This window comes from Hippopotamus amphibius, chromosome 10 (assembly GCF_030028045.1).
Source record: "Hippopotamus amphibius kiboko isolate mHipAmp2 chromosome 10, mHipAmp2.hap2, whole genome shotgun sequence".
Lineage (NCBI taxonomy): Eukaryota > Metazoa > Chordata > Mammalia > Artiodactyla > Hippopotamidae > Hippopotamus > Hippopotamus amphibius.
The window spans coordinates 6,459,823-6,604,001 of NC_080195.1; the positions used below are offsets into that span (position 1 = coordinate 6,459,823).

Here is a 144,179-nt window from a genome sequence, read left to right on the forward strand (position 1 = left end):
ATACCATGTTCTTGGATTGGAAGAATCAACATTGTGAAAATGACTGTACTACCCAAAACAACCTACAGATTCAACGCAATCCCTATCAAATTACCAATGGCATTTTTCACAGAACTAGAACAAGAAATCTTACGATTTGTATGGAAATGCAAAAGACCCCAAATAGCCAAAGCAATCTTGAGAAGGAAAGACAGAGTTGGTAAAATTAGGCTTCCTGACTTCAAACTATACTACAAGGCCACAGTGATCAAGACAGTATGCTACTGGCACAAAAACAGAAAGGAAGATCAATGGAACAGAATAGAGAACTCAGAGGTAAGCCCAAGCACATATGGGCACCTTATCTTTGACAAAGGAGGCAAGAATATACAATGGAGAAAAGACAGACTTTTCAGTAAGTGTCTCTGGGAAAACTGGACAGCAACATGTAAAAGAATGAAATTAGAACACTTCCTAACACCATACACAAAAATAAACTCCAAATGGATTAAAGACCTAAATATAAGGCCAGACGCTATAAAACTCCTAGAGGAAAACATAGGCAGAACACTCTATGACATCCATCAAAGCAAGATCCTTTTTGACCCACCTCCTAGAATCATGCAAATAAAATCAAGAATAAACAAATAGGACCTAATGACACAAAAGCTTTTGCACAGCGAAAGAAACCATGAACAAGACAAGAAGACAACCCTCAGGGTGGGAGAAAATGCTTTGCAATGAAGCAACAGACAAAGTATTAATCTCCAAAATATATAAACAGTTCATGCAGCTTAACACCAAAAAAGCAAATAACCCAATCCACAAATGGGCAGAAGACCTACATAGACATTTCTCCAAAGAAGACATACAGATGGCCAACAAACACATGAAATGCTGCTCACCATCACTAATCATTAGAGAAATGCAAGTCAAAGCCACAATGAGGTATCACCTCACACCAGTCAGAATGGCCATCATCAAAACATCTAGAAACAGTAAATGTTGGAGAGGGTGTGGAGGAAAGGGAACTCTCCTGCACTATTGGTGGGAGTTGGTACAGCCACTATGGAAAACAGTTTGGAGATTCCTTAAAAAACTAAAAATAGAACTACCATATGACCCAGCAATCCCACTACTGGGCATATACCCAGAGAAACCATAATCCAAAAAGAAACATGTACCATAATGTTCATTGCAGCACTATTTACAACAGCCAGGTCATGGAAGCAACCTAAATGCCCATCAACAGATGAATGGATAAAGAAGATGTGGTGTATATATACAATGGAATATTAGCCATAAAAAGGAATGAAATGGAACTATATGTAATGAGGTGGCTAGACCTAGAGTCTGTCATACAGAGTGAAGTAAGCCAGAAAGAGAAAAACAAATACTGTATGCTAACTCATATATACGGAATCTTAAAAAAAAAAAAAATGGTACTGATAAACCCAGTGACAGGGCAAGAATAAGGATGCAGATGCAGAGAATGGATTGGAGATTGGGGTTGGGGGGGCAGTGTACGAAGGGGAAGCTGGGACGAAGTGAGAGCATGGCATACACATATATACACTACCAGCTGTAAAATAGATAGCTGGTGGGAAGTTGCTATCTAACAAAGGGAGATCAACTCGATGATGGGTGATGCCTTAGAGGACCAGGACAGGAAGGGTGGGAGGGAGTTGTGGGAGGGAGGGGATATGGGGCTACATGTATAAATACAGCTGATTTACTTTGGGGTACCTCAAAAGCTGGTACAAAAGTGTAAAGCAATTATATTCCAATAAATCGCTTAAAAAAAAAAGATTAAATGAGGTCATGAGGCTGGAGTTCTGATCTGATAGGGCTGTTGTCCTTATAAGAAAAAGAGGGACTTCCCTGGTGGTGCAGTGGTTAAGAATCCGCCTGCCAATGCAGGAGACATGGGTTCAAGCCCTGATCCAGGAAGATCCCACGTGCCGCAGAGCAACTAATCCCATGTGCCACAACTGCTGGGCCTGCGTTCTAGAGCCCATAAGCCACAACTAGTGAGCCTACATGCCGCAACTACTGAAGCCTTAATGCCTAGAGCTCGTGCTCTGTGGTGGGGGAGGCCACCACACTGTGAAGCCCATGTACTGCAACGAAGAGTAGCCCCTGCTCACCTCAGCTAGAGAAAGCCCACACATAGCAGCAAAGACCTAATGCAGCCAATAAATAAATAAATTTATTTTAAAGAAGAAGAAGAAGAGACACCAGAGATTCCATTCCCTCCACAGGTGCCCAGAGGAAAGACCACAGGGAACACAGTGAGTATGCTTGGTGGCTGTTACAAGCTAGGGAGAGTGATTTCACCAGAAACCAACGCTGGTCCCTTTATCCTGGACTTCCAGCCTCCAGAACTGTGAGATGTTTCTGTTGTTTAAGCCACCCATCTGTGGTTTTCTGTTATGACAGCTGACCAGATTAAGAGAGAGAAAAGTGTGTTTAAAAATGAGCTGAGTTCACACCAGCCTTCTGACAAAAGTTAGGCCTGTCCCGATGAGGGAGGCTCCTATTTTTTTGTGGATTCAAAGTCCTTGGGAAGACAACGCTTCATAAGGGAAGAGAGAATCAAGGCATATGGATTTGGTCCAAGAATAACACTTCATGGCTGAAGGAAAGGGGCTGATTATAAATCCAACCCAGAGGACACTCCTGCCCAGCTCATGCTGACTTATGTTTGTGCTTTGCTCAAAGGCTGGCCAATACGTGTAAATTTTTAAAAACCTGAATTAAAGCCTACCTAGTTTTTCTCGTTAATTCTCTGCTGTAAGCATTATTAGGCTGGGGCACTTTGCACGGGGGTTAAGAACCCTTCCCCTCTCCTGATAAGAGCACAGTGACCTTGCTTGGTGTCAGCATATATTGGTTCCCTGACCAAGGAGAGGCTTTTCAGTGCTACAGGATTTTGGCCGAAACTTCAGCCACAGCTGCTCCTCTGGGAGGTGATGGCTTTTGCAGAGAACAGGAGGTTGTTAAAGTAATTCGAGAAGGTAAATGCCATATTTCAGAGCCGTAAACTGAAAAAAGAATTTGCAAGGACCTTTATTAAAATTAAAATCCACCCCCCCAACCCCCCATATCTTGACATAGAACAGAGAAAAGCAGGGCTGCTCTGCAGAATGAGGATGGGGGTTCTGGTGTCCAGCCTAGGACTTTGCAGAACACACAGTGATCGTCATTGTAGAAGTGAGGCAAACATTACACTAACGACCACTTGCCCTGTGTTTTCAAACGGACTCAGCTTCCCCACTGCCTGTCTCAGGAGAAACCTTTAGCAGTTCTCACTCGTGAAAATGAGAGGTCAGCTTTTAGAACTGCCAGAAACTCCTTCTAGGTCTAATTCAAATTCTGGGAATTATCTCAGATGCAGAGAAGGGACTGGATTGTTCAGGAGAGGTCTGCAGCCTCCAGGACCTCCTCAGCCTCTGGAAGCATGAGGTCCCCCAGAGCCCAGGGGATGCGGGTCCTTATGGATGAGGTAAGACTTCTCTTTCCTGCCAGCGCCTTCACGGCCCACCCTCATCCGCCAGGGGCAACAGAGCTTCTCATTCCCTCACACACAGTGCAAACCTTTCTCATAACTTCTTAGAAAAAAATCACAGCGAAATTCTCGTGTGATCTGATGTTACATGCAAAACCCTCTACTTTAAATCCAGAGATGAAAAGATTGTGTTTCCTCGTGATCCTCTTGAAAGAAATTCACTGTGGTACAAACGATGGTGAATGATGTGACTTCCAGAGTCCATGAGCACCAGCAGAGATGGAAGTTATTTCCTGCCAAATGTATTTTAAGTGTTTTAATTAAGACTTTTTTCATTATTTTCAAATAACTGTCATGGTATTCTATTCACCCCATTTACTTGGTGAATACCGTAATCCAAGTCAATAACTACTCAGCAGGTAACATAATTTCACCTTTCCTGTTCTTGTTCACAAACTGAACTTTAAGAATCTGTCACACCTTCTCCATCCCTTTCCTAAAAGGTCATTCAACATCTTCATCCTTTCCTTAAAATTTGTGTGTGCCCACTTCTTCTGTCCTGTTTTCCTTTCTGACCCCCCCCTCATTTTTTCCTGCCCTCCCTTTTTTCCATCTCCTTCCTCCCTTCCTTTTTCCTCCCTCTTACTAGCCAGCGCTAGTCTGTGACTCTCTCTCTCGCTTCACTGTGTGCTCCAGGAGGAAAAGGACCTTCAGAAACATCAGAATTAAGAGAGACTGTCCTTCGGTGGACTCTCAGTCCATCAGTCCAAAGCCCGGCACAGAATCGGAGGAAGGTGGGGGTGCTGGAGCTGACACGCCCGAGTTCTGTCTATTCCTGCGTGCTGTCTCCTTCCTGCAATATCACGTCACAGAGCAACAACTGCCAAAAATATTGCGGAGTAGAAACATCAGAAGATGGGAATAAGGAGAGAAATAATCAGGCGCTAAAGCTCATCGCTTAAGCTGAGCAGGTCGTTGGGAGAACAAAGTAGTGCCTTGAAAAACACTGTCCTGGAAAGGAAATACGAAATATAAAGCATGGGACGTATTCAACCAAACATTTTTTTACACATTGGGAAGGGTGCTGTGAAATCTTGCTGGCAAGTGTTTGAAGATATGACTCTCAAACTGAAGACAATTTTTTATTTTTAAACAGAATGAACAAATCAGCTACGTAGTTACATGGTAGAGGTGTAATTATATTCTCAAAAAAGAGCTACTGAATTTAAATATAAACATTTAAATAGAAGGAAAATTAATTTTTAGAAACATTAAGAATATGTGCAGCTGCCTTAAAATGATGAAAAATATTCCATGACATTAACAACACACTACAGATACTGTTACAAAGTCATATAAGGTAGTATGTGGTGAATATAAATATTTTTTTCTTCTTTTAAAACTAGATATGTTGTTTGTAAAATTAAGTGTTTCTGATTGAGACAATTTCGAATTCTTTCTTATCCCGCTAGTCATTATTTGGTGGATTTTGGGGGATTAACGTATACACACTACTATATATAAAATAGATAACCAACAAGGACCTACCGTATAGCTCAGGGAACTATCCTCAACACTTTTAAATAAGCTGTAAGGGAAAATAATCTGAAAAAATAGATATATATATGTGTGTAGGACTGAATCACTTTACTGTACATCTGAAGCTAACACAACATGGTTAATCAACTATACTTCAATGAAATAAAAAAAAAGAATTATAAATAAATAGTTTTTGGAGACAGAAAAACATAAGTTGTTAATGGTGTCTCACAATCTTTTCTATCAAATCGAAACGGTTCCAGTTGTCTCTGCGGACAGTCCACGGGCAGCAGCTGAGCATCTTGACTTCTGTACTTACGGACACGTAGATGCCACATCCTGACCAGATCCTATCATCAGAATCTCGGAAGCAGTGTCAGAAGCCGATTTCTGCTTCAACGGCCTCACCTGGATGAAGCTCAGTATGTGTGCCTTTGACTGAGGTTTGGAGCCAGGGCCCAGGAAGTCTCAATTGTTGCTTTCTTGTAAAAGCTGCTTGGTTTTGTTTTTTTGAGATTATTTACTTTTCCAACAGTTGAAAGAAAATTTCCAAAGTCTCCATGTGTGACCACCTTTGATATGAAGAAATCAGGAAGAATGGTCCTCTAAGTTATCTAAATTAGTTAGAATTTAAGAATTAGAAGGGAGACAGATTTTTCATTTACAATTTCTTACATGAAACATTTTAAAAAGATTAATATTTCCTCTTAATGAGGCCACTAATCGCAGGAAGGTGGCTTCCCTGAAGTTCTTAAAACCGTTCTTTCCCCCACTCCCAAACGTAGTTGTAGCTTGGGACGAAGTGTGTAACTCCAGAGTTGGATATTATGCACAATTTCATTCAGCTCCTTCCTTTCACAGATTAAGAAGCTGAGAGTCAGAAGATTTTGGTGATTTGCTCCAAAGAAGAAAAGTCAGGCTTAAAAGCCTTGCTTACAGTCCCCAGCCCACTGCTCCTTCTGTTAGAGTGTGATTTTTTTTTTTTAAAGTGATGAGTTGTTGGCTATGGCGTGAAGATAGAACAGCATGTGGAACTTTGGTTTAATTTTTTTCTTAACCCCATTTACACGTCCACAAGTTAACAGATAGCTATTCTCCACTTAAAAAATAGCCAGCATGTAAAAAATCCGAATACGAACAGATAAACCAGTACTTACTTTATAACGTACATGTCACGGACTTCCTTAAACAGTTCTCTGGGTGGACTCTATGCTTCTTTAGGATACAATCATTGCATTTATTCATTTACTTTCTACAATTCCTCTAGAGAAAAGTCAGACACGTCAACACACTCTTCTACTGCAGCGGAGGGAAATACTATTTTTATGTTATTCTCATTTTCAGTTCGAAAGGTAAAGTCTCTAAAAACCATCCTTTGAAAAATCCACTAATGGGAGTGCAAACCTTGGGAAACACAGAAATGTAGACAAAGTGGAGCCAAGGGACCTGAGTTCAGCTCTTTGCCCCAGCACTTCCTGGGCAGGTGAGTATAGAAACTGGACCACCTAAGGAGTTGCATAAACTTTGGCAAAATGTCAAAACAAGTGCTGCAATATGACCTCTCTCACCTGTTGGATATGCTTCTTCTCCCTCACTGAGTAAAATTCTCGCAGAGCAGGCTACCCCTGGAGGAAGCCTGGGCTGTGTGGAGGTAAGTGAGTGACCTTTCTCCCTTCTCTTAAAGAAGTGTGCGCAGGCTGTGTCACTGGCGGTCACCCCTCACACTTGTGCTTTGAGCAGTATGGGTATTGGAGGACAGTATTTATTTTTAGAAATTCTAATAATGGAATCTGTTTCACTCAAGCAGTTAAATGTCAAACCCCCTTCCAAAAAAAAAAAAAAGATATGGACAATAAATCTTATAACCACTTACCAAAATATTTTGTTCTGTGAGTCTTTTAAACAGAGTGTACAATGTTAGGTTTCTAGACGTAAAATGATGTTTATAAACTTTCCATGATTGGGCTGTAGTAACTCGCTGCGGGCGTCCGGTGTTTTCTCATCTTTTTCCTTGAGCTTTGACTGATTGGTAGGTGGAGACTCTGGCAGAGTTTATGAACGTGCTCACTGTATATGTTAGCTGCTTGCTGAATCCTGTTTGCTAATATTTTAAATGACTGTTTAGCTTGATCTCTAGTCTACTTTCTTAACTGGCAACACAGAATCTCAATTATTATAGTGTAGTGAAGTGAGATTTTTATGGTCCATGTAAAATTGTTTGCAAGAATCTCTGGCAAAGTATTATCTTTGTTAATGTTACTTTTGCTTTTCAGCAAAATTATTACATCTCCAGAGACAAATTAAATGTTATTTTTTCTGGCATGCCTCATGCTTTATATTTCGGTCTAGTGATCTTTTTTTTTTTTTTTTTTTTTGGCTTACCCATATATTCTGAGAAACTAATTGTCAACACGTAGTTTAGATTTTTTTATGCTGACGACTTGTGATGGTCAATATTTCAGATCCTAACATTCTCTACGTGGCCATAACGGCTCATTGGAAACAGAATAGATTTTTTTTCTAAATTAGCTAAAAAATTAATATATTTAAAATGTATCACAACTAAACATTATTGATGCTAGATCAACATAACAGGTTATATAAGGTTTGCTTACATTCTTGGCTGAAATATGGTGAAAAATTATGAAACTGAATCTCAACCAAATTGTACAGACAGTGACTATTTTATGCACCAAGGGATCGTGCCTCCCCATCAGGTGGAAAGATGTTATTCATTATGATTCCATTTTTCCTTTTGTAATGACCCCCAAATTTGTTCTCTTGGGGAAATTTTGTTAAAACTGTAGGTGATGTCAAATTTACTTTCTTTTACTTTTGTTTCATTATTATTGTTGCTGCTGCTGCTGCTGTTGTTTCTTTGCTGTTCTCAAGTTTGAAAATTACCTAGACCTCAGCTGGTTCATAGACTGTACACTGCATATTTTCATATGTTTTCTGCCTACAGGCTTCAGATTCATCTTTATGTAAAAAGTGTAAAGATGGTCCGTAAATGTATAATGAGAGAATTTCAAAAGACTACTTCTTTTTCCCAATACATAAAAAAACTGACTTTATGAAGGAGATATTAAATCTGTGCAGTGCGCACCTGTAATTCAGTAAATCTTGCATATAACATTGTTTTAAAACTCAGTATTGAAAAGTGTTTCAGTATTTTTAGGGCATCAACCTTCTAATCAAAAAATTCTAAAAATATTATTTTGTATCAAAACATTTGATACTAATATTTTGTATTATACTGAGTAGTCCCCAACACCATTTAAAATGTTTTTGTTATAGTAAATTTGCAAGTTTTTAAATAATTAATTAATTAATTGGCCTTAGGTCTTTGTTGCTGTGCTCGGGCTTTCTCGAGTTGCGGCAAGCGGGGGCTACTCTTCGTTGTGGTGCGCTGGCTTCTCATTATGGTGGCTTCTCTTGCTGCGAAGTATGGGCTCTAGGCATGTGGGCTTTGGTAGTTGTGCCTCAAGAGCTCAATAGTTGCGGCTTGTGGGCTCTAGAGTGCAGGCTTAGTAGTTGTGGTGCACGGGCTTAGTTGCTCCACAGCACATGGGATCTTCCTGGACCAGGGCTCAAACCTGTGACTCCAGCATTGGCAGGCAGATTCATAACCACTGCGCCACTGGGGAAGTTCCTGCAGGTTTTAAGAGTCTTATTTTTATATAACTCTATAGATTTTTTTTTCTCTTTTAGGGCTACTTATTTTTATGTGTTTGCTAGTAGCTATGTATTTTTATTTGCTGGTAGCCATGTCCTTTGAGCAAATAATCAATTGTCTTTCAACAAGCAAACCACATATGTGGTTGTATTCATGTAGGCAAAATATTTGTTCCCAGAAAAAAAATTAGTGTGCTGCCTTTTTAAAAAAACGAAACAAGTGCTTTAATTGTGTGACTGGAAAGTTTCCTTTTTAACACGTATGAGCATTTAAATGTCATTTCCAGTTTATTTTATACGTGTTGCATAGGAGCACTTCAACTTACAAAAAGTATTTAGCTAGTCAGAGGAAACTAAATATTTGGAAAAGATTCTTTTTGAGTAAAATATTTTAAAGCCATTTTAATACGTACCGAGAGCTATTATATCAGGTTAAGAGTCTGAACACTCCCAGGGCACTGAATAACTTCCAATTGTATAACCATGCTAAGCAAACTATCTTATAAGATGATATGTTTTCTATTGATTCATTTGTCTATAAGTTCAAAACGTCATGTGCTAAAACATTTCCACTCAAATATATTGAGATGAGTTTAAATAAAATTAAGCAACTGCTGTTCCTCTGAAACTTTCTTTTATAGGATCATCCTTTCCCACAGCAATCAAAATCTGACATCCGATTAGAGAAAAAGGAAAAGCGCAGGGCGAGATGACTGTTTTCATAACATCAAGTTTTGCTGATAGTGTAAGATGGTAATGGACTCAACTTACCAGCTTATAATACAATTTTCATTTTATTTTAAACATATTTTGCATGATATAAAAATATTGATCACAGTGAGCTTTACCAATTGTTATTGCTATAAAAATGAATGCAGAAACAATATTTTTAGTGGAAATAAATTATATAGTCATTATTCTTTTTTAAAAATCACAAGAGAAAAACCTTGGCTGTTTGGTCATTGGCAGAAAACCAGTCTTTGAAAGAGGTCTTTTGCAGATGAGCTCCAGTCCATGTCTGTAACGTTATCCACATGGTTCAGGAAACTGACTTTTGTCTTTGTTACCAGGTCCCACAAAGTCTCTGTGTTCATAGTTCTAACATGGCAACACTGTTTCCCATGATAGAAAAATGACGAACCAGAAAAGATGCAATCTTAGTTCATATGTGGTCTTTTCCAATATGAAGGGACACAGCGACATACTTCTTCACTAAATGAAAGTCCCTGTTCACAATGCTTCACTCTATTTGTACACGGTCGTCTGTAACAACTAGGGGAACAAAGAAGGACAGACTTCTGTTAAAGACCAAGCAGATGAATTTGTTACGCTACCAACGCACTTTTGTGTTTTAATAAGTTCCAAAGTAGAACAAAGTTACTCATTTTATCATAAAATTGTTCTTCAGTTTATAAATTGCTAAAGTTTGTGCCTGGAATTACCAAATTTAAGAGGAATGGAAAAACCTTTAAAAAAAAAAAGTCTTGCTTGCAGAAATAACAAATAGAAGAATGAGGTGTTGTTAGCGTTAGCTCTTTTGAAGTGCTCTGTGTCTCACAGATGAAAGTAACATAAAACAGAAATTTTGAAAGTGCATATTTAAGGTCTACCGATGAAGCGTGATCACAGAAGCATGACAGAATCCACAGGAATCTGGGACTCGTCTGGAACCCAGACTTCGGAGAGATTAAACCCAGCCATCCTGGCAGGACTGTGATCTGCAGTGAGGGCCCACTCTTGACTTGGCTGGGCTGGCAGCTGGCTGGCTGCACGAGGGTGGCTCAGCCTCCCCCCTCCGCCTGGGCTCCGCGTGAGAACAGTGCGGTCTGGGGAAGGGACTGGGAGGGACAGTATTCACTGTGCGGCGGTCCCTCTCCGCCTGCCCTAGATGTCCGGTTTCTAGTAGTGGCGAAAGGACAAGTGACCCAGCAGCCGATGACATCAGCAGCCCTGTTGCTCCGGTGAGCGGAAGCCGTCTTTGAAGCACCTTTTTGGAGGAGGAGCAGACATAACTTGTGGCAGTGGGAAAGGACGTACAGAGGAAAGTGCAAGGCCACCTGGAAATCCCACATGCACCACAGAAAAGCTACAGAGGTGGTTTTGAAACAGCATTTCTTTTGCTCCAGAAGAGAAAGCATATCTACTTAGAATCTCATTTATTTATTTTCAATTCTAAATACAATTACATTATTATAAGACCACTGGTATTTCTTTACTAAAAAAGATAAAATTCTCAGTGATCAATGAAAGTTGCTGATTAAGGCAGTGAACCACAGGATGTATACTCTGCCCACCACATTTTTGGAATAAATACAAAAAGAAAATGAGGAGTATATATATTTTCAAAATATTAAACTAATTTTTTTTGCTTCAGTATATGCATAAAACCTGGAATTATACACTTAGAAAAATGAACATGGGGAGAGAGTCAGTAAACAGAAAGCCGTTAAGGAACGATGTATGCTATGAGGAGAAACACAGTGATAGAAATCTTTTCCGAGCTAATGTAAGAATTCTGTAGAAAAATATGATGGCTGGTTAGTTTTATGTAAACAAATATTTCAGGTTTTTCAATGTACCCTGGGTTCACTTGGATTCAATATGAAAAAAATGGTTTAATGATCTTGAATAAGATTTACTACCTATATTCTGCATTTTTGAAATATCCCTGTGATTAGAGTAGGATGTGCAAGTAAAATTGGAATATCATGTTTGCTCAAAATATTCTAAAGAGGAAACAAAAGGATTCCTATAAGGCCTTCTGAAGTGATAACGGAAGAAAACAAGTAATCAATGAGATACCTAGATTCATGGAAGTCTCCTCACGCAGTAGCTAACGTGTTCATGTGGTTCATGAATCATCAGAATGACACACTGAAATGGGAATACAAACTCTGGGGAATCAACAAGATGGACACTTTATTTACTGAAGATAAAAGTAACAGTGAACATTCATGCAGATACTAAATTGTAAATAAATGGGAGGTAAATCAGTTCTAAGTCGTGTGAAGAATCATCTGTTGAAAGGATGTTCTCACCATCTGTAAAGCGTGGGTGCAAGAAGAGAACCCAGGGAGGGTGATGGAGAGCAAGTGGTCAGAAAACCTACAGGACAACCAGGAGAGCACAATGTTGTCTCACCCAAAACAGAGCCTAAAGAGAAACCACGGAAAGGAGAGGCTGCAGAAAGGCCACATTGTCCATCGGATTTGACAATGAAGGGTCTACTGAACTTGATCGTGGAATCTTAGGGCATAAGCCCTAAGGTTACAGTTGGTTGAATAAATGAGAGATGAAAGAGGTGAACAGATAAATGCAAAATGCCTAGCCTCGGCGCAACTTGGAAGACAAGGACAGAGCTTGGTTGCTATGGAATGCTCAACATCGCAGTAAGACGGCAATAAAACAGAAAAAAATTGGGGACCTTTTTTAAATTGAGGGGGAACGAACACTAGAGTTGAGGACATTAAAGGTGTGGAAGGGAGAGGGTGCGACTGGTGGAGCGATGCTGAAGGAAAGTGGGAGCACATGTCAAAAGACATTTTCTTTTGTGCATTATTGGCTTATTCTCAGATCAAAGAGGAAGAAGTTCAGGGATTAACACTGAAAATATTTGAGTCCAAGAGACTCCCTTTTTTTTTCCTGGTGAAGAAGGGAGTAAAATCAGGTTTAAGGAATGTCCTGAGTAACCTTTAACAATGAATTAATTTATTTCTCTAATCCATTAAATGTTATACTTAGCTTAACTATTTTCATTTCTAGCTATAATTCCACAGTAAACGGTACTGTCCTATCCTTTGTAAATTTTGCACATTTTCTGTACTTAGAACAGCTGTATAAAATTACAGCTGATGGGCTCATCATTTTCATTGGGGGCAAGTATGCACTACCTGGATCTATTCTGAAAATGCTCCGCAGGTGACTGTCCTATGCATCTGTCCTCTACATCGTGTAGAGAGCTACTACCTTAGCCTCTGGGACAAGGATTTAGTGCATTCTGAGCTTGGATCTAGTTTTGGTTCCCAGGGCTCCCATCTTGCTTTTTTGGGGAGCAAACAGTCTCATGAAAATTTAGCATTGGTTACAAAATATCAGAATTCATCTTCCAGAACTTAACTAGACCCACTCTAACAAAGAACCAATATTTTGGCTGAGAAAACTGCTTTGGGTTGAGAGAACTATTTCCAGTAAAAGAAATGAATACTCTTTATGAAGATTTCTTACCTGCATGTTTGGTGCTGAAACTTCTTTCCTTTTAAGAAGCATTTCTGTGGAGTTTCTGTACATTCACAGGCACATTTTCCAGGGTTTAGGGGTTGATTTCTTGGGCAGGTTCTTTTACATACGCACTGGCATGTGTTTTCATCAAATTCTCTGTTGGTCCCACATGAGTTGGGGAAAAGTTTGTTTTTGCAGACGCACTGGCATGAGTTTCTGTCTAGTTCCTTGTGGGGTCCACAGCTGGAAGGCCGAAGCCCCCCCTTGCAGACACACTGACAGGTCTCTTCATCCAGCTCCTTGTTGGGCCCGCAGATGTCATGGAATCCGTCTGAAGAGTCTAGACAAACACAGTTAGGACATCTTTACTATCCCTTACTTGGTTCTCAGTGTGGTGTGAAACAGTAAAAAGCCTTTAAAGTGTTTTCTTTTCCATGTTGTTCATTAAAGCAGCAGTCCCAACCTTTTGGGCACCAGGGACTGTTTTTGTGGAAGACAATTTTTCCAAGAACCGGGGGTATGGAGATGGTTTGGGGATGATTCAATCACATTGCACTGATTGTTCACTTTATTTCTATTATTATTACATCAGCTCCACCTCAGATCATCAGGAATTAGATCCTGGGGGCTGGGGACCCCTGTATTAAAGGGTTGTGCACACACACAGGTAGCTTCCTTTACAAAGAAGTTCAAAATAATAGCAGTATGAAGCAGAAAATGTCCTGTTTTGTAGTGACTGATTTCAGATCATGAAGATGAATATTGTACATGTGATTTTAATATTACAGTATTTGTTCATCAAAATAGAGACCCTCGGCATTTAGTCTTTAACACATCATTCAGCTTACCATCTCCAGCATTAGAGGAAAAAATAAAATCTTGCTGAGCCAGGCATCTACAGATGTGATTATTCCATATATAATCTGTGGGGCAAGTCTTGTTTGCAGCCTGGCACCTGTGGGAGAGACAGGTTAAGCAACAGGTATAACTGGTGCACAGAAGGGAGCATCTCTTTTCTTACCTATGTATTACCAAGTCAACAATGCTTGTAAAACAGCATTACAATGATGTAAGAATATATAAAATGAAATGCAAACATTCCCTCTCAAACTTCCCCCACCCACAGGTGCGGGCGAATTCTAATCCCAGAGGTGACTACTGTTAGGGGAATGGTCTTATTCCAGATTTCTATCTCCTTAAGGCAAATACATTTATTTGTATAATTACATACTGTTTTAGTTGGTGCACAAATGGGATAAAGGCTTCTATACTCTTCTGAAATTTCCTTTTTCCATTAAACAATATATTATGGACCTCTTTATATGTCATTTCATAAAGTTTGCTCCATTATTTTTACTGGCTGCATAGTAGTCCATACATGGAGGTACTATTATTTATTTTATTAATCTCCTATTGGTAGCCATTGGCATTTCTTCCAATTTTTGGCTTTTTCAAACAATTCTACAGGAAACATCCTTATACATGCACCTTTACTGACTTATTTCTGAGGCACAGAGGTCCATAACTGTAAAGGGTCCATTAATACAGATTTCCACTCCACGCTTCATAGAAAGGAATCAAAGACCATGCTTTTGTTGTTATTCTAGTTTTTCCTTCCTTTCTTCCTTCCGTCTTCCTTATTCATTTAACTACAAATGTGAACATATGGGCTTCAAATGCCCCTTTGATGTGCCAGTTGTCCCCCTGCTGCCTAACTGGGACCGCTTCGTGTTGGCGTCGTGTGGCATGGCCCCTCTATTTTTCCAACTTCTCTGCTCTCTGGGGTGAGCAGATGCCACGTGTTCATCTTGCCCATTTCCTCCTCCACACCTAGAAGCAGCCATTCCTTCAGGGAGCCCTGATTCCCTTTTTTGGAGAATGTGGCTTTATTATATTTTGGGGAATAGGTTATTGATTTCAGCAAGAGATACCTGTACATATTTTTAGGAAAAATGTTCATAGTGCTATTTCCAAATCCAATTGAACGTTACTGGGGTTTTAAATGTCGTCCTTTGACTTCAAACTGATACCTTCCATTAAAGTCTTGGTTTCTAACCATCTTTGCTTAAATATAAGTATACATTGAGATATTTGCTTTATCTTGCATATACTTTATGCTTTTTCTTTTTAAGTTATTTTTCTGAAAATGGAAAACATTTGTGTGATTATCAGAGTTAAAATTACAGAGAAAAAGTATATTCTATATTCTTGCAGATGCGTACCTTTAGCATGCTGTTTTCTTAGCTTTTGGTTTATATCGTGTTTCTTTTTGCAAAGAAAAAATGTAAGTATATGTATATATTTTTTCTCTTTTTTTTTTAACACAGAAGATAGCATTCCTTATACACTATTCTAAACCTTGCTTTTTTACTCAACAGTATTTCCTGGAGAACATTTCCTAATAATTTGAGGTATTCCTGAGAGCAAGTCTCTACTTATTACATATTTTTGTCATTATTTTCATGAGAAGTCATGAACATATTTTGTTCGCCATAAACTTTAGACAGTATTTATCAATTTGCCAAAACAATATCATTGTTTTAAATTTACATCCTATCCAAAACTTTAATACGCTTCCACCAAACAAGAAGCAGTTGTATGTAATTATAATAGCAATACAATTAATCCTGGCTGCACGAAACTCACATCACTCTTTTATCAATGATGGTGAAATCATTTTGGCTACGCTGTCCCAACATTGACCTTATACATGGCTTAAGTAATACACTCCCATGTTGATATCAGGTGGGTACAGTGCTGTTGTGGTCGCAGTAGAAAAGCATCTTTAGTTTTGCCGATATGTGATTTATACTGTTATTATTTAAGCCAGTGTTTTTTCCAGCTGTTAGTTGCAACCCATTAGTGGATCATGAGCTCAATTATATGGGCTGGGAAATGCATTTTTAAATATAAAAGAATAGCATTTAATAAAATATAAACTACTAGAGTGCATATGATAAAGATTGTTTTCTGCAACTTTGTCTTGATTATATATATATATATAAATAGTCTTGTAATGTATGTGATATATATAGACAGATATGTAAGTGTAAATATACATATACAACTTGTCACAAACACAACCTCCCCCCTCCCACATGTGTGGTGTGTGTGTGTTTGCATGTATATGGTTGTAATGCCAGATGTATTTGTTTTAGTTACAGTTATTAAAGTTGACAAAACACATCTAAGCTATTTAAATGGAAAAAGAAGTGTCAAGAATAATCTCCATCACTAGCCAAAGTGAGGTTCCTGAAAGAAAAGATCTTCAGCTGCAGGAGTATGTGTTAATGTTTCTGTGCTTAAGTTTAAATGTATGCACAATTGTCCCAAATAGGTATGAAGGAAAAACAATTCCCTCTCACTTATGTAGTGAGGGAAAATATGTTCTTTCTAATATTTCATATCTTTATAAGTATGAACTCAAAAGTATGGACTGTGTGTAGAAACGAATGTAAGAAATGACATTTCTGGAAATGTCATAAACAAGAAGATGCCTTGCCTAGTTTTATAGAATTAAATAATGATTTCATAGTTCTTTTGGTTTTGAATGTTCATGATAAATAAAAATACGGCCTTCAGAATAACACTTTCAAGTTTGTTATACCTGAAATGTTTTTGCCAACATAAACTTTATATTGCCTACTAATTATGGTCTGCTCAAAATGAACTAAATATTTTAATTTATAATATTCTTAAAACAATTTCAATTGCTAGAAAAAATATAGCTTCAGAAGCTTTGCCAAAAAATCCCAAACAAACAAAAACAAAAAAACTTCTACTCATCAATGTTAACACACAATTCAATGTTGAAATTTGGAATCCTGTTAAGATACCACTTAATTAAAGAAACACATTTGACTGTACTGTAATAAAAAAACATATATTTGGGTAGAATATATTTTTATAATTACTTGAAGTTCCCTGCTGTAAAAGTAAGGAGCATCTTCTTAGTGTTTGAATCTTATGTGAAAAGATGGAAGACACAATTTCCAAAATATTGTTATGTTAGAATGAAAGGAAATCTTTTCATGGTGGATATAAGATTTAGCACAATATACTTAACTTTGACATATCTTAATTTCTGAAGCATTTTTATCCTGTAGAAATTTCCCTTCAAGTTGTGAATATTAATGTGTGTAAACATATTTTAAAATTTTATAAATTATTTATTTTGTATAGTGTATTTATAAAACCTGTTGATTCAAAGGCATATTTTGTTTGCATAGGAAAGCAGAACACTGTGCAATTATTTGTGAAGTAGATCTATGTGTTGAGAATCATATGTAAATAGGTTAACTTTCCTACTTTTCCTTTCCCATCCCTACACACACTGACACATCCACAATCCCACTTACTATCTGTGCAGGGGATAAAGATGCTTTTCTAAGAATTATTTCACTAATTATTTCAAAGCTTCACTTGGCTGGTTTGGTAGCTATTGCTTTTTGCTAATTGAAACCAGGGAACAAAGATTTAAGGGTTTGTGTGTTAGAGAACAACAAATTTAATGATTTAAATCAATCTTATTTTGCCATTGATCTTTCTTTTGAAATGTTAGAGGATTAATCTGCTCCAAATATGTGTTAGGTTAAATTCTACCTATTGTGTAATAATTACTAGTTCTTATACATCGAACATTGTGGTAGGCTATTTTGTGCATTCTGTATTTTGGACGCTCACCTTCTCTACTTTTTGGCACTCGGGTTTTTATATACTTGAAATTCCCTGACTCTCCAAATTAGTATTTAAGGAATGAAGACATACTACCACCTTTATTTGGCATTGGTTAGAGCTGAGCTGAAGTGTTATCCTTTTTCAAATAACTATAATCTTCGTAATGTATTTCTAAGTGGAAAAAATAAACTGCATCTTGATTTATATTAAAATCCTTATTGATATAATTTATTAAGTATCTCTAAAAATATTTCATAGGTTGCTCAAAATGAACGTTGACATTAATTGAATACTAATTCAACTTGTAGTACTCAATGACTTCTTTTTTTTTTTTGGCACACGGGCTTACTTGCTCCGCGGCATGTGGGATCTTTCTGGAGCTAGGATCGAACCCATGACCTCTGCATTGGCAGGCGGATTCTTAACCGCTGCGCCACTTAGGAAGCCCCTCAATGACTTCTTTAAAAAGCAAATTCTTTCTATGGAGATGAACTGTGCTGTTAATCAGTTAATCTCATTGGAAAGTCTTTTAATAAGGTATCGTCACAATAGCCCAGCAGATTAAAATTCTGCCGATCATGTGGTGCCTGTAGTCCACAAGTGTGCTCTTCAAACAGCTCTCCTATGCTAAGTCTTGTTACAGGTTGCATGTAATCCAGTAACATTAGTTTGAAAGCACATACTACGAGCTCTCATTCACCCCTTCCAAGTATCTTTATATTATTCAGTTGGACATCCAATAAGCTGTTCTTGTACTCCGTTGTGAAAACAATAAGGGGAACTCTGACCACATAATTAATTTTGAAAAATATCAAAATAGGGTTTTGATTTCCTAACAGCCAACTGTTGATGTCATTTGAACTTCACCCACTATGGTCAATATCACTCAAACCTGTAATATATTATGGAGTAATATCAATCCAGAGCCTTTTTGCTCAAGATTGCTGTTAGCATAGCAGGCTGAGGGGCAACTATATTCTTTCATTTCAGAGCCACAGAGCCCTGGGTAAAATGTTTCATCAGCTTTATTGCAAAAGTCTTTGAATTGTTGTGTCCACTTTGAGTTCACCATGCACGGCCCTTGAATGCTCTTGACAAGCTAAACAGATGTTGATTTGCTTATATTTTTGCAGGAGTGGTAAATATCAAAAGTGGTTAAGTAAAAATGGCCTTGATATTGACTGTTATTAAGCAGCTTCTTCAGTATTATGGCTAGAAATCAGAATTATACTCACTCTTAGGGCTCTATATAAATGGTATACAATACACAGGAACATGTTTAACAGAAATATATCTAAATAAAATGCACATACTCATCGTGTATTGGTTTTTATTGATTTCATGCTAATGAAATCATTGTGCTTATGTCTGTATATGTTCCTTGTTTGCTTGTGACTGAAAGAACAGTGGATAGAATTGGGGTTTGTTAGGATATAAAAAGGATACATAGTAATTAGGACAGATTAATGAAAATTCCATGGTTTTAATAATTTTTCTAGACAGTAATTAAAAAGCTAATAAAATAGTGTCATTAGCATAAAAAAGTGGACTTATAAATCTAATCTTTCACTTTTTGTGTGAATATTAATAACATTTTTAAAGCAGTAACCTGCCATATACAAAAACTCAGTCACTGTCTGAGACTTGCATATAAAGTATGAGTTATTCCGTGTAGTCGTCAACTGGCTCGCTGAGCACAGGACTGCTCACTTTGGAGCTGGATGATCTCCAGAACCGGGGCATAGCAGCACAGGATGCTAGGAGAAGTCTAGAAGCCTGTGTGGTTTCCTTTTTTAAAATTAAAATTTTGGGGGGGGGGGGTTGCTTGGATATACAAGGTTGAGAGAGGTAAGGTACGCTGAAACAATGGAAATCTAGTAGTTACTGTATTTATCAGCTTGTCAGTTCTTATTGCTATATTTAATTTGAACTAACAGAATTAGAACAGAGAAACGATAAGAAAAAAAAAAAAGTAACCAAGAATTCAGTAAAAATGTCCTTCAGTAGCCACTGGTCTCATTATCTCATCAGAGCCATATCTCACTAACAAAAAAGCAAAAGCAAAACCAAAATAATGACAATAATAATAATGTGTTGAGGGCATTAGAGTGTTGCTAGGACATCAAAGTGACTGGTTGAGGTCGTTTCTGGGAAGGGAGGTAGGGTTGAACAGGTGGAGCATAGGGATTCTGAGGGCAGTGAGACGTTCTCTAGGACATTATCATGGTGGATACCTGTCATTATGCATTTGTCAAAATCCACAGGATGTGCAACAAAAAAGATACTAACCTATGGATTTCAGTTACTACTATATCGATATTGGCTCATCGATGGAAACAGATGTACCACACTGATACAAGACGTTCATAACAGAGGGAACTCGTTAGGGAAGAGCCATGGGAACTCTCTGTACTTTCTGCTCAGCTTTTCTGTAAACCTAAAATTGCTTCAAAAAAGTCTATAAAATTTTTAGAAAATGATCGGTAGATGTGGCCTAATAATACGGACATTTATTAAAAGTAATCAATGTGATCTGAGTAAACTTGACATTAAAGGTCACAAAACCTGTGATCTAATAGCCCCCACCTACAGGTAACATTACAGAAACAGCCTTAGTGCAGAGGATGTACTGATGAAATCTTCTCAGTCATACACATTTTGCTGTAATTTCCACCAGTCAATCAGCAAGCCATAGGAATGCTGTGCTCTCCATTATTTTCTTTTAGAAAGCAGAAACCAGACAGCCCAAAGGCAGGCACACTATATAGCACGGCTGGCTTCCTTTGGGGAAAAAGTGTGCTTCAGGGTCTGAATCTCTTTCCTGAGTTCATATCATAGGGGTGCTCATTTGAAGGTGTTTGGCAATATTTAGATAATGAGCTTTGTAGGGAAGAGGATGAACAGACATATGAATTAAGATTTCAAAAATAACTGTATATGAACCTAAGGGGTTTGAACTGCAAAGAGGATATTTTTAAGAGCAGAATAAAAATTCATGTTTTAAAGTGCCGAAAACAAGGGTAGTTTCTGACCAACTGGTACAAGACTAGTCACAATCTAATAGGCAGATATATTATCTCCGCATTTCTGCTCTGATATAGTTTATTAAAATCATCATGCTACTCTGTTTATCTCTGTCTTCTGTAAAGCAACAGTGTACAATCTTGAAATAAAAAGCAAATAATGAAAAATTAAAATGGGAAAAAGAAAAACTCATGGATATTCAAGTTTCTAAGCATTAGGACTAAGGATCCATTGTAACAGATGAACAGTCCAAAGACACTCAAATTCTAAATCAAAGTTGTCACAGCTATAAATCTACTGTTTGTTGAAGAGATGAGTTGTCATAAGAATGAAGTTTTCCTAATAAACCTGAATAACTGTAACTCCTTAGAAGCACGTATATTTTATTGGGTGTCTTAGTAAACAATGTTAACACGTTTGTAAAAGAGATAAAGGCAGTAAACAAAGTCAAAAATTAGCCTTCAGGCTAAATCTGTCAATTTTCTCATCTTTTTTCACCCCTCCTTTTTGTCTTTCTCACCAAAACATGACTCTCCCCCAAAGACTGATGTAGCCTCTTTACCAGGCTGAAATGATACATATCTTCTATCTCTAATATCCATTAAAACAACTCAAGGTACCTTGGCCATGGTGAGCAATGTCTTGTCATTCCTCTACTCAAAACACTCCTTATGCATCCTCAATGCCTCTGCAGAGAAGGCAGGACACTGCAGGCTGGTGCTCCAAGTTCCAGAAGCATAGTCTCAACATTGCCTTTGTAATTTATCTTCTACTGCTTTTGCAGATTTAAACCCAATTAAATTATTCAAGACTTTCATTGTCCCCAGAACGTGTTATTTCTTTAGGATAACTTTAGGAACATTATTAATGATAACCAAGTAACTAACCAATAAATTTACCACTGGCTAAAATTAACTTCAAGGCACTTGTCTCTCAAATGTGACATCTCTCTCCTTTGATTTTATTGTTTTCCTAATGCTCGAATATTGCCTTCACTACAGTATAAAGTCATAGGATAATCGGGAAAAAATTATCATCTGTCTATCCATCTCTCTATCTACACAATGGAATACCATGCAGCTGTTTAGTGAACAAACTAGGCCTACAGACATCAATATGATTACATCTCTAAAACATAATGTTGAGACAAAAACTAATGGCACAATTTTAACACAAAAATTTAAACACAAAAATTTAAACACACAAAGGTGTACCCTATAATCTATTGTGTTATATTAATATATCCACCTGCCATAAACATAGCAAAGCATGAAGGAGAATACTATAGTTTCTGCATAGTTGTTACTTCTGGGAATGAAAGGGAAGAACAGTGATTGGGCTTTGGGTTGTATCTTCAGTGAATATGACAAAATATTTGTTAAATGTTGAATTGGGGCAGAAGGATATGTCATTTTTTGTCCTTTACTATATGGTCAAAGTTATTTTTGTTAATCTCAAGAAGTTAAAAATGCAGTAATGACTGCACCCCCAAAGGAATGAACTGGCTCCAAATTTACTTTGAATCTCTGCTTTTCTACATTTGTAGTTGTGTGATGTTGGGGAGAGTTACTGGATCCCTCTGATCCAGCTTCTCATGTGTAATTGAGAACTTCTCTCACTCTCCTGTTTACCTTCTTTCTCTCTCAAACCACACCCCGTGTCTCTGTGCCTAGCGCGCATGTAGTAGGTCATTAATAAATACATATGTCATCTCTGTATCATGTCCTTCAGCTCATGGAGTCAGTCCTAATCATTCTTAAGCTTTTCCTGATATTTGATCCTCTCACCACTTCTTTCCTTGAACTCTTGTTGGTTTTTGCAATATCTTTTGGATTTGCTAATATATTTCTCTTCTAGTTTCTATGCCTAATTTTTCTGATTGGTCTCTCTCAGTCTCCTGCTTGTCTGTTACTTCTCCAAGTTTCCTAGACATTTATATTTTCCATGGGGTCATCTGCTGCTCCTCTTCTGTGCTTATGTCCTATATTTTCCTTGGTTGGTTTAATTTCTTCCAATTGCTCTAAGTGCCAGTTACATGCTGGCAACTACCCAGTGAGCATGTCTCCCCAAACCCAGTGTCTCCCCAGCTCCAGATCCACTGCCTCCTGAACGTTTCACTTTGATTTCTTAGAGATACCGCAGAAAACTCAAAGTACACATGTAAATACTAAATTCTCCTTTTCGTACCCATTCTTCCCGTGAACAGGTATTCCCTATCTTTTTGAATATCATTCACGCAGTTTCATCAATTCTCCCTTTTTGTCATCCCATACACGCAGTTCCCAAGTCACATGCTTTCTTATATTTCACATGTCTTTCCATTCACTTCCACCACCTTGGTTCCCACTCTTATTTTTCCTCTCTTGGACCATTTCAGCAGTTTCCTCTCCACGGTGTGCAACTCCTGTTTTGCTTCTCTAATCCCTCTATTATATTGCCACCAGGCTGTTCTTTCTATCATACAAAAGGTAAATATCACATCCCTACATGTATCTTTTAGTGGTTCCTGAGAGACTGGAAGGGGAAGAGAGAAAAAGCCCATCCTTAGAATGGCTCATGCAATTCTGCTGACGGCTCCAGACTCCTGTGGTCCTCTCCATCACACACTCTGCTGCAGTCACGCAACCCGCATCACCTCCTCTCCTACACCAGTTCCAGTCCTAGGTTTACATGTCTGACTTGCTTATAGGATTTCTTCCAGAGTAGCAATCCTATGTATCTCTATATAGCCTAGCAGAGTAGTAGTACCTAGAGGGCACACAATACCTGTTTGTTGAATGGCTGAATGAAGCATAGCACGGAGTATTATCCACTAATTACATTGCATATCTTTGTGTTTATTTGTACTCTGGTACATAAGCTTTAGTTAAGAAATTATACAGTCATTTATAAAAATCCTACATTTCCTAGCAGAGTGCTGTGCACATGGGAGACTCAACATAAATGCTCAAGAATGAACACCAAGTAGAAAAATCTTGGGCACCACTTCTAAATCGCAAATGGCTCCCTCCATAAAAAGAGAGTCTCCATCACTAAAGGGGCCGTTGAAATTCATGAAATTTAATCTGAAGGAAAATATAAGAGGAAATAATTGGAAAAAAGAGAATAATCTATGAGAGCATCACTATGAATATGATATCTGACCATTTCTATTAGAGAGAATCTCCTCTACCTCTGAATTTATGATATTTTTTGGTGCTGCTGATATTGAGACTTGATTTTTTTTTTCTTTTTGTAAGTACTAGAAATGCTATACGCTATTGGGAGAAAGCATAGGGTTAAGAGAAAGGAACACTTGACTTTTTATCTCCTTCTGGTACCTTTTTTTTTTTAGATGTTTCGCTTTCTATATGCTAATGAACATTTCTGAGACTCAATTTTCTCCTTTGTAAAATGTTAGTAAAAATAGCAGCCCGTGTTTACTGAATGCTTACTGTGTGTCAGGCACTGGGCTAATATTTAACAAGAATAGTGATAATAAACGTCACTACACCCCTATGAGTGAGACGTTATCATCATCATAACTATTGTTATTCTACAATGCTATTATAATCTTAGCTTAATATGTAATATAATCAGTCTTAGGTTAATATTCATGTTATTGAACAGATTGATTGTGAAGATTAGGTTATGAATCTTATCCTGTATTAGATTATATGTAACACTTGAATTTATTTTTTGTTTTCAAGATGAGGAAAAAGTGTCACAAAAAGTTTACAGAACTTAGCAAAACTCAAAGAGCTGGTAAGCAGAGAATGAATTTTCAAGCAGGAAGCCACCTGCAGCAAGCACTCTGTGCTCTGTGGTGTCTGTCATCAAGACTGCCACCTGGCAGCACTAGTTATGAGCATGAGACCATGGGTGGCAGATACTTGGTGCACAGTAATATTTAGTAAAATTTTAAAAAATATCCATATAACATGCGTGTCCCTTGACTATGACCGCTCAGAAGTGAGAGGCAGTCAGGCTCATCTCTTTCCTCTCTCACAGCACCTAGAAACAGTCTTTGTCCATTTCCAAAAGTCAATAATCATTTTGTGAATGACTCATTTTGTGAATGATTCTTCTAATTACTTAGTTATACTTGTTCCTAAATAATGTCAAACAAATGATCTGTTACTTATTTACCTTCATAACAATGTAAACATAACACCCGCATTTGGAAAAAACTTGACTTTGCTTCCTCCTCACAGCAGATGGGTGAGAGCAGGGCTGGAGCAGAAATGGGATGTTGTTGCATCAAGTGAAGTTCCAATCTGTGTGGAAAGGAGGGCTGGGACGCCCTCCCCACTAAGGAATCATTATAATCTTGACCTAAAGTGTCACTGTAAAGATTTTAAGACATCTACCATTTTGAACCTCAACTAATTTCAAAATTATAGTTAATAAAAGGGGTGTTTTTCTCTTGGCATTTCAAAAATCAGTTTTACTGAGGAATAACTTGCATACAATAAACTCCTATTTTAAATTCACTGCCTTTTTACAAAGTTATGCACCTGTGTAACTCTCACCACCACAATATAGAACATTTCCATCCCCCAAAATGTTCCCTTCACTCATTCCCAGTTAATCCCCACCGCCTGCATCTGTCTTCAGGCAACTACTGTATTGCTTTCTCTGAATCTAGATTATCTTTGTCTTTTCTAGGGTTTCATGTAAATTGAATCATACACTGTGCATTCTTTTTAGTCCAGCTTCTTTCATGTTTATTCTTTTTTAGACTGCTCAGTAATATGCTGCTGTACGGATATCCTGCAATTTGCTTATTCATTCACCTTTGATGGATGTTGGCTTGTTCCCAGTTATTGGCTAAAGAGCGTATATGAACATTTGTCTGAAAGCTATGGTGTGGAAAGATGTTTTTATTTCTCTTGGATAAATACCTAGGTGGGAAAGTTATCGACCACGTTGTAAGTTAAGCTCATAAGCAGTTGCCAAAATGTTCTGCAAAATGGCTGCACTATTTTACATTCCCATCTGTGACATATGAGTTCCAACTGCACTACATCTTCTCCGACACTTGGTTTTGTCAGTCATTTTAATTTTAGCCATTATGGTGGCCATTCCTCTTAACTCTTAACAAAGGTAGTGATTTGAAAATATACTTATGTATTCATCATATATATATATATATATATATATATATATACACACATATATATGATCACTATGGTAGTTTTTAAATTAAATTGTGGGTCACAATTCATAATAGGTTGAGACCAACATTTTAAAAAAAGAGAAACAATAGGAAAAAAGTATTTCAGTGCATCACATGTAATAAGGCATGCTTTCATAATGGGAATAATATCATTGTCAGAGGGTGAAAACTGGGTATTGAGGAAGAGAACTCTTGGATGGGACAATGGTTTTTGGCCCTCCAAAACCAACAAAATCCCATTCCTTAGTATTTCATTTCTATTTTATTGGCTATCACACAAGCATTGGCACTGGAAGATATCCAATGTATATACAAGATAAGGCTATAAAAGTATAGTGAATAAATGGCTATAATTGGAGGAATTCCTCTTGACCAACTACTTCATCTCAAAGTCACAAGGTGAGAGGTGCCTGTGTGCCTGTGGACTGCCTTGTGGCTACCACTTATGCTTGATCCCTTCTGTGTGTGACTTGAGCTTTGAGAATTTACCAAAAAAAAAGAGTTTACATTTATTTTATTATTTAATTCTACAAAAGTTAATCAAAACATTAGTATGTCAGATGCCAAGAAGAAAAATTGTTGACACCTTCTAAATGAATATCTAGTAACTATATAGGTTAAACATTGTTTTCTCGTATGAAGCAGAATTTTTAAAAAGTTAATTTCTCTAAAAATAGTTTAAAATTTATTTTTTTAAAATTATTTTACTTTTGCTGGAAAATGATTATTTTGAATGTCTTAGAATTATTATATTTGTACTGTTATAATTTGTATCTATTGCTGGTTTCCATATGTAATGTGATATATTACCAGTTATGTAAGTAAATAAATTAAATTTCTCAGCAAATAGTTATAGTTATGTTCAATATTAATAGCTTTTACATTTTTATTTAACCTTTCACTATAATATTTTTATTTTGTCCTTTTTAATCCTACACTGAATAAAACCGTAAGCGTTCTACTTCCTTTTTAACGTATAAAGCCCAGATATACTTAAGGTACATAAAGAGATATAAATGCGTCTGTGGTATCCATATTTCATGGGGGAGGTGATTAGCAAAAAACGTCTATAAAAGGATCCTTAGGGGGTGACAATGAAAAAAAAAACAAGGTTGAACAGCACTACCATAAAAAAAATTTTTAAATAATTCTTTGTTTTATTTTTATAGCTATATATGGCTATATAACTACATATAAAGTTATATAGTTACCTACTTTAAAATTATATATATATTATAAATATTACATACATATATACAGAGATGGATATCACACATCCACATAGTTATGTGTATACTGACTTGGAATATAAAATACATTTCTTATTGTACATAGTGAAAAGCACCGAAAAACAGAGACAAGGAAATGAATCCAACATGAATCTTAATGATAATAATATATCTGCCGTTTAATGACTCTGTCTTAGATGCTGGACACTACATCAGCACTGCAGAAGCATTCAGTATTTCCTTCAATCCTCTTTACATCTTTACATGTTATATATAAGCAAGCTGAGCTTCAGAGACGTGAAATAGCCAATCTGAAAACGCTATTTAGAGGCAGACCTGATTCAGCTCTGCTTACTCTAAGACCCAGGCTCTCTTTGCGCTAACCTTTTGTCCCTTCTTGACCTCGAACAGCGTACAGTGTAATAGCTATAAGAATAAGTAATGATGAAAACATGAGCAAAATACACAAATGCTATGAGGTATATACAGATAAATACATTACTTTATAGAACAAGCATCTGTTGATGAGTGTAGTATATTCGTTTAGCTCCCAAGTTTGCAGCGTGATTACCTGCTTCACCTGTAAAATAAGGCTAATACTACCAGCGACTTCAGAGATGGTTCTGTCAATGTTAAGTGAGACGGTGTGTTAGAGCCTGAGGTAGGAACAGCTTGATTATTTTTAAGTGTTACTAGCTGGACATTATAGAAGACAAAGGCTACCTGAAATACTCTCACAATCCAGTTTCACATGGAACTGTTACAGACCCCTAAAAATCCACCCATCCAAGGGCAAAGTCAATATAGCAATTGCTGTGGGCATTCACGAAGCAAAGGTGGCTGCAGTATCTGGACAAGACAAATGCAGGAGAAAGACCTTTACCTGAACTCTGAGAAATGGATAGGACTTTGGAAAAGCAGAAAAGAAAGGAAATTTATTTTAAGCCAGGCCAGAAGAGAAACAAGGTACAGAGGAGGAAATGAGCTTGATGTTTAGGGAATCAGACTTTGTGAAACACAGACTTGGTGAAAAATGGGAAGCAAAACAAGAAAGGAAGGCTGACATCAGAAGACAGAGGTGGAAAATCGGTGCCCATTTCCTTGAGAAGTTGAAAGTCACTGGTCAGATGAATGAAATGATGCCTTTTAACGCTTCCTTGTGACATTACACAGGAGTTGGAGACATATTTGATACGAGAAAGCGAGTATTGAAAGCACTGCATTAAATCAGAAACCCATGCAGAATGAAGCGGGTCAGGATGCCAGTGATGGAAGTGAAATAGTAAGTTTAGGTTGGAGTAGGTAACTCCCCTCTCCCCCAACATCATCCATAGCATTTGGGTAGGATACAAGGATAAGAAGGCATTAATGACAGCTGTGTGATCTCAAAGCCTCAAAGAATATGAAAGGCCATTGCTATGAATAATGTAGAGGTCAATAAAGGGACTTAATAAATCTTTGATTTTGTACCTATTATGTCTAATATAATAATAAACACAGCTATATAAAAGGGACTTAATAAAATATTATGTCAGCAATATGGTCAGATCTTGAACTGTAATTTTGGAGACCATCAGCACAGAGATAAGGACTGACGTGCTTAGAATGGATGAGTTGCCAAGAGACGTGGGTGAACAGAACGCCCAGGGCTGCATGAATGAAATCACATGTACTGCTTCTGGGGCCCATTGTCTCCACTTGCATCAGTATGAATTTATTCACAGATGCCTGTAAGATCTTTTTCTTTCTGCCAGTCAAAGTAGGCTATCTTCGAGTGTTTCCTACAGTGTCCCTGGAAACATAAGGCCTCCTATCTGTCACACTAAGTAAAGCAGCACAAAGAGATCCAAAGGGGAAAACTGATACTAGCACAGCATGTTTATTGCCAGGTCCCCTGAAATGAAAGGGTTCTAAAGAAGTTTTGGATAATATATACGCTGACCCACCAATTTATTTATACTTTGGTTACAAATGCTGGAGTTATGGAAGGGTTATTTCATTATTCCATATGCCGTGGCTGTCCTAAAGAACAAGGAGCTGCATCCTCATTTTGGGGCAGAAAGTTCCTAGATCCCAGATGGTAATGCATAATGATTCGTTACAAACTAACTATTCACGGAGTCAATATGTGATGCTCTATCCAGGCCCTTTATGAGGTCTAATGAAGCATATATTGCCATATACCAAACTGAAAAATAGGATGGGGAAAATCTGAATAACAAAGGTTGCTTTGAATGTTACTTTGAAGTAATAGTAAGAAAAAATTATCTCAAGTATTAATCAATATCTCAATATTCAATCCTTACTGAAATAGAAAATATGAATCGATATATAAAGAAAAACTAATTGAGATTGAAGAAAGGTAACTGAATGCTAACAGATGTAAAATAATGCATTTATATTTACTTTTTGTTTTGGACCCAAAATCTTAGGCTCAAATATTTTTAGTTTTAACAACATCTATGAATGTGCACACCTGATTTCATGAATGTTGAATGCTGGTGGCACGTGTGTCTTTCCACAGAAATACTTCTTTTATATTGTAAGCTAGTTTGTCTATAACATGGATTTTCCTGCTTTGGTTTAATTTTACGTTCATGGTGCACTTTTAAACTTGTCTTCTTTTTTATTTGATGCAGAAGTATATTACAGCAAATTTCACAAAAATTCTTTTAATCGACTATGTTTACTTGGAAATAATTTTATATTAGTAGAGGATGCAGAAGAAAATAGATTTAATTCATACTCACTGTGGTAGTGTTGCTGGCAGGGAGCGTCTAATAATTGAGTGGACTTGTCTGTAAACATCCAGCTTAGACATGCACCGGCAGGAAGTGTGATTGGCAAAACTGATTGTTACTGGTTTGGGGCCTTGAGAGAGAGGCACTGTAATTTCAAACAACTACAAAGAAGGGACAAAAAGAAGAAAAATTATATAGATGCTATAAAGCATTTTTATGGTAAATGTTGGAGTCCAAAAAGAGTGAGATTAACTCTTCATGACTAGGTAGTGCCGCACAGTATATGCAGGATGCTATTTTTTATGATTACAACATAAAAACTGTCCTGCGTCTAGTCAGGATCCTTCATCAGAATAGTAAACAGTCTGTATGCTTAGCTCATGTGACTATTATAAAGCATATTAGAATTTTGATGACCAACTAATGATTACAGAGCAGAGATATGACAGACCAATGTGCTCAAAAAAGGATTGTTTCAGAGTCTTAGATTATTCCGGGGGTTAAAAAAAATGGCACAAATATAAATATCTTTGTTATGTAAGAGCAAAGCTATTGGCCACACAACCTAGAAATGTTTGGTTAAGTCCCGTTTTATGTAAACTGAATACACAGACATAAAATACATAGATGTAAAATTGACTTTCATTCCAAATTAAACTTTAACCTCAAAGTGGTTTTATACTTATCTGAGATATCTTACGAATTTATTATGTTTAAAAGAAAATTAAATACACTCATTAATAGATAAAGCATTGTTTCTGCTATTTTGACAAAGGCATTATGAAAATATAAGCGTAAAATAGGGTAGGACATTATACATGATGGTGGGTTAGAGTCTCAACATTTCATTTAAAATCTCATTCTGAATGCCTCATTAGTGGAGAACTTCAGTTTTTCTCTTCCTTCCACAAAAACAATGTTTTTAAGTTGAATATACAAATAAATTAGTGATTAAGTAAAACTAAGAGGATTTAAGTTCCAAAGGTTCTTAAAACCTAAATTATGATCAGTAAGCATGGTAAAAGTGAAATCCTGACCATAACCTACTTGATAAGATCGGTTCATAGTAATTTACGTGTAGTTAAACCATATGTTATTTGGTACCTTTATGGACCTTTGAATAGTGCTAAAAAACACAACACACTCCAGGGCCTTGCGAGTCCACCCCTTGCTGTAATTTCATGCCAACAGTTGAAGATCATTGCAAGTATTCAGGGCATAGAATTAGCTGCCCATTTTGTCCACGCCTACAGGGAGATGTACTGAAACGAATTTTGAAGAATGAAATACAGAAATACCTAAATTATAAATGCACATTTTCTTCACTTGAAATGTATTTATTATACATTCAGGTAAAACTTCAGCTACTTTCTTAGCGTAAGTGCCTTAGGAGGAATGGGCACAGGCTCACATCCAGACAGGGCACCCTTATTCGAACCCCACTTATGAGCTCTGTGAACTTGGAAAGGTCATTTAACTTCTCGAAGCTGTGTAGTTCTTTAAAAATCAGTAAATTCAGGACAATAGTTGACCCATTAATTCATGGGACTGTTTTAAAAATTACATAAGCTGACGTATAAGATTGTGATATGTATTTTGATTGCTGTGTAGATGTGAGTTATTACTATTTGCACATATTCTCAAGATTCTAGATATTTTCCAGAATACTTTCTATTCTGCATAGATAATTTCAACATATGGCCTCAATGTATCCCAGTATTGTGATTTTGACCAATTTCTTCTCTAAAAAGACATTTGTTTATGCAGTTTGGATGAAACCTTTTATCAGGTAAAATGTCACATTGGCAGAAATCTTTTGCACTATGTATAACTATTTTAAGAGCGATAATTCTGTATTATCTATACACACTACAGTTTTTCTACATCTTATGACATCTCTGGACCCTCCATTAAGAACCAACATTATAGAAAAAATATAAAGTGTTTAGACAATAAGCAATGTTTCAAAAATTGCTGATTTAATTTTCATATTTATATATTTATAAGTTAATTAAACTCTGTCATAGTAGAAATGATAAGAAGATGTACAGGTCAGCTCACAAAAAGCTAAGAATTTAGTCTAACTGGCAGTTAGACACATGTACCTAGAGCTTAGGAGAGCCACTTAAAGACCATCAGTATTAAAGCTGGAATTAAAGTCTTGGGCATTGATGAGATTACTTGGTGAGATCATTCTGAATGAAAACAGAACACGTCTCATAATAGAAACCTGGGCAACAGGAACATATAAGGGGTGAAAAAGGCACACGAACTAGTAAATACATCTGGGAGGAAGTATGACCTGACATGGAGAACCAGGAGGGGTATTGTTAAGCCAAGGGAAGCGAAAGAAAGAGAGGAGAGTTTCAAGAAGGTGTGTGTGGTCACAGGCTCAAATGTCCTCAAGTGTGATAAGGACCGCATGGAGATAACTGGGTACCAGAGCAGCTCTGAGGGCTGGAGCAGGGCAGGGGCTGAAGGGCAGGAGCAGGTGGGAATGGAGAAGCGAGAAGGGTGGCCTCATATGATTGGAGAGAAAGCGCTCAGATGGGTCAGGCCACGAGGGCATTTCTGCTTACAGAATGCATGTAATAACCACGGCAAGATCTGGCATTGTCTCAAGTGACACTAGGCAGAACAGGGCCTGACAGTGAAGGATAAGGCACTATGAGATAACAGCTATTGTAGAAGAGTGAGCGATGCTTTCGCACCCCCAGACCTCAGTGATTGTTGCCATTCCAGGTTCTACCCTGGCATGTTTTCCAAAGGGGAAAGAGATCACAGTGAGTGTTATCAGTGATCGCGGACAGACTTCAGCCATACCTGGGTGGATAATGTCCACAGCCAGGACCTGCCCCAAAGCACCAGGTGTGTATTCAGGAACTAGGGCTTTGAAGAATGTTCTGGTGAGACAGAGATCAGTAAAATGCACATTAAGAAGCATCTTCCTGGCAAAAATAAGCCTGGCCCTATATTTTCGAAGGGTGGAAGGGATTTGTGTTGGTGACTAAAAGGATAAAGGGACAAGTCAAGAGGCACTGAAAAAAAAAAAAAAACTCTGTTCAGAGAACTATTTTTTTCCTATAAGATGAAAATTTTTCATCAGCATTAAAACTGTGTTGCAGTTTGAGAGAAAAAATCATTTATAATTAAGGAAACTAAAAAATTAATTATTGATGTTATAGAAATGTCTCTTGTTTGAGTCTAAATAGGCAGCTGGCCAGCTGAATTCAGTTGGTCTGATCAAAAGTAAGAAACAGGCTGCAAATTAAAGTAAAAATACTTTTCTTCTCTTTAAATGCATCGTCCACCTCCAAACTTTGACCTGAGATTTTCAAGCAGTTCCCTTAATTCTCTATTTGACTGTGTCAGTGTGGAAAAAAATGTAAAGGTCCAGAGAAAGATGCCTTTGACCAGTATTAAAGGAAGAAAGATTTTTGATAATTGAGTTTTACTCATCTATCAAGTTCAGAAAAGTCAGAAACATCTACCAAGATGTGCTATGTGTGCGGGCATTAAGACCTAATTGTACCAATGCCAGCTGCTGCCGTACATTAAAGGAGCTGCTCTCATTTCCCAACTGCTTTCTGTACCAGCTTTAAATGTGACTATTGATTGACTGTTTTTGTTCATTTAAAATGATTAAATACAGTTTCCTTTTTAATAAGTATAATAAATTCCACCGTCTTTTTTTACAGACTAATTTGTGAATTTTATATTGCTATACTTAATCCCTATGTTACTAAGAATGTCCATAGGCTTTTTTTCCCCCTAATCAGATAGTATATGCTCAGAAAATGTAAACTTTTTTTGAGCTGAAAAATATTAATAATTAGAATCACATTATAAAATCACGTCTCCCTAAATAAACTTTTCAAATAACTGGCAGCTTCTCTTTTCTACTAGAGATATAAGAATAACCAAGATCTTGGTCTTAAAAACAGACAGACATTAATTAGAGTCCTGCTTCTGCAATTTTGCTACTTCTGTGACTTGGAAAAATTCTCTAACTTCTCTTAGCTGCCATTTCATGATTTATGAAATAGGGATAATACTGGTGGTGACTTCATGGCAGTGTTGTTTGGATGATTCTTCTTTAAAACTGAATTGAATCTTTGTGAGAGGAATTACAATTTTTTAACTGATTTAAAACCTTTGTTCAGTTTTCAGTAACTATTTATTGAGACCCTATAAGATAACAGTCCTCAGTCATCTCAAGTCAACGGTCATCTCAAGATAACGGCCATCCATCAATGAGTCTTGTCGCTAGACAACTCATAGTTAAGCAAAACTAACAATGAGAGCGAATTAGGAAAAAAAAAATCTCTGCATATGTATGATAACACTAGGTTAGACTTTTAAACATATCGAATTGTTCCCTATAAATGCTGTTGGTAAGAAAGAACCTGCAGTTTAACCCCCTTATGAAATCCGTGTTTGTCATTTATATAAAGATTGAAACCAACACAGTGACTATAATTTTCTCTCGAAAGAGTTAAGGTCCCTCCAAACAGATTAGCGTTTGAAACAATAAATAGATCCTTTATGTTTTACTACAATAGAAATGCTTATACTATTGTCAGACTGTTTTATGCTTTAATATGTGCACAGCAGTACTTTCTATTTTAAATTTAAACTCGTTGAGTGCAAAATGTATGTTCCATGCTCCGCTTTAGCTAATAATTCCCTGTATATACGTGTGCCTAGTAAACACTGACAATGCTAATTGTACTTGATATTCTGAACATGATGAGTTTCCTAAAACTTTTATGCCATGAAGTGAATTGTTATTGAACAATAGATGGTGTTAGCTTGTATGTAATTTAGCATCTAAATAATAATGAAATTCACCATGGAGACGGAAGCTATACTCTCAGTATGTGCCTGTTAAAAGAGTTGCTGGTTTTGGAGAAGATCAAAAGAATCTACATAAAGATGGCATTTAAACAGAGATGGAAACTGAAAAAAAATGTTTGATTGTGTATTCAGTAAAACTGTAATAAACAAGAGGAAATGACAAACATTTCCAGCCAAGAGGTTCCCATTTGCTATCTGCTGGAATTCTTTAATAAAAATATTTAATAGTCCATTCCCACCAACAAGAATGGACTTCAAATAAAGCCACATTTTGAAACAATAGGTTGTTTACACCAGCATAGCAACAGTCGTAAAGCAACAATTCCTATTTCTACTTCTCTTGCAGGCTATGCAAGAAAAAGGTGTAGAACTGCCTTTTGAGAGGATCCTGGATTAGAGTTTAGTACCAAATTCTAAAGAATGTTTGAGTGGATACAAACATGACCCCAAAAATGCCTCCCTTTACATCTTTTTATCGCAAAATATGACCAGTTTCCCTTCAGAGAATAATCTCACTACGATATTTAATTTAAATATCCCATCCTAGAGTCCATTAAGTATAGACACACTCTGTATCCCCTGGAGAGCATGGTTAATAACTGTAAAATCAGGTAGAAAAACTACACAACATTTAGAAAGATAATCCCTAAAAATGGGAAAGGATGGAAATTGAGGGTTTATTGTTAACCTTTTAACTGAGTATACCAACTACACAGCCAGCTACCAAGGCTCTATGGAACTTAAACTGGGTCTGGGAAGACAGCAGGTCCTAACAGATTTATATCTGGTTATTGAATTCATTTTACATGCTTTTGTACATAAAATGTACATACAGTGCTACAATTAAATTAAAAACCCCAATTCAGGAGTTTTAGAAATACTGAATAAAATCTGTGGACATGATCAGTACCGTAAGTTGGAGAAAAGTGGTATGTTTAACAGATGCATTAATTTTCTTCTTAAGGGAAATGTTATTCTCAAAGAAACTTCTGATAACTGGTATTGGTATAGAGTTCTTTTCCCACATCTGGATAAAACTTAATTTCCAACAACTGTGCTTGCCAAATATTACTTAGCTAAAGATTCAAAACAAATTGTGTTCCACTTGTTAAATACATATGAATGTAATAAAGTAATCCTTCAGGCTGTGAGTGTTCTGTTTAATTAACGGAAGAACTATCCCTGTTGGCAGTGCAGAATAATACTTCGAAGTCTCATTCCAGAGCTGCACATTTTACTTAGGTTTCAATGACTTTTGCGGTAAAAGACAATCTTAGGAAACACTTTATTTAACTCCAATATAATCTGTAATGCTTTTGCTAATCTAGATGCTTATATTATTTCTTTATAAAATAACACAAAATAAGAATAGCTTTTCCTTTTAAAGATAGCAACGTAGTATTTTAAATAATGTGGTTCATGTACAACAGAATGAGCACCCAGACTGAGCCACTTCTTCCATTGGCACTTACGAACTCATCACAGTTTCTTCGGTTCTAACTCCAAGATGTCCAAGGAAAGCCCACGGACTTAGCCATTCTTTTTTCATCCCTATCTTCAATGAAGCTATTTAACAACAACACCAACATTTAAGTAACTTTTTATCCAAATGTTTGGCTCAAAAGCAGTTGACTTTCTTCTGCTTCTACTCTGGCCATCAAATCATTTACGTTCTGCGAAATTCACTTTCTAATTTTGGTTGTGTGTCTTAAACATACAACTTCTCATGAGAAAATACACTTGGAGCATATATTTCGGAAAGAGGTCAGGAAGACCTCCCATATGGGTAACTTTGCAAAGTCCCTGAGATATTAGTTGGGAAGGACTTTGAAGCAATTGTTATCGATGAGCTCACTCTGGAATGCTCAGCGCATGTGGTTTTACTTTCCAGCTCACGGCTGGCTTCCTCACACACGCTGATAACCTGCCCTTTGTGGAACCCCATAAAAGTTTTCTATGAAGTTTCTGTTAAAAACTTGGCTTTTACATTACTTAAGGTACATTGTTCTTACAGTTTACATGATTCTAATTGGTGACTTGTTGCCAAAAGACGTGTCTGGAATTCCTGTAACAAAACAAAACGTTTTTTTTTTCCTTCAGAAAATATCAGTAAGAAACTTCCTTTTATGTTTGAAAACAATCACTTTCAATATAGTATAAATGCGCCCATTTATACTATATTGAAAATATAATAAAACAGATAAACTCAGGAAAGAATGTTACCTAAGTGCAAGCTTTTAGAAGCTGCGAAATTAGTCAAAATGTCAAAGACAAATAAAAACAGTGCCTTCAGGAGTTTCACGCCTTGCTCTCCTTGCTTTGTAAACCTCCTTGATAAGGACTACTTAGTAGGTGCTTCATCACATTTGCTTCATTGAATTTAAATTCAAAGTATCCCTTTTACCATAAAATAAAATCTGAGTGGATTCTTCAGGTGGGAGAAGGGCATGATATTACAAATCAAAGGAAGAAATGGAGGGATAGAAATGATTGAATATTGACTCTCCCTGGGTACTGGCTTCCAATCTCTCTCCTGATACAAGGATTCTCTAAGCAGTAGGAACCATATCAAGGCTTCAAACAGCATTTATCAGTATGAGGTTTCCTCCCAAATGTACAGCTGAACATCCAATCACTGCTGTAGAATTCTAGAATTATACGCACCATCTTCCACTGGTATCTCCACCTAAATACCACTCAGATGCTTCAAAATCAGCCTCTTCAAAACTCTACCTTTGACCCCAAATCTGTTCCCTTTTATTTAAGTATTTATTCTATTTAGTGCCCAGTGTTTACTACATGCCAACTACTGCACTATTATGGCCCATGGTAATAACCAAACATAGTCTTTGCTTTCACGGGGTTTAGAGTCTTGGGAATAAAATAATCTGACAGGCAGATATGGTCATGATGCCAAATTATGGGCTATAAAGGATGATATCAGAGTACAGGACAGGATGCTGTGAAGGTGACATTTATGTCTAGGCCTAAGGATGAGTAGAAATTAGATAAGTGGGGACGTAGGGATGGTGTAGAAGGAGGTGTTTCAAACACAGGATGCAGTACTGGAATGACTTGGAGGTAAGAGATTTTGATATAATTTAAGGAGTAAAGGGATTTGAGTACTTGTGGAAAGTAGTATTTGAGGGAAAGAGCAGAGACAATCAAAGCTGCAGATTTAAGTAGAGCCAGATCACGGAGGGTATGGAAAACGATGGTAAAGGATTTAACCTAAAGAAGGCACCTAAAGAAGAGTGTCATTCAAAATAGTTCACAACTTACGAGGTTTGCCTCAATGGATCAGAACAGATGCTGGCCTGAGCAATGCAATTAGGAAAGACCAGCTTATTAACACCCTCACTGTGTACTGGCTCAGTCTCAATAAACAATGTTACTGGAGTTTTGAGCAGTGTCTGATTCATCATTTGGGAAAAAAAAAAAAAAACCCATTGCTATAATGTGGCAAAGGGATTGGAGGGAAGTAGGAAGGGAGATATGACATCAGTTAGTAGGCTGGTCCATGTGTAATGGTCCAGGTGATTGACGGATGCGGCCAAGATCAGAGTAGGGTCAGCAGAATGAAGACACGGATGGGCTGTAGAGATGTTTGGAAGGTAGACTTAATAGGAATTACTGATCGGGCTTTTAGTGAAAGGAAGAATAATCAGATCGACCAGCATTTGCTAAGACAGAGAATACTGGAAAAAGAAAAAAGATTCATTGACTTGTTTATTTGTGAGGGTAGGGGGATAGGTCATAACTCCACTGTAACACAGACTGACTCTGACCTGTCTGGGAGAAGCCAAGTCACGAGGTTGAGTAGGTTGTGCGGAAACCAGGAAACCACAGGAGAAGTCTGAGTTGGAGATAAAGCTTTGGGAGTGATCACTGGGAAAGGCAGAAAGAGAAGGTGAGGAAGGAGAGCATGTGGAGTCCGAGGAGGGCATCCTGGGGCAGAACCCGGAAGACTAAGTATCTCCTTCCCAACTGCCTTCAGAATTTTAATTCCAAAATTCTGCAAATCTTTAAAAAATTGAAATGCTAAAATGTTACACATTTAAAAGCCACTGCTTTGCAGATCAGAATTTATAAGAATTGTGATAATTGCAAGGATCAAGTCTATCGAAAAAATCCAAACAAAACATGAAAACAGCACAAACCAACAAAAAGAAACCAGGTGGACTTCAAAAATGGTATAGCAAATTCTGATCTTTTTTATATGAGCAGACAATTGAGAGGAAGCAGGTAGGTAAAATGAATAATAGCAATATCGTAAATGTGTTATAAAAATAATCCTAAATTCTGTGAAGCCTGGAGGTGAAAGAAGAAGAAATATAGCCCAAACTGATTCTATGTGATCTAAAGTAGACTTAATTTTCTAATAGGTAAAAGATATCATATTTGATGTTTAAGTATGGAGGCTACTGGATCAAAGTCTATACCTACACATTGCACTTAAACTTAGCACTAAATGCTCTTTTTAGCTCTGAAGACTTAGAATTTCTAAAATCTAAACCTCTCTAAGGCTTCCAACTTGACAGAGCAGTTGGTATGCTGTTGTACATACATGCTTGTCTTTACATAAATACTTTATGATACCAATTAGGTGAATATGTGACCTAATTATACCAATGTAGAGAATAAATGTGCAGTGGTCACAGAAAAAACACGACATGATGGTTAACTGAAAACTAAATTTATTTATTTTGCGTACTAACAATGTACTGATTTTCTGTTTTCCAAGTTCAGATTTTACCTAAGGGACTCCTATTGGGCACAGGTGTAAAGTAAACATGTATTTAGTAAGTTGATAGTAAGACGAATAGAACACTGACTTTCGCTCATATTAACTGTGAACGGGAAAAAAGGGGAGAATTTTCTCTTCTATTTGCGAAAGAAACAGATATTTTTAAAAGGCTGGGCTATCATGTACAGCATATACTTCTGTTTGGTCAAAGCATCAGTTCATTTAAAAATTACACAGGTGAGTTAATCAACTATTTTATAATTCTTAATCATTAAGAGTGTTCTAAAAGCTGGTTCAACACTTAAGGATTAAGGGTCAGAGAATCAACTCCCTGAAACTGTAGGGGGAAAGGCTGTGGAGTGACTATATTTTCGTTTTTCTCTAGTGAGAGGGTCCACGGTTTTCATGGGGTCCTATAAGGCCGTGTGCTGTAACTCTGTGGCAGGCAGTGAGGTGATCCGTGCATGAAACGGACCTGTTTTTGCCTTTATGGAGCTGATAGACATTGATCAAATAATAATGACTATATGATTATAAACCATATGATTATAAGCTATAGTTGCTGCTTTGAAAGAAAAGTATTGGATAGAGACACAGATGTAGAGAACAAAATTATGGATACGGGGGGGGTGGGGAGGGGCGGGTGGGATGAACTGGGAGATTGGGATTGACATATATACGCTACGATGTATAAAATAGATAACTAATGAGAACCTACTGTATAGCACAAGGAACTCTACTCAGTGCTTTGTGGTGACCTAAGTGGGAAGGAAATCCAAAAAAGAGGGGATTTATGTATGTGTATAGCCGATTCACTTTACTGTACAGCAGAAACTAACATGACACTGTAAAGCAACTATACTCCAATAAAAATTTAAAAAGAAAAGAAAAAGAAAAAAAATTTAAAGAAAGAAAAGTATTGGAAACTAAAAAGCATTTACAAGAATTACTGACTAACCAAGGAAGTCAGAAAAATCTCCTCCAGGACTTCTTTGAGCCACATGATACCTGAGGTGCGATCTGAGAAACTGGTATCTCAGTGGGGAGGAGACTAGAAGGCCAGGGTGGCTCAGAGGGTCTGGGGCAGATGGGGAAACGGGTTCCCAGGAACTGAATGAAGCTAGAGCATTGGAAGCGTGAAAAGCAAGGTCAAGGGAGAGGTATGCTAGAGGATGCTGTCGAGGAAGGCTGTGATAAAGATTTTGGTCTTATTCTAGGAGCAAAGGGCTTTTAAGCTGGAGACTGACAACATCAGACTTGTGTGTTTAAAAATTTTGTGCTTGGGAGCAGTTTAGAGGATGGATTACGGAGGGGGGATATGGAAGCAGGAGAGCAGAGAGGATATTATTTCATAAGTTAGAAGGAGACGGCAAAGATGATTTCCTTCTTTCCAAACAGAGATGAAATTGAGTAATGAGAGGGGGAAAACTAGAAGACCAGGTGCTTTTTATGGTGCTGTTGTTGTTTGGGGTGAGTTTGGTGTTGGGGAGAAAAAGCTTGGCTGAGAAACTTTATACAAAACATTGGGCATCGGTATCTCAAGAAGATATATTTTGTACTATGTAATTTAAATATGACAGTAATCTTTGATTGAATATGACTCTATAAAGCTTGAGACATTTTTAAAAGAAGACTCATTTTAGAACACTTTATATGAACAAGGCATAATAGAAGAATTTGTGGAAGAAATTAGGAATGAAAAATAGCTTTGGAGATTGTCAACTGGCAACTTATTTTTGCCAAGTAAATAAATGAACTATAAAAAAACCGGAATTTCCAGAAATGAACAACAACAAAATCCCAACCCTACAACGATTGTTATTCAAATCTGTACAACATAAGCACTTCAAAAATAAAATTTCATCTACCGACTAAATCCAATAAGGCAATTTTGAAATGATAAATAATGAGCTCTTAATAGTTACATTTTGTTTTTCTTGATAAAAATAATTCTTCAAAATCTATCTTTTGAGTGTATTCCATTTCATTCCAATTTTAAAAGAGATATAGCCCTCTGTTCTTTGGAAAACCCAACTGGTATATCCAGACCTTTTGAAAAAAAACAACCAAATTCATATTTCATTTAAATTAAGCACCATGATGATAAACAATATTGTCTAGGACACATATCATACCACTCAACTGAATTATCTTGAAATATACACAATTAAAGGTATTCTAAGAGTTTAATTCCTAAATCCCCCATATTTACTTACTCTGAGTTTAAAAAAAAAAAATCACATTTTTTTTCAAATGGCTCAGAAGACCAAAATTCCTTTTATAGAGTTTGGCTTGAATATAAAAACAGCATCATTTTTAATCTTCATATCTTTTCAAAATGAATGTTACTTTTTGCAGAATATCCTACTGGCGTGAGCATTTCTATTTGATGTCTAAAACGTGGCTTTGACACCACTGTATAAACAGAGTTCACAAAGCATCAGTTGCATTTTTGGTGACGGTCTATCACCGGAAACACAACTGAAACACTGAAACATGGACTTCGTCCCCCACAGACCATCTGTGCAACTCTGAGCTGCACTGTATTCCCTTAAAGGGAGCAGAGTCGAGGGCCAGGCCCCCGGGGGCCGGGCTCCGGAGCCCGCACCTACCGTCTTGCCGAGGTAACTGGTGCTGGTGTTCATGCATTGCTGGCCCTCGCTGTTGCAGCAGCCCCCACATCTGTAGACGGACACACATGGAGGTTTAAAGAAGGTGTTTGTTGCAGCTCCAAACTCCTTCCCCACATCTATACACACCTCCCGCGGCAGGCACTGAGTCTTCCTCCACTCATCGTCGATACCTGTCGGGTCACAGGGAAGGCCGTGAGCTACACAGAAGCCCTTGGAGGTCACTCTAACTGGACTTCAGCGTGGAGATTTAAGATTATAATACGTGGCTTTAAAGGAATAGCTGACGGGATCCTCTATTGCCCTGGGAACTGGAATAGGATAGAATCTTTAAGAGAGCAGCTAAAGGTATTTTCTAAAAAGATACACTAATGTCTAGCACCATGTAAAAGCTATGTGAGAGTTGTGTTTCCTACCATCACAATAGAATATTGATTCCACAGCACTTATGTTTGGTTTTCTTTACTTAAGAAAATGAAAATTTAATATATAGATGTTCCTAAAACCTGCACAGATAGATTCGTGCTTATTTGCTATAATATGTAGTATTTTTGATGTCTCAAAGCAAATATAAACATGTTTAATTTTTCTTTTTAAACTGAGATGCAAATGAGATGATGGCTTTGGTTTTGGATTTGATTCAAAACTCATTTTCAGGCAGGCGATTTGGCAACCTTGGTAATGTCCTAGTGATAGCTACTTGAAATGAGAGGGTATTTTCCAGAAACTGGGACATGCATCCTGAACTAAGTTTTTTCAGGAAGGTCACAATTTCCTATTCCTTTCATGCTCTCTCTTGGAATTCTATTTCCAGTGACTCAGTGCTGTACCTCTAACACTGTTGACTCTTTAAAGACTGCAGTAAAAATGATGTAGTTCTTAAATATTCTAGTTTACTTTTCCCCCATTTCCCCTAAAATAAATTTTGCAAAAAAACAAAACAAAAAAAACCAAGATATAAACTACTGGTTATTCAACTAGGAAACCATTTTGTTTGTTTACTTTTGTTCTCAAAATAATTTGCAATCTCAAACCTTTATAGCAGTTAATATCTAACAACTGAAAAGAGTTATTCTTTTAAAAGCAGTCCACCAATTTATACTAGGTCATTTTGTGCAATATCATAATTTTTTGTGACTCTTGCTTCAAGACCTCTCAATAGCTTTACCCAAGTCCAGCTCTCAAGCAAGTTCCCTGTGAAGCAGCAAGGAAACAAGCTGCAGTTGACAAGACCATTTGGGTGATTTAGAAATTAAACATTTCTATATCCAAATCTAAAGAAAATTAATGTGCAATTATCTTTATGATACAGAATGTTTAAGTGATTATGCTGGTATAGTGTGTAAAGTTTGTATGATTTAACATTTTTCCAATGGGATATCACCTCAATTAAAAAAAAATTACAGCATGTTGATATACGTGCACTTCCCTATCTTTATTTTTCAAGAAATCATTTTCACCACTCAGTGAAATCATAACATTCTGTATTTTGAAACTAATTCTTTATTTTCTATTTTAGTTACTTTTGGCCCTAAAGGTATTCAGTGGTATTACAAATGCTGAAGGTAAAGGACCAGATTGGCAATTTTCACTCGGTTGATATCTGAAGCGTATTGGATATTTTCTTTCCCATACTTACTTTTTAAGATCTCTGCATTATAATGTGCTGCAGCAAATTTGAGAGTCCCTTCTGTTCTCGTATTGGCGTTGGCCTGTTCTCTACTGTGTTGCCAACCTCCTTTCCTTAATTGACACTTGTACATTTTCCAGTATTCGGGGTAGAGCACAGTCATGAGTTCATCTACACTGGACACCGACCGTAACTGCTCCTCCAGATCTTTGCCTGCATAAGCCTGTCAAAGAAGTATGCAAGATCGGTGATTTATCGGATTAAGGGATTTGGAAACAGACACACTAGAAAACCTTTAGCCTTGTTTTATATCCATCTATCTATCTATACAAATAAATATATATATATATACCTATATAATATATGCATTAGAAAACCTTTAGGCTTGTTATATATATAATATATATGTTATATATGCTAAATATTTATTAAAATATTATTGATTTTCTCCAAATTAACTATTCTTGGTAAAATTATACTCATCTTTTAATTCAAATCAGTACCACAATTAAAATGTAAAATACATACTTGGTTTTTAGGACAGAAAATTTTGAGACAATTTAAAAAATAATTTCTGAAGTAGCTTGTTTTATTTATAGTTGTTTTACAAAATTGGCTAATATGTAAGTTTAAAAAGTTATTTGAGCTTCTATTACCCTCCAACATAAATAAAATTAAACCTAATACCACTCTAATGCTTCGTTTCCTTTTCAGTTATCAGCATCAATAAAACATAATTAAGCGAGATGCTTGAAATTAGGAATCTTAGCTTATGGAAACTGTTTTAGAATAAATAATCACATGAAGAGTGGCATTTCAATAACAGAATCACAGTAAGGTTTACATTTTGGCAGAATCTTCTAAAAAACATGACCATCAAGATTTATTCTGTGATGAAAAAGAGATGAAATAGTTCAGAGAACATGACTTTGGCTGATAAGTAGTTAGCTGTCTATATTAGTGTATCCAGTTAAGTAGAGCATTCCAGGTATGTCCAAGTAGTTACCACACGTAAGAAAAAAATAGTTTTTTTTCCCCTAAATTATGCCTTGATGAAAGAGTAGTATTGACATTTATATACTACCAAATGTAAAATAGATGGCTAGTGAGAAGCAACTCCCTAACATAGGGAGATCAACTCGATGACTGCTGATGACCTAGAGGGGTGGATGGGGAGGGTGGGAGGGAGGTTCAAGAGGGAGGGGATATGGGGATATATGTATGAATACAGCTGATTTGCTTTGTTGTACAGCAGAAACTGGCACAACAGTGTAAAGCTATTATACTCCAATAAAGATTGGAAAAAAATAATAAAAATATGCCTTGAAATTATGGGACATTGTTTAACTTCACGTATCTGCAAAGTGACATACATCATCAAATATTTATTTTCTATTGCCATGATTATCCCAGCTTTCAGTCCAAACATGTAATTAAATACTTTGGACCCTGATTCTCAAAGTTTAGCTGCATAGGAATCAGTCTGAGAGCTGTTAAACATGCAGGTATTGCCCCCACCTCCCCTGCTGGGCGTCTTGGATGACCTCAGGAGTCTGCATGCTAACAAGTTATAGATTTCCCTTTTTAATGCTTACAGTACAAAATTAATATATTTGCTTTAAAAAATCAAAATAGAATTAAATTGAAAGTCTTTTCACCACCATTTTTAATAATCCAAGTTATTCGATGTTGGTGATTTTTGTACACCATTTTGAGAAACATGGTAGTTTTCTTACATTATTACAGAGCCTCCTAGGCAGTAGATTATGAAATGTGTTCCTTCCTATTAGATAATAAAACTGGCTCTGAATTTCAGCATTTCCCCTTTCTTCACTTATTGTGTGACTTGAGCGTATGAGTTCATCTCTTTAGGTCTATGATATAAAGACCTTCTGGAAGACATAGGATGATTCTTGATATACCAGACAGTTATACAAAATACAATTCTACTGAATAGATGGAGAATGGAGTGGAGAGGAGATCTCAGCTTAAACGAAAGTGACAAAATATCCTCACACAGTTTCCCAACTAAATGTGTATGAAATATTTATCTCAGGAAAATCTCACATGAGACACAAAATTCAAGATTCAACAATATTTCAGAATCTAAAAGGATTACGACTGGAGAGAAAGACGATACGAGTACGCGGGAGTATCTGTGGTCACTGCTACCTGGAGGAAAATGTCATAGGTGGGGCTGTTCTGTTTGCATGAATAGCCCTTGAACAAACAGAGCAACGTGAGACTGTAATTGGTGGGTCCCTGGGATTCTTTTCCCCATGACTCAGCCAGAATCAAAGCCAGATTGTGACCTCAACTGATCACATGAATCTCACACGAAACAGGCATGAACGTTCCCTCTACTCAAAGGAGCTGCAAAACAACATACCAATGTTATACGGCACAATGAAAAGTACCCGCAAACTGTGAAGAAGAAAGATAGTGGTGAAGAAGGGCTTTCAATTAAGTATTATTTGAAGTTTCAAGGCAAACCACTTTTGTACTTTAAACTTTTAAAGGGGAAATAATTATAACAATAATTATATCTGTAAGAGAAAATAATACATTACCCAACAAACAGGAGAAAAACATAAGCATATAATTCACAACAGAGAAAATGCAATATAAAGAAAAAAAAATACTAGAAAATAAAAATTGCTCTATTTATACTCAGGCTGAGAAAAGGCCTTTCTAAAGGTGAATAGGAAAATAAAATGTAAACTCTCTTTATGGTAGAAAACACTGTAAAAAATGAAAGACAATAAAGTAGGAAAACTATTGGCAATATGCATGACAGATGGAAAAGGACTAAAATTCTTCAAATACTGCATGAACACGTTAATAAAGAAACGTAAGCAGATACTTCAACAGAAAAATGGGCAAAGTACTTGAACTGCATAGTCACAAAGAATAAATACAGTTAATATGTATTTGGTGATCAGAAAAGTGAAGGACATGATCATCCCTTTCAATCCTGATGAGAATATTGATTTGTACAGCTATTCAAGGAAAATGTGCTATTTCAAATTGAAAGGCCTTAGAAACGAGCTCCATTTTAGACACCCAATTCACTTTGGAATTAAACTTCCTATCCAACAGGCGTGATAATATAATCATGCCAGAAATATGTACACATTTATCACGAGGCTATCTATGATAGTGAATATAAAAAAATCTATAAGACAATAATTAGGAATTGATTAAATAATGTATAGTACAAACAGAAACTAGCTCAGAGAGTGATGTCACTAAAATGATGATACAGATACATAACTGAGACATGAAAAGAGGCTGATAATACAGTCTATGAGAAAGGAGAGTACATGACATATATAGTACACCCACGCTACAGTTTCCATATGTAGTACAATCTTTTCACAGAACAATATTTCTATCTAGACAGACTGCATACGTGTGTATATATTCTCAAGAGTAAAAGGTATACAGCAAAAAATAAATTATCTTCTCCAAATTGCAAGATTATGGTAATTATTATGTTCTTTATATATTTCTATATTTTAAATTTTAAGTGATGAACATACAGAAAATTTTATTATCAAAACAAATTTAAAGTTATCTCTAAGCGTATTGAGAGGCTGTAGTATTAGCTCTCACTTCAGCCTTTCGTTCACCTTACTCTTCTTCTTTCTGCATAGAACATGCCTTTGATGTATTATTTGATTTAAAACAAGCACTGGCAAAAGCAGAAGCTATCACAGACAAAATGGTATAAAAATACCTTGATACAGAGCAATTGATTTACTTATTCCCACCAGACTTTAGTTATTGTATTTGTGTGGAAGAAAAGCAAGCTTTATCAAAAGATCCACAGACCTTATTTTAATTGAGTAACATTAGATTTCATTTCTTTGAACCCCATTTTACTCTGTAAATGGCAATAATGATATCTTCCTTATAGAGTTTTTGTGATGATTCAGATAGACATTTGATATGGAAGTATATTATATATTTTACAGCCAGGGGTGGGATCCCTTGTCATTTTAACATTTTTGGGGAGCAAAAGCACAGTACAGAGACTGTTCTTTTAGATAAACTGAATCTTGAACTATAACTCTGAGTATTTTACCAGTTCTGGGTCAGAATTTCTTTAGATCTGCCTTCTTAATTTTTGTTCTAATTGAGCAGCAACCTAGAAATTGAGATTTGTCAGCACTATTGTGCTGTTCTATGAATCCAGGGAAGATCAAACTCTTTAGGATAGATGCTCCCGGCGAACCATGGTACATCCTCATGCATAGCCTATTTTGAAGAAGTTGGAGAGGTCCCGGTAACCTAGAGTGAGTTCTGAACGAGGGACACACCAAACTCATTCAGGCAGACCTTCTATCCGTAGGAAAATTTTTTCGCAGTACTGTCATGAATCTTTATGCTCTCCAATGTTTTCCAGAATTTTGAGGTCATTTTCTTCAAATACATCCCTTTTATTTTCCAAAGAGATTTGGTGTGCCTTCAAATAGAAAGTGTCTTAGAAATGGACATGCAACTGCAGGAAAAAAGCCTAAAATAATCTAAGAATGAATCTAATTTTGCATTCTACCTTGGAGGGATCTGTTAGGTGGTTACAGTAATTACTGCTACGTAACTTCAGCAAGTGTACATTTGCAAACAGTAATCTATGCGACGTTCACTGGATGATTTTGAGATGCTATGGGATTTATGGAAATCAAAGCTGAGAGTGCAATGCTGAAGGCAGAGAGCTACAACCAGGCATAAACTCCTTCCCTGATGACTCATGCACCTAAAACACATTCCCTTCTTACTCTGCCAGGAGAAGGATGAAGCAAGATCTCTGCTTCTGGAAGTTACATGATGAGAAAGAGGTTCGGGATTTCACCCACACTCTACAATTCTCCCTGGTTATGAAGAATCATAACATGAAGTGAATACTTGATGTGATCTTGAAAAGTAGCCTCTGATCAACTCAGCAAGTTCTCCCTCTGCTGCACTGCGGTGACTACGGCTTGTTCAGATGTAGGGAGAAAGCACAAGTGCACATAGGCTGTCCTTCCTCCCAAGACCTGAGATAACCCAGAGAGTCAGTGAGAGGTGGGAAGCCATAGCCTTCATCTAGGATTAATGTTAGCAATGGATTTGCCAATGAGTGTAAATTAGCTATTAAGAAACCTACAAATCCAATGTCAACAGGCCCTTTGAACAACAATCTTAAGTTAATTGCTGTGCTGTATATAAATTTGGCACTCATTTAATACTTTACGAAGTTGAGAAGTCATAAGGAAGTGCATATAATTATGGAAAATTTCCTTTCACCTAAAACCATATATTCTTTTTCTTTTTAGATTTTCAGCATATTTTTACATCAGTGTATTCTTTTTTAATCTAAGCTGTGATTTTTAAAAAATATAAGCTGCCATTTACATTTCTGTTTTTCACACACACTGCAGTCAGCAATAGCATCACCCATGCCACCATCACAGCAATGCATCCTTAAAGCCAGCAGAGTCTACATTCAAAGCCATTCCCATCCAGGTTTCCATTCCAAGGGTCAGCTTCTCAGGAGAGCCAGTTACAAATGGCAAATAAACATAAATATTTACATAGAGACCTCAGAATCCATTTTCTCCAAAGGTAGTCTTTCTGATTGGATTACTGCTCGTGGCTGTGGCTATTAAAAGCATATACTCTTATCAAATAGTCACAATCAGAATGGAAAGAATGGGCAAGAGTCCATCAAAGAAAGGTTTGATCACACTGCTGTATTTTCAGGAAGTGACCCCAAAGGGTCATAGGCAAATCTGGTTTGTTGTCTAATATAGCTATACTGGGGGCAGAGGGAGAAAAATTGCGTAATGTTCAAACTGGAAAAGAAGGGATTTTTTTGTTGTTGTTGTTAAACTGTCCATATGCCATTTAAAAATGTCTGGCTCAAGTAATATTTTATATTTGAAAGAAATGTACATTTTCATGGACTATTGCATAAGGCACAGGGAAGATGACTCGATTAAATTATCTGCTTAATAAGAAGTTTACTAGAAAGCTCGAAAAGGAAATATGTGTCACCTTATTCATCATATACTTCATCTCTTTGTCCTGAGAAACCAAAATATCAGTAGGGATCAAACTGTCATAAGGTAGTGATCAAGGTAAATAACTTTATCACTGGGTTTTCTTCCTTTTCTTGAAAATGGGGTCTAATCCAATCATTAGAATAAGTGGTTGCTGAAGTTATTCTGCACATAAAACAGCAAAGCAACCTGCTTCTTCACTCGGGCTCATTTAGCAATGGCATCGTAAGACGGATGAACTTGTGGTTCGTTCTGTTTCCTTCAGCTAACCAACCGCCCATTCTGGGCAAACGTATAAATTGTAAAAGTATATGCTAATTATTTAAAAATACCTTTTTAAAGCAAAATTTGGGCTAGGTGGCATAACAGAGAGAGTTTAGATTTGAGAAACCATCCAATACTTGGTTATAAAACTTACTTGTAAAAACATCCTTTGGTAGAAAATCACAAATAATTCTGGAAAATCGAATGGTATCCTTTCAAGGAATAGAAATTTGTAACTGTTTTACAAAACCTTAGCAAATCATTTTACCTAATGTTTCAGTGAAGTGTCAGGGTCAGGATTCTTTCACCCACAGGTCACCCCTCATCCAGGTCTACACCAACCTGATGTGCCACACATGGGTAGCCCTGGAAGCAGATATTTGCATTTTAGTTTAAGGTTGGAAGTCTTTCATTGGAAGTTTTAAGTGTTAATTTGATTTTTGCCTAATCCTCTGAAATTTTTATTGTAAATGTTGAGAATAATGCCATAGTAAAGAAAGTGTTCTTTAAAATCTATGATTGATAGCATAAATTATTTATTTTTTAAAAATAAAAGTTACTCTTTTGGTTTACCAAAAATTTATATGAATTAAATAAAAAGTCAAATATTTATTTCACCAAAATCTAAGTAAATAGACTCATAAAATATTTTAAATATTCGTTCTCAATTACGTTATTTTTGAGACAACTTTCTAAAGTCAACGTAGATAATGTCATGTCCGCGTAATCAATGCAAAGGACGAGATACTCTATACACACTGATTCCTTGCACTGAACACTGAAAATCACTTGCTTATCTCTTATTTCCGAATGGAATTGACTTTTATTTCCTTGTAGAGTGGCAAAATAGTCTCAGAAATATTAATTCCGTTCTTCTTCTAGATATGGTTGCAAAAATAGCACCAGGTAGGTGCAGCTATAAATAGAGAAAGCATTTACTGACTACTAAAGAAATGTCAAAAAACTAAAACTTATTAATTGAATATTCCTATATACATATCAGTAGAGCAGTAGCTCCCAACCGGGAATGATCTCCCCTCCCCCAGGGTCATTCATCAAGGCCTGCAGATGTTTTTGGTTTCAGAGCTGTGGGGGTGATGCTATTGGCATTAGTAAGTACAGGCTAAGAATCCTGCTAAACGTGCCAGAACGGGCAGGGCAGTCTCCCCCCAAAAAAGAAATATTCAGGCAAATGTGTCAAGAGCAGCGCTGCTGGAAAACGCTGCAGGGGAGTGTGTGGACTTGGTCACTTATCAGCCTTTTAAGAACACATCAGAAGGTAGGAAATTTGTGTGAATTTCACCTTGTAAAATCCCTAGAGACATCAGAAAGAGTGAGTGAATGGGTCTGAAACACCACCAGCAGATGGACTTAGTAATTGTAACATTCTTAGGGAGATTTATTTGCTGTCCAGGGTGCCATTATTTTCCTTTTTACATAGACATATTTTAACAGATTTCTGGTCAAACCATTTTCCAAAGTAACTGTACCAACTGACAATTTACACTCCCCAGGGCTGTAGGTACAAGTTCCCTGGCCCCGTGTCTTTGCCAACATCTAGTAGTGTCAGTTTTTGCACTCCAGTCCCTCTCACGGGTGTGGGCTACTATCTCGTTGTGGCTTTAATGAGTAGTCCCTGGATGACTGATAATACTGAGCCTTTCTTGTTATTTGAACACTGGGTTACCCTCTTTTAAAAAGCTTTGCACCCGGGGAGGGTGGGGGGGATTTGGGGGGGGGAGTCAAGGAAGGGAGGGAATACGGGGATATGTGTATAAAAACAGTTGATCGAACTTGGTGTACCCCTAAAAAAATAATAAATAAATAAATAAAATTAAAAAAAAAAGAAAAAAAAAAAAGCTTTGCACCCATTTCTGTTGGCCGTTTTTTATTGATTTCTAAGAGTTCTTAACATATTCTGGATATAAGTTCTATGTCAAATATGTGTAGTGCAAACATCTTCTTCCACTAGGAAACTTGTAATTTTACTCTCAGTGGTGTCTTTTGGAATTCTTAATATTCATGATGTCTGAATTTTTCTTTATGGTCAGTACTTTTGGTGCATTTAAAAAAAATCTTTACCACAAAGTCATGAAAATATCGTATGTTATCTTCTAGAATCTTTATTGTTTTACTTTTCACACTTGGGCCTACGATTAACTGAGACTTGATTTTTTAGCATAGTGTGAGGTAGAGGTCATGATTCTCTTTTTTCCCCATAATTAATTTTAATGAAAAGCCCATGCTTTCACCATAGCACTGTGCTAGTTCCTTTGCTGTAATCATATGACTATTTGTGTTGGCTCTGCATTGGTCTTTTTGTCTACCCTTATGCCAGGAGCACACTACAACAGTTTTATAATTAATCTTGATGTTCAATATTATCTGGTTTATACCAAAATGCCCCCGATTTTAATATCCTTGACGTACAAAAATTATTTGCAGTTTCACTTCTTTCCTTTTCTGTGAGTAATCTCAATTATGGTTTTTGCAATAAACTTGAGGTATTTGATGGCATTAAATAATATGAATCAAATACATAGCTGAGTGTCTTGCTTACAGTAGGCACTCAAGGATAGCAATAGTTTGGTAACAGCAGTAAACGTGGGCAATGATTATATTAAGGGATATTCATGACACTCCATAAATGGTTCAATTCTCAAAGCACACTTTAATATTAATTCTTATTCACTTAAAACCTGTGTTCCTTGTGAAATCTCGTTTTCTCCCACCATATGTACACAGTACTTAAACATCACATAACGCATACACAAAGATATATTTCTAACAAAATATGTAACTGAATTATGGTTTCTCCAGGGCAGATCATGTTTTGGAGAATCACACATGCACTGTACAGAATAACACTAAGAACATGTGTTTGGGGCACAGATATACCTGTGTTTGAATCTCACCTTCTCCACTTACTATGCATATGACCTTTGAGGGTCATTTTCCCATATGAAATATGATGATTGCTGTAAAAATAAGCTACTTTGAAATAAAGAATGTAAAAAGCCCAGTGCTTGTCTATAGTAAGTTTTTCATAAGTGTAGAAAATGATGATATTAGTAATACCCCCAGCCTATGGTTTCCCATTTATAAATGTAGATCATAAAATGTATCGTGCAAAGCTTCTCTGTGTGTAAACAAGAAAATATTTGTAAAGGCAAAGCACATGGGAAGAGGGCTGGCACACTAAGCAGTCCCTTGTCCCTAATAAGATGTTTTAAATAAACAGCAAAGAAGGGAAAATTTTATGAATGTACAACTTTTATTGAATGACTACTATGGGCCAAAGCCTGACCTAGGCATGCTATTTATAACCAAGGTTTCTCCTTTCATTGAGTTACATGCTAGAAATGATATACAATTTTTTGAGGTCTGAGAATATTAATAATAAGATCCTCAAATTTGTTTCTTTTCCAAAGAATTTGCTAATTTTAAGGCATACCTGTTTTGTATATTGCAATTAATTCCAGAGGAATTTTTTGTTCCTTATGTGCTTCTATGTCTAAAAGATTCCAGATTATTTACCAAAGTGTCAGGGAGGGGAATTTGTTGCTATGAAACAATGTTGAGTAAAACAAAGTTGAATTATTTAACCAGAAGCACTGTGTCTGAAAACACAAAAATTTCATTTGGCATTTTTACTAACCTTTGAGCTGTTAAATTTCTCTTTATAATTAAAACCTACTCAATGATTTTTTTTTCAAAATACCAAAAGCAGAAATTCTAAGCATGCTTTCATTTATAAATTCATTTACTCAACTACTTATTTTCTTTGGTACTGATTTTGGACCACAGTTGCACTCTGGCTCTGGAAGGGGTGTGTGTGTGTGTGTGTGTGATGGGTGGTTGGGGTATGCTGAGGATACACACCCAGTAAATAACCAAGCTAAAAAAATGATGACAGCCTGTTGCCGTATCTAATTCAATATTGAGGATTTGGAATGTTTTCCTGAGGGCAGCATCGCTCAGCTTTAGGGAACCCATAGCCACTCCCTTATCAAGTCAGGTACTCCTAGATCCCTAACTGCTCTGGAACAGCTCTGCTCAACCCTGGGGAAGTTCTGAATAGTCTTCCTTAGCATTTTAGCAAGTGTCAGAAAAATTTTTTCGTTAACAATCCTTACCACCAGTTCATTCATCCCATGCCAGTTTATTCCCCTCCTAATTTCAAACCATCTCCCTCATTCTTGCATTCAGTGGACAAACCTGCCTCACACTTCGTAAAGAAAAGAGATGTCAGACAGCAACTCCTATGCAAAATGAATACAATGCTTCTTCTCACCCTCTCCAAAGCTGGTAACTCTACAGGTGCTTGTATCTGTCCCGTCCCAGCAACACTACTCTTGTTCAGCCTGCCTCTCTCTCTCTCTCACTCTGCCTCTCTCTCTCTCCTGTAGTGTTCCTATTAGCATGGGAAACTGTGGCTCTCCTGAATTTTAAAAACTAAATACAAATAAAACCATCAGCAAGCAGAAAAAAATCGCTTTTTAGGTCCACATCCCTACCGAGCTACCGCCACGTTTCTGCTTTCCTTCCCAGCCTCCATTTGGAAAGCGCTGTCTATATCTGCACTATTCCTCACCTCCCAATCACTTGGTTTTTTAAATTTTTTAAAGAACTTTTATTGAGATATAATTGACATACAATAAACTGCATATATTTAAAGTGTACAATTTGATATTTTTTTTCTTATTAGTAATGTATATATGGCAGTCCCAATCTTCCAACCAATCATTTGTTGAGGCTCCCACAGTTACTCCACTGGAACTGAGTTCCCTCAACTTCCGCGGGAGCTCTCTGTGCCCCGTTACACTTCACCTCTATCTGCAGATCACCCTGCTCTTATCCCATCAAAACCATGTGCTCTTTTTCTCCCTGAGCCACACTTTTCTGTGTTTCTTTTTCCCTTAGTGGCTGTTATTATCAGTAACCTTGGCTGACTTCCCTGATATGTAATCCCAAGTGTTTGAGTTCTCAGAGCTCAGAAATAGTTTCCCTGGCATCCTCCTGATACTCCTTTCTGAGCATCCTCATCCTTTCCCAACCCTGAAAAATGGTGGGATTTTTCAAGGTCTCATTCTTAACATATCTAAAACGGAACTGATGAATTTCCTCTCCAAATACATTTCCTCCCGGGTTTTTCCCAGTTCATTAAAACTAACTAACCTATTGCTCATTCAAGAGTCTGGGAATTAACACTTATTATCTCTCTTTCCCTTATTCCTAAATATAATCTATCAGCAAGTACTAATAATCTTACCTCTAAAACACAGCAATTTTTCTCCATGCCCATTGCTGACCTCCGAGTTCAAGCCGCCAATATCTCTCTTCTCATTTATTGCATTACCTTCATAACCGATCTTCTCAGATGCTCTATTTACCACTCCAGGTGACTCTCCACCCACAAATCACAAGAATCCTTGATAAACACTCATTGATTGAATGAACCCACTCACCCACGTTTCAGTGGCTCAGACTTCAGATAAAATCCGGTCTAAGGCCCTGAGCATCTGACTGCCACCAACGCTTCAGTCTCTTCTCATACCATTCCTGCCCTCAGTCATAGAACATTGGTATCTCCAACATGCCAAGCTGTTTTCAAGTTTAAAACCTCAGAAAAATCTGTTCCGTTCCTAGAACTGTATACAGGCGGGGCTTTCTCTCCTAAGGCTTCAACTGAAAGGTCACATAGTCACTGCAACTTTCCATCCACTGTAACTGAGTAACCTGGCTGACATAAACTATTTCAGCACCTTTTTGTTTCTTCCCTATTATTTTAGACATCGCAAACACTAGCTTATTTACTCTTATTTACTCCCTTGCATGCCTGTTTTATTGCCTACTGTATACGTACTACCTTTGTAGACTCTCTGGCATATGGTACTTAGTCAAAGAAATAAATGAAAGAGTAGCATAGGTTAAAAGTAGTTTCCTGTCATATTTCATGTCATGGAAGAACTCTATAAATAATGCTTTCCGAAAACCAGAGCAACATTAGAAAAATATTTTAAGGTAATTTAACTCAAATCTTATTAAAATAGCAAAAAAGTAATTATTGATAATGATGTATTTTTTTTTCTTAAGATGACTAAGGTATCATTTAGGAAATCGACCCCAGTTTAGTCTGAATCAAGGAATAAGAAAATAACCACAATTTTCTTCTTAAAAATAATATTGAAAAACAGTACAACATTTTTATTTTAACTATTTCAACGTTTAATATTTAAACTCTTTGACAAGGTTAAGTCAGTGGTGGATAGGAAATCCACATCCCTTTAATCTGAATATTTTTCTCTATTTTATTTTCGCACTCAAAAATCAAATATGGATAGTCAGCTCTTAGGAAAAATGTTAAAATCCAGGAATACAAGAAAGACAGAAAGAAGAAAAAAAGAAAGTCTGATCCACATAGAACTCATAAAAAGTAACAAGTTTTTATTCACACAAAGATTAATAAATGAAAATTGGATTAATGAAGACCCAACCTGTTCTATATTTTAAGTGGAAATTTTTTAAGCACTTTATTGCATTTTCCCCCTTTAGGTAATGCAAAGTGAAATAAAGCACATGGCCTCAGAAATACGTTCTGAAGTCAGTGGTTTGGGGCATGAACAGGAAAGACAGAATTAAGTTGCAACTGAAACATTACACCTTTAGCTCCTCTTTTCCCACATCATAGAGGTTATCAAAGGCATCGCAGAGCTCTATAAGGCTGCCATTGATTTTATTTCTCAAACTCAGGAATCTAAAGTCTAGGACCTTGGAGAATCGTCTTCTTTTCACCACCTCTGTTTCTCTAGTACACAGAGCCTTACTGAACTGCCATGTACTGTGTCTGGCCCCAACCTCTTATTAGCTAGAGAAAGTAGTAGAAATTTACAACTATCCCCATTTCATCAGAATGGAAGTCCTGCCACACCACAAAATAAAGGTGAAAAGGACATGAAGGACAGAGGTGGTTGCAAAAGACCCAAACCAAAAGGGAACGAAACGATAAAGCAAAACCAACAACCACAAAGTTCACAGGAAATTTAGGGGTTAGGACCACTGAGTTCAGTATCAGTAAGAATCAAATATTTAATTTATATATCCTTTCCCTTGCGATGATAAAGCATCGCTGACAACATTTCTAATGTGTCAATTCTTATATCAGCTGATGAGCAGAAGCAGGCATGGGTCACGACAAATGTATGATGAAGTAATGTAAAAACCTGTCATCTAGTTGGTTTTACTTTTTCCTACAGATCTGATGCTTCTACATGCATTTTTCAGTTTATTAATGATATGTATTGGCACCAGAGCGAAAACCAAGTCAGCCATGAATGAAAAATTAATCTCTCAACTTCTAGTTAAATTTGGCAGATTCAAAGCAAGTGTATAGCTCTGCTTCCTCCCAGAACGTCTCTGAAATAGGGATAACGTATGATAACCAAAGAGGTGAAAAGAACAGGATAGGAGAGAATGGTAGATGAAAGATACTGATGTTTTGAAGATAAACACACAGAGGTGTTATCAGAGGAGACAGAGCTGGAAACCACGAGCCTGTAGGTGGGAAGAAGAAGTCATCAGATCCACTAATATATTTACTCCCAGGTACTTGGCAAAATGCAGGTGAAGAAACAGATAAAAATGGGGAGATGGGTTGAAGTTAACTTAAAGACTAAATTTAGCCCTAGCTCCTCCATGGATCACCTCCATCCAGTCAAGCCACTAAATCTTTGAAATCCTAGCCTGATTCTCGAGGCTCATGCCAGGGAGAAACTGAAAGAGAGAGAGAGCTCCAAGGCCAAGGTCCCTAGGATAGCAAAGAGCCAGACAAGACTTACAGAAAAGAAGAGACGACGAAGAAAAGCCTACACAAAAAACATCACATTTTCAAGTTCCTTACTTTGCTCGGTCCCATGCGGGCGGGCAGCCAGACTTACACACCCTCAGCAGCCCTCCACCGCCACTGTGCCTACCCCTCCTCCCCTCACCCCTGCAAGTCATAGAATGATTTTTCTCAGGAGAGTCTTTGTGGCCACAGGGAAAAGATATATAGTTCCTTACAGAGATGTTTCCTACCCGCTTGCTCTATATTAAATCCTATCAACTGACCAGCTCCACAACCCAGAGGGAGCTTCTACTGATTTTTTTTTTCAGTGGCTCAGCCTTAAATATAAACAATAACAACGACAAAGGAGGATAAGAAATTTGAGGGAAATTGCCAATGTAAAAAAAGAGAGAAATAAAACAAATGGGACCTAACAAAAACAGAATATATGGGAAGTAGAAGAACCCTTAAAGAAAACCCCTACAATATGTTCAGATATTATTAGAGAAGACAATACATTTATAAAACATGCGCATCAGAAGACATAGTACCAAACCTGCACACACACTTCGAAAAAATAAAGTAGGAAAAATACACGTCCCACCTTATTCGATGAGGCCATTATTACTGACACCAAAGTGAGACACATACAGGCAAAACAGTTTCTTAGAGGCATAGTTTTTCTTGAGCCATTTAAGCAATATTTTCAAATTGATATCTTGGCTCTTGATTATTCCCTTTTTTCACATGGGACAATTGTGGTCATCATTATTCAACAAGGACTTAAACTCTTGCACGCGAGAGACTATTCTCTGTGGACATGGAGTCTGGTAAACGAGTTTGAGAGCGATTGGGACTGAAACTTAGACTACTTGGTCTATATTTGCACAGTGAGGGCGAGGGAAAAATATCCACATGAATACCCAGTTTCTCCATTCACAAAGGATGAATAGAGAAGACCATGGGAGGACTCGTTTTGAGGGCAAATGACGGTTTATTTCAGACATTTAAGTTGGGAAGCATTTAAGACATCCGTGTGGAAATGAGGGGACAGTAGGATATATGGTTCCACTGATCAGGAGAAGTCTATCCTAAAATTAAGTATGACAGTTGTCTATGTGTCTGGCTGGCACATGAAGCCACATGTGCGGTTAAGAAGGTACAGAGTGAGCTGCACAGAACCTAGGTTGGGGAGCTACAAAAACTGACCTTCAGAATCCAGAGGATGAACCCGTGACACAGCAAAGGAGAGGTATAAAGAGGTATTGTCATGAAATGTAAAGACAAGACGGTGTTTCTGAAAGGAGGGAATGGTTTCACATGAAAGTCTAATTCTTCTGCCCACTCTGTAAGATGATAACCAGAAGGTTGTGTCGCTCAGCACGTGCGCAGGGGCGGTGATTGATCTAGCAGCGTGCAGGGCAGAAAACAGGTGCACAAAACACAGAGGGGGTGATTCTCTGGCTGATGACTTACGTAAGAGAATGAGCATTTTCCTAACCAGCTCTTGCTAATTTGTTAAATGAATGAACTTGGGTTTGGGGGTATCTAAGACATGGGTTTGAGGAACCCTGACTAGAAAGCGACTACTAAAAACGCACCAGCAGGAGGTTTTCAAGGGAACCAAATACTAATCACAGTCACAAAATCCAAGATCCAAGACGCTCCCATTTTTGAGAATAGATTTCAAAACCACCTTGCAATTCAGTGGAATCCATGAAAGTGGATGAAAAGGGCATGAATACATAACTTAAACATCTCTGATAAAACGTGTTTCCAAAATATAAAGGGACCCTCAAACTCAATGATAAGCAAATAACAACAAAAATGGGCAAAAGATCTGATCAGACATGTAACCAAAGAAGGTTAACAGACGGCAAATAATTGCATGAAAAAATGCTCAACGTTTCTGATTATTAGGGAAAGGGTCATTATAACCTTCACAGATGCCACTTCACATTGGTTAGAATGGATAAAATTTTTAAAACTACAATAATAAGACCAACAAGGCTGTGGAGAGACTGGAATCTCATATTGCTGGAGGAAATGTAAAATTGTACAGCTACTTTGTAAAAACAGTCTGGTAGTTTCCTATAAAGTTAAACATATGCTTAGCAGCAGTTCCACTCCCAGATATTTAATTAAGTGAAAGGCAAATTTAAGTTCACGTAAAATTTGTACACGTGTATTTATAGAGAGTTTATTCATCATCATGAAAACTGAAAACAATGCAAATGTCCTTTAACAGAGTAGATGGATACACACATACAAGGGAATATTATTTCAGCCATAAAAAGGAAGTACTGATATTTGCAACAATATAGATAAATCTCAACTGAATTATAATGAGTAAAAGAAGCCACACTCAAACTGCTCCTCACTGTATGATTCTCTTTATATGACACTCTGAAATAAGCAAACCCATAAGGAGAGTATCTGCGCAGTGGTTGCTAAAAGATAGAGGGGGAGAAAGAGGTTGACTCCAAAATGGCAAAAAGCAGCAATTTTTGGAGAGGGAGCTGACCCAACTCGTCTGCATCTTGACTGTGGCAGTGGTTACCACACGTATATAATTTGTCACAACTCACTATAAAGAGTGAATCTCCCTGTATGTAATTATATCTTAATGAAAAGGAATGGGACCTAAATATAACTAAAATTTAAATCTATGTAAACTGAAGGCTAAAATAAAATTTTAAACATCTTCAAAGTATTTACACTAGTAGAAGCTAACAGGTCAGTTTAAAGGGGAAACACAACCTTAACACTACTGATTTTTTATTTAAAAAATTAAATCTATAATTCAGCTTTTTTCCTAGAAAAAATTGTTTGGTACACACAGGACTTCATGAGATTCCTCTTTTCTGCCATTTCAAACTGTGTGATTTTATCTTCTGAGTTGAGAGCAATATTGTACTATCTTGTGGGACTTGAGAAGAGTGGTGATCAGGTCAAATTTGGGCTTTGTTTCCAATTACCAGCTAAGCAACTTTTGAAGAGTTACTAAAATTCTCTGGGTTTGTTTTCCCATTAAAAAGATACTGATTTTTAATACTTGTATAGAAAGTTGTTCAATTGATTTGTTTTTACAGACACATGCAAAGTGTGATAAATAAAAGATTGAATAAGAAAGTCAAATCTACTTCAGGTTTAGGTGAAAACTACATGGTGGCCTGCTACACTGTTACCTGTAATTTCAGCAAACATTTTATAATTAAAAACATTTAATAGTTATTGTAATAAATGAGTTATACAAGTGCTCAATAAATAGAAAGAACTATTTAAATAGAAAGAATGTTTTCTAACATAACATTCTATCTTAGAAAACCCCATCTTTAGACTGGTAAGAGAAAAAATACACCACAAACAAATGGTTATATTTTTAACTAAAAATAACTGCTTTTAGAAAACCTAATGTGTAGTCATCATTGACTGACCGCTTTTGGGAAAATTGAGTGAAAGAAATTTGCAGACTGTAAGAAACTGGTTAAAATTGCAAAAGTAGGAGAAACCTAAAGTAATATAAAATCATTTGAAAATAAAATGTTTAAAACAAATGTTTGTGTGTATGTATTGATATGTGCATATGTACATATTCATTACAAATTATATACTCACATGCAAAGTTTAGGATGTCATTTATAAAATAGCTGTGGAGAAATGTTTACCCAGCTTCTATGTATGCGGTCTTATAGTAATAATTTTAAGAAAATATTAAAGACAACCATCATTTTTATGACTGTACAAAAGCAGAAATTTAATAAAATAATCTGAAAACATTCAATTTTTTCCTTTTCCTTTAAACTATTGGCAAGGCAACTATTTCTGATTTTACTAAAGATGTCATCTATAGCTGTTCAAGGAACCATTCCCTGCTTGGAAAGAGTTTCCAGTAGATTCCTCTGTAATGGAATTTTACTGTTTATTTTTCAATCTATGGGGAGTCTTTTTTTCTAGCAATATACAGTTCTCTCTTTTCTTGGAGCTTCTTCCTATATCACTTACTAACTGAAATAGATTCAGATATACCTTTCAATTCCCCAGGTTCTATTAACATTTCTCGAAACCAGTCTTTTAGGTACAATGAAAATCTGTCTTCCATGCTTTAATTTTCTTCACATATTTTTCTAACATCCTTCTCTGTTATCCAACACTTTCACTCACACTTTCAAGATCAAAATTCAGATTGCTTTGTAACCTTGCTACTTCATCTTGGTAAAATTAGTGATTGCATTTGTTTTTATTTTAACAATTTAAATTTCAACAGTATAAAATACTTTCATTATTCAGAACAGTGCAAATCTGTCCACTTTTGCATGTAAAAAGATAGAATTCTGACTCATAAGTTTTTGGCCGAGTTTTAATCTTTATATATTACAATATAGAAAAAAAAAGAAAAAAACCCCAAATATTAGTAGGTATATACCACCACTACTGGCTCTTTTTTCAGCACTGGGCGCTTTGGACAGAGGCTCTTAGAGGAAAACTTCCTGGAAACTAAATTCTTAACTTTGCCTATTTTGGAGCATAGGAATTCAATGGAGCAAGAGACTGTGAAACATATAAGAGCTTGCAACTGCAGGCTTATGAATGCTGACACTGAATAGAATATCGTGAGGTTTAATCTTGGGGGACTTAATACTGACCTACAAGTGTGAAGGGACATTGGGCCAAGCAGCATCATAGCTACTGCTTCAGGAGGTGCTTGCCATTGGGCTCAGTTCCAAAATCACTATTTGAAAGGACTATAAAATTGTTTCCATGAGGTATGTAAAATTCTTTCTTATAATCTTTTGAAATCTATCTTATGTAAACTGGCACATTTAAATAGCTCTCTGTAATATCTAAAATAGCAACGGCTTTGGAAATTAATTGGCCTTAATTGAAAAAGGGGTACCTGTTTATTCAAAAATGGATTTACTTCCATTGTTTCCTGCTAGAGAAAAGGCACCATCTCCACCTTTGAGCATCATCTCCTCCAGGGAGATTTACGCCCTAATTTTTGTAAGCAGAGAATTCTGTAAGGGCTCCAGCTCTGAAAATTATCTCTTGAATAAGAAGAAAAATATTGGAATACTTTGCACCTAAGTCACTAATACAAAAATAAAAGACTGCATGCTTTTAAACAATAGGTAGCTTTGAATTTCTTTCTTTGTTAAAGTTCATCCACATTTCAGTCAAGCTTTTCATAATAAAGTGACCATACTTCGTTTAATTAGCTTATGGTTAGATTTTGTGGTGTTTTCAATTGTAACTTTAACAATTAGTCTGTATATGCACTCAACATAGAAGTTAAAAGCCCAGATTTTAGATCTGGCCTTAGAGGTAAAAAATCAGCTGCATATACATTATTTAATCTCTTTGTGCTTCAATTAATTCTACTGTAAAAAGGATATAATAAACGCATCTGCCTCAGGACTAGTGATGATTAAAAGAGATGATGTGCATATAGAACCCAGTATATTTCTTGGTATACAAAGTGAGCACTGTATAAGTATGAAACCATTTTCTCTGAGACTCCAAGAGAAGTATGTATTTTAAAGTTAAACTTATACATATACAAGGAATGAAAGGTTATTTTGGATATAAATATTCATTTCAGTGAAAATATCTCTTGTGATTTTTAAAATGTTTCTTTTATAAAATTGTTAAGTATTTTGTAATTGCTCCAACATTTTTTATATTCCTAAATAGGGTACTGTTAACCAAATTAAAAACAATTCTTAGCTAAACACATAGAGATAGAAGAAACATCATAGAAAACTATAGACTAAATATTTATTAGTGAGCTGTGCAGTGAATCATAACTGATTTTATTTTTAAGGATGTATTTTAAAATAATGATTCTTCTAGTTCAACAAATGATAATTATTTTTTAAGAAAACTATTCTTAAACAAAATATCTAATGTATCAGTGTGCAAATTCTAAATGTTATACAAAACATGCCTTATTTACAATCCTGAGTGGTAGTATTAATTAAAAGACCACACACTTTGTCACATTAACTAATAAATACCCTAATGTAAACCAACATTAAAAAAGAAATGTAAATGAACATAAAAATTTACTGAAGGGGAGAGAAGTATTATAAAATGTTTGTTTGAAAATATTCTATAATTGTTAATGTAACATAAAATGTTAAATTTGAGATGTTTTCCAGATCAATAAGATCTAGATTAATTCAGAACTTATTCAATGTTTCTAAAAAAATTCACCTTTTAGTATTCATGTAATACTCATAATTAAAAATTATTTGAAAAGGAGAAATACCTTTCTTTACCTGATAAAAAAAGGCCACAAATAACAGTATAAATTAGTATTCTGAACAGAATAATCATAAAGATAGTCTAGTTATAAAGCTTCTATAGGACAACTTTGCTTTTTTTCCCCAATAAAACACTCCCTGGAAAATCAAATCAATTCCTTATAATTTATTTTTTTGCATTTTATCCCTTAGTGACTAAAAATAATCCACGAGTTCCAGTACGTGTAATTATATTACCAAATTTAGCTCAAAATGTATTTCTATAACTTTATAAGCTGCAGATGCAGAAAAGAGAAAACAAGCAGAATGTTGTGCAAACTTTAAGAGATACTGTTCCACACTGTGTGCGTTTCTCAGTCTTGGGGGTGATAATAAGCTGAACAACAGCCTCTCTAAGGCCCACCTGACAGAATAAGATGCTATACTCAGACAAAATGCGGGAATACATCTCAGCTCGAAATCTTGAGAAGAAGGTTTTGAAATAAAATCAAGCAAGAAATAAAATAGAATAAAATAAGTAATGGGTTGAAACTTCTGAATCTAGACGTCAGACGAATGTGAGGTTACGCATTGTAATTTTAGTAATTTGCAATGGACAAGTGACCTAGGAGAGATTTTGCACAAAGTCTGCTCTGGGCCAAAGCGCCTCTGCTGTAGCTGAAACCAAATTTTCAAGAAGTTAAAGTCACTTTGTAGATCACCTTATTAAAACAAATCAGACACGCGAGTTTTCGTAAAGACCACATTGAAATTACGTGGTGACTTGGTAGTTTCCACACGGATTTACGGCACTAACCATTGTTTATAGCTTATGATGGTGAGGCTAGTCCTCAAAGAACTCAATCCCAAGGTCCCTTAATCTTGTGCAAGAACATGGAAGGAGCCCAAGGTTAGGATCAGTGTTTCTCCTCTCATAAGTTGTCCAGGGGATTTGTCCTCAGAGGCTACAAAAAAGACTAGGAACAAGCCACAACCATCGGTTTGAAATTGTTTTCAGAACACAAATGAAAAAATCCTCTCATCATTTTACAATTATATAGACACTTTGGTCAAAGCCAGCCTTCCATAATATTTGGAACACTCACACTGTTTACCAAACTTGGCACCAAATGATTTGGCTGTTATTATATTTGGCATCATTTAGATCATTCAAAAGAAAAAAAGAAACCTCTATAGCTCATGGAGACATTTTCAAAAGTAAACATTCCAAAAATGTCTTAAGCAAATGAAAACTTCTCATTTGTCCCAATTTCAGGTAATTTCTTCATTACATCTTAAATAGTTCTTTACATATACTAGGACCTCAATTAATACTTATTGATTTAAATGAATAACAACGATCAAGGAATGAACAGAGAATGCTCAACACACGTTTGCTGTATAAAGTTATTATCCGCTAATTAATGAGGTTAATGAGAACTCCCTGAACTTGAGAGATAACCAAAAAATAAAAAAGAAGCTAATGAGTAAGTATTTAGCTTTACATTCTTAATTTATCAATGTCACTATCCAATATCTATTATAAGCTGGATCTTGTTTGTGCCACATAGAAAACTCTAAGCAATCATTTTTAAACCAAAAGCTCCATTTGATGTACTGTCTATATAAAATCAGCATCTTACAGTACATGGGAAAGCTATAGAACACAGGGAAGGTTTTGTTCATTTGACTTCATTTCTAACACTGTAGCATGAAAACATTCTTAACATAAGAAACAGAAAAAAAAAAAAAAACCCAATTCTTACGCTAATTCCAGCTGATTTAATTGTTGGAATAATGACTTAGTTTATGTTAACCAGTTTAGTGCCCAGGCCTGTACCAGCTGGACAATCCACGTGGATGAAGATTGTACAGGGACACTCTGTAAGCGTATTAAAATGTGAGCAGTCCAGGCCAGAGTCTACTTTGGGGCTTGATTTATTGGGCATGGTTATCTTTAGTTTCACAGCAATTGGGAAACTGCCAGATTGCTACTGAATGATGCTCTGTGTGGGATGCGTTGACCTCCCCTCTAGCTCCGAGTTTTAAACTAAGAAGAATGTGCAGTGTCCCATACACCCTAAAACACAGTATGCTGCGAAGAATAAAAAAGATAAAGTGTAACTTTTACTTGAAGTCACTTAATGTGTATTTTAGGTTGAAATGTTTGGTGCAACTGTTACTGATGATTAGAAGAAGAACATCCTGGACCGGACCCAAGATCTACATCGTGGGAAGGAAAGGTGAACGAGAGTGATCATTATGCTTTTTCTTGGCATGAAACCCCCATATTTAGGAAGGAAAGCTATAAGCGATGTAGTGTTAAATTAATTCTCTTATTTAGTTGTGTTCTTTCTGTTTTCTTCTTCTCTTTCTTCATTACCTTTAAGTCCATGCTTTACATGAGTTTGGGATCACGTATATCTCGGTTTAAATCCCAGTTTTTCTACTTACTTTTTGATGTATCTCCAAATCATTATGAATAATCATTCTGAGTCTCAGTTTTATTATGTTTAAATGTTTCATAACAACTATCCTCAGTGTTATGCTGAGGATTAAATGCTCAGTGTATTCCATAACCACATGTCACCATCCTCATGCATTTTGTTGGTAATATTAAGCCACAAAGTTTGAAAAATAACTATCGTCAATTCTATTCTATACAAATTCTTCCACGATGGGTGGTATATGTCTTGCTTATAATGATGTGAAGGGCCAAACATTAAATTTAGTCCAACAAATATTTATTTGGCAAGAACAGGGTCAGGTGCTAAAGATGGCACGTGGATGACGTCTCCTAATCTGAGACAGCACTGATGCTGACATTACAGCAGCTGAGGTCAGCTCACCCATGCCCACCCGTAAGGTCACCCTTCTGGGAATTCCAAACTTGTAAAAAGATGCAGAGGAGGTTAGTCTTTGGAACTGAACAACCTGAATGTAAATATGTCAGAGAAAGAGATGAAGCTGTACTGCTGAAAACCAGAAGCAGCCGGGAACCTTCCAGAGTCTTGACTATGCAGTTTTTATTTGGTTCTCTGCAGTATACCAGTAACAGAAAAAAATACCTTTTAACTAAGTTTAAGTTAGCACTTAGTAAAATTCAGTTTCTGTTGCTTGCTGAATAATATACTTTTGAAAACCTCCCACTCTCCATCATCCTTCTTACATTTTGACTTGTTTTCTCTCTCGGTGCTTATATTTTGGAAAGTTGTGTCCAGTAGAGTACCTGTGTTAAAACTGAAGGCTACGTGGACTTCCCTGGTGGCGCAGTGGTTAAGAATCTGCCTGCCAATGCAGGGGACACGGGTTCGATCCCTGTTCCAGGAAGATCCCACATGCCACCGAGCAAATAAGCCGGTGCACCACAACTACCGAGCCTGCACTCTAGAACCCATAAGCCACAACTACTGAGCCCACATGCCACAACTACTGAAGCCTGTGTGCCGAGAGCCCATGCTCGGCAACAAGAGAAGCCACCACAATGAGAAGTCCACGCACCTCAATGAAGATTAGCCCCCGGTTGCCGCAACTAGAGAAAGCCTGGGCACAGCAACAAAGACCCAACACAACCAAAACAAATTAAGAAAAGAAATTTAAAAAACTGAAGGCTGCACAGACTTTGGTTGGAAGATGCTGTGACTTTCAGTATGAGTAAAGCGACCAAGAGGATGTTGGTTGCAATATCAAAATTCACAACAGCATACCAACACTATCAAACCACTGTTGAAATTCCAAGCAACCCCCGCAAAGTATCAAACATCACCAGGCATCAGTTATTTATATAAAGCTACTAAGGTAATGCAGAAGCCAGATGTTGATAAAAACCTATTTGCTTAATTTACTAACCAGATGCAGATGTTTACTTACTGCTTGAGTGCTTAACTTCCAGGGAGACGTGCCCTTTAAGAATATGTAGACCGGGGGATACACAGCATCATTTCACTGTGCACCATGCTGCAGGGCACTGCCTGCTGAAGAAGGCCCATGCTTCTGCTTCACGGTTCCCATTTCATAATTCAAAGCTGTGACATCATGAAAATGTACCATGGGATTATACCCTGTGACATCATGTGTGAAATTTAACAGCCTGGTTGTATATCGTTTGAAAGTGGAAGCACAGGGAAATGAGATGCACTTTTAAAAAACTAGTCAAGACGGGTACAAATTGAAGTTATGAACTGCATATGATCCTCTTCACTGAGGCACTGCATTAAAATAGACTGACTTGAATGACTTACACGAGAATGATGACACCAATCTTAGTTTGAATAATTAACAACAGTAAAAAATAAAAGCAGAGATAAATTAGATAAAAACAAGTCCACAATGTTTTTAAGTAATGTCATAATCAGTCTCCCAAAACTATAAAGAATGTGATTGTAAACTGAGCCAGAAGGAAAGATGGGGCTTGTTAGGTACACCATGCACATAACCATCAAGTTCTGTTTCATTAAGCAGCTTATAAAGAGAGCACATGAAACGAGGGTCAGCAGGGAGGGAGAAGCTGGCTTAGACCCAACAATATTTACTTTGCCTAGAGATACCATGGGTTTAGCCTAATATTTCTTAAAATACTAAAACAATTCCTTTGGGGTTGGCAAAGGCTTTTTATGTATCTGTGGAGACATTTAATATGCGAACATAACATCCTGGAAAATTTAGACGATGCTACCACTGCACTAGATGAGTTCTCTATAAACCCCAAATGGGTCACGTTACCATGTGATGACATATGTGAAATTTGTTTTAAACTGATCTGGGTTTTAAAAACTGTTCTTAGACAACTGCTGTGATGAATAATTACCTTAGTATAAAATAACAGAGCAAACTGACATTGTAGATAGAGCATGGTTCTGCAATAAACAAAGACCTAAATCCAAACTCGAGCTTCACAAGATTAGATGTCACAACATTTACTATACTTGGGGCTGTTACCGAACTTCATTAAAGTCTCAGTTTCTTTAACTATAAAATTAGAGCAATAATATATTTAGGTGGTTTGTGAATTAAATATAGAAAAGCAATTAGTAAAGTGTCAAGATATTTAGGTACTAGATAAATAGCATTAGATTGAAAGATATAAAGAAAGAAAAAAGAGAAAAAGAGAGGAGGAAAAGAGGGGAGAGAAAGAGAACAATTAGATGAATCGATTTCACATTTCATGTTATATCTTTCTGCTTCAGTTTCCTCATCTATAAAATATGACTAACAAGAAAAGCCTATCTTAACTTCCATTCTGTAAAGTTTGATACAAAACTATTGCTAAATATAATAATTTTTCTTTAAAATTTCTGTTAAATTAAAAGTTAAAACTTTTGAGTTGGATCTTTCCTGAATGGATACCTCAGTCGCCTCAATATTAAAGTGGAGGCTTCCACACAATTAATGGAGAAGTTCTTCGGAATTTTAATGCACTAAACAAGCAGAAAATGTCAGACAGACTGTCCAGAATCCTGTAAGTGCCAGGAAAAAACAGGACATAATTTATATGGAAAATAGAGGCCTGAAGAGTAAGTCCTCTCCTGGTGGTGGTATGGCTTTGACACACTTCATACTGGCACTTGTAGTGGCCTTCTGATTTTCCATAATCTGTGCGTAATAGAGACAAGATCTTCCAGCTCTAAAGATACTAATGGCACTGCCAACAAAAACCTGTCTTCTTCACTCTGATATCTTACGACAGCATAAAGTTGTTTAGATATAAAGGGATGAAACGAAAGAGAACCATCCCTTCTAATCACTATTAAAATGGAAATGTCTTGAGTCTTTAGTTAGTTCAATAGTCTTGAAAAGATGAGGACATCCTCTAATAAAATTCTCCATCCTCTAATAAAAGATACAAATATGCACACTTTATACAACCAAAAACAGTGCTCCTTAACACATAAGTAAGAACATGACTTTCTCACATAGGAATTAGAATTTAGCTGATAAAAAGAGAAGAGGTACATATATACAATGGAATATTAGCCATAAAAAAGAACAAAATAATGCCATTAGCAGCAACATGGATGGACCTAGAGTTTGTCATACTGCATGAAGTAAGTCAGATACAGAAAGACAAATATCATATGATATCACTTATATGTGGAATCGTAAAAAAAAAAAAAGGGTACAAAGGAACTTACAGAACAGAAGTAGAGTCACGGTCATAAAAAACAAACTTATGGTTACCAAGGGGATGAGGGGAAGATAAACTGGGAGATTGGGACTGACATAGACACACTACTATATATAAGATAGATAGGGGGGAGTCGAGGGAGGGAGGGAATACGGGGATATGTGTATAAAAACAGATGATTGAACTTGGTGTACCCCCCCCAAAAAATAAATAAATAAATAAATAAATAAATAAAGAGAGATAACTAATAAGGACCTACTGTAGAGCACAGGGAACTCTATTCAATACCCTGTAATGGCTGATATGGGAAAAGAATCTAAAAAAAAAAAAGAGTGTATATATGTATATGTATAACTGACTCATTTTGCAGTACACCTGAAACTAACACAGAATTGTAAATCAACTATACCCCAATAAAAATTTAAAAAAGAGGTACACCAAAAGGGCTGGGACATCCAAGTCCATCATTTCTGCCACTTATGAGCTAGGCTGGTAACTTAGAGGTCTCAGTTTCCTCATTTGTAAAATGAGAACAATAACATCTATGGTCAGATGTTATTTTTAAGGATGAAAAGTACAGTGCAAGGTATACAGCTTGTTCATGAATGGGTTAGTTACAATTTATTAGTGAGGGGCAGGAACTAAACACATAGAAAGAGGTCCAAAACAGCTCACTGATACCAACTACAATGAACTCAAATCCATAAAAAGGAAAAAATTTTGACAAACCTTGGCCTTCCCTGCCTCTTTCGCATCCAGCCTGATCCTGCTGAAATACCAAGTGGCAGGTTGCAGCTTTGGCATTCGTAAGGGCTGTTTGACGGTAGTGCTGTCTAAAAATCAAACAGCAAATTGTTTACTATTGTTTTGCTTGGGGCTTCTTTTTGGTAGGGGTGGGAAATGGTAGGGAATGTCAAAGAATGATGCATAGCCTACAGGAGAAAAAACCCGAGCACCAAGGCTTTATGTCTAGGGCTTGAGAGAAGCCAGCAGTCACACCTTCTGGAATTCATTAGTGTGTGGATTCCTCACCCCTGAATCCTTGTCTGTCTGGACTATTGCTACAAAGCTTCTCAGCAGGCACCTCTTTTGGTCACTGGCAGCTAGGATGACCCTTTCATCAAAGATGGTTTGTTCTTTTCTGTGCCCCCAAAGAATCTTTGCTGATATTAAGACAGATGCAAAGGAAGACTCAGAATCTGATTTTGCCCAGGTTTTAAAAAAGCTAGAATCAGAACACAGTCTTATAAGCCCTCCAAAGAAGTTGATGCAGAGTTCAATGTCTGATGGACCACTGAAATATTTTTATTCCTACACAGATGAATTGGCTTAAAATATTTCTAATGAAGGGATAGAAAAAATGCAATTTTAAAATGTATGAAAGGTAACAATGAGATTTTTCACTCTCAGTAAATAACCAATCTTTTAACATAGAGTTATGGCTTGTTCAATGTAAATATAACATATACTTGCCATATTTATTCAAAAACACTAAGAAATCTGTACATTGATATGCAGCTTAACTTAGATCTTTTGCATTTTTTATTTCTGAGATTAACTCTTTGGCACTGCCATTTGCTAACTAAGCCACTTAAGACTGCAGGTACTATTTTGTAGTCTAGAATGTACTTTCATGTCAATTGTCTAAAATTGATTCTGCAATAAACTTCTGAGAGAAGCGAGAATATTATTATTGTCACTAGTGTCCAGATGATGAACTTAAAGCAAAGAGAAATTAAGCATTAACGGAGATCAAATAGAGAGTAATTAGGCAGAATTCCAAACCAGTTCTGCTTTTTCAAATTCCAAATTCTTTCCAGTTTTCAAAACACAGCATTTATCACCACATATATATTTGGAAACTGATATGAGTTTTTAAATGGTCAACACTTTCTTTACTCGAGGTGACACGAGCAGCTATGTGTTTGATTAGGTAGCACATGATTTTCCCATTGCTGCTGGAGTAGATCACCGCAAACTTATGTGCATGGTCTACACGGCTTCCCAGAGTTTCCCAGTGGAATTAAACTCCAGATACTCACAGTGGTGGCCTCCTTGGCTATGGGCCATTTACTGGGTCCTCTTCTAGCCTGTCTTTTCTTGTCATTTCCTTATCAGTGTACCCTGGGATCACCTCACAAATAAACTCCTTGCCCCAAATCCCCATCTTGATTCTATAGAAGCCCAAATTAAGACAGTCAGAAATGACATGATCCTGTTGATAGACACATATTAATAGTCATGTAACTATGAAAAATCCATAAAAGTGAAAGCATAATTTCCCTGGACACTGTCTGTAATTCATAAATCTGAAATTATGTATTCTATGCCTATCACATGGCCATCCCTGGAAGAGACCCTGGTTCTTCCACGTATTACTCTTGACTGGCACTTTCTGGGTGCTGTCCCAGCCTTTGTCAGCTCATCCCACCACCATCCAAAACCAGTGACAGCAGAGCCAAGATAACTCATCTTCAAGTCCATTGTTACTGGATCATATTTTCAATGCACTAGAAGAGTTTCCTACTGAAACGGTTAGGAGACTTTCTGAAATGCTATGAAACTCACGCTGGAAGGACCATTTTCAATGTTATGAAAATTATCTACTATCCTGAAAGAGAAATACCAGTGAAAAATCACAATGGAATTGCAAAAATGCATAAATACAGAAAAAGCTAAAATAACATCTCATCAAAGTAAAAATTCAATAACTATACTCTTTGTTGAAATTTAGAATTGTCCGGATAAATATCCCTCAATTTATGTTTGGAAATTAAATTTAACAGGCTTCGCTTTGGAATGACTTCTTACACCTTGCGTTTGGGGGGTTGAGCCAATTCATTTAGGAGAGTGGGGGAAATAAAAGATGGGAAAACCTAATCATAGGATGTTTTTGAACATTATTTTTAAATGAGTGAAACCTTGAAACAGTTTGTACATATGGATATCTGGTTTTTTTGCTCTATTTTCTCTTTGCAATCTTCTACAGAGCATTTGTAAATGGTGACTTGAGTGCGAACTTCTAACCCAATTCCTCCAAGATTCGCATTGAATGCAAACGTAGAGAGAGGGCTTTTTAACTGCATAAAACAAGGGGGACAGATGATGAAGAATTCAAGACTCTCACAGTTATATTTTTGGACCTAAAATGTTCTATTTAACAGGAACTCATGTATCCCCAATCAAAACCCTCCTCAACTTCTACTATGGGGTAATTTTCATTCATTTATAAGGATGGAGATCAGAGAAAAGCGATCAGCTGTAAAAGTATAAAACAGCTTCAAAAAATTCACTTTGAAAATTAGAATAAATGATTTTTTTATAAAACTATACAACATAGGAGACTATTTCAAAATATCACACTGTATCCACAAAAATGGGCCCCCCAAACCCCTTAAATGAAGAAGGTTGAAATTAAGCTAAGCATCAAACTCCTTAATTCAAAATTGCTAAAGAGGTACTCTGTGAAAAAAAAATCCGTGAAGTAAAAGATAATCCTTGCAGATTCTTTCAGAATTCCGAGGAAAATGGTAAAATTATAAAAATAAGAAAAATTATAAATATTCAAAACAATTCCAGGAGAATCAATATAAACAATGGGAATTCCACAGAAAATAAGAGGAGCCAGAGAAGACGCATCATTTGAGAAACTACTATCAAAGATAATGATAGTAATGGTGTCGTTAGCAATAGCTCCAAGTGCGTGAAAGCTGTGTGGCAGAATGCTCGCGTATTGCCAGTCTGAGCACCAATCACAATTCATGGGAACTGAATAATATATGACGTATCCCAATGGAATACTAAAACTCCAAGCAGAAGAAGACGTCTCCATACTATACAAACAGGTGAAAATAAATAAAAAGAATCCTCCAACACCTGGAAATAGAATAATTACACAGGTAAAATTCTATCTTTAGATTTCTCTTCCATTACATAAATGCCAAAGAGCAATTAAAGAATGTTTACAGCATTTGTTGTTGTTTTTGTTGTTGGGGGGCAGAGGAAGTGGGGGATATTGTGTGCTATGAACCCAGCTGCATAGTGTTTTGCCATTAATGTGTGAATAAAGGAGAACAAAATGATACTCTCACGTGTGTAAGGAATACAGTCCACATACTCCCACACTTTCTCTTAACATTTGTTTCAAAGACATCATTCAGCAGACTCAACACTAAATCAAAATAAAGAACTTACATTATAAAATAATTGATAGTGAGCTTGGAAATCATTTCACAGGGAACTGGGTCTAAATACATGTACAATATGGTTGTCAAATGCACTGACATGTACATTACATATGAATGCAAATTATAAGGGGTTACATGTCTGTAAATTACATATGCATGAAGTACATGTGCAATGTGGTTGTAAAACCTTATTCAATTTTTCATGACGAAGAGATATATGTAAAATATAATAATATAATTAAAATAATGTGCCTTGATTCTCCAATTATATCACCCAAACTGGACATGCTTTTTGGAGAGGAGAGGTGCAGCAATTGTTTTACATCTTGTTTGCCAGCGAGAGAAATTCAGCTACTGGTATTGTTAGAATAAACCAGATTAAGCTATTTTTTGAAACTTAAAAGGTAAACATGAATATCACTGAAGAAAGCACACCTCTCAAATTACTAGGGAAAATGTGTAAAGAAATAACTATATTTACAGAGAAAAATGCAAATAGTTAACAGCAAGGAGGACACAAAACATAAATAGAAACGAGTAACGCAATCATTAAAATTCTTAAGGAACAGATCAGGATATGAATGAGTGAATGTTATATTTTAAAAGTGGGCTAAAATAATATTTTAAGAATGACTTTATTTTCTCTGAATATAAGTTGAGAATATATAGAGCAAAGCATGGCAGGTTCTGATGGTAATGTTACAGATAATTATTTTTGCTTTTAAAAAAATTACCTATAAAGACCTTATATATTTTGTACATTTAGGAAAACAATTTAAAATAAAGGCTATTTTTAATTGAATTGTATGCAGACATTTCAACTAAGTTACTAAGCAATGGGCTTTTCTCTAACAGTTACTTTCAAAGAATAAAAAATTTCTCCAGGCAAAACCATCTTTTAGTGCTTGGCAGGATTAATCAGACTTAAGTCTAGCTAAAATGTCTTCTGATGTTTTTAGGCTATACTGTCTATACATTTTTAATAAACATTTATAAGCCAACATACTAAAGGGTCCCCAGAGTAGCAGATAAGAAGGAGATGTAACAGATAAGAAGGAGAATTCACTTTATAACAAGCTTTTACTGTTTCCTTTTCTTATCCAAGACCTCATAAGTTTACCACAGTTTTCTCATATAACCTAAAGCTTCTGTGTGAACCATAGAATGAAAGAAATAGCCCTTTCTCCAGCCATTTTTTCCCGTGCATGGGCTTTCGAATAGTCCTTATTCCCCCAGAAACATGCCATTCATTAATAATCTGCTGATTCCAAAACAAAGGATTATATTTTAAAGAACTGAACAAACACCACATTGAAGCAGCTCCAAGCAGCATCAATCTCGCTTAAGATGTCATTTAAGTTTACTATGACTCACAGTACCAGCACCAGTGGTTTGCACACGGTAAAATCACTCAAGGTCAGTATAAAGAAGTGTGGAGCCCTGCAAGTCCAGCCCAAAGAGCAAGGTCAGGGATCCTAAGAATTTAAAGTGATTTGTTTCCTAAAGTGAAAATATTCTGTAAATTCCTGCTATTGATCTAACAAAAGCAAATGACAATCAAAAACAATAAACTAAAAAGTGTTACGATTCCTGATCTTCCAGAATCGCTAGAAAATTAAATAATACAATTGATAAGCAAATATATTTCCCTCTTCTTGCCGCACCTTTTCCCTCAAGTATCAGTGGGCATTCTAATATAAGTATCTTTAACCTAATATCAGTGAACACAAGAACAGCTGGTATCATATAAACTCTTTAGTGACATTTGCACATGCAAGTTTTCTGGAGAACAAATATATAGTTTTGAGGGTGCTAACTAAAAGTCGAACAAACAACCCCCCCCAAACTGTCACAGATTTATGAAGATTATGAGATTTGTAATGTTGAATATTGCCTCAAGGACAGTGATGAGTGTGTGTGTGTGTGTGTGTACAGTCTCTGCCTTGGTTGGTCTGCTCTCCCATGCACATTACACACAGCCCATGTGACACCAGAAAAAAAAAAAAAACATGTACTTAGCACATACGTTACTTATATCTTATGGGACACAAAAATAAGATGAAATGCTTGTAGGTTCCCCATAGACAGATGGAAAGATGAATGGGGAGAGAGAGGGACGTGGCCTATAAAACGAGATGACAGAGAGTACTAGAATTCACTCCGAATTGGAAGAAATCATTGCCTGAGAAGAAAATCTGGTCAGAGGCAGAGAAAGTTGAGAAAGTGACAGGGAGTAGACCCAGCTGTCTCTGACCGGTTTGTTAGTTATTATCTAGCATAAATTTACTCACTATGACTAAGCAATTTCCCATGCCTTTGGGCCAGCCAAGCTCAGAGAGGAAGCGAAAATCTTCTATTTCACCCTGCATCTATGATTAAAACGCTCATGACTGTGCAGCTGGCATCTGCACACTCGAGTTGAGGTCACGGTCAGACTTAGATCATGAGTCCTAAAGTCGGCAAGTCTTAAGGACAATCCTAAAATCTCTTATAAATTACTTATGTTTCTGACCGTTTGGTAGAACAGATTCTTTTTGATAAAGTGCATCTGTCCATCTATTTATCTGTGCATCTACCTATCCACACACACATACACACATATACAGACACATCTGTGTACACGTGTGCGTGCGTGTGTGTCTCTATATATAGTGAAGATCTAATAAGAAAGTAAGTATTTTTAGGAAGCCAAAAATGAAGTGAAAGAGGGAAATCAGAGACTACATAACCACTCAAGTAATACTCACCCCGGGCAACAAATTCTTTATGTGCATTTTTTCCAATTAATCCTCACAAAAATCTTATGAAAAAGGTCTGATTTTCTGATTACAGATGATAAAACTGAACTTTCAATGGGTAAGCATCTCAAACACAGTAAGTGGAATGTAAAGCATGAGCCTATCCAAAAATTTTTCTTCCTTTATTCATGAAGCCATCCTAACCTCACAATAATTATCATGGCTTATTTAGTGAATTTCACTTCTAACCATGATGGAGCAGTTTGTGACAATACAACGCCCCTGCTGAGAACTAGAAAATATGAGATAAAATTAAAAACAACAAATACCTACTTGAAGACAAAACTGTAGAGGCATCCCAGGCTTCAGTAGCCAAGATACTGGGTAGGAAAAAAAAACAAAAAACCTCCGAGAGGTGAACAGACATTTTGAGGGTTACTTTTTCCCTCAGGCAACATGCCAGTCCCTGGAAGGGAAAGAGGCTGAGAATCCAGGCATAGAACAAAGAGGTTAAAAAAAAAATGTGGGACTTTTGGCATTCTATCTATCTGCAGAGGCAAAACACTGAAGTTTGAGGCTGCAGACGTGGTCAGGATTTGAGGGGCTCAGATCCTGGAAAGAAGGGAAGACAACAGACTTACCATAACAAAAAGCAGCACAGTCCTGAAGGTTATAATTGTTCACATACAATGTGAGACGCAATACATCTGACACTGATGGTTTTCCTCTTGAGGTATTGGCTTAATTTTCGAACTGCCCAGGGCAAGAGGCAAAGTAGCCACGCAAAAACCGGAAAAGTACAAGTATGTTTTCTGCACTATCACAGTACTGAGGAAACCAAAATTGGAGTTCAGGACCTGGCAAGGAAGAAGGGCTGCATCAACCCATAGGCTCTCAAGTGGTTCTGCTGAATGACACCTTCCTTGGGATGCAGATGACCAGTGAGAATGACCCCTACAAAGACTAGAGACAAACCTCCAGTCACGTCACACTATGGCTGAAGTGGGGTGATCTGTCCCCAGTCTACCTGACTACAAGAGGTTACAGGAAACCCTCTCTGGAAAAAAAACCCCATGAAATAGCATAGTTCTGACGGTTATAATTTTTCACATACAACGTGGGACACTCAATACAAAATTTCAACCATACTTACAAATAAGACTAAGAGGGGAAAAAAAAAACTAGAAAAAATAGACAATACAAATAAAACCACAGATGAACCACATGTGGAAACCGGTACTGTAAAACATGGTAAAAAAGACTAGTGTGTTTAACAACATGGAAAGCAAGATGAAGAAAGTTTTCAAAGAAACTGAAGTTATTTAAAAAATTGAAATTTGAGAACTGCAAAATATAATAACTAAAACTAGATCTCAACAAACTGGATTGATAGTATTAGACAGGGCGAAAGAGAGGATTAGTGACCTGGAACGCAGATTGGTAGAACATCTGGAGAAAACTAGAGAAAAAGCATTAACAGATACAGACAACACAGAGAGGTGACACAGAGACACAGAGGGGACAGTGGGGAGAGCTAACATACACTCAATTGAAGGATAGAAACTGCAGGCAGAAGAAATATTTGAAAAAATTGATAGTCTAGAATTTTTCAAAATAATAAAAAAAAAAAATCAAGCTCTAAATTCAAGAACTGCTATGAACTCAAAGCAAATTAAACACAAAGGAAGCTATACCTAAAAGTGTAATAGAACTACTTAAATCCAAGACAGAAAACCTTAAAAGCCAACAATGAAAATCATTTCTCGTTTAAAGAAGTGATAATAAGCTTGGTCAGAAGATGATGGAAAAGACCTAAACAGAAGGCTCAATATTGCTAACGTGCCAGTTTTCCCCAAATCCATCTTTAAGGTCAATGCAATGCCACCATGAACAGCCAAGGCAATATTAAAGAACAAATCAGAAGTATTGGTGCCATGTATCAACTTTTCCTATGAAACTACAGAATTTAGGACAGCATGATACCGATGCAAGATAGGTAGTGAAATATAAAACTGAGAGTCCAGAAAAAAACTGTGTATGTATAGAGAGATCACTGATGGCAAGAATAACACTGCAGAGCAGTGGGAAAGATGCTGAGATAATTAGACATCTAAATGAAAATAATTCTTCCTGATTCATACTTTCCTCCCTATACAAATATCAATTCCAGGTGGATTATAGATCTAAACATGAACAGTAAACCAATAAAGCTTCTATAAGACTAGCTTCATGAAACTGAATAGACAAAGATTTCTTAAACAAGATATAAAAAGCATTAACCATAAAGGAAAAAGAAAAAAAAAACACTCTACATTAAAATTTAAAAGTTCCAGTCATTAAAAAAAGAAAAAATAAATAAATAAAAACAAGGCCAGTGGGAGATGGAAGAAGATATCTGCAATGTATATATCTTAACAAAAATCTAGTGTCCAAATCATGTAAGTAAATTCTAAAAGTCAATTTTAAAAAGATATATAACCAAAAAGAAAAATGAGCAAAATACTTGAACAGGCATTTGAGAAAAGAGAATATTCAAATGGGCAAAAAACTTATATAAGAAGATGTCCAACCTCCTTAGTTGCTCTGGAAAAGCAAAGCAAAACCACCATGAAATACCATTACAGAACCACCAGAATGGCTAAAATGGAAAAGGCTGACAAAACCAAGTGCTTGACTAGGACATGAACAAATAATAGGTTGGAATGTATATATTTGTCTCACTTTCTCCCTGCCTCGCCATAGACGTGAAAGTCTATGCATTCCACAGTTCAGGTCCTGTTGGGCAGCCCCCTGCCGCAGTGACCAGCAATTTCCAGCACTGATAACACTATCCCTTTCACCCTGACCCTGCAAGAATAGGGTGGTCAGGACTTCCCACCCTTGCTGGTCTCTGGGTGCTTCACGAAACACTCATAGTTCCGTAAAGCAGACCACTCGATAGATTCTTTTCAACTAAAACATTAGCAGGACTCTGACTGCTACTCCTTTGCAGAGATGTTGGCTTTTAGTTTGTATAAAATAGGAAGTATTCTAAGAGATGAATGTAATGTGACTTACAGTCTAAAAGGATTAGCCTGTCTGCTCTGTTGAGAATACTCCATGAGGTGGTTAAGGGTAGACCCGTGAGACAAGTGGACAGACCATGCTGTGACCCAGGTGAGACACAATGGGGGCTCAGGTAAGGGAGGTGGCAGAAGCCTTGTGGAGAAGTGGTTAGACTCTGGATATACTTTGAAGGTTTAGCCAAGAGGACTGGATTACCTGATGAAACTGGATATGAGGTAGGAAAGAAGTAAGCCACGGATGCCTGCATGGATTCTGACTTGACCAAATTAAAGAAACTCGTCACCTTGATTGAGTTAGGGCAGGCTGTGGAAAGACCAAATCTGATCAGGGGTGGAGGAGATCAGACGTGTGGAAATGTCAAACAGGAAGTCAAAAAGTGAACTGGTTCTGTTCTAAAGTTCAGAAGAGAGATCTGGGCTCAAGGCACAATTTGGGGGATATTCAGTACCATGGGACTGGGTTACATCACCAGGGGAGTGAGTGGTTATCAGAAAGAATGGAGGACAAGGGGTGGATCCCTGGTCCTTCAATATTAAAATTTCTGGAAGAAGAAAAGCCGGCAGTGGAGGACAAGAAAGAGAACAGTGAGGCAAAGAAAACCAAACGAGACAGCGTATCAAGAAAAGGAAAGACCAGCTATTGTAAACGTTGCCAAGTCAAGTAATAGGACATATTGTATATATTTTTAATTCTCTGCATATTATGATGTTTTGACATCTGAAAATTGAAAAACCTTTCTGGCTGGGGCAAGACTGCCGCTCCGAGGCTGGCCAATCTCAGAAGTGCTCAGCTGGGAGCGTGACTTTGACAGACAAACCAGCCCGTCCAGAGCCTGGCCTTCTCTTCCGGCCCAGACACTTCAGGAGGCAATGTTCCTCTGCCTTAACCATCCCAGGGCCAGGCACCAGGCAACTAGGGACCCTCCCTCTTCCCTAGAGCCACTGAAAGGATTCAAACATCCCAACTGTTAACTGTTCAAGCTGCCCTGCCTTGTTTTCCCCTGGGAAACCCCAGTAAAGTCTGAATATAGTCTCAGCTTTCCCCTCGCTCCTCCTTTCTGCCTCTTCACCAAAACCTCCCCCGGTGATCCCTTCCGGTGGGTATGATGGGGTTTGTTTTCTTGTGCCTCTCTTGTGACTCCTCTTGTAGCCACACCTGACTGACCATCGCATAAAAGAACACAGAACAAGGAGTTCTGATCGTCAACTGGCTTTGGCAACAGGGAGGTCACTGCTATGTTGAAAAGAGCAATGTGTTGTTTATATTTAATTAATATGTATTGAGCTAGCAGATATTACATTAGTAAATGGATATTTAGATGAACTTTATTCCATCTAGGGACCTTAAATTACAAGGCCTCAATTAAGGATTCTGAAGGCAAGAGTGGGGATCACACTGACGGATTTAATGATTTTGACAGGACCTGGATACAGAACTAATGCTTTACCCGTAGCTAATGGGAAGCAGTGTTTCACATGAGTTTACAACGCTGTAAGGTACACACTCTTTCCCCCAGTTTACAGTTGAGAAACTGATTTCAGAAGGGTCAAGATCATAAACCTCCTAAGTGCAATGCTAAATTCAAATCCAGTTCCAAACCCAAAGTCCATGTTGTTTCAACTATCCTATGCTCTCCAAAAATAAAATAAAATAGAATAATTAGACATACTGGAATTATCTGGGAATCAAATCTGGGCCCCTGTACTCCCTGAAAGTACTATTGCTAAAAATAAAAATCAAAACATATTCCTACGAGGCTTAGGAAGAAATGTCTATTTATTAGAAGAAGTTTTCAGCCAACTTTAAAAATATCTGTTAGTTATATATGATCTTAAAAACAGTAATTCTGAAAATAAAATTCAACTAGGTTAAATATTGAAACTTCCCATTGGAGATGGGTCTTATTCCCCTTTTCCCATTAAACTGAAAATACTTGGAAACATTAAACGAGCAAAAACCAAGTTAACTTCTTTCCCCAGCTACCTAATGACTTCAATCGTATTATTGCTTAAAATTAGCAGGCCATGCTAAAAAAAAAACTTTATATTAGTAAAAATCTTTTCCAAACACACTTAACAAGTATATTTGACTGCCCATAAAGTGCATTTCAGACTTGACAAGTCATTTCCAATGCAAAAGGGTAAATCCTAACATCACTGACATTGTTATTGTGGAAACAGTTTAAGGTATTAGTCACTAGAATGATTTTCTAAATATATTTAGCAGGTTTATTTGGCTACATATGAAGTCTCTTTTCAAACCTGACATATTATTTCCAGTGACCTGAACAGGGTATTTCCCTGAGGAAGCAGAATGGAATAAAGTCTCAATACAGACTTTATAAACAGAGAATAAAAACAGTATCTACTACATATTCAACTTTGAAATTATCTATTTCTATTATAGTGTCCTCTGGACCACTGCCCCTGAAAAAAAACTGAGCTCCTATTTTAGCAACAGATGCTCTGCTGAGTTGGTTTAAAGTGATCAGGATATAGAGTTCAACAAAAGCTATGAGAATTCCAGGGCAGCTGGCCCACATGAAGGTCTGGCTTTTCCGAATGATGAGCACATACTCCACTGCCCCTCCTCCGTCCTCAGAGTAGCTGGTTATGATGGGACTCTGAGGTCCCCATGAGAATACCCATTCCTTCTCTCCCTCTGCCCTCTCGTCTTTCATTCAAATGAACAACACATTCTCATCTTTCATTTAAATGAAAGTGCAAATAACCAATGAACATGCAAAATTTACTTCTCTCAGGAAAATTCATTAAAAAAAAAAAGAAAAAAAAAAGAAGAATCAGTGCTTGGAATCAAATAAGTAAATTCTAATGGAGACGACTTTGAAACATCAGCACGTATGACAATTGCCCCTAAGGCAGATGGAGAAGAAGAATTCAAAACATTAAGGATAAATAATGCAGTTGCAGGGGGAAAAGTTTAAAATAATATAAACTGGTCCAATCTTATTAGTGTATCAGATGATGATCTATGGAAATTAAACAAGGTAAATACTTGAACTTCAAACACTCTTATAATAGTTGTTTCCTTCTCTGTTTGAAATGTTTTCATGTCAAATTCCCATTACATTTGATACATGGAAAAATATGTTTTAACACATATAGGATTACAAATTTGAATAACAAAATAAACAGGGCAAAATGTTAAAGATAATGAGGAAATGACAGAGAAATGTGCCCAAGGTTTCCATTGGCATCAGAAATGCACCAAAGACATGCTTATGAGCTTGTTTCCCATTTTCCTTCTCAGTACATGTATAAGACACAGGAAAAGGTGCAGGCAGAAACCACAGAACACACATGAAGATTCTAGTGTCTGGTAGTAGTACCGTGGACACTCCATCTGGGAGAAGTGACCCGTTTTCCCTCTGTGACGACAACAGAGCTGAATCTGTACCTGGTGTTTTATTGGTAGTGTGCAGAAACTTTAATCCTCCTCTCACTCTCATGCTTACTTTTTGCCATTCTCACAAGGTGGTGATCTAAAAATCAACACAGCGAAGTCAGGATTGTCTGTTATCAGCGCAGCCTGTAATCTGACCATAGCTGTCATAGCTGGAAGTCTCCACCAACACCAAATTGGTCTCACAAAAGGTATAGCGCAATGAGAGAAAAAAATGAGTGTGTTGGCTGAAGCAAGTCCTATTACAGTTAAGCATTAAGCAAGGGAGACGAATCCATTAGAAAGAAGTCAAGTAAAATTAGAACCTCACAGAAAATACAGAGTAAAAGGAAAACCAACACCAATGTATTAAAGAAAAGTTTAAATTAAAAAATATTTGCTTAATTTGGTATTATTTAATTTTTCTTACACAGAAATCTACATTACTTGAATATTTTTCAAGGGAACTAGCTTTCCCAAGTTTCCCCCTTCTGTTATGACAACCTACACAACAGGTTGTGTTTTAACACAACAAAATTAGCAAGTTTAAATTCTCATGTTCTACAAATGTTTCCTGTAAGAACTATCTCTTCTAACTAAACTTTAAATCTTTAAAACAGTGAAAAGGTCTTATGTAATAACATTCATATAACTTAAAATTCAATCCTTCAATAATATTAATCTTTCACTAGTATGCAAGGAAGGCATCAAATTAGCAAGCATGAGAAAAAAGTGAGAAATTTGTGGGGAAAAAAAATCAAAATTAGAAATCATATTGATACAATGTTACAAACCAAACACAGCTACTCAAAATCCATTCTGTTTTTCTTCCCTATAAAGGGAGTTCCAATCTTGTTCAAAGTTGCCTATACTTTATTTCTCAGCTTCTCTTGCAGCTAGGGATAGCCAAAGGACAGTTTTGTCCAATAAGTGCAAATCTACTAGAGATTTGAAGAAAGTTTTTGCTTTCCTGTTAAGGTATCAGACTCCTGTCTCCTAATTCCTCCTTCCTTGAAATCAGGCATAATGCTGTAGAGGAATTAGCCTGTTGCAAGGTTGGGGGAGAAAACGTGGGAGTCTGGGACATTGATAGCCTAATAGAGCTTCACGTGGCTCCAGCTCTTAACTGCCCACTGGCACAAAAAATAAACTCAAATTAGCTGAAGCCACTGCAGTTAGATTCTTGTTACATACAACCAAATCCCATTTTGAGTGATATTCTCAAAGTAGTTGTGAGATCACCAGAGGCTGAAATAAAATTCTTTCATGGTGGGGCCATAGCTATAAAAAACAAGAACAAAAACACCTCCCTAGCATCAAAGAACAGAAGTATAGGGGAAGCCTTGGGGGAAAAGAGACAAAAGAGAGAAGGGGAAATGCAAATTTTTAAAAAGTGCAAAAGCAACTGCACATATCAGACATGGTAAATAATGGTTGCAGGACGGGCAAAGGGAAATGAAATAATTCTTGTTTTTATTATAGCTGAGTCATTAAGATGAAGTTATGTATAATATACTTTAATCAGTGCAATAAATTTGAGTTTTTACACTTAAAACTGCTAACTTTCAGGAGTCCAGAAAATTCACTTATAAAGATAACCTTATTTCTTTGGAATACTAAATAAATGGCAAATGCCTTTAAAAATAAAAGTGGTAACATATATTACATAGGGTTGATTTAAGACATGCTATTACTTGCAATTCTTGAATAAATTATGTTATGGAATGGCTTAATATATATTTTAACATAATTTTTAATAGAATGAAACTGCATGTTAAATAAATATCCTGGTTGATATTCTGAATGATCAAACTCAGCAATAATTATGATAATTAACTCTATGAGTGTTAGATTTTAAATATGATAGAAAGTAATATGTGGTCAATAACTTCAGAAGCCAAAATCAAAGAGCTTTTATTTCAGAAGACTGTTTGTGCCTCAGCAACTGTATTTGGTTATACCCAGCAGTCTACATGTGTGGAGTTTGTGGAATACTCACTTTTGTGACAAAAAAAAAAAATATATCTTTGCATATATAAATGGTTATGGCATGTATAATAAAACACAAGGACACGAAACTGAAGATTTAAACATCTAAGAATCCAAAAATGAAAAAAATGTGACCAGTTCCAGAAATCAAAACGATCTTATATAAATGTGGGAAGGAAAAATACACTTCATGGTCCAGACTGTATCCTGAAGAAACACATTAGAACACATGCTTCACTTCATGTTGCTTCCTGCACATGACATGTGTGAACATCCTACGAATCAGCTGGTCCAACCACAGACCTGAACCAAGATTGACCACGTTGTAATAACCAATATGGTCAAAGAGCCTTGGGAGTGTCCTGTAGGAACACTGCTCACCCACAGACAGTCTAGCAACCACTGGATGGGAAATTGCGTGGCAGAAGGGCATTTAAGACATCTACCCTGGGGTGCAGGATAATGAGTCCACAGGCCCAAGTGGAAGCAACTACCCCTCAGGGAGAAGGCTCGTTAAGTATAACATCTTTGATCATTCCAGATTACAGCTCCAAAATCTCCCAGCTGAAAAAAAAAAAAAACTCACTAAAAGTGTTTATAAATAAACTATTATAAAAAAATAGCTTAATCTGAGGTTGTGTATCCCTTATTAACTATTTGATGGTGAATTTTTTCCTCAAATGTTAACCTAAAACTCTTTATTAGTATTGAAGGGGCTGTATACCATTTAAAATTTGTGTTGGACAGAGTATTTCTTAAGAACCAGTACTCTGTAGGTTAGCCAGTCACATTTTGGGAATCACCTCTATACATTCCATTGAGTTTTATAATTGCAGTTAAAACAGTTCATGTGACATCTGTAAACAACTCTTGATAGGTGAGAAGGTAGTGTATACGTCATGTACTGTATTTCCAGCTGTTTTAAATTTAAATTAGCACCTTTCCTAATTTCCCATCTTGATGTTTTGGTGACACATTCGGGCTTGTAAAAGCCTAGAATCAAACACAATTTTTAAATCATCCAGTTGTTTATTCATTCATCTGAATGAAGATAGGAAAATATTTTCTTGTTTGCACATTTTTTTCCCATTAGTTCTGAGACGTCTCATCCAACCTTTTCTCTTTCTAAATCCTATGAGAATTCTCTCTCTCTCTCTCTCTCTGTTCCCTCTAGTTACCACTATCCAAACACTTAGAGTTGGTCAGGGGTCATTCCCAAAGTATTAACACTTTTAACAGCAAGAAGGGACAAAAGGTATAGCCTTTTTAATAGAACACTTTTTATTTGGAATGTGGTTACTGAACAAGGCTTCTTGAAGTATTTACAAAATATAAACATAACATTTAAAAAGAATCCATCAGCAAGGCAAAGATGTTAAATATAAAGATACAAATTATTTTAACTCTAAACACAAGGACGTAGTACAAACTTAAGGATATAGTACAAATTTATAAAGTCCTTCCATAGTCATGGGCTCACATTAATGATTATAAAAATTTTAGTCCACACAAGTCTAAAATGTTCTTTGGATAAGCATAATTTTTTTAATTATAAAGGATTTTCTGATTTCCAGGGAGGGGAAGCAAAACAGGAAGGAAGGCAGTGCCTTATCAGAAAAGCATACATTTCCCCTTAAATCCTTACTAGATATTGTTTTCTGGATTTCATGGGCCAGAACTGTTCTATGGCATGCTAGCTGCAAAGAAAGCTGGGAAATAAACTTTTTAAAGCCGGAGACAGGAGACCTAAAAACACGGTTTGGTCCCAACTACATTTAACACTTCCAATTAAGCCTTTGAATTACATGCAGAAAATGAACAGGAAGCAGCAGGGCCTAGGGATAAATGATCAAGTCTGAGAAGAAAAAGCTGTACTTCTGCATGCTGTGATATTTCACAGGTGTTGCCAAGGCCACACAACAGACCAACCTTCCAAGAGCTGCCGCTAAAGGGAAAGGAAACATGTAAAGGAAAAGAGGCATCATCCCTGCCTGATCCTGACCCCCCCGTGGACCAAACCCTAGCTAAAGGGCTGTTTTTTATTAAGTAAAATGTCATGCTATGACCCAGCAATTAGTATTATTGTTTTAGGTTATTATTATTATTTGGGTTTTATTATATTTTGTTTGGTTTTGTCTTTTTGTTGTGTATCAAAATGAACAACTTGGATTAAGTTACAAAAGTTTCATAAGGTATTACTATTTAAAGTTATTAGATTATGTATCTTTAATTCATGTCTTTAATTGAGGACAACCCAGTTAGTATTGTTCATTTCACTAAAAATATTTCATACTTTGATACTTATTATTTGGCTTTACTGCACAGGAGGTGTTTTAAATTCATTGAATTTTAAAAACCACTGTCTGGGTGCTGTAATAGCTTTTTCATTGGCCTAGATAACTAGTTGTCATTTTTGCTTAAGTCTAAGTTCTTGTCTATATTTACGAAAAACAAGTCACTGTTATACACATGTGAAACTTTGAAAGACATAAAACAGTTTACATCTTGGAATTTTATAGAATCGTTTTCCCAGATTTTATTTAATACCTTAAACACTGGCACACAGAAGGCAATAACTGCCTGAATGAATTAATAAATCTTAGAAAGTCACAGATACAGATATAAAGGCTACTCTTAGTACATGTGAGGTATCTATTTTACAATCAATATGTGCCTAGAAATCTAGCTCTTTAGCTCATTCTGTTTCGCTATAATCAAAGTCTAACTAGTTCTTCAGATCTAAGAACTTGATGTCCTTTCTATTTATAATTAAAAATGAAATACACTTCTATTTTGCCCACAATTACAGTCAGCAAAATATAGAACGTCAATCAGAATAACGCATGAATAGGAACAAAACGGCCGCTAGGGAGCAGAGGATGATGTGACTTCACGTGCTGATGGTCTAGTTGTGGCCAACTCAGTTTTCTCATGGTACATGCATTTGCTGGCGAGCTTTGATGACTAAATCCTGCTGGAAGTTACCAAGAATTTCTGTTGCTATTCGCTCACAATCATAATTGGAAGCAAGAAAGACAATGCCAAAAGTAAAGAAAAACATATTTAGGGGAAAAAAGCAAATAATAAGACCCTCTTCTACAAAAGAATGCTACTGAAGGGAAAACCATTCCTTGAGATGCCCTAAATAAAAGAAAGAACGTATTCTTTCTCCAACAGTAAGAGCCCCGCGATCCCACGTTATTTAGTGCTTCGCATGACATCTAGTATAATCAGACGTTTATTAAGTAGGAATTACCTAATTAAATAACTTTGATTAAATCATCTGGCCTTGAGAGCAAGTTATTTTGTTGAACAACTGAAGACTTATAAGGGCTATTATGAACTATGCTAATCTCTTAATTACCAGTCTCATTGAATAGAAGGCAAGTTTCCACAACTAAACATAACCCAGATGTATTTGAACCATGCTTCAACTCCCTGCTGCAAAACATGTGCTGTGATCCCAAACACCCTTTGCTCTACATCCACAGAACTTACCTTCTCAGTTTCCTGAGAGTGCCTCCTCTTCAAACATTCTTTCCCCTCATAAACTCCAGATAGATCCCCTACAACTTTCTGGTTACAAATTGTAGCAATGAAATGAATCGGTTGGACAAAACTATTCTAAATTTTACATGTTGCCGAAGACTGACTTCCTTCCTTACCACCAAAAACGAAAAACAAAAAGCAAACAAAAGAACTGACGAGCGTCTGGAGAAAATTCTGGTTCTTCAAACTAAATGCTTTTTTATATATGCATTTTATCATAAATGTATTCTATATCTATGGATGCAGTATGGGTACTAAGTTTATCAAGCCATAAACTAGCTAATATTACACTAAAATTGAAGCCACCATAATATGAAAACATCATCCATGCATCAAAATAGTGGGAAGATGTATTGAGGTGAAATGACAACAGAGACTGTGGAATCTGATTTTCCAAAAGAATTTAAGTTCAAATTTCAATTAAAAAAAATCTAATCTCACTATAAATGTTAACATTCTTTGTAGCATGACATTTATATATTGTACCACAAGGTGGTATAAACAATGAGTAACTCCTGGCAGTAGTGGGCATATGTATTTTGTAATAAGTAATAGTTGTTTATAATGTGTTTAAAAATATTTATCTGCAAAATATTATGTATGAGTAAAAATATGGAATAAAGGGAAAGAAAAGAATGTGTAATTTATACAGACAGTATGTAACATGTGTCTGATATTTTGGTTTTTAATAGTGTTGCCAAATCTGTCAGCACTCTGGGGCATGTCATCAAGTAGGATACTTTGCCTTGGAGTGAAATATTGATTTCTAAATCAGGAGTCATTTTAACCTTCAAGGGAGACCACAGCGCTAGAGCTACTGCATATAGGACAGACCAGTTCATGTTAGTGGGGAGCAAAGCACCCAGATATTTTTTTAAATGGATTTAATGAACGAAAGTGATAATGGTTTAGGCTTAGCAAAATAGAAACTACTCTGAAAAAGACTGAACCTAAATATGGGTAGATTGCAATGTTCCAATGAACTGGTAAAATCATGCAGCTTCAGAGATTTATGTACCATTAAGTCCCAATGAAACCCATAGTAACACATACTGAAATCCATATTTATGATGTCTTGGTGATAGTTTATTAAAAATTAAGTGGTTTTAAACATACGTATATTTAACTGGAACTCTTAACGTTTACACTAATGGCACTTGGCTGGCTGACATTCTACAGGGCTATCTATTAAAACTCATTTATAACTCATTCACTAAGCAAGTATATAATACTTACATGTGACACACAGTGCACATGGAATAGCATATAGTTCATCTGAATATCACAGATTTAATGTTAGCACATCTCTTAGTTACCACTAGGGTTACCATTCCACTTTTGAGCAGAAAGTCAAATTTACATTCGTCTAAGTCAGTCCTGGGAGGAGGAAACCCACGTCCAGCCCTACAGGGAAGTCCAGCCCTATGAGGAGCAGAGCTAATACGTGAAAAAAATCTCCTCCCTCTTACCACTGGAGACACACTGCAGAGGCGTCATAAAGTGAAAATCAACATTAAGGACAACGTTAATTTAAAAACCTGGCACATGAAGGCAAAATCTGAATCTCAGGTGTTTTCTGCTAGAGGAAGCTTGAAGATCCTTAGTGTGACTCGATCCCCAGTTTGAGATTGCAGAAGAGGCTGCACTATCCAGTAAGCATGACACGAAAAGGCGACACCAATTTTAAACATTTTCAACTTTAATTCACTAAATCATGCACCATGGTATCCTATACGACAGTAATATAACTACATACAATCATTCCTTGGTATCCAAGGGGATTGGTACCACAAATACCAAACTCCATGGATGCTCAAGTCCCTTATTTTATCAGTAGCATAGAACAGTCAGCCCTCCTGTATCCAACTAACTGGTTGGGTTGAATCCTCAAATGTGAATTACAGGGAGCCTGACCGTAGGCTACGCTCACGTAGCTGTGACACAAGGGTGTGTTTTTCGAAAGTAAAACAGAATAGGTCTCCAACAGAGCAGGCCTCACTGCTACTAATGTTTGGGGGGGGGAAATCATTTGCACTAAAATTTATCACATCATTATTTGCTTAAGCTGTGTATCTAAAACAGCTTCGAATTACCCAACTTTATAAGTGTAATGGTTATGACTCATGAATAATTTTGGCCTTGCTAAAATTCTAATTTGGAATGGATGGACATCAAAATTAAAAGACCTCGGATTCAAAGAGGACAAACAATGAATCACTATCATCCCAAAACTAAAATTTTGGCTCTAGGACAAAAGAATTTGTTTTTTAGGGAAGTCACAAACATCATGACCCATAAGCAAACATGAATCTAAATAAATGTTGCACATAAAACATAAACTTGGAAGAAGACTTTCAAAAGGATAAAGTAACTAAATACACACAACAGAAACAAACAAAAAGGAAGGAATGAAAAATATTCCATGTGGGCAATGCTATTATAGTAAAGTAAACCCATAGTCCTTTAAAAACAGCTTCACATCTGGTATTTGACATTAACTATTTCGAAGGAGCTTTGAGAGGAAATAACAACTTCTTTGATAGATTATAGGAATTTAATCATAGAATTCACAGCAGCTGTGTGGTCACTCCAATTAAAAGAAAATTGAGACCTTTTTCTTTAAGATTTCAGTCTAATTAATTTGCCAAACATATCCGTTCTTTGTTTGGACTTGGGGGGTGGTTTGATATTGGGGGGAAGAAAAGACCCCATTTAAGCATAAACAAGGAAAAGGAAAAATATACTATTTTCTTTTTTTAATTGGGGTATAGTTTTTTTACAACGTTGTGTTAGTTTCTACGGTACAGTGAAGTGGAGTTCCCTGTGCTATACAGCAGGTTCTCATTAGTTATCTATTTTATACATATTAGTGTATATGAGTCAATCCCAATCTCCCAATTCATCTCACTCCCCCTTTCCCCCCTTGGTGTCCATACATTTGTTCTCTACGTCTGTGTCTCTATTTCTGCCTTGCAAACCAGTTCATCTGTACCATTTTTCTAGATTCCACATATATATGTTAATATGTGATACTTGTTTCTCTCTTTCTGACTTACTTCACTCTGTATCACAGTCTCTAGATCCATCCATGTCTTTACAAATGACCCAACTTCGTTCCTTTTTATGGCTGAGTAATATTCCATTGCAGCTCAATATCAAAAAACAATTTAAAAAAAGCAATAAAAAATGGGCAGAAGACCTAAGTAGACATTTCTCCAAAGAAGATATACAAATGGCCAAGAGGCACATGAAAAGATGCTCAACATCACTAATTATTTGAGAAATGCAAATTAAAAAATGTACTATTTTCTTGATGAAAGGCTATAGGGCCATCACGAACACTTCTTTTTAAGTAAGGTAATTATTTTTTGCATTTCCAAAAAGGGCATTAAACCTCTGAACACCAGCTGGCTCAGGTGGTGACAAGCAGTCTGCTTCCCATCCTCCCAGTGGGAAGGAGTAAGCATCGCCTCTCTCCAAGCGGCACCTACTCACATATTCGAGACTCTTCCCAAACAACCACAACATCAAAGTCTGTTTTTTTTTTCAGAAATTTTTCACCCATTTCAAGTATTTAAGCAAGTTTGAAGCAAAAATATTAATTTTATGAACATTTCCTCTTCATATAAAAGAATACTAAATAAGCAATGTTATTTTAATACTGTTTCTGACCCCCACAAAGTAAGTATAACACTTTTATTAGAAAAATAAATTAAAAAATTACTGTGAAGAAAATTACATTAAAATTGAAAATTGAATACTATAATTGGAGAAATATATCAGCATTTAAATATAAAGCTTCATTTTATATAATTACACACAGTTCTAATCCTGAAATAAAAATAAGAAAATCACTTAAAAAATAGATCATACTAGTATCTGCATGTAGGTTTGTATGGACAACATACCTGGATATGTACAGACTTTTATAGATAATGTATTATCTAATTCTTTATGCATTTACATATTGGCTGAGTATCTATGTAGTGTTCAATCCTTCCTTCCAGATTCAGTCAGCAAAACTTCCTCTGTTTAGAAATACAGTATCTGGTCAAAAGTTCCTAAAATACTTTGACTAACATCTGTATTGGAATCCTAAGGAAGCGAACACTTCCAAGATGTTATTGAGTAAAGACATGTTCTTAGCTCTTGCAGAGCTGGGAGCTGCATTCGCCACTTACTCTGAATGTCCTCTTCCCGTCTGCTCTCACACACTTCCAGTGGTGCCCTCATCACCATCCAAGTGTTCAGCACCAAGACATTCACAGTGTTTCCTGACTGCCTGGCAAACTGGCAGATAGAACCACCAAACACAATCAACTCTTGTGAGCAAATCAGGGAACTCAGGGAACCCAGTCTTGTCCTAGCAGAAGGAAAGTATTTGCTCCAAGATTCATCTCAGTGACAGCAAGACCGGACACTTTATTGGTTGCCATTCTGGAAAAACACCCCAAAGAGTCAGGGCAATCACACTTTCTGAATAAATTTACACAAATTTGCATATAACCTTCTACCATTACATCTTCATCACATTTTATTTGGTGAAAGTATATTTTTCATCTTTTAGCTATTCTGGGATGATTTCACTGTAGTGTAGAATACATATTTATGTCTCTCCTGTGCCAGTTAATAAAATAAAGACTTAAGATGTTTCCACATTAAAGTCGCAACAATAGTCTGTTTCTTTAATAAAGATTTAAACTTGAAAGTATTTAAGCTTTGAAAGTATTCAGGACGAGTTCATGTGCAATTATACGGCATTATAATGCCCTGTGTACCAAAGTCCTTTTTACCAGGTGACTTAGGTATGGAGTTTAGGGCGTGACCGTCTTGCTCTATTTCTTGATTTGGTGGTCTAAGGCCAGAGCTGTCACCCTCAGGGACAGACACAAACCTGGGCACACAAGAGAGGCAGAAGCGTATTATAAGCAGATTTGCAATACACAGCCTTCCTATACTGAATGATCAAACACTTTGGATTTCCCCCAACTGTCTCAAAATCAAACATCAATATTACATCCTGTTCCCACACTGTAGAAATCAGGACAATTGATGATGGTAAGCTTATAATTAAATATATATATATAATAAATTAGGTGGGAAGGGGCTGAAGAATCATTCTGAAGAATATCACTGTTACTTAATATGCCTAGGACATAGTATTTATGTCTATGGTATTTTTCTGATGATGAAACCTATCTATGTAACAAAAAAAAAGGGTACAGAATGCCTACTATATACCATAGTTTTAAGGGAGATTCCACACATATATCAATATATGAAATATATATTTGTTTCCAGCCTTCACCAGTTATAATGCATGCATTACTACTGAATAAAAGGTGGAGAAAATGGTACATTGGGGACCAAGTTTTCAGGTGAAATAAATTACAAAATAAATGACTCATTAAAATCTTTACAAGTTAGAAATGGCAGACCACATCTTTCTGATTTACTCTCAAATATTCATCTCCTCCCAATCTGTCCAAATCAGGATGATGTTGAAGCTGACCTTGTTGAGAAGTCTGACTTTTAAACTCTGAAATGTTATTTACACAAAGCTTTGCATCTGAATATTTCCTCTTTTATTACATCCATTTTAAAATAGTTGTTTTCTGAGTTTGAGCAAATTTTCTACCACATTAAAAAAAAATACATAACAGCAACTACAAAGTAATTGTGTTATTTACTTCATAGTTCATTTTTGCCCCTTTTCTGGTCTTACCATTAACAGGAATATTTGTAAGCAGATCTGAAATGAAGGAATTGCTAGGACAATTTAGGGTTCTCTTTCTCTCTGTTTCTTTCTTTCTTCTAATTGCCAGCTGATTTAGGAATAAGTGTATAAACACTGGAAAATCTAATCTCATATATTACAATTTTTAAATACTCTTTCAATAGATTGTCTAAACATATTTAGCTCGGCAAGAAAGAACACATAAGCCATTGGTGGCAGCTTGAAGAAGCATTAAGAGGTAGGGTGTGTGTGTGTGTGTGTGTGTGTGTGTATCTAAGCATGACCACTGTTTACAGTGCCTGCTCTGTTTGGAATGTGAGCCACAGGAGCAAAGACGACTGTTATTAGCGTGCTTTATAAACGTTTCTGCCTAGGACGGTGATGGGTGCTCATGTAAGTCAAGTGGTCATCACTAGCATCATCAGAAATCTGGAGCACAGAGAGGACTTCAAATGACACGTACGGGTGGCCAACGAAGTGAGGAGAGCGGCCACTACCAGACACTTCAAGGAAGCTTGCAGCTGAAAATGGCTTCTGGGAAGCTGCTGATCAGCTTTCTCGTCCACTTTTCTAGACGCTTCTGCACAGTGATGCCAGATTAAGTTCCTAAAAACACCACGTTCAGCATTTCCTTGAAGAAGCTTCAGTGGCTCCTGTTGCTTTCAACCCACTCTCAAATGTGGGTCCTGCTCTTCAGTTTCTCACACTTTCTACCATATTCCCAGCTGTCTCCCTTGAAGCCCTGGACTCTCCAGCCAAAGGGGTCTGCTCCCAGTTGCCCAAACACCCCCGGACTGCACTGGCATTCCTAGCCTCTGCACTCCGCTCTCCCACTTCAATATCCAAAATATCCTTCCCTCCTTTCCGTAACCAGCAGCTACACATTTTCCACAGCTGACTCAACATCACCCCACATTTCCCATGACTACCCATGCATCCCCCAGAAACCTAGCCAACGACTTCTGGTAAAGCAGGAGACTCTTACAATATCCCTTATACTGTCTGCACTTATAGTTTAACTCATTTCTGGTATGTTTAATGAGTAAGTTTCTTGATTCCTATTATAGACAGGAATCACTCACTCTACATTTTTTTGCAGCACTCACTGCATTGTAATTTCCTGCTTAGAACTGAAGCTGCCACTAGTGAGAATTAACTAAAATGCACCCTAAATTGAAGTAGACTTAAATATGAGAATTTGGAGTGAAAAGTACATAAACCTGGTTCTAATGGGTAAAATGGAGGTAGGGGTGTCCACAGGGCCTCCTTCTTGAGTCCTTCAATTCCTCTTCCAGGCTGTCACTGAGGCAACAGGTGACTGAGGAAGGAAGCTCTTTGGAAAAGAACAGCTCTCCAATCCAATCCCTTACCATAAGCCCTGGGGATTGCATGAACTTCAGATCCCAGAATTTTCAAGAAATCCAGTACACACACATTTTAATTCTCCTACCACCCCCAGCAAGGTCTATGGCAGGCAGCATCTCATAAATGAATGCATTATTATTTCTTCAATGAAGCTTAGATATATTCAAACTTGAGGATAAACAAAGACTATAAATAGCTTTATGTCAGATCAGATCAAGGTTCTAGCACCAAATAATTTATGAAAATGAGCTTTGAGGTTTCAGAATTGTGTAAAAGGAATCATCGGGGATCCCTTCTAACATCTGAAAACTACTCAGGTGCTATCAGTACCAGGAAAGGGGAAGAATCCACCAGCAAAAGGTATTTTGCCTGCTTGGTTCTGTGATGCATGCCCAGTAAAGCAAATGAAATAAACACGATTTCTTCTCTCCAACAGTTAAACTACAGACTCTGGGGAAAAAGTCAATCAATTGAGGATAGGAAGCACCTAAGTAATTTGCATGAGTAAATTTCAGAAGAAACAATATTGACACACCTAAAATATCTACAGTAAATTTTAGTTACATTATAAATCAAATGAACTATTATCTCTTATTGTTTAAAGTTCTCTGCTACATTAATATTTCTAACGTGAAAAATCAAAGACACCTTGATTCACAAGTTGTACAACTCTGAAGTGATGAATGTGTGTTTTGCAAAAAAAAAAGATAGGCCTGTGTAGTATTTAGAGAGTGCTTCTCCACTGGGAATAATGTAACAGGTGAAAGGGGTAACTATGTAATGTTTGGAAGTTGGAGGAGGTATCACGCCTCTGCAACTAAAGTCTGTTCTTTCCAAATCCAATTATCCCTGAGAGGCCATTTGACATAGTAAGATCACAATGTTTCACTGAAGTTATATTAGTGCAACTTAGGAAAACTGTTTAATTATGGTGGGGGATCCTTGTTAGGGCTCTAGTTCTGCAGCCATTCTTACCACAGCACTATGGATTAGGCCAGCTACCATACATTTTTACATCTTTAATCAGAGGGTACCATGTGGTGAGCCCTGGAAGAAGGTCCACGTTTCTTTCAGATTGTTCCACTGTGGGGAACGGGGGCCTAAATAAAAGTAATAAGGGGGCCTTCCCTGTAGAGCAATACTTCTCTCTGCCTCCTTGCACACTGCTACCACTTATAGGAGGAAGGGATTATGGAGGATGGGTCTTTAGCAAGCCTTGAAGGCTCAAACCCATTGCCACATTTTTCTAAAATATATGCTGCAAAAGTTTTTCAAAAAGGAAAAAGCTCTATTCGTGCTCCTGGTTAAGTCATTTGAGTCTTAGATTCATCATGCTTACTGAAATATAATCACATCCATCTCAGGCAGATGAATGTTAAATGAAATGAACTCAGGACATTGCGGATATAAGCTAATTATGTATTATCTAAACACCTACTCTCATTGTAGGTATGTATGGTATCCAGAGGGTGATCTGAACCCATGAAGACCCCTATGGTTGCCTACGATGGTAGCAGTGCTGGGGCACAGCACACCCTCATTCCTCTCACACCTGCTGTGTCCTAAGACATCCCAGTGAGAACCAGAAAACCAGGACTCCAGGCTGCGCCCATGCTGACAACAAGGAGGTCAAGGCCTCCCTCTCAAGAGCCCCAGGCCTAGGAGGCCAGAAAGAAATCTCCCCCATCCACTACCCTCCACCCTTCTCACATCAACTTAGGAGGACAAGAAAAATTGCTTCCTATAAAGCAATTCTGATGATTATTAACTGTCTTGTGAATAAACAGCTGCCATCCGGTGCTCACAATTCAGAAGCAAGAATGCAGAGAAGTAGAAACCAAAATGAAAGATGAATCAAGCTTATTATGTCCAAAGCCATATACCTCCAGCATCCTTCAGGCTAAGGCAGGAGGTGGAGCAAACAGTTAGTCATATATTGTAAGGGACGCTGTAAACATAACAACCGTAGATTTGCCACTAAAGAATCAGATACCCAGGAAAAGGGGGCAAGAATCCAGTCCTTGAGTTACACCAGTGTTTGTCCTCCTCTGAGGGAGTCAAATTCAGAGCCTCTGACATAAAGTGATGCAGAGTAAGGTGGAGAGGAAGAGGGGTCAAAGGTTTCCACTTTCACAAACATTTCACATCTCTAATATTGAACTTCCTTTCTAAAGGTTGATAATTGGTTACTGTGAAAAAGTATGGGTATTTGAATTACATCAGAGAAAGATCATGAATCAATAAGAAGCACAGAGCAGGCTGCAAGTAAATGATTAAAAATCACAGCCACATTTATGGCCTATTTTACTCGAATAAAATTTACCTTCTCATTTCGAATGCAGGGTAATAGGATATGCACACTTTAATTTTCATTTAGGAATTGTAATAATACTTGTCAAGAACTCAAATCATTCTTTAAAGGGTATTACACAGCTTAAGTCCTATAGATGCTAGACAGTTTTTTTCCTTGAATGGGATGTAAATCTGTAAATTTGTAAAGCTTATTTTACTTCTCCTGAGACTCTGAAGTCTAGTAAAATCTTCAGTGACTTATGGAATAATGCCTTCAGCTTCCAGCATCCATCAATGAAAACCAATCTCTTCTCTGAAGCGCTCCAGTCCTACAAGTAGGACCAACATTAATTTCTCCCATGCCCTTACCTTTCATATTAATCAGTCACCAGATCTATGGGTTCTTCTTCTGTAACATCTCTTTCTTCTGTCCCCACTGCCCCCACTCTGTTCTATTGGTCACTTCCCTTCTAGACTATTCACTGTTGCCTCTCAACTAGATCAGGCCCCAGCAAAAGTCCTTCTGACCTCTTATCCATCCCATAAATGATGTCAATAGCCTTCTTACTACTTTTGTGTTTCAGGTGCTTCAATCATGAGTGACCCTCCAAGACTCACAGCAAGACTCACAGCATTCAAATCCCATAAGCTGTTTCAGACCAGATAGACTGTGATCCCTATCCACCTTGAAAACTTATTCTTATTAATCTTCACTGTTACTCTATATGTAACCCCTCAGCTACAGTGCCGTCTCACCTTCTCACTCCATCCAAGACTCGAAAGGGATGCCTGTGTTTGATGTAGTCACTGCTGGAAATTCCTATCCAAGTTACAGCTCAAGTTCAGCCTATGTCAAGGCACCCAGACAAACTAGGCCACAGGGATGACTCTCTTGCCCAAACTTGAGGACACAGGCAATGCTTTGGTACTCTTCCTCAGATAACTCACAGTATTTTTGTGCTTCAACCTTTATTTTTCCTACCTGAGTTGCAAGATCCTTGAAGAGAGGAAAAATGGCTTATGTCTTTTAAGATGCCCCATGCCTAACAGATTACCCTGCAAACTCAGCAAGTATATAACGAATGTGAGAAAACCAATGAAATTAGTCATTGTTACACACCATAGATAGTGAGTGTAAAACTGTCACTGTGCACGAGGATGACTTTGGATGCTAGTTAAAAATGTGTATGTTCCTAGACCCAAGTCCAGAGACTGGTTGTTCTCAGGTAAGGGGAAAAAAAAAAAATTAAAGGCCTGTAGGGAGTTCAGACGCAGTAAGCACAAAGATGGTATTTTGAGAAACATTGCCATTGATTAATTTGAAACAGTAAATAAAAAATGAAACAAATACAAAAGTATGCAGAATTATAAACGATGGAGAAAGAAAATATGGCATGTTACAAAACAGTTGCCATCATTACAAAGTTTTTTTTGTGATAGTCACCAAAAACCATATGTACTTTTACTATGTTAATTAAAAATAGCTATTTTCATTAAAGCAACCAGTGATACTATTAAGTTAATCAATTTTTTTTTGCATTTAAACTGTAAATGTAGGGTATTTAAAGTTACTTATGTACTACAGAAAGATAAGTTATAATTTTCTATGTGATAATATTTGATCTTCTAGATTACTTAATTGACACAAGATTGTAAAATCTTTAAGCTCTCTTTTGTTGAGTTCAATCTTTATTAACAAAGGCATTTACAATGTAAGATATGCTCTCCTTGTATTTATTACTCTAAAATATATAAGTATCTAGGTATTTAAACTCCCAGTCCAAACCACCTTTTGGAATAAAAGTATATTTCATGATATGAAGTAATGAAGTAATCCTTCCTTTTGTTAATTAAAAACCAACCTTTCTCTTAAAACCTAATTCAACTCCAACCACAGTGAACTCTATCTCATCTCATGCTGGCAAATGATTGTAGTTAATAATCGAGTGCTTTTTCTAGGTTTTTCAGTTTTCTTTAGTTTGATGATAATTTTAAATATTTTCTCTTTTCCCCAAATCATGTCTAATTAATTTAAAGTACATAATTAGGCAATACTTTGCTTGCCTTACTTCTCTAATGTTGACCTGTCTGCACTAACATCCTTGGGAAAAACACTTCAGAAGTTTTTACTAAGTCATACAACCACGAATAATCAGAAAAAGGAACCGAATAACAGCAAATATAGGTCTAGGCACAAGGAGATCTTGTTTCCATTTGTGATTTTACCTCCAATTTTTGTATGGCTTTGGGGATGGGGTGAAGAATGGGATGGCTAACCTTGGTTCACAGCTTGTGAGCTGTCTTCTATTCATGTAAATACTAAAAAATACTTCTGAAGTGTAAGTTACCAAAAATCTGCATTTATGGGGGATTATGTATATCTAGAGTGTTCTATGAACCTTCTGAAATCTCTTCTTGGGGCTTACATAAAGCACAGAAAATTAACAATTGGTTCCTGTCCAGGGCTTACATCCAAATGAGGCACTAATTTTCTCCACTAGGGAGAGACATGGAGTCTTCGGACCACGTGTCTCGGCATTTTCAAGGCAAGGACTCAGCATTTTTGCTGAAGGCATTAATGACACATGCCCTCAAACTTCTACTCAACCACTGGGGAACACTTCAGTTTAGGAATAATACACTGCCTTGTGGTCTGTGGAACTCAGAGCCTTAAAACGATGTGGCAGCATGTGGAAAAAGAGATCATACTGCAGACAGGATACGGACTCCTATTTACCATACAGAATACATAAAAGACGGTCAAATATGAAAAGCCAACAAAAATGTACAAAGATTTTCATGGTCAAGGGAAAATCTGATTAACATCACCAATGAAGACAATTTTGAAAATTAGAAATAAATTAACTTTTATCCAACCACACGCAGACGTAAACACAAGCGCATGCGCACACGCGGGCCCATCCATTCTGAATCCCCTCAGCAGTGAGTGGCTCTCACACAGGCTCTTGGCTTATCTGGACGGGCTTCCCATTTTATCTCCTATTTCACACTTTCTTGCCGTAAACCAAAGTGAGTTATCATAGGCAACAGAGAGGAGTTGCCTTTCTAAGTCATACTATTAATAAATAGTTTGATTCTGCGGAAACAGAAAGTGAATCGATATCATGAAATCCAAGGCATTTAAATTACAGGAAGTGTTAGTGGGTTTAAGGTTACATTTTTTTTTTGGTGGCATTTGAGGATAGGAAGACTTTCTCATGGCAGTAATTATACCAATGTAAATATTTGTGTTGAAAATTATTTTACAATTCACATAAAGCACTCTGCACAGTAATGTGTGTTTTTACTCCCTAGTTTTTATTTTTTTCCCGAAATTTAAATACAAAGGTATTTTTGATTTTTTAAAAAATCAGTCTTCTCAATCTTAAAGTGTATTTCAAAATAAAACTGGGAAGGCAATTTAATTTGTACACATTCAATACATGCTAATCAATAAAGTCAACTCAAGGTTGTCAGTTACAAATCCCTGGCACTTCACTTGCCAAAGGACGAAATAAAATGGTGTAGTCTAGCTCCAGCCAGGGGTACTGCGAGTGTGTGATGGAGACTTCCCATCTTCTGTGGAATATAAAACTTTTTCAGGAATTCAAGAACTCTTCTAAGCATACTCTCCACCCTTAATGTCAGTTCTGAACTTTTAAGGTAGATATATACTCTTTTAGAAGATCAAGTAAGAAGCAGGGACAAAAAAGACAGGACATTTGAAAATCAGAATGTCTCAAAAATCTCTTGGCAACATTTTTAGGCAAAGAGTTATATATCTCTTTTTAAAAAACAGACAAGAAAATCCACCTTACTTTTCAGTATTTGACGACCAAATTTCAGAAATGCAGCGTTTACTAAGTTGAAAAGCAAAGCCGGAGGGCGATCCGAGATCCTGTTGCATCTCAAGTCTGACCAACTTCTCCAAGTGACTCTGAACTCTGATGCCCTCTGCCCGGTTCCTAAATGCCACATAAGAGGAACACTCCGCAAAAACAAACCCAGCCTCGGATGACTGGCCATCCGAGCCCCGGGAGCTGCTGGAGTCCCACCAACCTGCCAGGGAAGAAAAGAGCCCTCCCGACGGGGGGCACTCGGGCTCGCCCCGCGCCGGCTCCCAGCCGCGCTCGGCGCACCGGCGGGGACCGCTCTCCAGCGGCCGCACTGTCACCAGCCACCTTCGGGCCCTTCTCTCCCACAACGTTCCCATTTAGTAACAGTTTTCCACGGAGAAAGGAGAAGAGAACTTTGCTCCCAGAAAGCGCACCCTCAGCTCCGTCACTCCGGGGCCGAGGCACACCAGGTGAAACGCGAAGCCACCCTCCGCACAGGTTCTGGGTCCCCCGCGGCCCCCGCCGCGCGCGAGCGCGCACCCACCTTGGCCTCGCCCGCGTCCGGCTCCGCGTCCGAGAAGCCGAGTCCCGACTCGAAGGCGGCGGCGGCGGGCGCCCGGCGCGGACCCGGGAGCAGCGCGGCGGCGAGCAGGGAACACGCCAGAGAGAAGCAGCCCAGCAAGCGCATGGTGGACGCGCCGCGGGCGCGCGGGGCCGGGCGCCCCGGCGAGGCTGCCTCGCGGCTCGGCCCTGTCCCCGAGGGCCGCCCGGGGACCCCGCGGAGCCGGGGCGGCGGCAGCGGGTCCGGGCTCGGCGCGCGCGAGGCTGCGAGCCGCTCTCCCGGCCGGCGCCCGCGAGGCGGCGGGGTCGGGGCCGGGCCTCACAGGAAACCGGACATCCGAGCGCCCGCGGCCGCGGCCCGCGAGGTGAGGCGAGGGCGCGGGAGGACGGCGCCCCGCTCGGCGGCTCGGCGCGCGCCTCGGGGAGCGAGGGGGGCAGCGCGCAGACGCCCCGCGCGGCGCGGGCCCTGCGGCGGCCCCGGGGCCCCGTGCGCCCGCCCTCCCCTCCGCTCTCCTCCCCGCGGCGGGGCGCGCCGGGCGGCCGGGGCGGCGGGAGCGGCGGCGGGGCGCCGGGCGGCGAGGCCGGGGAGCGCGGGGCGCGGGGCTGCGCGGCGGCGGCGGGCGCAGGGGCAGCGCATGGCTGACGCGCCCTCTGCCTGCGCTTATGTGAGAGAAAGCGGCCGAGGGAGGGAGCGTGCCGAGCCCGGCCGCCCTCCCCTCGCACCGCCGCGCGAGCGGCGCCCCGCGCCCCGGGCCGCGCCGCCGGCGCCCCTCCCCCTCGGCCCCCATCCCCCATCCCCCATCCCGCCCCCGGGCGCGGGCGGGTCGCGGGGCCGCGCGGGCTGCGCTCCGGCTCCGCGGCGCCGGGCACGGTGGGCGCGGGAGCCAGGAGGTGTCCCCGGGGAGGTCCGGCCCGGGCTCGCCCTTTGCCCTCGGCAGCCCCGGCTCGGGTCCGAATCCGGCCGCCTGGGCCTCGGCGCCCCGCTCGAGGGGGTGGCGGGAGCCCCGGATTCCAGAAGGTGCGAGAGAAAGTCAGCCCGGGCGGAGACCCCGCCGGGACCTGGGAGCCAGCAGGGCCCCCTCTTTGCCCTCGTCGGGCGACTCGGGGAAGCGGAATGAGGGCAGGCGGTGGGGGGAAGGCTCCGGAGCCCTTCGGGAGCCCAGACGTGGGGCGCCTGGGGAAGGAGGGCCAGGCTCCTCGCGGAGAAACTTCTGGGAGATGCTGGGTTTAAATGAGAAACAGGGAGTGATGAAGAGACACGTGTGAAGCACATTGTCGGACGTGACATCTGCGGAAAGTGACAGCACCTCCTGGTTGGAAAGTCACCCAGGGGCCGGTTGCTTGGGGCAGGGTGGCCTGGGTGCAGACGGCCCAGCTCAGGGGTTTCCACAGCGCCCGGAACCTGAAAAGTCTCACTTTACTCCTGAGCGACTTTTCAATACACTGATTACAAAATCTTAGGTAGAGAAGAGACTTTCTTATCTGAGTCAATGCTCTACCGGTTCTGAAACTCTCCTCACCCCTGACTGACTTGAAGCCTTAAATAGCACCGAGGACCGGGAGCCCGCTTCTCTGCATGGTCAACATCGCTGAAAAGTGCTTCCTTCCAACTATCCATTGCTTTGACTTCTGGACTTTACACCATAAATCTAATCTGACTTCCTTCTGTGAGTTCTTCAAATGCTTTGAAAATAGCTGTCATGTTGTCCCTACACTAGGTTTCTTCCCAGCTAAATCCCGGCCCCGCCGCCCCTTTAAAGGCAGTTCCAAGTTCCGTCATACACCATAATCGAATTTTCCATGTTATTCAGATAGTATACGCCTCAGAACGTGACTCAGTACTTCCAACTGTTCCAACAAGCCTGCAGAATGGGTCTTCCTTGTCCAGACATCATACATTTGTTGATGCCGCCTCGGATGGAGTTTACTTTCTGGCAGCCAAATCAGTGTTGACTCACGCTACACTGAAAATCAACTAATTTCCTCAAAAATGTTTCACGTGCACTGCTGTTTAGTCACGTTCACGTTACCCTACATTTGTGAAGTTGGTTTACTGTGCCCAAGATGTGAAATGTGTTTTTCTTAGATGCTATCCTCTCAGAGTCAATCCATCATCATAGCTTGCTGAGGTGTCTAGAGATGCTGATGCTGTTGGAGTAGTAGTTCTCCCGCCCTCTTCCTGCTATTCTCCTGTTTGATTAATTTGCCATATTGGTTTTCAGATACCGATAAAGCCCTGAGGAGGGAAGAGGGAAGGACGGACCTGGGTGGGATTTAAGTAGATGCTGGAGCTTCCTTTTAACCATTCCCTATTCCGGTGATTCTCAACTTCGATTGCACCTGGAATACCAAAAGGAGATTGCAAAAACGCACGTGCCTGAGTGCTCCATAAGAGATTCTGCCCAACTGGTCCGGGGTAAGAGGTGAGCATCAGGACCCTGATAGGTCACCAAGTTGAGGACCTCAGGCATCTCCACCAGCCCCGGGAGCCTAGCATGGGGGGGGGGGGGGCACTGCAAAATCAACAGAATCAGGATGTATCATATTAAGTATAGTATTCGTTTTATGTGAAATACAGAAGTAAGCACATACAGACATTATTTTTTTCCCCCTCTCAAAAAATGTTATCTTCCTACTATGGTTTTTATTTTAAATAAAGGAAATGCTGGCAAGAAGTGGGGAAAAAATCAACACTCTCAGAAAACAATCCTGCATTAGTTGTTACAGGGCTTATTTGTTTTTTTTCTTTGTTTGTTTGTATGTTTTGGTGTTGCTTGTTCATGCTCTAGAAAATACTTTCTACCACCAGCACACTTTGAAGCATAAAAAGGGCCTTTTTTCCTGGTTTGTGGGTCCATTCCTAGCTTCATGCAGGACCTGTTTTATAAAAGGGCTTCTAAAACTGTGTTTTTTGTTTTTTTGTTTTTTTTTTTTCAAAAAGTGTCCCTCAGTGGGAAGAAATTGAGGAGGGGAGTTAGGGAGCAGAGCTCCTCCTGTCCTCCCCAGACCCCAGCCAGAGTGACGCCTCTTTTTGTTTTGTTTGAAGGCACATAATGATAATAGTATATTCTTTCTGTGTTCTCCAGTTTCCATTCTGACCATCTTCTTTAGCTCATTTATTTCTAATTTCAGTTATCCTTCCTTCTTGCTTCTTTAATTTTATGTTATTGCTCTCTTTCAAACTTCTTTAGTTGAATGCTTAGATTTTTTGTCTTTCTATTTTCTGATGAACATATTTAAAAAACATTCCAATCTAAATTCTGCTTTATGTGTATATTTGCCAGTTTTGGCCTGTTGTGCTTTCTTTGTTGAGCTGTTGTAAATTTCTTTTAATTTCCTTATGACTTTTTTTTTTACCTGAAAAGTTAAAGTTATTTCATTTCTTCTTTTTTTTTTTTTAGTTTACAACTTGAGGAATTTTTGTTATTAATTTTAATTAGTTGTACTATAAATGATGTTTAGAAATGCACTGAGGCCTTCTTTGTGACTTTGTACATGGTTGATTACTGGAACTAATTCTCTACTTGCTCTCTTTTTGTTGGGTGTTAAGTTTGAGCTTATTAATTATAGTATTCAAGTCTTGTTTGGAAGTGACTTGTTAATCTCTCCAGTTAAAATTATTGACTGTATTTTCTGTTTCTAACTGTAGTTCTTTCAGATATTTCTTTATATAATTTGATGCTATATTGCTAGTCTGAGATGTTCATGGTGACTATACCTTTTGGATCTAATTTTCCTTTTACTAGTGTATAATGTCCATTTTTGTAACTTCTGATGATTTTATTTGAAATCTACTTTAATATTAAAATCTTAGTCTTTGAGAGTTGAGGCCATCTGTGATCATGACTTAGATAAAATGATGGAAACTTATGTCAAAATGACTTAGTTGTTCCTCCTAGGAAGCTCTAGTCTGGGAAAGATAAGATTGTAAGCTAATAATTAAGTCCACTGTTTGCTTCAGGAAATGCCCACAAATCTATATATTGAGGATGGTAATCTCACTCTGGCAAACAGCCTGCTTATCCGTATTATTTTGTTTATCAAGACCCTCACTCCCCTGTGTCAGGCAATCCTAAACTACTGTGTCATGGAATTTGCCAAGTTCTACTCAGTTCTCCACTTTTGCAGACCCACTTTAACCTACTTGAGTCCAGACCCCAGTGTCCTACAGTTATTCTACTTTTGACTTAACTCTCTTGAGACACTGCTTAGACTCTGTAAAGACTGTATTCTTCCTTACTGCAATAAGTTCTACTAAATGTAACTTTTGTTTATTTAAAGGTTTGCTGGCGATACTTCGGGGAGTTCAACAACCTGGACATCCTACCAAGAACCTATTGATACTTCCCTTGCTGCTGAAGCCCAAGACCTTCAATTCAGAAACAGGCCTGCAGTGATGGGGTAAGTCTCAATCCGGATCTCAGTTCCAATTTCTCTTCCTCAGGCTACCGAATGCTAAGTGTATTGTGTCCCCTAAGCATCCTTTTCAGGAATGCTTTGATTCTTTGATCACAGTTGAAAACAGTGTATCCCTGGTAGAAAGCTATTTGTTACTACAATGTTGCTTTTTGTCACTACTCTTCATAATTTTCTATTGGTAGTTGATAGCAGGAAGTTCGTGTCCAAACCTTCCAAGAGCTTAATATTTGTCAGGTTTGCCTTTGGAGGTTGCCCAGCCATTAGGTTGGAGAGCCCAGGACATCAGGTGAACTGACCTGATTGGACTGACCGTTGCCAGACTGCCATAGGCTTGTCTCAGACTAAATCCAAGTTCCTGTCTCCTTCAGGCCAGGTTCCTGCCCTGTACATATATGTACACTCAAATACATGTGAGTCTTTCTAAATGCCATAATTTCACCAACAATTGTATAGAATTTCAGTTACCATTTGGGGAAACCTTTCATGAGAACAAAATGGTTCCTTTGAGAAGTGCCTTAGAATGGACATGGAGTAGATTTCCAAAAATTCAGTGATCTGTATTTTTTTTTTAAATTTATTGTTTAAAGGAAGTTTGCAATAGAAATGCACATTCCACAGTTGCCTCTGTAACTATTCTGTGGAAGAGACAAATGAAAAATGTGAAAGACTGTCTGTCTTTTAGATCTACCCAAATCATAACTTGAATCTATTATAAAAACTTTCATCTTACTACCCCTCTTCTTCCATCCTGTGGCCCTGTTTTATCCCTTGCCTCAGCACTCTTTCTGACTAGCTTCCCTTTCCTTCTGGCCAGCCAGAAACTCTAAAAGCTGAATTGGCTCTGAAAGTTAACCAGATCGGAACAAGCTGCTTATGATGGAATTTAAGCTCTATTCATAGTCTGACCTGAAAGTGATTTTCAAGGACTTTCCAGAGTCTGGCAGGGTCGACAGAAACTTAGCCATTTGTGATAGTTCTAGGAATATGTAATTCCGGGCTCCCAGATCTACATCAGTCCATTTATATGTTATTAGGAATCACATGTGCAGTAGAATTGAATGGAAAAGGTACTGGGAATACCCTGAGTATGACTTGAGACCCCAAATTCCATAATAAAACCAGAGGAATTTAGAAAAACTATAAATATTATACAACATCTTTGGAGCACACGCTTCAAAACAAACACACACACACACAAACAAACAAAAAGATGACTACATTGGAGACTTTCAGGATAGGCCCTTCAACACATTTAGAGAACATTCAGGTGCAGATCTTGGACCCGATGTGACCACAGCTCTTTCCCCACTTTCTCTGAATGGTCTTAAGTCAGAAATAGGGGATTTAATATACAAGCGAAAGCTACAATGGAAAACAGTCCTGTTGCAAGATTTACAAACCCTCGATGAGCAAAAAAAAAAAAAAAAAAAAAAAAAAAAAAGAAAGAAAAAAAGGGGAAAAAGAAGAGAAATCAATGATGGAAGCTACTCCAATTTAGTATCAAGCACTTAATTTCCCATTTATCCTTCAAATCCCAAAAGCTCTTACTGAAGAGTATTCTTTGTGACACAGCCTGTTTTGGAGGATGAAAAGAGTTATTGAGAAACATCACATGAGGGTAATCTCTGTCACCTTCAGAGCGACTGCTTGGTGTCACCAGAAGCCTTCAGTTGGAATGTTGCAAATGTTTTAAACCAAATTACCCACCCCAAGGAGGACAAATTGATCACTGTACTTTATCAGGTGCTGTTGAGAGAATTGCATTAAGGTTGCTGAGGCTGGTTGCGTGTCTCACCTGGACCAGACTAACCCTGGGAAAACTGTAAAGACAGGGCATGGATAAGAATCAAGTCTAAGGATACCTTTGAACACTTTCAGATGGGTTCTACAATTACACCTTGTATGGGGTTTGAATGTCCTGCCCAATATGTGCTAATTTTCAAGGTGGAACAAAACTTTTGTTTGCTGGAAATGTGTGGTTCTGATGGTAGCAAAAAAAGTTACTTGACTGTGTTTCCAGCCTGGAGAATTCCAACCTATTTTTCCACTAATAGAGGCACTCATTGTACTGGATAGTTACTGGAGAACTTTGCAAATCCTTGCCATTTACTCAGAAATCAGATTGTCCCTATCCCTTCCAATCCTCATGAAAAGCAGAGAAAGTCAGTGGTATTTTTAAGCTCAAATGTGCACTCATTGACTCTCGTCATAAAAACACATCACAGGTCTTCCTTTAAGGTTGTGTATTCCTCCTCTGTTTGGGGCTCTACCTTGAAGATATGGCAAAACATTGTAAGGGATTCCTGCAGTATAACCAGTCTTATCACCAACAGGTAAGAGTTGCACTTTCTTCATATTTTCCCAAGTGGCCTCTACATGCACTAAGAAATAGAGACTTTGTCATCTGGAAAAGACACCATTGGAAAAAAAAAAGGCTAAACTCGAGAAAGTGAAAACCTAGATTCAAGTGTCTCAGTTAAAAAAGACACAGGGTTTAACCCACTGACAACAGAATTGACATCCTTTTAGGACATTTAAAATTAGGGATTCTTAAGAATTTTTTAGCGACAGATGGTCTTTGGATGAAATGAGCTTCCACTACAGAGCTTTGTGTCAAGATGGTGATTGCAGGACACGACCAGCTTCCACCCAAGAACAAACAAACAAACAAAACAACAAAGCTCTGTGTTTTGCACACATTTCCCTGTGAGGGCCAACCAGCTAGTGGCAGTCCTTTCTTAGGAAGTATTTTGGTTTTATCCATAATTGGACTCAACTGCAAATTGGCTTTTTATGTGGAAGAGAACACAACAGGACAGGTAATCAAAATTAAAAACTGCTTAGAAAGAAAGGTTTCTGACTCCACTGAAACCACACCCAAGGACCATTTCTCAGAGATAACGTCTATACACAAGCTTCATGGAGGAAAGACTCAGAAAGGGAACAAGAAACAGATGGTTTGTATTTAAGACATGTCTCCCATTTACAGATCTTACAAAGAAGGCTTGCTGTGGAGGTAACTCTTGACTATCAGATCTACCTCAAGGGACCCTTGGTGAACCTCTTTCTTCCTCATGGGGCTTATATGAATAGTATGTTAGTTTATATATATACAAAGAACTTAAAATAATACTTGGCATTTAATAACCCCTCAATAAATTTTGAATAGAGCATGAATAATAGTTACAAATTCATATATATTTGTAAGTTATTAGTTTTGTCTACTTATCGTGATTTCTTTCTTATATGTATTATATATTTTTTTCTGTTTTTTCACCCTTGTATTTAAATGATTATTCAAATGCATATAAAATTCTAACATGGTCCATCTTTTCTTAAACACCTTGAAAATGCTGTTCTGGGGTATTCCTCCATCAGCTATCGCTACCAAGAAATCTGAGAACAATAATCATTTGTAGCCGTAAAATGCCTACTAATGTGCCTGGCTGTATTTGTATGGGTTTCACATATTCTAATGTATTTAGAATCTTCCAACAATCTTATGACATAGAAATTATTATGAGCTTTATTATATAAATGAGGAAACTGAGCTATGGAGAAGTTAAATTTCTGGTTTGAGTTTAGAGCTAGAGCTAGTGTTCACCAAGCCCTGGTTTCCAAGTACTCTGGCTCCAGCATCTAGGAGATCAAGCACTGCCCCCTACTGCCTCCTCAGGAATGTTGATATGACACTTTTCCTGGTTTGATGATCTCCCATTTCTCATTGGGAACTTTTAGAATGCTTCCTTTGTCTTTGATGTTATTAGGTTTTACTATAATATGTCCAGAGTGATGTATTTATCACTCCTTTGGCACCTTTGGGATCTTTCAGTCTGAGTTCATGTTTGTTTACGTGTGTGTGTGATATAACTGTGAAATTATGGGTCACATGTCTTCAAATAACTTATGCAAGCTGTTGTATTTTCTCCTATTTTTCTAGAACTTGCTGTATACAGATATAGACCTTTTGCCATTATTTTCATGTGGGTTAACTTTTTTTGTATTTATTCCATCTCTTCATCCTTTCCTCATGTGTTCCTAGAATTTTTCATCTGATTTCAAACTTAACCTCCCATTGTGTATACCAATGATTCTTCTCTTTCTTTCTGTGTATATATACATAATTTTCCTGCCATAATACATGTTTTATAATTAATGATACTTTCCTGTGATTGTTAAAGGATTATTGAAATTCCACCACTCACCAATTGTGATTGTACATCCTACCCTCACACTCAAGAAAGAATATTAGAAAGTTAGTTCCTGAGTATGATGTTATGATAATGAAAATTTTGATTGACTTTTAGAAAGCATGTAATTTACAAACATGAGTGGTATAATCATTATAATTAACAAATTACTTGTGACCCATCTGATAACTGAGTAGAATAACTGGTGGTCATGCTTCTGTTTTTAAATATTTATGTGCTTACAGGATTGGTTCTAAACTGCTTCCTATGGGATGCAGTTTCTTTCACAATATGATCACAATCCCATCTTTCTAGCTTAATTTCCCATTACTTTCCTTTAATGTGTCCAATTTGCCCACGCTGCTTCAAGAATTTTCATTCTCCAGTCACACAGATAAACTATCTCATGTCTGGGAATTTTTAATGCTATTTCCATAAGAGGAACAATTCTTTCCAATCTGGATGTTCATTGAAATACTTTTTTTTTAAGGTCATGGTCAAATGTTTCTTTCTCATTCATTAGAGTGGAAAAGAATTCTTTTCTCCTTTGTGCCACCAGAACACTGTAATATAAAGGTTCATTTTTGGTGTGTATTCCATGATCTGCATGTATGTTTACCTCCTTATATGCTTACTTCTTAAGGGTATTTTCTCAGTGATAAGCACAGTACCTGTAACATTACGAACAGTTAGTAAATGCTTGAACAATGAGTGTCTCTTGTTTCTCTGGTTAACGAAGGCACCAAAGCACCGTTGTTTCTTCTGTTCACCCTCATTCTCTTTCTTCTTTCTTCCCCCTCCTCCTTCCTGTCCTCCTTCTCTACCCCCCTTCTCCAAATCACGGTCTGATAAAAATTATATTTGCCCCTAACCCTTGCATTTAATTGTAACCAGCTGGAACGTGGGGACCGGGTCTCACTCATCTATCATTGTCTTCCTGGTAGCGTGAACACAGTAGCTTGTTGAATGGAAGTAAAAGTGAGCAAGGATATTTGTTTTTCTCTTGAATATTGTATATTAACACATATATGTGGAATCTAGAAAAATGGTACAGATGAACTGATTTGCAAGGTGGAAACAGAGACACAGATGTAGAGAACAAATGTATGGACACCAAGAGGAGAAAGTAGGATGGGTGGGGTGTGGGATGAATTGGGAGATTGGCATTGACGTATATATACTAATATGTATAAAATAGATAACTAATAAAACAAAGGGAACAAAAGAAAAAAGTAAGCAAGGAATTTGAAACAAAAACTTATCTATCTATCCATTTATTGATTGATAGAATCATTTATTATTTTAACAGCTTTTTTGGAGATATAAGTGACATACCATGAACTGTAAGCATCTAAACTATGGAACTTGACACCTTTTGACCTATGCACACACCCATGACATAATCACCACCTTCAAGATGGCGAATGTATCCATCACCCTCAAAGGTCTCTCTAAGTCATTCCCTTTTGCCCCCCCATCTCCAGGCAACCACTGATCTGTTTTCTATCAGATAGATAAGAGTGCATTTTCTAGAACTGCATGTAAATGAAATCATACAGTATGTCCTCTTTTGGGTCTGACCTCTTCTTTTCAGCGTAATTATTTTGAGATTCATCCACGTCGTTGAGTACATGTAAAGTTCATTCCTTTTATTACTGGTTAGTATTCTGCAGGATGGACAGAGATACCACAGTTTGTTTATCCACTCATCTGTTGATGAACATTTGCGTTCTAGTGTTTGGCTATTACAAACAAAGTTTAAATAGGCATTCATATGCAGATCTTTGTATGACAAAAGCTTTCATGAGAGGAGCATCACATGGTGTTTCATTTTTAGCTGCTTAGTGTGGTGAGTTACATTGATTGGTTTTTGAGTGTTTAACCTTTTGTTGCTGGAATAAGAGTTTGTATAGAATTGGCATTTTTTCTTTTCCAAACGTTTGGTAGAGTTCATGATTGAAGCCATCTGGACCTCAAGTGTTCTTTGTGGTAAGATTTTTAACTGCAAATTCAATTTTTTTAGTAGATATAGATCTATTCAGATTATTGATTTATTCTTGAATGAGTTTTGGTAGTTTTTACCTTTCACGGATTTCTTTCATTTCACTTAAGTTGTCACACAGTCATTGGCATAACATTTTTCATATTACCATCTTCCTTTTTATTATTTTTTCTTTTTTTCAATTAATTTTTATTGGAGTATGATTGCTTTACAATGTTGTATTAGTCTCTACTGCACAACAGAATGAATCAGCCATACACATACAGATATCCTCTCCCTTTTGGACTTCCCTCCCACTTAGCTTACCCCAGTGCATTAGGTAGAGTTTCCTGTGCTATACAGAGTGTTCCCATCAGTTGTCTATTTTACACATAGTATCAGTTATGTATGTGTCAATCCTTTTTAAATATGTGCGGTCCATCATGATGGGGCTCATTCCTGCTGTATTAATAGCTTGCGCCTTCCCTGTCTCTTTCCTGATCAGTCTGGCTGGAGGCTAATCAATTTCATCGATTATTTCAGAGAACCAACCTTTTATTTCATTGATTTATCTCAATTTCTGTGTTCTATTCCATTGATACTACTCTTCATTATTTTCTTCCATCTAGGTTGGGTTTAATGTATTTTTTTAATTAATTTATTTATTTTTGGGGATTTAATGTATTTTTAAAAAATTTCCTAAAGTAAAAGATGTCATTCATTTGGGACTTTTTGTCTTTCATAATATAAAGTTTTAGTGCTATTAATATCTCTCTAAATACTACTTTAGTAGCCTACCACAAACTTTGATATGTTGTGCTTTCATTTTTATGCAGTGAAACTTTCTAATTTTGCCTTTTGATTTCATCTTTGACACATAGGTTATTTATAATTGTGTTTTATAAGTTCCAAATATCTTCAGATGTTCTAGAGTTCTTTCTGTGATGTCTAATATACATTGTGAGCAGCTAACATAGTATGGCTTGGATCTTTTTGAATTTATTAAGCCTTGTTTTCTGGCTCAGAACGTGATCTACTTTGGTAAATGTTCTATATGCATTTGAAAAGAATGCATATATATTCTTCTGTGGTAGGGTGGAATTTCCTAAATGTCAGTTCAGTCAAGTTGATTGACAGGGTTGTTCAGTTCTGTATCCCTTCTGATTTTTGATCTACGTGTTTGATCAATTATTGAGAGAGGAACATTGATACCTCCAGCTGGATTTGTCCATTTCTCCTTTGCAGTAGCATCAGTTTTTGTTTCATGTATTTTTAATCTCTCTTGTGTGTGCTATATTTCATCCAAAAAAAAAAAAAAGACCTTTTTGAGAGTAAAAAGGGGCTCTGATGATAATTACACAGTAATTAGACATAAACCTCAGTTGTCCTGGGAATAGTGGTACATGTATTCAATCTGCTTAAAACGTGGCAGAGATCTATTTTTTTCTTATGTAATGTGAGTCTGTGTGTGAGGAGTACAGGGCTGGTGTTGTGGCTGCACTTTCACCTAGGTCAGAGCCACTCTGTCTTTCTGCTTTGCTGTCTGTCTTAAGGTCGCCCTATTGTTCACAAGATAGGAGCTCGAGCTTCAGGCTCCATGCTCACAGCCCTTCATTTCTCCTTCTCCCCGGTCATCAGATTACTCAGTTCTGCATATTTTGCTTACCCAGACTGGTGCATTGAACAAGATTCACAGTGCACAGTTAGAAATCCCAGTCCTCATGCCTACAAAGGAGCAGGAGGAGTGGCCTGTGATTTAGAAAGAAAGCTAGGAGATGGGGTTGCCACAGAGGTCAAGAGAAGAGAGTGTGTTAACGTAGAGGTACCCACCAGCAGTGTCAAATCTTGCCCAGAAAGTAGGTGAGGTGGGCATAAGGCTTGTTTCAGTAGGTCGAGAAGACAAAGGGAAACAAGGAAATAGAGACGAGGATAGAAAATGTTCTGGAAAATGTGTGGAGGAAGGAGAAGAGAGAGTTCAGCGATAGCCAGAGTGAACTGAAGTCACATTTTGCTACCTTCATCTCTAATTAAATAATATGTATGCCTTAACATTGTGTTTTCAAGGAATATGGAGTTTCATGGGCAAATATTCAGGATAAAATAGAAATAAAATAGGAACACCCGTATATACACTCATATACCACATGCTCGGTCATTTGTTGAATCTGAGGATGGAGAACCTTAGATTGGGAGGAACCTCAGGCAGGCAGGGCCGACCATTCAGTTACAGAGCTGCTCTGAGGGTGAGCGCCCCAGCCTCCCTTGTTCACAGGCTCACTGTATAAGTAACGTAGAGATACATACAATGGAATATTATCCAGCCATGAAAAAGAACAAAATAACGCCACTTGCAGCAACATGGGTGGACCTAGAGATTCTCATACTGAGTGAAGTAAGTCAGAGAAAGACACATATGTGATATTGCTTATTTGTGGAATCTAAAAAAAGGCTACAAATAAACTTATCTACAAAACCAAAATAGACTTCCAGATTTAGAAAATAAACTAATGGTTACCAGGGAGTGAAGCAGGGAGGGATAAACTGCAAGACTGGGATTGAAAATAGACACTCCTGTGTATAAATAGATAACTAATAAGCACCTACCATATAGCAGAGGGAACTCCACTCAATACTCTGTATGACCTATATGGGAAAAGAATCTAAAAGAGAATGGATGTATGTATATGTATAATGGATTCACGTTGCTGTACACCTGAAACTAACACAGCACTGTAAATCAGTTATACCTCAATAAAATTTTTTTAATCTCTTTATTGGAATATAATTGCTTTATACTTTTGTACCAGCTTTTGAGGTACACCAAAGTGAATCAGCTATATTTATACATATATCCCCATATCCCCTCCCTCCCACAACTCCCTCCCACCCTCCCTGTCCTGGCCCGCTAAGACATCACCCATCATCGAGTTGATCTCCCTTTGTTATACAGCAACTTCCCACTAGCTATCTATTTTACAGTTGGTAGTGTATATATGTGTATATTACTTTCTCACTTCGTCCCAGCTTCCCCTTCGCCCCCCCGCCCCCCCAATCCCATGTCCTCCAGTCCATTCTCTGCATCTGCATCCTTATTCTTGCCCTGTCACTGGGTTCATCAGTACCATCTTTTTTTTTTTTTTTTAGATTCCGTATATATGAGTTAGCATACAGTATTTGTTTTTCTCTTTCTGGCTTACTTCACTCTGTATGACAGACTCTAGGTCTATCCACCTCATTACATATAGCTCCGTTTCATTCCTTTTTATGGCTGAGTAATATTCCGTTGTATGTATGTGCCACATCTTCTTCATCCATTCGTCTGTTGATGGGCATTTAGGTTGCTTCTATGGCCTGGCTATTGTAAATAGTGCTTCAGTGAACATTATGGTACATGGTTTTTTTTTGGATTATGGTCTTCTCTGGGTATATGCCCAGTAGTGGGATTACTGGATCATATGGTAGTTCTATTTTTAGTTTTTTAAGGAACCTCCAAACTGTTTTGCATAGTGGCTGTACCAACTTATATTCCCACCAACAGTGCAGGAGAGCTCCCTTTTCTCCACACCCTCTCCAACATTTATTGTTTCTAGATGTTTTGGTGATGGCCATTCTGATTGGTGTGAGGTGATACCTCACTGTGGCTTTGACTTGCATTTCTCTAATGATTAGTGATGTTGAGCATCTTTTCATGTGTTTGTTGTCCATCCGTATATCTTCCTTGGAGAAATACTGTTTAGGTCTTTTGCCCATTTTTTGATTGGGTTGTTTGTTTGTTTTTTTTTTGATAATGAGCTGGATGAACTGTTTATATATTTTGGAGATTAATCCTTTGTCTGTTGATTCATTTGCAAATATTTTCTCCCATTCTGAGGGTTGTCTTTTCGTCTTGCTTATAGTCTCTTTTGCTGTGCAGAAGCTTTGAAGTTTCATTAGGTCCCACTTATTTAGTTTTGTTTTTATTTCCATCACTGTAGGGGGTGGATCAAAAAGATCTTGCTGTGATTTATGTCAAAGAATGTTCTTCCTATGTTTTCCTCTAGGAGTTTTATAGTGTCTGGCCTTACATTTAGGTCTTTAATCCATTTTGACTTTACTTTTGTGTGTGATGTTAGGAAGTGTTCTAATTTCATTCTGTTACATGTTGCTGTCCAATTTTCCCAGCACCACTTATTGAAGAGGCTTTCTTTTTTCCACTGTATATTCTTGCCTCCTTTGTCAAAGATAAGGTGCCCATATGTGCTTGGGTTTACCTCTGGGTTCTCTATTCTGTTCCAGTGATCTTCCTTTCTGTTTTTGTGCTAGTACCATACTATCTTGATCACTGTGGCCTTGTTTGAAGTCAGGAAGCCTAATTCCACCAACTCCATCTTTCCTTCTCAAGATTGCTTTGGCTCTCCGGGGTCTTTTGCATTTCCATACAAATCGTAAGATTTCTTGGTCTAGTTCTGTGAAAAATGCCATTGGTAATTTGATAGGGATTGTATTGAATCTGTAAATTGCTTTGGGTATGGCAAGCGGATTCTTAACCACTGAGCCACCAGGGAAGTCCCCTTCCATGAATTTTAAACTGTTATACCCCAATAAAAATTTTTTAAAAAGGCTTAGTTTAGAAAAAAAAGATGATATGGGAATGTAAATGTCTAAAAGTGTTTGGAATTAAACTCTAACTGTATAAAAATATAAAAGAATAAAGTATATGTGAAGGTATGCATAGGTTATGTGCAAATACTGTTATTTTGTATAAGGGACTTGAGCATCCACGGATTTGGGTATCCACGGGCGTCCTGGGACCAGTCTCCCTCAGGTACTGACGGACGACTGTAACTTTTTAAATAGAATTTCTTGAATCCAATCCAAAGACTTTATTACTCAAAATTATTATTACAAATTCCTCCTTTTCTTCCACCCTTCCACTTCCCTCCCTCCCTCCTTCCTACCTTCCCACTTCCCTTCTCTCTTCTATGACTCATTGTCTCTTATTTCTCTCTGTATGGCGTCTGTCTGCATAGACAGCCGTCTATCCATCTATTATCTATTTTTCTCACTTTTTTTCCTGCAGAATTTGTCAGTTTATAATATTTGAATGGCATATAAATTAAAAACAATTAACAGGATAATAAGCTTAGGAAAATATAATGAAGAATGACTAAAGAGGAAATAGGAAGTATGTGAAATAAATGTCACATATAGCTGAGTGAATTACTTTATCAATGATCATTATTCATAGTCAGTTAAATGGCTATTTGTGTTAAAACGCACCCTTAAGTTCCTGACAGAATATATTTAACCATCTGTTTTTTCACAGGTTATTTTTGAGGTTTTGGTTTTAAAGAAAGCAACAAGGTATTTATAGGAATTTCATTATAACAAAATGGCATGCACATAAATATATAGTTGTTTTAGAATTGGAGTGATTTCATCCGTAGTTATCATGTTTTAGGATACAGATAAGTTGCAAAAGAAATAACAGGAAATGTCTTTTTTCTGAAAGAACACTGTAAAATACTATAGATTACATCACTTGCTATTTGCATTGAATAGGTCCTTTAGAGCATACATGAATAATTACAATGTACCTTATTTTTTCTACAGTAATCTATTGTTTAGTAAAATAACATTTATTTTGAGAGAAATTCACATAACATTGTCATGTTTAAAAATGATCATATCTAAGAAGGCATTAATAATTCTGAATGTCTGTAAACTAATCGAAGCAAAAATCAAGCTGGCAAATGAAAATTCCTTTAAAATGATTAATTGGCAGAAAAATATGGCACGAGTTTCATAATTTTGAATTAATTTTTTTTAACTTGTGCCTTCTCATTTCTTTTCCCTGTATAATCTGAACTCCTAAATTCATTTAAATAGAATGAAAGAACAAGCAGTGGATGAAAGTACAGGTGGAAACTGCGGATATCACGTGCACAGATTCTGGGAAAATCTATATTCAAATCATTCTGGAAATAAGATACCTAAATACCCTGCCTCAGAAGGAAACTTGATGAGCTTTTTTTCATCTCTATCCTTGAGAAGAATTATTTCTTACATTCCTCTAAATCGTTCACCAGCATCTCAAAATAAATTTCACTTTGAATTGCCCTTGTAGAGGATAAGATCACCAAGTAACACTCTTTTGTTGTTGTTGTTTTTGTTGTGCTTTTGTTTTTTAATTAATTTTAATTAGTTGGAGTATAGTTGCTTTGCAATGTTGTGTTAGTTTCTGCTGTACAGCAGAGTGAATCAGAAACAAATATCATATGTTGATGCATATATGTGGAAACTAGAAAAATGGTATAGATGATCTTATTCCCAAGTAACACTCTTTTAAAGAAGGTTAACTCATTCTTAGTCACCAGCATAGCTGACATTCAACTTCTTAATTATGGTCTCGAATTTATTATTATTTGGCTGATCCTTCTGTATCTTTATTGGGCCTTTATTTAATTATTTTTTATCCTTATGGTTTATATCACTTAAACTTTTACAAGTGAATTCAAAACTGCTCTGATTTTTTTATATCAGCCAAAGCAATTTTTATTTCTAATAGTACAGCACCTATGGCATTATTTAATTTTAACTGTCGATTGGGACTTTTAAGTCTTTCTAGGACAGTGGATTTCAAAGTACAGTCCCCAGACCAACAGCAACAGCATCCCCTGAAAACTTCTTAGAAGTACAAACTCTCAACCCTGCTCCAGAAGCTTACTAAATCAGAAACTCGGGGAGTGGGGCCTAGCAGTCTTTTACAAGTCTTACAGGTGCATCTGATATACAGTAAAGTTTGAGAACCACTGATTTCAAAATCCCAATACCCACGCTGAGCCCCAGACCAGTTACATCAGAGTCTGTGGAAGTGGGGATTGAATATCAGCTTTCTTTAAAATACCCCCTTGTGGGACTTCCCTGGCAGTCCAGAGGTTAAGACTCTATGGTTCCACTGCAGGGGGCGCAGGTTTAATCCTTGGCCAGGGAACTGAGATCCCGCGTGCTGCGTGGCGTGGTTAAAAAAATAAAATTAAATTAAAAAATTAAAAACCAAAAATACTCCCTTGGCGTTTATGTGCAGCCATGATTAAGAACCGCTACTCTGGGAAATAATTCTTAAAGTCTATTTGCTTAGCATCCTCTGCGCCCGGAGGATGACAGGAGCTCTTGCTGTAAATGTGAAGGAAATGAGCAAGCATGTTCGGACAGATGCATCAGTAAAGCTTAGAAGAAACAAATACTCAGAACTTGTTCATTTTAATGATCAAATTTGGGATCAGTACTTGTCATCAGATCACTTTCACTTACTCTCAATAACCAAATAGTCTCCAGATTCTACCTCCTCTCTCTCTGATTTCCTCTTCTCCTCTCCAAACCCACGTGAATTCTGTTCCATCTTTTTACCCATAGGTTTATCTCTATAAATTTCTTCATCCATACTGTTGGTCTTTCAAAAATTCATATCTGTGTATGTTTCTTTTTTGCTTAAATCCCGTCAACAGCTCCTTTTCACCTGCGAGATGAAATGCATGCGTGTTTATATACCTGTTTTTCCATAGACTGCTCTCCAGCATGTCCTGTCTTCTAAGGATATTAAATCACTTGGATTTCCTTGAATAAGCTTCGCCTTTGTTAACGTATAGCACATTTTTAAGTTCTAATAAGTGTTTCTTTAGTGAATGAATAGGACGGACATTTAGTGTGTGACAATGTAAAGAGTGAGGGGTTTTCGCTTCTGGTACTGGTGGCCTAAGCCAGCTGCAGATAACAGTTATAAAATCTCTCTCATTCCCATACTCCCCCAAAACTTCCAACTATTTGAAGTCAGTGAGAGAGTTGCCAAAATCCGACGGAAACTGGAGGAGTATCTGCTCTCTAAAGGCAAAATGAAACAAATCTACAGTATAAGAAATGCTAACAGAAGCTTGTTAGGCTAGAAGGAAATTACACAACAGATAAAACTTGGCTCTGTAGGAAGGAATGAAAATCACCAAAAACTGTACATATGTGGTTAAATGTTTTTTAAAAATTAAAAATCTGTAAATACATACTCATATTTTATTTTCTTAGACAAAACAATAACTAACATTTGAGGGATTTATAATGTGCATAGTTGTAGCATATATAACAAGGAGAACACAAAGAACAAGTGTAAATATAACTAAACTGTAGCAAGTTTATTTTATATGAAGTACAATATTAACACGAAGTATTATAGATTGTGTTCATTTACAGATGCACATTATAAACCCTAGAGCAACTACTTTTAAAAAATGCAAAGATGCACTGAAATACTAATATAGAAATCAAAATGAAATTCTAAAAAATAATGGAATTATCCCAAAAGAAACCAGAACATAAGGAACTGAGTAGCAAAAAACAGATAAGACCAAAAGAAAACAAACAGTAAAATGGCAGACCTAAATCAAATCATACTAACAACATTAAATGTAAATGATTAAACACTCTAATTAAAAGGCAAAAATTTTCAGACTGATTAAAGAAGCAAAACCCAAATATATGTTGTCCATAGAGACATACTTTAATTACAAAGACACAAACAGGCTGAAAATTAGAATTTGAAAATAAAATTCCATGCAGACTCTAGTAATAAGAAATCTGGAGTGAGTGTATTATATGTGGGAGAAAATACACTTCTAAACAGCAAGTTTTACCAAAGGTAAAGAAGGATGTTGAAACGATAAAATTATCAGTGCATCAGGAAAACATAGAAGTTATAAATATAATCCTAATAACAGTGATTCAAAATACATGAAGGAAAAACTGACAGGATGAAATAAAATAAAATAGACAAATCCACAGCTGTTGTTGGAGACTCCAACAGCAATTTTTCAGTAGAACAAGGAGACAAAAATAATTTGTAATGATACACAGGATGTGAATGACACCATTAATCATATTGGCCCAATTGACACTATTGATCATGTATATTAATCATATATATATATTATATATGATTATATATATATGATTATATGTATATATTATATATATGTATAATATGCTGAGCCCTAAAAAATTTGCCCTAATACATTTCAATAAATTTTCAAAGATTGAAACCTTGCAGGGTGTATTCTTTGGCCATGAGGGAATTAGATTAGACATCATTAACAGTCGATATCTTAGAAAGTAGAAAAGCCAAGATATTTGGCAATTTAAAAAGGAATACATTTCAGAATAACTCATGGGTCAAAGAAGAAATTAAAGGGGTAATTAGGAAATTATTTGTCATTAGGAGATGGATAAACAAATTACAGTATCTTCAGACGGTGGGATCCTACTTAGCACTAAAAATGAACTACTGGTAAATGGAACAGCATGAACGATTATCTCAGACATTCTTTGAATGAAAGAATCTAGTGTAGAATAATTTTGAAAAAAATAAATTCTGTGATTCATTTATATGAAATTCTAGAACAGTCAAAACTAATTTAAGCAGAAAAATTGGAACAGTGGCCTTGGTGGGGAGTTTATAACTGGGAAAGGAAACAAGGACATTTTCTGGGGAGATGAAAACATTCCACGTCATCATGGGTTTGGGTTGCATCGCTGTAACCATTTGTCAAAATGCTACTGCTAAGATTCCAATGCCTTTTTGTGTATGTATCTTATACCCACCTTAGACCTTTAATAATAATATGAATAGCCCTTATTCATACCCATAAAGTAACCGTCATTATCATTATTATTGTTAATGTTATTGAAGTAGGAAATAGGTCAAGGTATAGGTGTAAGAAAGACAGAACTTTTATAATTATTGAAGCTGAGTAATGAAAGGTGAAAATTCATTATATTGTTCTGGTTGTATGTGTATGATATTTTCTGTGATTAAAAAGTAAGAGAAAACATAAACAGTGACCATCTCAGACTTTTCTAACACCATTTGGTAATGAGATTATGAGAAAAGTATTCTTGAAATCAACACAAGGGACCATTAATGGTCCTTTGTCCCTAAATTTCTTCTGTGGGTGTTTTTCTGTTTTGTTTCAGGAAGCTGCTTTGTTGCTCGTGATTTGAAGTAAAAAATCTCAGTAATAACAATACAAAATAAAATTAATAATCTAAGGATTAACTGTTCACAATTATTATGTTGAAATAGTCCAGAATAGACCACATACATATTATATACAAGCCTATCTATGCGTCTCCCAACCTGTCATAAAGCTAATCTGACCCCTGGGAAAGTTCTGGAGTAAACTTTTTATTATATATGTTTTTTCCATTTTGCAGAGACTAGTATATGATACAGAAATATAACCATTGTGAATGGTTATTGTCAATAATTATTCATTTTATCACCATCACGCAAGCCCTCTGGGGGCTTCATTCTACTATAAAAGTGACTTAGATTACAGTGATATCCTTGTTCCTCACAATTCATAATGATTGCTGCCCAGTGTATAATTCTATTAAAGATCATGTCAAATTGCATCTATAATTCCAGTTCGCAAAATTTGAGAGTATGTTTTATGGTTTTTGAACTCTAATGCTTCAGCCACAATCACTGTTTGATGCCTTACAAGTACTAAATTGTAAAGTTACCTACCAATGACCCACCTTAGGCACAGGATGGAATCAAATAGCAAAACTGGCATACAGCAGTATCAGAAAAAACTAATGGGTCCTCATTTCTGCAACACACTGTGAGTCACAGTCACTATTTGTCACGTCCTCCTTTTCTCTGCAGTTTGTATTTGTTTTGCCCTCAGGTAGCACCTCAGCTGCTCAGGATTCGTTACCAGAGGGTATAACCTAAACTTTCATTCCCACAAATTCTGAGCCCTTTTTGATTCTACCTCTGTGTGTTGCAGTAGTCTTCAACAAACTTTTTCTTAAAAAAAAACCAAAACTTTATTTTTAGAGCATTTTCAGGTATGTAGTAAAATTGAGAGGAAGGTACAGAAATTCCCCGTATACATCCTGGCCCCACCCATGCGTCGCCTCCGCCATTATTAACAGCATTCATCAGAGCGGTACATTTTTACTAAGGATAAACCCAACTGACACATCGTAATCACCCAAAGTCCAGAGTTTACATTAGGGTTCACTTTTGGTGTTGTACACTTTATGAGTTTAGACGAATGTATGATGACATATGTCCATCGTCATACCATCCAGAGCATTTTCACTGACTTAAAAACCCTGTGTGCTCTGCCTTTTCATCCCTTTCCTCTCCCCACTGGCAACCACTGAACTTTTTATTATCTTCATAGCTTTGCTTTTTCCAGAGTGTCATATAGCTGGAATCACACAGTATGTAGCCTTTTCAGACTGGTTTCTTTCACTTAGTGGTATGTATTGAAGGTGCTCCCACGTCTTCATAGCTTGATAGTTCACTTCTTTTTGGCACTGAATAGTATTCCATTTTCTGGATGGACCACAATTTATCTATCCATTCACCTACTGAAGGACATCGTAGTTGCTTCCCAGTTTCGGCAGTGATAAATAAAGCTGTTATAAAGAACTGTGTGCAGATTTTTGTGTGGACATAAGTTAGCTCCTTTGGGTAAATTCCCAGAAGTGTGATTGATGAATTGTATGATAAGAGTATGTTTCAGTGAATTTCTTCCCACCAGATCAGGTATTACCGGGAAGTTCCCTACAGCCTTGCTAGTCAAAGGTTGGTCTTCCGGAGCATCACTGAGAAGCTTGTTAGAAATCTGAGGTCCAGTGCCCCACCCCAGACTCATTCAATCTAAATCTGCATTTTAACCAGGTTCCCCTGGTGACTGATACCACATTAACTGTTTCTTAAACACTAGCCCTTGAGAATCCTGTGAGTTCCTGATATCGAGCTGCCTGCCGCTACTATACAGCAGCAACCCTATTTCCTCCATCATCCTTATGTATCCTCACCAACATGGTACCTCCTAGGGATCGCCTTGACTTTATATTTCTGAGACACTTTATACGACATGGGAGTCAGGGGTGCTTCTGATCAGAGGCAGAGCTGCAGCTCTCTAGGTGGAGGGGACTGAAGGGTTGATCAGTCCCAGATGTCCCCACTACCATCGTAGGAATTTGGCATCTCTTTTGTTTAAGGCATTGGTGTTGAAACCGTGCCCTGTAGATGCGGGCGTCCTGCTGAGGGTCCCTGGCAGCCACCGCCGAGGGTCAGAGGCATAGCTGAGGCCGGTCGCTCCAGAGCTTCACCCTGGGCAGCTCCTTCTGTGCACACCTGGGCTACTTATGCTTTCTTTGGGGGGGGGGGGGGGGGGAGGAATGCCATTTTCTGCTAAATAAAGGAAAATGTTAAAAATCTCTGGTGTGGCATTTAACCAAAAGCCATTAAATTACATACTGTTCTCAGGAGAGGTAACCTGTTAACCTATTTTCACTTATTGCTTCCAGGAAATATTCAACTTTTCAGACTTGTTATTCAGATCAGGGTGTTGAAAAATTAGCTTAGAAAATTAATTTTTAATGGGAAAAGCCCTGCTAAGACTGGCCCGACTCTAATATGTAATATGGAAACCTGGACAATCAAAGAATTCTCTGTGGGGCCAGGTGAGGGTACGGAAAAGATTAAGGGGGACTCGTGTGTGTGTGTGTGTGTGTGTGTGTGTGTGTGTGTACACAAAGATATAGAGATTCCATTACAGATTTTTTTAAAAAAACTAAATTTCCTCTTGGACTCAGTAAACAATATCACTTAGTATGTTCCTTTTAGAGAATCACAGCAGGAATTTTTCCTCAGGCTCACTCTTAGGAAAAGACCTAGTTTGCCAGAAGTAACTGGTTTATTCTTTTCTTCTGGTCACTATGACTATTTCATCAGATTATCTTTCTCCCCTTTCTCTGTCTGCTATAAAGTTCATTGCCAGATATTTGGCCTGCCTCCAGCAACAGTGAAACAAATTAGGTACTATTGGCCCAGCCTTTCCTTAGCTGCATGTTATTTCACTATTATTGTTTTCTCTTTGGCCACTGGTCCCCCTTGGCCTGCTCTCCAACTGATGCTATATGTCACTTTAGATTTTTACCGTGTCTTATTTTATCAATATATATCTCTGAAGAGTAATTATGTCTAAAAGTAAAAAAAAAAAAAAGTGACTACTTCTAAGAAAATATTTTATGAAATTATTATTTTTAGAAACTATACTTTTGTTTTTAACATGGAAAAGGACATGTAAAGAAAAAAACAAGTTTGTGTGATTAAAAGGGGACACTTTCTATTCCTTGTGAATGTGAGACTTCACTAATAATTGTGGGAGTTGTTTTAAAACACTGGTTGTATTGGAGGTTGCACCTTAAAAATCAGGGCTCACGTCCCAAATCAGACACAAGAATTCTATTGCATCAGATTAACTGGGGGCTGTGTACTTAGTCATATATAGTATTTAAAAATTTAGGTTTTTTAAAATTTAAATCTCAGTATTAAAATTATCTGCAACATAATGTATGACCCAGGTTGATATCCTTTTCCTAGGTAAGGAAGAATCTCAGTAGGAACTCATTTGGGGATGGAGATACAGGAACATGGGTCAGTAGAATAATGTTAATTGTAGTTTCACTCTCTGATTTTATAATCCTACCCTAATCCAAACCCAGAGTCAGGGAAGGAGTGGGCCTGAAATTTATCCCCAAAATTCTGCCCTAGCCAGCCCTCACCTACTTTTTTTTAAAAGAACTTTTATTGAGTTACAATTGACATACGGTAAACTGCATATGTTTAAAGTGTACAACTTGATATATATTTTTCTTATTAGTAATGTATATATGGCAATCCCAATCTCCCAGTTCATGTCCCCCCCACGCCCCCCACCTCTTCCCCACTTGGTGTTCATATGTTTGTTCTCTACATTTGTGTCTCTATTTCTGCCTTGCAAACCGGTTGATTTGTACCATTTTTCTATATTCCGCATATATGAGCCCTCACCTACTTTTACTAACGTTGTATTTTCTTACTAAATCATAAGGCTACATATAAAAACTACGTAAATAAACTAGCCCTGGGCTTTTTCCTGTATCAGCAGTCAGTAAGAAGAAAGGATAGAGTGATTACCTGAAACCATTTAAATGTCTTGTCCTTAGAAATATAATGTAAGCCACAAAGGTAATATTAGATTTTCACATAGCCACCTTATTAAAAAGATAAAAGAAGTAGGTGAAATGAACTTTAATAATATGTTTTATTTGACTCAATACATCCAAAATATTTTCATTTCAACCTGAAATCAATATAAAATTATTGATCGGGTGCTTATTTTACAGCCTTTTTATTATAGTAAGTCTTCAGTATCTTGTGTGTATTTTACAGTTACAGCACATCTCAACTGGGACTGGCTGCATTTCAGGTATTCAGTAGCCACAGGAAGCTGGTGCCTCCCATAAACCAATTCACAGTTTCATCTCTCACTCTCACTCTGAAGTAGCTGCAAGATTTGTGGATAAGCAGCTCACATTCCAATTTTCAATTCCTTGGTCTCTTGAAATCAAACTCATTCGTCTCTCTTCCGCTTCCATCACTCTGCATTCAGTGAAACCATTACACCTCCGAAGTCGTACGCTTTGAAACGCTTCTCTCAGAACCACAGCCTCCCATCTTTTCCACTCGGCCGGTCCCTTGTCTTTGCTCTTTGGCCACGTTGAGAACGGAGCCCCTCAAACCCTCCACTTCCTCCCGTTAGTCCCTCTCTTCTGCCTCATCCCATGTGTTTACTGAGCATGGGTGGTCCAAGTTCAAAGAGACAGAGTGCCTAAACTGCCTCTCATAATGTGGCATTCCCTCAGGATGGGTGCTTTGCCTGTGTTCTCTTCTTTCCTCTTTACTAGCAGACCCCTAATAGACCTGTCCACACTGTTTTACTTCAAAGGTGCTCAGACATCTCAGACATCTCTACGTGCCAGGATTAGCTCAGCTTCCTTTCAAGCTGCCACATGCCTCTGTACAGCCTTCCAGGGTGATGTCATCGGCCCCGAGGCTGTAAATATCACGTACCCGGCTAGCTAGCTCGAGTGTCAACGTTTTCAGCCCTATCTTATCTCTTTAGCTCACATAGTTCTGTCTCCTACTTGATTTCTACAGTTTTCGTTGCCTTCTCATCTTGCATTTCTCCCTGGTTTAATGTCTTTCCTATCAAGCTCCCCAAATAGAAAACCAGGAGCTATCCTTCAACGGCTTTATCCCTTCACCCCTGATTTTGTACCTTGTTGCTAGTTTCAACTCCCTGTTTTTCAGGCTGGGATCTCCCATGAGGACATCTTAGTGATCTTTCATGCTTACTAATCTCTGTGGGGATTTCCTCTAAAGGAAGAGGAAATAGGATCTTGATTGCTTCTTTCCCAGACAGTTCCTTGCTCTTTTGCAAAGTTTCCCAGCTCTTTCCCAGCAAATCTCGAGTTGCTGTGAATACCAAGGAGTGGGGCATCCAGCAACCTCTGTCAACACCCAAAGTGTGTTCCTTTGGACTCATAGCTATAACAACAACAATAAAATAACTTTTAAATAAAGTGACCTAATCAGTCGCCAAATGCTGGTACTTCTACTTGAGAAATCTCTCTTGAATTTCTCCTGTGTTCCCCGTTCATAGTCAGAATCTTGGTTCAGGTCCTGACCTATAGACATTTAGAAATAACATCGCTCCTGGTTACTGTGGGTCCAGGTGGCAAACCACTTGCCAGGCTGCTGTGAACACACTCTGTGTAAATTAGAAAGCTGATCCTGTTATCCTCATGCTGGACACATTTTATCATGTCTCTGTTGCCTATATCAGGTTTTCACAGGCACTATTTTAAAGTAGAGCAACTTTTAGAAACATTTTTAGAAATGAAATTATTAGTGATTTTCAATATACAAAGGAAAACAAATGTACTGGGGGGCCTCACAAGAGACTGAATTTGTGAGAATCTAGCCTTGCTCCATTTTTTCAGAAGGACAATACCAGAAAATGCCTGTGATTCACTGTAAGCATCCCACTGATGCTTTAGAAAGAAGGAAAGACGGGACCCTGGAATCAATGAAGGAAGCTCCACTCAGAAGGATGAGTGCAGGGCGATTGGACCTATTTTTCCTGGAAAGAACATGTAATTTTAGGTCTTTTTAAATTTTTTGGTTTAAAAGGAAAATATGACTCTCCTAATTGGACTGCGGGAGATAAGGGGCTATGAATACTGGCCCTTTGAGAAGGAGACCCTGAAGCAATTCTGACCCCACTCTTAGGAGGCTACCCTGATGTTCTACGAAAGGGTTGGTGAAGTATTTTATCTGTAATGATAAACTTTAAAAATGTTTTTGGTACTTATTCTTAGTAAACACTGAAATTATTTTATCTCCTCATAGTCTAAGAGTATTTCAGGTTTGCTTATTCTTTGAAAACATTTTGAGAAACACCTGTTCTAAACTGACATGGAGAAGAAAATCATAGAGTCTTAAAAATTCAGTATGATTATGTCTGTTGGCACCATCTTTCAAACTGTTTTTTGCCTGAATGTTTTGATTTTGTTTTCATTGACTGAACTATCAAAATGGCCTCAGCAATGGTGCAAGTAGACAATATTAGAATTAGAAAGCTTTCAACTTGCAGAATTATTTCCATTAAAAAGGAAATATCCGAATAAGAAATCTTTTCTAATAAAAATTTAGTCTAAATGCATACCCTAAAATAGATAAAATTTAAAGAAACTGTTTTCTGTATAAGATTACGAACGTTGAGCCAAAGTTATAGACATTTTCATATTGTAAAGGTTGACAATTATATTGGAAATTCATGTTAATTTTTAAATTGAGCCCATTGCTTCCCCCTGACAGTTTCAGTTATGGTTAATGTGTTTATTTAAGGAAAACCAAAGAGTATGAATGTGGAATTATTTAGGGAAGAGTTTCTCCTGAAATGTTCTTGGCAAAACACAGGTGGTAAAAGAACAGGAGTTGATTTTCTGAAAGAAATATTTGGTTGTCACCTGGTGTTTCATTGAAAACATTTAAAATAAAGTCACTTTATTTTAAAGTTATTTTATTGTTGTTGTTATAGCTATAATCAACCAGCCCAAAGGAACAAACTGTGGGTGTTGACAGAGGTTTCTGGCTGTTCCACTTCTTGGAATACAGAGCAACTCAAGATTTACTGGGAAAGAGCTGGGAAACTTTGCAAAAGAGCAAGGAACTACCTGTGGAAAAAAGTGATCAAGGTCCTGTTTCCTCTTTCTTTAGAGGAAATACCCACAGAGTTTGGTAGGCAGAAAAAAGCATCATAGTTTTTCTCACGGGAGATGCTAGCCTGACAGAGAGGGGTTGAACTTGGCAAGTAGGCACGAGGTCAAGACCTAGATTGTTGTGGGGAAGGACCGATTGTGTAATCAATATCCCTGAAGCCAGAAATCTCTCTGGGTCCAGTCTTAATCCACTTGCCTGATATTAAGAGCACGATTTGTGTTTAACAGCCATGCACAAATGGTTTTTAAAAAAAATATAAAGGTAGGAGTCCAGCTCTCTAAAAGTATGGCATGATCATAGCTGAGTGTAACTTTGGAAGGGGGCAGAGCAAGGTCTGCTTACCTCTTTCTTCTCCCAGGATTACCTTCAAAAGGTCTTGCTAGATTAGCAGTGAGATGACCGTAGTTGCACAGCATGGAGGGGGAGCCACGTGCAATACTCCAGACATGCAGTGGTGACTCTTCCTGCAGATCACTCTCCTGAGGAATGTGGAACCAAGACTGCCCTGTGCATCAGGTTTCCGTGGCAGTGTCAGGATGGCTTTCTGAGGCTTCCCTGCTCCCTTTGAGTAGTGGTACCTAAAGCCGGACCTGCTAACGATCATCGTCTGATCTCTAGCTTGGCAGTACCTGTTCCATAGTAATCAACCAGCATCTCATGGTCCCATAATGTTCTCCAGCCTCAAGGTGGTGTTCCTGAATTCTGATAGAGCTTCTAATTCAAGAGCAACAATGTCTGAATTATATGCCGAACACGCCCAGGTTAGTGGGTTATGCTAGAAAGTGCAATCTCATTGTTTTCATTAGTGAAAGAGATGTGATCTTTTTGGTCTCCCATGTGATGAAGCAGGACATAAGGGTTGCTCACGTGTTCTCATAATATGGGTTTTATCCTTGTGTGGGACCATGATGTTTATTACGAATTTATCCAAGAAGAGCAAACATTCTTGACCCAATTGGACAGGCTAAAGAAAAAGACCAGATGTACTTTCTCACTTACATAGACAAATTAAATTCAAACTTGAGTTGACAAATGTAATTAATAATAATGTCTACATCAGGTTTAAGGATAAATTTTATTGATGATTAGGGAATGATATAGCAAATTTAGAAAATTTATTTATATACCAACGTTCTTTTACCTGCAATTCATTAGAAAAAATTTTTAGTGACACTCTGAGCTTGAAAAACGATGCACTATATAGTATATACTTTATAGTCCGTAAGTGGGCATGACTTTTCTATTCAAAAAGGTTGAGTATTAAGTTTGGCATTTGGTTTTTCTTATTGATTTATTTTATTTATTTATCTTTTAAAAATTATTTATTTATTTATTTATTTATTGACAGTGTTGGATATCCGTTGCTGCGCGTGGGCTTTCTCTATCTAGTTGCAGCGAGCGGGGGCTACCCTTCTTTATGGTATATGGGCTTCTCATTGTGGTGGCTTCTCTTGCTTCAGAGCACGGGCCATAGGCACATGGGCTTCAATAGTTATGGCTCGTGGGGTCTAGAGCACAGGCTCAGTAGTTGTGGCGCACGGGCTTAGATGTGGGATCTTCCTGGCCCAGGGATCGAACCCCACGTCCCCTGCATTGGCAGGCGGATTCTTAACCACTGTACCACCAGGGAAGCGTTGGTTTTTCTTATTGATTTTAAGTAAATATTCTAAAATAAAAAATGGGGTCTTATTTCAAAGAAAATGAATTTAAACAGAAGCATCGACGACACCTTGTCTTTAGAAGCAACCACTAGACTGCTGAAGCCGTAGTAGTTTTAATGTTGGCCCCTAAATGTTCCTATAACTGTTTGGACACATTGTACCTGCCATCAGTACCCATGCCATGGGATAATTCAAACATCAAAATATGTGAATGTCATGTGCCTGCCTCCTAAATGACTGTTGTATTTTACTTTTCACACTTACGTGCAATGGAGAAGTGGATACAATGTCACCTGAGGTTACGCATGAGGGTACATGCTATCTGATGGCTCCAGGATAGAATTTAGGGTATTTCCCCCTGCCCCATGATCAAGGTTAGCGGTGCTGAACTTACCAGTTACATTCATATGATGTCACTTCCCACATGAATAGAAATACAGTGGAACCGTGAGACAAGGAAAAAAGCAGACATCCTGGTGGCCTTTGCTCCTCGAGTTTGTAAAGGCAAAGACAAGGTGGAATTCTCTAAAGCTGTCAGCACTGGAACATCTCAGCTCAATTCTCTTCACCAAAGATTAAGTGAGGAAGGCTAATCTTGTCTTCTAGACACTTAGCTCTCTTTTTCCTAAACATCTTTACTTCCCATTTTGCCTGAGAGTCTCTTAAAAAGCAAACTGTATTTTAAAGTGACTCTTTAGTGATACAAGTACAATAGTCCTGAATACATCAGTGTCACAGTAATTGTGTTCAGAAGTTAAGATAAGCTCAACACTGCAAATCAGACACCAAATGCCTTCCCCTTAAGTGTCATGGGGCACACAATTTTAGCGACAGATTCACTGATATTTTATCTATAGGAACTGTCACAAGACAGCCAAGTTAAGTGGGGATACAGAAAGATGTATCAAGAGTAAAAATAGGAAACTTAGTCTTTTCTTAAACACTTAGGGGCATTAGAGATGTTCCATTGAACTTTAGATTCGACTCACTTTTGCTTGTGGTTAAATATCAGATCAAGGGATAAGCATTTCATTACTGACAGTGCTCACAGACTGGGGGCTCCTGCTTCCCCAGCTGCCAGGTACCTGCCAGGAGGTGCCTGAAAGGTCAGCCAGTCCAGCCTGGAGCTCACACTTCACTGAGCTGCATTTTCCCCTCTGAGTCCTGTGTCTGGCTACATGGTGTGGATAAAGAGCGTTTTCAATGCGATTGTAAGATAAACTCCATCTTTTCCTTAACGTTGACGGATAACATGGAGTAAGCGATTAATTTAAGAGAGTATTAAGACCTCTTTCATCAAAGATCAGAGGCTTTGGATTAAACATCCCTGAACGTGAATCAGAGCACTGCCTGTCACTGGTTCTGTGAATTTAAGGATGTTGTTTGTTTCCTCTCTTGAGAAAGTGGAGGGAAAACACTACACTCTGAGGCCAGTTTAAATGACCACTGGTGTGGACTGCATGTGTGTGCGCCCTCCAAAGGTGTGTGTTGGGATTCTGTTCCCCAGGGTGATGGTGTTGGGAGGCGGGGCCTTTGGGAGGTGATTAGGTCATGAGGGTGGAGCCCTCATGGATGGGATGGGTGTCCTTATAAAAGGGACCCCACAGAGATCTCTGGCCTCTTGCTCTGCGTGAGGACACCGAGAGGAGAAGCCGCTTGTGAACCAGGAAGGTGTCCCTCACCAGACACTGTGTCTGCACCTTGAACTTGGACTTCCCAGCCTCCAGAACTTGTTTATAAGCCACTCACTCAGGCAGTGAGTGGCCTTTTGTGATAGCAGCCCAAAAGGTCTAAGAAAACCACCTACAAAATTTCTTCACGTTGCAGCTAAGATGCTTTTCAAAAGGAAAACGATATTGGTATCGGCTTGTTGAAAACACTCCATGGCACTTAGAGAAAGTTCTAACCCCTTCCCCGATCCCCAGGGCCCTCTGATCTGACCCAGTACCTTCTCCGCTCCTCACTCATCCCTCTGCCCCTCAGAGACCAGCCCTGGACTTCTGACCTCTTTCCACCACTCGTCGGCTGCCCAAGGCCCATGACCTTCTCGGCTGGTTGTGGAGCTCCTTTCGTAGGGGTCCTGCGTGTCTGGTGCCTTCTCGGGTTCTGCGTCTCCAGTCCTCCTGGCGGCTTCTGCGGCCACGACGGTGGAAGCAAACCTGGATCTCCGTGGCGACACCACCTGCCGCTGCCTGGTTGAAAATTCAGTTTCAATTATAGAATTAACACAACGAGTCACTCACTGTCCCTCGCCACTAAAATGTAAGCTGTGTGACATCCGGGACTTTTTACATCAAAGGGCATATACTCGATGCCTAGCCGTGCCGCATGCGAAGTTGGTCCTCAGGAAAGGTAAATTCTTTCCCCTCACATCATTGATTGAATATTTACTGTGAACAAAATGCAGTGGTGGTTTGGTAAATGGGAAACTCTACCATAAAGTCCCTGACTTCAGAAATTTGCAGTTAATGAAGACGGCAACAACAATAGCAGCAAAAGTATGAAAATTTAAATGACAAATTAAATTCCAAAGTAAAGTTTTAGTACCTGCCTTGAAATCAAAGTAAATGGACAGAACATAATGTTATAAAGGACATACATTTGAGATTGAGGTAACCAGAAAAAAGGTTTTATGAGGCACAATTTGTTTTAAGACTAGCTATTAATATTCTTGCAATGATAGTAGAATGTGTGAGAAATTTTAGGAGACCAAAAAAAAAAAAAATAAGATGAGCTTGAGAAACAGTGATATGTTTTTATATAGATTATATTTTGGTATAGAAATATACAAACACATACATGTAATGTGAAATACAAGAAAAGTATGGTTTTAAGAACTCACGTATAGTTCTATGGTTTCTTACCAAATAAGTCCCATAAGAAAAAAAATCTACTTATTCCTCTAAAGATGTAGAGACTCAGACACCAAACACTGTTGATCGGTGATCATGTGCAATGCTCCTGTGCTGCTATCAATTTTTTTTGACACGAAAATATTTAATAATGCTCTATCAGATGAAATATCGTCTTACTTGGCATAATAATGCTATAGTTTATAAAACTATAACTATTGCATAAAAATAGTTTGTGTAAGTGTAAAGATTGTCAAATAATATATAAAGTAAGTTAGTACTACCAAAATAACTAACAGACCTGAATGCCTTGCCTAAAAAACCCTAATCTATTAAAGTCTAGGATGATTACACAACGGAACAAAGCAATTCGGAAATCTGGGGCCTGGAAGCTTGGGTTTGGATTCCTAGCTGCCATTTGCCGGCTGGGTCTCATTCAACAAGTATTTAACCATTTTTGTGCCCCAGTTGTCTTGTCTGTAAACTGGGAATGATTATTGTGAAACAAAATCTTATGTATTAGTAATTAATTGTAAAGCATTTAATGTAGTGCCTGGCACATAGTAGGAGCTTTATAAGTGTTAGATAAAAACCAAAGAAAAGCATTCAACTTCGGGATGTCTAGAAATCACCCAAGTGCTACACTTGAATCTTACTGATTCTCTTTCAGCCCAGACTCTGGCTGAGGTGATGTGATGTGATCAGGGCAGTTTGAGAGTGGGTTAACCCAAAATGCTGAGCGTACTGTAGAGGTGATGGGGTCAGTTTCTGGAACGCGTGGGCTGATCAGTGAGAAATTTAGGATCAGGAAAAATGCAGAGTGGCACCACTTGAAACCAAGGAAGGGAAAGTGTCTTTGAATTTTACCAGATGGTTTTGGGGACTATGGGTACCACTAACCATCCTCTGAGCCTGGGATAACGGAGCAGGTAGAAAACCCCATCCTAGCTCTGGAGCGGCTGCCTTTGGTCTGACTTAGTCCGAAGCTCAGACCTCATACCCTGCTCCTCACTCCCTGGATTTCGTGTTAGATTTAAAGAGCCCCTCACTTGTGGATCGGACACCACTCACATAATCAAGTTTCCTGGCATGGACCCATGGTATGAGGTAAAATTTAAGAGGAATCCCCAGTTTCTTGGATTAGGGAATTGGTCCACGCCTGCTCCCCATCACTGATGACACCTCAACTCTAGGGAACTTGTCTACCTTACTTTTGCCAGAACTTTGTCAGAGCAATGAGTTTTTGTATTAATTAAGTTTGAGAATACTTGGAAATAAAATAGGAGTGCTGATGAGTGAGCTGTCTGGAGAAGAGTACACAAGTACTGACATGCCTGAAAATACACTGGTTAGTAATTTTTTTCTATTAGTTTAATAAATATTTGCTAAGTTCCTATATAAATAATTTTTTTGAGAGTCACAGTTCTCATGGGGATGTGCTGTCAGAGAAAAATGGATACATAAAAGTGGAAAATATAATTAATTAAAATAATCATCCATGAGAATAACTTAGCTGACTTAGTGTGTCAGAACTAAAACCCACAAACAAGTGCTTTAGTTCTTTATAAGAATTCCATTCTCCAGTAAAGTAGACCTACAGCCTTAAACCAAACTTTGGTTAAAAAGTAACACAGGTTACTTTTTTTCTTTTGGTTAAAAAATACTCTTAAATCAGATGTTTTGAACTATGTTGGAAAAAGCTGTTTTCAAAATTAGCACAATTTTTATTCTGATTAATAATTTTCATCAATAGTTTACATTGCTACTTTAGATGTTTGCACTTTAAAATAAGGAGCTTGAATTGGGAGATTGAGATTGCCATATATACATTACTAATAAGAAAAAAATATCAAATTGTACACTTTAAATATATGCAGTTTATTGTATGTCAATTGTGTCTCAATAAAAGTTCTTAAAAATAAAAAACTAAAAAAAAAATAAAATAAAAATAAAATAAGGAGCTTGCTCACTTTATCTGCTATAAAGTAATATAATCCCAAATCAGATTAAGTACTGCTATGTTTCCTCTTCAGTTTTAAATGTTAAAATTCTTGACGTTTATTATGATTATCTTCTTCAGTGTGACTCCATAATTCCCTATAGGTGAGGAGATGCACATGGAGTGGGGACAGCTGGGCAGAGTGGGGCTGAGGACAGGAAGGATTCAAGCCCAGAGCAAAGCTCCTGCCCCCCTGAGGCTGACAGAGGCAGTTCAGCTTCTGTCTTTGCAGTGACTTCTGACACCAGCTACCTGGAGCTGAGCTGTACTTCACAGGTTAAGGACACAGTCCTCCACAGAGCTGCTGGCACTTCAGATACCAGCCACCAGGCCATCCTCACTTTTGACAAGATGGCAACCAATTTGGGGGTTTCCGCTACCCTTTTACGTTTGATGATTCACTAGAATGACTCACAGAACTTAGGGAAATGCTGTATTTACCATTACAATTTTATCTGAACAAAAGGATACAAATCAGAACCAGCCAAAGAGAGAGAAACCCAGGGTGAGATCTGGGAGGTGGGGCTCAGGCAAACGTGAAGCCTCCTCATCCTCTCTCTGTGGAGCCCCTGAGGGCATTGCCTCCTGTCAATCCATGACGACTCTCAAGAGAATGCCAGCCAGGGAACCTCACCTAAGCTCAGTACCCACTACCTACTGGAGCTTCACTATATAGATTTGATTGATGGAATCATTAGCCACATAACAGTCTCCCACCTTCCTCCCCTCCCCCATCAGGCTGATATCATAGAGTAGTTGCCCTTGCCTTCTGATCACAGTGTTGACCTTTCTGGCCCTGTCTTCCTGAGTCATTTCATTAGCATGAACTGTCTAGGGGTCTATCATGAGTCACCTTGTTGGCATCAACCATCAAGTATGGCCTTAGGGTATGGGCTGAGAGCCACAGCATGAATAAAAAGGCACTCCACTCACTTGGGAAATTCCAAGGGCTTGGAATTTCAAGAGCTTGGAACATGGGAAATTCCAAAAGCATCCTCTTAGGAATTGGGGACAAATTAAATTCTTTATTATAGTACTATACAGTTAAAAGTCTCTGAGTTTCTGAAGAAATGGGTTTGATATTTTAATGGTCTTTTCTTGTCTTATTTCTGTCAATGATTGCCTCTCTTTCTGACTTCTACTTTCTTTTCTAGGTTTCTTAGTAGTGAAGTTTTGTGTGTTTTGATTTGTATGGTGCCTGGCTAAAAGGGCAAAGTTTGTCAAAAGTGTTTACAGGCAATGTATTAGTTGCCGCTGGCTGGAGCAGTGGATGAAAGTTGAAGAAAAAAATAGATTAACCAGAAAGCTTAGGAGCAAAGTCTGGGGAAGGAAATATTTGGGGGAATAAGAACTTTAAAAATCTTAGATGTATTCCTGGGGATCTACAAGGTCATGTGTATGCCCAGGGCTGTGCACTTGCTCAGGGAAGACCTGAGGAGGCCCTAATCTCTCACCTCAGGCTGACCTTCAAGTTCTACACAAGCAGGAAGTGAAGGCTAAGGCAGAGTTCAGACTAGCTGAGCATTAAAGGCATGTCCCAAACACAGAGTGGGTCTACAAACACCATCCAATCACTAGCTGACAGTAAGCTAACAGAAGAGAGACTTCAGTGGCTAAATATGACAAAGAATACAGATTTTACAAAATAAGTTCAGAAAAATAACTGAACAAACAAATACAATAAGTAGCAGAAAACAAACCCTGGGAAAGGGAGAAAACAGATTTTCAGAGTTGTCATGTCATAATATTCTAAGTATCCAGTTTTCAAAAAAAATTATGAGGCATACAAAGAAACAAGAATGTGTAACCAAGCACAGAGTAATTAACAGAAATGCTCGCTGTGGAAGCTCAGATGTTGAACTTAATACATAAAGATTTTAAGTCATCTATTTTAAATTTGCTCATTGATAAAGGAAACCATGGCCAAAGAAGTAAAGAAGACCATGAGAATTAGGTTTCATCACATAGAGAATATCAATGAAGAGATAAAAAATTTTATAAAAAGGAACCAAACAGAAACTCTGGAGTTGAAAATACAATAATTGAAATGAAAAACTTGGCAGAAGGGCTCAAGAGCAAAGTTGATCATGAAGAGGAAAGAATCAGTGAGCTTAGAGATAGGTCAATTGAGATTGTCTAGTTTATATATAAAAAGAGTGAATAAAAATTACCAAGAGCCTGAGAAACCTGTGAGATATCATCAAGCCTACTGACATAGGTATAATGGGAGACCCAGAAGAGGAGAGAAGGGGAGGATGGGGAGAATGAATATTTGAAGATGTAATGCTGAAAAGCAAAGACACATCATACTCAAACTGTCAAAAACCAAAGACAGAGAATCCTGAAAACAGCAAAGAGAAGTGGCGTACCACATGCTAGGGAGGAATTCTCAATAAGAGAATAACATCTGATGTTGCCTTGGAAACCATGAGGCCAGAAAGCAATGGAATGACATGTTCAAAGTACTGAAAGAAAAAAACTGTCAACCAAGAATTCTATACCTGGTAAGATTATCCTTTTAAATTGAAGGAGAAATTAAGACATTTTCAGAAACATGCAACATCCTGAATGGGCAAGTCCAGAGATAGGGAAGTCCAGGGACAAAAAGTAGTTGCTAGGGGTCCTGGGGAGGAGGGAATGGGGAATGGCAGCTTAATGGATATGTGGTTTCTGTTTTGGATGGTGGAAATTACCTGGAATTGGATAGTGGTGATGCCTGCGCTACATTTTGAATATGCTTTAAGTTACTGAAATGGTACATGTTAAAATGGTTAAAATGGTGAATTTAAATTATGAAAATTTTATCTCAAAAAAACTAGAAAACAAAAAACTACAGTATTCTGATTGGAAGAAAAATATTTCCTTCAGGCGTTCCATCTTCTTTCTAGGTCCAAGGACCCCACAGCCTCCTCTTCTCAATATTTTACATTTTCCTATGAATGACTTCTGAAAAACAAACTGCTTTTGCAAATATCATTCCGCTAAAATTCAAGGACGTGATAGTTTCCTGTTTTGCTTTGAATCAGTTTGAGGTATATTGTGAAAATGAAGTAAATTTGAGTAATTCTGAATAAATTACTATAAAATAATGACCTTATTGTTGGTTAAGTGCAGGGAAAATTGTGAGCTACTAAAGTTCGGTCCATTTAATTTGCTCTTTGTGGTAGTTGCCAGACTAGCCAGTTCTGTTCCATAACTTCCGCAAAGTTTCTTTTAGTAAAAAAGTGATTTTTTCCAACTTCTGATCAAAGGACTCCAGTTGACAAACATTCACAAAACGAGTGTCTGTGCCTTCTCCAAACCCCTTCCTCTGCAGAGTCGATGGGACTTTGTCATCCTCTAGTGGCTCTACTCAAAAGCTACATTCCAAATGGGTGGTCACTTGAGTTTTCACCAGTAGTCACTGTCCTGCGTCTTCACCGCAGTCCTCTGAGCAATTTGTCATGGGTGACTTCCAGATGAGTGTGTCTCAAGTTCATCGAGCTGACTCTGTTTTAGCTCCATTCTAAAGCAACAGATTACTCTGTTAATCTTTCCTCTCTCACTTGTATTTCTCTAGTCTCTTTATACCCTCTTGAGAATATGCCAAAATATTCTGCAGAATTTATTTTTCTGTCCTGAGACCCAATTGCCATTATTTGAAGTAGAAATTTATTAATAGTGTAGATTCATAATATATTTTTTCTCAAGTTAGAAGTAATGATTATAATAGTTAGTGTGAAATATTTCAGTCACCACACGGATAAGCCTTTCTCTGTACACCAAGCAGCCACAACAAGTTTTTTTTACCCACACATTTGGTCTTCTCAAAAAGCATGTGTATTTTGTACCCCACAAAGAAATTTATTGACACGTTAAGAAGTTTATATTTTATAAGATTTTGCACTTGGACTTACTTTTTCTTACCAAGAAAAAAAATAATGTAACTGTAAATTCCTTCTAAAAAAATCATTTTATGAAGACAAATAGCTGTTTGATTTGAAATTTAATTTCTACTGCAGTAATGAGAATAACAGAGTTAAATGTCATGTGAGTATCTAGGGATAGCCTGTAACCTTAAGTAATTAATGAGCTGTTTTGGAGATAAATAATGTTTTTAAACTGAATATTCTCTTTTGGTACTAGTTAAATACCATCTTTTAGTAACTGAAGCAGAAGGGTCCCAGAATATTGATGAAAACCTGTGGAGCTAGACTTTTGCTTAATATTAAACATAGTAATAAAATGACTTTCTTTTTAAAATTCCATGTATATGTTTTTTATTTAAAGGAATTGCATTACATACTTATTTCCAACATTCTATAGTTACTGCTGCTGTTATAGAAATATTACATTAAGTAGTTATGTGTAAATCCAGATAGAGCGAAATCTATGCATGCAATTCTGAATAATATTCTATTGGCTTTTTATCAAATGCAACACTCGCAATTACTTATGTGTAAATTATCTATGTTGTCTTTTGTCTAAGTGTCTCATTCTCACTGCACTGATGGTCTTGGTAGACTGGGACCACCGTGACAGTGAAATTACCTCTATGATGGGAAGATAGGTTGGCTAATACAGTGTGACTGCGTAAGTTTGAGTGGGTTTTCTCTTGCTTTTGATTATTGATTTGTTAGCCGAGACATTTGAGAAGTAGTTTACAGTGGTAAAAAATACGTGCAAATGTTCTCTTTCATCAACATATTTATAAATATTCTCAATTATGTCTTTTGATAATGTTATTGACTTCCACTGAAAAATCCCTATTATTTGTAACTGACTTAACTGACATTTTTTTCTAAGCACTCCTATAGTATTAAAGAGTGATTTCTAAGGGTTTTATTGATATAGTAAGTTGGATTAGTTACTAGACTGTAAAGTATTTGAGTGTCTTACTCATTTTCCTATTCTCCATGTTGTCCACTGTGGACAGTCTCTATTTGCTGAGTACAAGTTAAATATCTTATAATCACTACGTATTATGTCTGTTTGGCATAAATAGATTTTTTATATGTTAGAACTGCTTAAAATCGTGTTCAAAACAAAACTGTCTTTATGTCACAAAGAGTATGTAATTTGCTTTCTAAAGACTGTGTTGATGAACCAATATTCTATTTTATGTCACAGCTGAGCACTGAAATTCACTCCTTTAGGTGATAGTGCTGCTAATTCCCTGACCAGCTTCCCCAGGAAAGGAGAATGCTTTTCAGTCTGGTGCTGTGCTGTAAACATACTCCTGTTTATTCTAGCTAATGAGAAACAGGCTGTCTGGAAATGTGTCTCTGAGGAAAATACTGAGCAAATCTTTAGAAAATGAAGCTCTCTAGATTGATTGAAAAGATAACATTTAATAGCATGTTGTGAGCAAAACATTGTATCAGGCTGGAAAGTAGGCAAATCAGATATAAAATTTACTTGGATGTGTTAACTTGGGCTTTGGATGGAGCAGGTAAAGGTATTGAGAGAGATGTTTGCATTTATAGAGTCTTCTTCCCTTTCCTCTTCCCCTCCAGTCTTATCATTGCCTCCCCCTCTTCCCCCTCCAGTTCTGCTGTCTTGCTGGGAATCCTTCTCTGGTCTTCATATCTCTCCTTGGGATCAGTCAGGCGGTCTCTTCCTCTTGATCTTCTGTTATAAGGCGTCTAATAGTTTATAGCCTTTTCATCTTCTGGCGCTTCCTGTAGACAGTTTCAAATAGCTTTTGTAGCTGCTTTAGATCCTTTAATTGGAAAAGTCACTAACTTTTGGGTAGTAGTCTTCATTATTGGAAACCTTTGCAAGGCTGTGCCTTACTGAGCATTGATTTTTATCCTTGGAGAATACTTTTATCCAAAATATAAATTATTTTGCTTAGGGTAAAATCTGTAATAGAAAATAAGTGGACAAGGCTTGTTGATTTTTCTATGACTTCTCATCAAACTCTAAATCTCTTGGACGTCTCTTCTCTATATTTTTCAACTCCTTGAAAGGGCATGAACCACTTACTGGTCAGTCACTTATGTGTAAATGCAAGTGGAATTCCCATTTCAAATAGATTCACTAATTCATTCTAATCTAACTCGCTAATTCTAATTTATTTCTCACATCTATTCCTTTCTATCCTTTGCTATCACCGAATGTGGGGTTGTTTTCCTGATGCTACCGAAAGGGCAGTATTATTAGCAATGCCTCCATATTATCAGGTGATCTTCCTCTAGAAAACAATTTTGGGTTTTATTTTTCTATGAGAAGGTGAGAAAGTCTATGTTGAACTTCATTTAACCAATATTGCTATGCGATTTCCTCTAGTAAAAAGTATCATGTAGTCTGATAGAAATTTTTCACTAATTTAAGAATTTTTTTCCATTTGATAGCTGAAGAACCCATGGATTTTGGAGCTGTCACATATGCTCTGCAGGGTATAGGTCCTAAATAGAACTGGAGTGTAGACAATTAATTTGGTAGCAGACATCTGTTGATTTCGATGTTTGTGATCTACAAATGGCTGGTGGATACAAATTTATGGGCCACAGACCTATGGAGTTCTGTAGACTTATTTCTAAGAGGTTCATATCCACACAGAGGTGCATATCTGTAAATTAAATACATGCTACAATAATATCTTTATGAGTATTTTCCAATGTGATAAATAAAATACAAATTTATTTTTAAATTTTATTGGATTTAAAGTAAATTTGTATTATTATATATTATTATCATCTTAAGCAATGATGTCTAAAGATAAAATAATTGCCTTAGTATCTGGATCCTTTTTTTAAAAAATAAATTTATATATATATTTATTTATTTATTGGCTGTGTTGGGTCTTCATTGCTGTACACAGGCTTTCTCTAGTTGCAGCAAATGGGGGCTACTCTTTGTTGTGGTGCATGGGCTTCCCATTGCAGTGGCTTCTTGTTGTGGAGCATGGGCTCCAGGGTCGTGGGCATCAGTAGTTGTGGCACACGGGCTCAGTAGTTGCCACTCGAGGGCTCTAGAGCACAGTCTCAGTAGTTGTGGCACATGGGCTTAACTGCTCCATGGCATGTGGGATCTTCCCAGACCAGGGATCAAACCCGTGTCCCCTGTATTGGCAGACAGATTCTTAACCACTGTGCC

General features: G+C 37.5%; 1 protein-coding gene across 3 annotated transcripts; it reads right to left on the bottom strand.

The window, feature by feature from the left end:
- Window positions 1-9,476: 9,476 nt before the first annotated feature.
- VEGFC (vascular endothelial growth factor C) lies at window positions 9,477-103,105 on the bottom strand. 3 transcript variants are annotated; one of them, XM_057697080.1, is made up of 7 exons: window positions 102,820-103,105; window positions 43,622-43,835; window positions 41,965-42,155; window positions 29,758-29,909; window positions 13,768-13,874; window positions 12,926-13,259; window positions 9,477-9,973 (listed from the first exon to the last, which is right to left on the bottom strand). In XM_057697080.1, exons 1-7 carry the CDS (start codon window positions 102,961-102,963, stop codon window positions 9,859-9,861), a joined length of 1,257 nt encoding a protein of 418 aa, XP_057553063.1. In that variant the 5' UTR covers window positions 102,964-103,105; the 3' UTR covers window positions 9,477-9,858. The 3 variants fall into 3 exon arrangements, with proteins under 3 accessions (XP_057553063.1, XP_057553064.1, XP_057553065.1); XM_057697081.1 differs by lacking the exon at window positions 102,820-103,105 and adding an exon at window positions 102,258-102,372; XM_057697082.1 differs by lacking the exon at window positions 102,820-103,105 and adding an exon at window positions 50,189-50,224.
- Window positions 103,106-144,179: the final 41,074 nt, after the last annotated feature.

Coding starts and splice junctions, on each gene's coding strand:
- VEGFC (XM_057697080.1), bottom strand. CDS start 102,963: ATGCGCTTGCTGGGCTGCTTCTCTCTGGCGTGTTCCCTGCTCGCCGCC. Junction 13,260..13,767: donor TTCCTCTAATGCTGGAGATG/GTAAGCTGAATG, acceptor GTGTTTGTCTAG/ACTCTTCAGACGGATTCCAT. Junction 9,974..12,925: donor TTTCAGCACCAAACATGCAG/GTAAGAAATCTT, acceptor TTGTTCCCCTAG/TTGTTACAGACGACCGTGTA.